This window comes from Physcomitrium patens, chromosome 12 (genome assembly GCF_059467195.1).
Source record: "Physcomitrium patens ecotype Gransden chromosome 12, ASM5946719v1, whole genome shotgun sequence".
In the NCBI taxonomy this organism is placed as follows: domain Eukaryota; kingdom Viridiplantae; phylum Streptophyta; class Bryopsida; order Funariales; family Funariaceae; genus Physcomitrium; species Physcomitrium patens.
Window position 1 is genome coordinate 6,170,038 of NC_143421.1, and position 143,140 is coordinate 6,313,177.

The 143,140-nt window shown below is 33.7% G+C and overlaps 10 protein-coding genes and 3 long non-coding RNA genes across 42 annotated transcripts in view; 7 read left to right on the forward strand and 6 right to left on the reverse strand.

Moving 5' to 3' along the window:
• Nucleotides 1-3,701: 3,701 nt before the first annotated feature.
• LOC112289265 (26S proteasome regulatory subunit S10B homolog B) lies at nt 3,702-7,478 on the forward strand. Its single transcript, XM_024534347.3, has 10 exons — nt 3,702-3,919; nt 4,089-4,208; nt 4,445-4,581; nt 4,860-5,021; nt 5,348-5,434; nt 5,780-5,866; nt 5,998-6,135; nt 6,259-6,450; nt 6,741-6,839; nt 7,237-7,478. Exons 1-10 carry the CDS (start codon nt 3,838-3,840, stop codon nt 7,309-7,311), a joined length of 1,179 nt encoding a protein of 392 aa, XP_024390115.1. The 5' UTR covers nt 3,702-3,837; the 3' UTR covers nt 7,312-7,478.
• A 1,447-nt stretch (nt 7,479-8,925) lies between these two features.
• On the forward strand, nt 8,926-14,750 carry LOC112289263 (oligopeptide transporter 4). Of its 11 annotated transcripts, none has more exons than XM_090254671.1 (9): nt 9,084-9,102; nt 9,365-9,495; nt 9,732-10,375; nt 10,728-11,224; nt 11,502-11,599; nt 11,907-12,476; nt 12,825-13,077; nt 13,384-13,680; nt 13,933-14,750. In XM_090254671.1, exons 3-9 carry the CDS (start codon nt 10,234-10,236, stop codon nt 14,545-14,547), a joined length of 2,472 nt encoding a protein of 823 aa, XP_090110797.1. In that variant the 5' UTR covers nt 9,084-9,102; nt 9,365-9,495; nt 9,732-10,233; the 3' UTR covers nt 14,548-14,750. The 11 variants fall into 11 exon arrangements, with proteins under 11 accessions (XP_090110803.1, XP_090110797.1, XP_090110799.1 ...); XM_090254673.1 differs by lacking the exon at nt 9,084-9,102 and having other exon boundaries at nt 9,142-9,495; nt 9,732-9,788; nt 10,102-10,375; XM_090254674.1 differs by lacking the exons at nt 9,084-9,102; nt 9,365-9,495 and adding an exon at nt 9,161-9,360 and having other exon boundaries at nt 9,732-9,788; nt 10,102-10,375.
• Nucleotides 14,751-15,520: 770 nt separating this feature from the next.
• LOC112289264 (eukaryotic translation initiation factor 3 subunit D) lies at nt 15,521-20,521 on the reverse strand. The gene is made up of 16 exons (XM_024534346.3): nt 20,350-20,521; nt 20,064-20,131; nt 19,815-19,883; nt 19,294-19,464; nt 19,015-19,106; nt 18,861-18,918; nt 18,647-18,720; nt 18,259-18,427; nt 17,964-18,083; nt 17,705-17,806; nt 17,390-17,539; nt 17,135-17,215; nt 16,611-16,748; nt 16,364-16,440; nt 15,998-16,058; nt 15,521-15,850 (listed from the first exon to the last, which is right to left on the reverse strand). The coding sequence occupies exons 1-16, from the start codon at nt 20,519-20,521 to the stop codon at nt 15,773-15,775; spliced, it is 1,680 nt and encodes a 559-aa protein (XP_024390114.1). The 3' UTR covers nt 15,521-15,772.
• A 635-nt stretch (nt 20,522-21,156) lies between these two features.
• On the forward strand, nt 21,157-22,322 carry LOC149988017 (uncharacterized). 3 transcript variants are annotated; one of them, XR_016505740.1, is made up of 2 exons: nt 21,157-21,334; nt 21,459-22,322. It is a non-coding gene; the product is annotated as an uncharacterized LOC149988017 (long non-coding RNA). The 3 variants fall into 3 exon arrangements; XR_016505739.1 differs by having other exon boundaries at nt 21,474-22,322; XR_016505738.1 differs by having other exon boundaries at nt 21,617-22,322.
• A 1,064-nt stretch (nt 22,323-23,386) lies between these two features.
• On the reverse strand, nt 23,387-24,176 carry LOC149988018 (uncharacterized). The gene is made up of 2 exons (XR_016505741.1): nt 24,079-24,176; nt 23,387-23,483 (listed from the first exon to the last, which is right to left on the reverse strand). It is a non-coding gene; the product is annotated as an uncharacterized LOC149988018 (long non-coding RNA).
• Nucleotides 24,177-24,326: 150 nt separating this feature from the next.
• Nucleotides 24,327-27,823, forward strand: LOC112289463 (uncharacterized). 7 transcript variants are annotated; one of them, XM_073537903.2, is made up of 5 exons: nt 24,486-25,460; nt 25,632-25,743; nt 25,848-26,198; nt 26,318-26,487; nt 26,620-27,823. In XM_073537903.2, exons 3-5 carry the CDS (start codon nt 26,054-26,056, stop codon nt 27,409-27,411), a joined length of 1,107 nt encoding a protein of 368 aa, XP_073394004.1. In that variant the 5' UTR covers nt 24,486-25,460; nt 25,632-25,743; nt 25,848-26,053; the 3' UTR covers nt 27,412-27,823. The 7 variants fall into 7 exon arrangements, with proteins under 7 accessions (XP_090110809.1, XP_090110810.1, XP_073394004.1 ...); XM_090254681.1 differs by having other exon boundaries at nt 24,489-25,460; nt 25,632-25,741; nt 26,608-27,823; XM_090254683.1 differs by lacking the exons at nt 24,486-25,460; nt 25,632-25,743 and adding an exon at nt 24,327-24,471 and having other exon boundaries at nt 26,608-27,823.
• Nucleotides 27,824-29,825: 2,002 nt separating this feature from the next.
• On the reverse strand, nt 29,826-33,001 carry LOC112289953 (uncharacterized). Of its 3 annotated transcripts, none has more exons than XM_024535720.3 (9): nt 32,864-33,001; nt 32,439-32,610; nt 32,036-32,208; nt 31,780-31,873; nt 31,359-31,469; nt 30,874-30,963; nt 30,537-30,622; nt 30,282-30,346; nt 29,826-30,085 (listed from the first exon to the last, which is right to left on the reverse strand). In XM_024535720.3, the coding sequence occupies exons 2-9, from the start codon at nt 32,565-32,567 to the stop codon at nt 29,979-29,981; spliced, it is 855 nt and encodes a 284-aa protein (XP_024391488.1). In that variant the 5' UTR covers nt 32,568-32,610; nt 32,864-33,001; the 3' UTR covers nt 29,826-29,978. The 3 variants fall into 3 exon arrangements, with proteins under 3 accessions (XP_024391488.1, XP_024391487.1, XP_024391486.1); XM_024535719.3 differs by having other exon boundaries at nt 32,834-33,001; XM_024535718.3 differs by having other exon boundaries at nt 32,824-33,001.
• A 15,366-nt stretch (nt 33,002-48,367) lies between these two features.
• LOC112289181 (uncharacterized) lies at nt 48,368-51,110 on the reverse strand. The gene is made up of 6 exons (XM_024534179.3): nt 50,862-51,110; nt 50,426-50,710; nt 50,125-50,314; nt 49,760-49,893; nt 49,253-49,498; nt 48,368-49,076 (listed from the first exon to the last, which is right to left on the reverse strand). The coding sequence occupies exons 2-6, from the start codon at nt 50,549-50,551 to the stop codon at nt 48,855-48,857; spliced, it is 918 nt and encodes a 305-aa protein (XP_024389947.1). The 5' UTR covers nt 50,552-50,710; nt 50,862-51,110; the 3' UTR covers nt 48,368-48,854.
• Nucleotides 51,111-51,629: 519 nt separating this feature from the next.
• LOC112289180 (uncharacterized) lies at nt 51,630-56,422 on the reverse strand. 8 transcript variants are annotated; one of them, XM_090254688.1, is made up of 11 exons: nt 56,091-56,422; nt 55,719-55,813; nt 55,477-55,593; nt 55,035-55,146; nt 54,087-54,796; nt 53,728-53,886; nt 53,504-53,578; nt 53,208-53,273; nt 52,812-52,970; nt 52,323-52,439; nt 51,630-52,045 (listed from the first exon to the last, which is right to left on the reverse strand). In XM_090254688.1, the coding sequence occupies exons 3-11, from the start codon at nt 55,498-55,500 to the stop codon at nt 51,815-51,817; spliced, it is 1,653 nt and encodes a 550-aa protein (XP_090110814.1). In that variant the 5' UTR covers nt 55,501-55,593; nt 55,719-55,813; nt 56,091-56,422; the 3' UTR covers nt 51,630-51,814. The 8 variants fall into 8 exon arrangements, with proteins under 8 accessions (XP_090110814.1, XP_090110811.1, XP_090110813.1 ...); XM_090254685.1 differs by having other exon boundaries at nt 55,719-55,802; nt 56,091-56,405; XM_090254687.1 differs by having other exon boundaries at nt 52,812-53,018; nt 56,091-56,353.
• Nucleotides 56,423-78,498: 22,076 nt separating this feature from the next.
• Nucleotides 78,499-82,260, forward strand: LOC112289296 (uncharacterized). 3 transcript variants are annotated; one of them, XM_090254689.1, is made up of 6 exons: nt 78,499-79,552; nt 79,803-80,213; nt 80,379-80,501; nt 80,678-80,839; nt 80,961-81,276; nt 81,395-82,260. In XM_090254689.1, exons 2-6 carry the CDS (start codon nt 80,074-80,076, stop codon nt 81,716-81,718), a joined length of 1,065 nt encoding a protein of 354 aa, XP_090110815.1. In that variant the 5' UTR covers nt 78,499-79,552; nt 79,803-80,073; the 3' UTR covers nt 81,719-82,260. The 3 variants fall into 3 exon arrangements, with proteins under 3 accessions (XP_090110815.1, XP_090110816.1, XP_024390182.1); XM_090254690.1 differs by having other exon boundaries at nt 78,505-79,408; XM_024534414.3 differs by having other exon boundaries at nt 79,497-80,213.
• Nucleotides 82,261-101,525: 19,265 nt separating this feature from the next.
• Nucleotides 101,526-102,793, reverse strand: LOC149988019 (uncharacterized). The gene is made up of 2 exons (XR_016505653.1): nt 102,248-102,793; nt 101,526-101,806 (listed from the first exon to the last, which is right to left on the reverse strand). It is a non-coding gene; the product is annotated as an uncharacterized LOC149988019 (long non-coding RNA).
• Nucleotides 102,794-133,910: 31,117 nt separating this feature from the next.
• On the forward strand, nt 133,911-135,607 carry LOC112289539 (karrikin insensitive 2 receptor CA). Its single transcript, XM_024534800.3, has 3 exons — nt 133,911-134,448; nt 134,586-134,829; nt 134,986-135,607. Exons 1-3 carry the CDS (start codon nt 134,069-134,071, stop codon nt 135,172-135,174), a joined length of 813 nt encoding a protein of 270 aa, XP_024390568.1. The 5' UTR covers nt 133,911-134,068; the 3' UTR covers nt 135,175-135,607.
• Nucleotides 135,608-141,464: 5,857 nt separating this feature from the next.
• LOC112289999 (SNF1-related protein kinase regulatory subunit beta-2) overlaps nt 141,465-143,140 on the forward strand; it is a 2,856-nt gene continuing 1,180 nt past the window's right edge. The window contains exons 1-2 of the mRNA XM_024535831.3: nt 141,465-142,011; nt 142,701-142,897. Of these exons, the coding sequence (XP_024391599.1) occupies nt 141,742-142,011; nt 142,701-142,897 (467 nt within the window). The 5' untranslated portion in view covers nt 141,465-141,741. The remainder of the gene's footprint in view (nt 142,012-142,700; nt 142,898-143,140) is intronic.

The window sequence follows — 143,140 nt, forward strand, 5'->3', positions numbered from 1 at the left end:
CTGCAAATGCCTCCAAAAAGGTTTCAAAGTTATTTAGTATGGATGATCGTTTCTCAAACAAAGGAGCAAACCATGATAGAGCTTGCCTTGTAAGTAAGGTTCTAACAAGTCCAACACGTGACTCCTCCGTTGGATAGCGTTCGGGTTGTAAAATTGTTATCAACCTGATTTGGTTGACGAATCCTTGAAACTTGGAATGCATACCATTGAACTTGTCTAGAAGGCTAACTCGGGGCTCCTTATGGTGTAGAACCAGCGGTGCTTGTTGAACGTGAGGCAAAGTTGCTTCTCCAAGTACAGAAGTTTGAGGCTGGTGCAACCTAGATTGTGCCATCTCAGATGCTCCATCATTATGAAGCCTTGCCACGACTTCTTCAATCTTTGCAGTTCTTTGCGATAACATAGCGAGGGCATTCATGATAGCATCCAACTTGGACTCCAAACTTTCTGTTATACTAATGTCTTGACCTCCGGCCATTCTAAGAGAAGGATAGAAATGACTCTATAAGAAGGCAATATTGGATTAGAGGAGGGTACTCTGCAACCTCTAAAATGCCCTAAGAGATTCAAGAAAAGGGGTAATCCACCCTCTCCAAGAAGAATAAGACTCCAATATTGCAACAAAAGAAGTATCAATTTAGAGGAGGATAATCCGCAACCTCTAAAATGCTAGTACACCTCCAAGCAGAGGGGTAATCCACATTCTAACGAAGAAGAAACTAGCTCTGATATCTGAGGTGAGTGCAGTCTCAACAAACTGTTACGGACACAGAAATACAGGCTCAAGATCTAATAAGAAGTTCAAGAAGAACTGGCAAGAACTAGATTAATCAGATGAATACAAGAACAACACCAGAGAGGTGAGCTACAGCTCTAAGAGATGTGTTGTCGAGACTGAAGAATTCTTCAGCCTCGATTTTAATATATATTCCTTTTTAGGAAGCTTCTCAAGCAACTTCCATCAACTAGGAAGCTTCTAGAAGGTTCCAGAGACTTGCTTCTAGAAGGTTCTAGAAACTTGTCTCTAGAAGGTTCTAAGGACTATGTTCTTGACAAAGTGATTAATTAATGAATAGTCTTGCAATAAGAAGATTTGTCTTTATGAAATTACAAATCCTCCACTACTTACTCAAAATCAAGGCTCTTGGTAATACACCACAAATTCTACAATGATATTTGTAAAACCCTCTTTTATTAAATTATATTTTTGAAACTCTTTATTTTATCTTTATCCTAGTCAATTAAAATTTTCAATTAAATCTTTACATATATATTATTAAAGTTATTCTAAAATTATACTATATATTAAAATTTTATGATTTAAAATAAATTTGAATATAGCTTGTATTTATCTTTTGATTAATAAATAATTAATAAATATTTATTTAATCTAAAAGATTCAAATTTTATAATCAATATAAAAGTTAAAAAGTTAATTTTTAAATAAAAATCAATACATGTACGTATGTATGTATATATATATATATATATATATATAGAAACTATAAAAAAGAATTGATAAAGTACTCACTAATAAATATAACTCTACTACATTATACAAAAACTACTTCAGACATAATTTTATTAATATTGAATAAGTAATGTATTGCATACAAAATGATATAAGAAGTCTGTATATGTATGTATATATAGACTTCTTATATTCTATTAATATTAATTTTAAAATAAATAATATTATGTATATATATAATAATATATATATACATAATATTATTTTATTTTAAAATTAATATTAATAGAATATAAACCTATATTATTAATGATAAAAATATTATTTCTAAATAATATATATGTATGTTTTAAAATTAAAATTATACATCTAAAATTAATATTTTAAAATCCAAAAATATGTAAAATTGGTGTTTGATTGAAAGATAAATATTTATACATTTTAGACCATCCAAATGTCCATTTATGTATGTATACATTCTTCAAAAAAAATAATACTCTTTTATCACATTTTTGATGGATAACTATAACATGTTATACCTTAAATAAAGCAAGAGGTCCAAATGCTAATATATATATATATATATATCCACACACACAACCTATATGTTTTAAATTACAAATGAAGAACATCATACTTCCATTGTTAAAAGTTCAGACTTGGTGAAGTATGATTGAATGTATCACCACGAATGTCATTTACAACAATACATATTGTTACACATGCATTTTCATACGCATTTATGTATCAATGTACATTGCAGATTTTGTAATTTTCTGACATGACATAATTTGATATATTCGTATCATGCAGTTCTATTTGCATGAATTTGACATTGTGTTGATGTTGTTTTGATTATTATGATGTCAATAACTTTCTATTTTTCACAATTACAATAGTATTCTTAATTTAATCCAAAAGGTTCTTTCCAAACAACCACAAATCATAACATGGATGATGACATTTGGATACAAGTCTATCTCAAAGACCATAAATAGTGTGGAATTTGAATGAGAAGACTGACTCAGACATGGCATATTGCCAATGACAAATGCTTCACAGGCCCACTCAAGACTTCTAAAACTTACATTGGCCAAATGATAGCAATGACCACACTGAACCAAATCGAATTTGTGCATAGAAACACATGGTGGTGTGAAGGTGAGGATGAATTTGTACAAGGTTGATGTAATTGAGACACATAAGATTAAGAGAAAGATGTTGCAAGCTGTGGTGGTATTTGACTCCAAATTTGTTTGTGGGTTGTGATGATAATAGTGTTGTTACTATAATATTGTGAAATTGTTCATCTTTGATATATATATATATATATATACACATATATTTTATGGTTGTTGCATATGATGTATACATTTTCCAACTATGAAAGTACACATTTTCTGTCCATTTGTTATACAGCTTTATTCTTTTGTAATTATTTTTGGCAGTAAATGCTTTTCAAAATCCACAATTGTATTTTAGACTATGTGTGTGTATATACATATATATATATATATATATATATAAAGAATTTCATCATGAAAATTTAATTTTTTAAAGAAAAATATATATGCCTTTTTGAATGTTTGTGAAATATGGGGTTTTCTTTTCTTTTACAATGATTTTAATTGAGTATATTTCAATAAATAATTTTTAAATTTTTAAAACAGTTACTAAAGTCACTGACTTTATCTAAGATAAGTCTTTCATAATTTAAAATTGGTGTTTGATAAGTATTTAGTGATCCTATGCTCACTAAATACTTGTATTCAAACAGTTAAATAACTTTTCAATAGATCAATATATGATTTTTCTATTTCAAGATTTTATGTATTAAAAAACACAAGTCAACAAACATCATGAAATATTTATACACACATATATATAATTTTGAATTCAAATTTCCAAATGAACAATAACTGATATGTTGATAAAATGAAACCAAATCAATTACATCATACTAATCACACATGAAAAGACCATCAGTTGATTACTATAATTCAGAAATTCCCTAACTCTCTCAAGCAGAATCATGTAAATGTTGAATGATTTCAATGGAACACTGTCAAACGCAATTCACTCAACATGAAAAAGGACATCCACATAACACAAAAGAAATGCAAAAATGAATAATTGGGATTGGGATGTGTCGTCTCTTCGCTTCTCTCTCTCTCTCACTCTCTCACCATTTGTCTTGCTAACCCTAATCTGGCCCTGCCCATTGCAGCTCCCCTTGGAGCTCCCCCTTCTCCTCCTCCTCTGTCTACTTCGTCTTTGTATTCCCTCGTCGTTGTTTCCTTCACGGCGCAGGTTCTGAGATTGCGCACCGCACCTACGATTGCTGAGTTTGAGGCCGCGTTTGCGCTATGGCGGATCCCGAAGCGGTGCGCGTGGAGTACAGGCGCAAGCTTCTGCAACACAAGGAGCTCGATGCACGGCTAAGGAATTGTTAGTACCTGTGATTGGGGCTTTGTTGTTGTTTTTGTTCGAGATTTTTTTTTAGGTTTTTTGTTATGAGAGTCGGGAGGGTGCGTGGGGTTGAATGTGTGTTTGATGGGTTTTGGGTGATCCGATTGAGGGTCGGGTGTGGATGATGAATTTTTTGGGGGTTTGGCAGTGCGAGAGAACGTGAAGGCTGCGAGGAAGGAGTTTGATAAGACAGAGGACGACCTCAAGGCGTTGCAAAGTGTGGGGCAAATCATCGGAGAAGTCTTGAGACAGCTTGATTCTGAACGCTGTGAGTTTTTTTTATTTTGTTCTTGGGCTCCCTTTCGCGTTGCTGTTTACCTGGACTGGACGCCTTTGGACCACTGGGATCGTAAGGCTGGCAGAGGTTGTTTGATTGTTTCTGTGGAAGTCGATCCTTGTGGGAATTGATGGCTGTGTCGCAAAAGTGGTGTATCAATTAGGCCTGTTCGATTAGGTCAAAGCTTCGATGGTTTCTTATTTCGTCTTTTACTGGGGTACGGGCAGTGATTGTCAAGGCAAGCAGTGGACCGCGATATGTGGTTGGATGCCGCAACAAGGTTGACAAAGAGAAGTTGATGGCTGGTACTCGAGTTGCATTGGATATGACTACTCTCACGATTATGCGAGCACTTCCCAGAGAGGTGGGTTTGTTTGTTTGATTATCCGGAGTGATCCCTACATTCTGAAGTATAGGGTTAATAGCATCGTTAACGGCGATTTGGTTCTGGTATTGAAGTATTGCCTGTCTTGGGATTCTTCGTCGTGCTTTGAGTTACTGTCTTCGTAGTTAGGCTTTCTTGTAGTATTTTGAACTGATACTTGTTCATAGATACCTGGGCTGTCTAAACAGTGTCTGTGCTTACTTTGCCGATTGTATGCCTTTATATAAAAAATGTGCATGTCTGTGCGATTGTGTTAGGTTGATCCCGTTGTGTACAATATGCTGCACGAGGACCCTGGAAATATTAGCTACTCAGCCGTTGGAGGACTCAGTGATCAAATCCGAGAGCTCCGTGAGTCAATTGAGTTGCCGCTTATGAATCCCGAGCTCTTCCTGCGAGTTGGCATTAAGCCTCCAAAGGTGTGTTTTACCATCTGTCACTAATTTAGACTCAGTTTACGTAGTCATCTACTCCTATTGACATGCATTCCTGGCGACTGGTACCTCCACGATATTACATTCTGCCACGGGCTTCATGCGTGTGCGTGTATCGGATGGATTAAGAAGTTCAAGTTTTGTTTGAAATGCATAAGAGTTGATTAGGTCTCCTCTTTGGGCAGGTTAAACTCAGGACAACGTTTTCTTCCTCCAGCTATCCTTATTTTCTTCAAACTCGTGCAGGTTTTGATTACTGAATGTGTTAGAGAGTGTGCATAATGCCGGTAATAACAGGTGTTCTTTTACAGGGTGTATTGTTGTATGGCCCCCCAGGAACCGGCAAAACCCTTCTGGCACGAGCAATTGCCAGCAACATTGATGCTAATTTCTTAAAGGTACGAGGGACCTGAACTCATTGACAGGACTCAATCAAATCTGATTGAAGCAGACTTTTTGCTGAACTTGTTCGACCTTCTAGTAATTGAAGCTGTCACAACATATTTTGTGTAAATGTGGAGTATTCTGCAACTCTAGAAATATTAATGAAGTTGTGGAGGGGCTTTATAAGTTTTTTCGGCATGTCTTTATTCTGTTGATTCTGCCATTATTTTAATTTGTGAACACACATATGTGTGAAATTAAATATCTCTATTTCGATGCTTGCAAAATTCTGATTGGAGTGAACGCCAATTTTTTGTTATATGCTTCCGTATCTGACGTATGGTTGGGTTTCTGTTCAGGTGGTTTCTAGTGCGATTGTGGACAAGTACATAGGAGAAAGTGCAAGACTCATTAGGGAGATGTTTAGTTATGCCCGCGACCATCAAGTAACGTCTCTCCATCTGAATTTAGTTCATTTCTTTTAGACTAGGTAGTTACATGAGTTAAGCTTGATTTCGTGTTTTGAACGTCCTTGTGCATACATCGTTGTAGTCTGCTAATGTGCCAATCTTTACAGCCTTGCATCATTTTTATGGATGAAATTGATGCGATCGGAGGTCGTCGGTTTAGCGAGGGTACAAGCGCTGATCGAGAAATTCAGCGGACGCTAATGGAGTTGTTGAATCAACTCGATGGATTTGATCAGCTTGGAAAGGTGTGTTAAGATTCTGAATCTATCCTAGTAATAATAGCAGACACTATGGTTACTCTGAAATTTTTTGTCACGTGCATGGCAGCCAATATCTTGTCTCATTTTTCACATGTACCGAGGATACAGGTAAAGATGATCATGGCAACCAATCGACCTGATGTTCTTGACCCTGCATTGCTCCGACCCGGCCGTTTAGATCGAAAGATTGAAATTCCACTACCAAATGAACAATCTCGGACAGAGATTCTGAAAATTCATGCATCTGGGATCACTAAACATGGAGAGATTGATTACGAAGCTATTGTCAAACTCGCTGAGGTACAGTCCTTCTGTCTTCATGATCATGGTGTCTTGATTTACTTTCCATATATATATATATATATATATATATATGAATACTAGAATACAGAGAAGTTGGATAATACTATTCGTGCTTTATTCGACATGTGCTGCTGCTGCTCCTCCTCTGCTGTGAGGTTTGAGTTGGATGAACGCTGTATTCCAAGGGTTGTTGCCATTTTTGAGATTGAGAATGTTATTTGTTGGTGCATTTTATGAACTTAATGTGTAGAGGATTTTGTTTGTTGGCTCTCTTTTCTGTACTTCAGGGGTTCAATGGAGCCGATCTTCGTAATGTCTGCACTGAAGCGGGCATGTTCGCTATCCGGGCTGATCGTGACTATGTTGTGCAAGAGGATTTCATGAAGGTACGTTTCTGGGTCGTTTTTAAGGAGAGTGAAGGCTGTTTTGATGGATTAGTTGGGTCCTTTTTAAAATTGTGCTAATTTGAACAAACATAATACCTGAGCATATGGTGAAGGCTTCATCTTTTATATGTACAGGATCAGAGATTCATGCATCGAGACTGAATCTGTTTCTTTAAGATTATGTGAATAGATGCAGTTATTTAAAATCATTCTAAACAATACCTGTTTGTGAAACTTCAATATTTTATGAATGAAAGCAGGATAGAGAAAGCTATGAAAATTGTGTTTATTCCAAACCTTTGCTCTTTATCGCATCTTTTGTACCACTTGTCAGTGTTAATTTTGATTACACTTTCTCGTGTTAGCTTATCACGATCCAACATGTGCCCTTTTTCAGGCTGTTCGGAAGCTTACGGACGCAAAGAAGCTGGAATCAAGTGCACACTACAGCACCGATTTTGGCAAGGAGTAAAATGTTCAGTAATCTTTTGTATGTCTTGATTTTCTTTCTGAGACAACTCTGGACGTTTTTGCAGAGAGCTTGGAATCTCAAGAGAGCTTTCTCAGGCGTAGACAACGATATTTTTTAATGTTAATGTTCAGCTGCTTCAGGGAAATAAATCCTCCTCTTTGTATTAATCAGTTTTAATACCTTTGTACCTTTGAAGTCCCTATGACATATGTGTCAATTATCTAATTGCCTACGTACATTTAAGGTGGGTTTACACGTTCTTCTGTGAGTCATGAGAAAGAACAAAGTTAGCTCAAGACGTGGGCATTCCATAATCGAGCGTCAAGTTGGGTTCCGATTAGGTGTCTAGAAGTATCTACATCTACCTGGAATTCTGTAAGGAGGCAGCTTATCTAGGGTTGGCGGGTATACTGCAATTCCAGATGGGAAGTTGGGCTTATGCTAGCCGATGATGAGCAGCTGGGTTACCTTCTATCACAACATTCAACAATGAGACTGAACATTTTTAAGTGACTGGTTTACCTTATCAATTTTCCATTTGGGAAACTAACCTCTGGTTTAATCTCTCTATCGTCCTTGGTATTGTGTTCGTTCTACTGTAGTTAAGGTGTACAGCTGATTCTAACGTTGTCTCATCGTGTTGAGATCATGCATCCCTCATTCAAAGAACTATGTGCTCTTTCGGGTGTAGTTTTCTCTCGAGTATTAAGTTTCATCATATTTTTATGTTTTTATTTGTTTTTATTATTGGATATATATTTACACCGTAGAATTAATGCAGTATCCTCCCGTGGCAGTAACATCTTCATGATCCCCTAACCTGGTTCTCTCGGTGTTCAGGTCCTATTGCACCAGTTGTCTCTGATAATATGATTTTGTTGTTTAATATTAATTGTCCTCAGGCAATAAGGCTCTTCAAAAGTTACTTCTCTTTCTTCCGAAGGTTGGGCCATAGTACTTTGAGAAGGTCATTTTGTGCGAACTCCAACTTTGCCTTGATGAGTGGTGGTCTAGAAATGCCACTGTTAATCAGAAAATTACTACCAATTAACACTCCTTTTGATTCCTGCAGTTTATCAATAACCTAAACCGATTATCTTTGGAATCCTTTCTCCTTAAGGGATGATTTTTCCTTCTAAGGACATACCTATATGGTACCCAGTCAGATCTGGCAATGTACTTCTTAAAGCTGTGATTGTGAGGATTTTATTTACTTGTACCATAGATTGGTCATACAGGGTAGGTCACATCTGTACTCCACCGTCTCCACATAATTGACGTACACAGGTTGACTCATTTCAAGTTTTGCAATCCCACCGATAGCAGCGAGAATGCTATTACCTGACGGCTACAAAGTGTGACACGTAACGAAGTAAGAAAATATGCTGTTGTAAAGGCATGTCCAGATGAGGAGTATCTTGCGATAGGTAGTTAACTTCCAGTGAATCAGTTTAGTAGGTAAGAACTTGACCTATTGCTTTTCGAAATCAGAAAAACTCAAAACATAGCAGCAGAGAAATGTGTCTACCAAGTTTGAGTACATTAGAGACATGTTGTATTTAACAGTAGTTTTCCACTTCATACCAGTTTTATTCCACATGTACAATCATGCCACGTACAAATCACGGATCGCTTCAATATCGAATATGGAGCTATCTTTATTGTCCTGTCAGGCATCTGTGGACCTTGAAGGCCAGTCGAGGTCATCAGATTCATCGAAGACGGATGAATCCAGCCTCAGAACTCTTCAAGATCCATTCCGGGCGAAAGTAATCGGTGAAGAACTATCTTGTGAGCTCCAACTTCCTCCCGCCAAACTTAATTTGAACACTAATCATCGTCGCATCCCAATCCTACTGTTAGAGTTTCGTTTTGGAGCCCTTGTCACCCTGTTGTCTTCCTTTCCTACAATTCATCTTGTGAAGTCAGTTGTTTTTTTATGTTGGAGCAGCAGCAGAGCTAACTTTTGAGTATTTTGCTGTTATGTTTGGGTTTCTTTTACGGGACCGAGGATATGTATGGGTTCCTAACATTCCACAATTTTACATTGTAGGTGCACGCAACGAATGGGCTACAGCTTTGCATTTCATTTTTCCGTGTGAAAACTCATTACAATTGTTTTTCTTTTTTCTTGTCTGTGACTGTCAGAAATAATTGTACACGACTGTCAGAATTTTTTTACTGGTGGGTGTCTGACTCTGCTAGTGGACCTTCAGTTCTCTGCATGCTTTACGTGCCGCACTGGGTAGGTAGATATCGAAGGCGGTGCATTAGAATGAAAGATTTCAGTTGCGATGGTTCTTTTCTGTTGAGAACTTTATCGAATCGAGGTCCATGTTGATGCTAATGCACTTCGATTCCTTGTTGTATTCCCCGTCAGACTGATTGCGTGTATGTGGTCATGAGTGAGAAATGTGTAGGCTATTCGTTTGTCCTCGAGCAGCAGCTGCCCCACACCTGCTATCAAAACGAAACGGGTGTTTACTTTCATCGCTTCCATGTCCTTTTGAACTTTGACAATCTCTGATTAGACCTTGCCGCACTGTACTCGCTTGACGATCACTGCTCTTTATAAAGAATACTCTGCAGAGTTGCAACGTTACCGTGACGATGGGTGTGGAGACCCTTCTGCAGCTCTAACCCAGGGGTCTAAGCCAAAAATTGCATTTACCGATAATCGACATTTTGAAGATAGAGAATTTCAGCAGTGGAGTGGGAAATGTGTGGCAGAGAAGAGATGTTGCGGTGATCATGAGGAAAACTTACTCCGGCAGTTGCTCTTCTATACAGGGCATGAATTCTAGACTACAGGCAGAGGAAATTATGGAGAGTTGGAGTGGTTGATTGGGGAGCCGACAGTTATTTAGGAAGTTACAGCGACAGGGGCATCAGTTCTTGCTGGCGGCATACGATTATATTGAGATGGCTTCGAAGAGAGATAATGCCTCGCTAGTCCAGGATTCCTCGACGCAAGGCGTCACTACGATCAACCAGCAGGATACCAATCTGGAGCACCATGACAGCGGCATTAACGACAACCATGAGTCTCCGGTGAAACCTACAGGTGCGTTTTTAAGAAACTTCTTACTCAACCTCCCTCTTTGTGTTTCCAAGAAAAACTCCAGTGCCCAACTAAGGAAAACTTCTCACTTTTTCGCCGCAATTTGATGGATTATTTTAACTCTTTAGACATGCAGTAGCTTTATTCTAGTAATAACTTCATTTAAAGTCTTAGGACGTGGGTAGAGGTTTTCGAGAGTCTGGAAAATTGAACCTGTGTCGTAACATTGGCATGAAAACTGCATCCTGTTTATATCTTAACTGTTGAAGACTCTGTTGAATATTAATTTTGGCTCTGTTAGGCTTGTCGAACCTTGGTTTAGATCACTCAAAAAGATGTCTGGCTGATGATGTAGGAAAATCAGAGTGTGTATTTGATGAGAACAATTTCAAGGGCCTTGATGGAGAAGAAGCTGTTCCGGATCAATCTCCTGTTGAGGAGGTGGCCCTCACGGTGTCTACTCTTGATGACCCATCTACCCCAGTGTATACGTTCCGAATGTGGACATTGGGAATTTTATCATGCGCTATCCTTGCGTTTCTCAACCAGTTTTTTGCTTACCGTGCTGAGCCACTTATCATCAGTGCAACTTCTGCTCAAATTGCAGCTCTGCCACTAGGGCGTTTCATGGCGGCAACTTTACCAACAACAAAATTTAAAGTTCCATTCACTAATCTGGAGTGGACCATGAATCCTGGACCTTTTAACGTGAAGGAACATGTGCTCATAACCATATTTGCAAACTCGGGTGCTGGAGGCGCTTATGCTATTTCAATTGTTACCATTGTGAAGGCTTACTACAAGAAAAAAATCACATTCTTTGTAGGATTGCTAATCACCATAACGACTCAGGTATGACCCTTCGTCTTGTTGTGCAGCTTCTTTCTCTGATGCCCATCCTTTTGTGGATCTTGACGATTCATATTTGGATATTTAAATGTGAACTTTGGCTTTATGTCTGTTCAATTCGTAGTTTAACTCCGACTCTGAGATTTCAGCTCTGTGCCACATTGCTCCTAATTATCTGAAGTCACCAGGATGAGCGTGGTAAGTTCAAAAGAACTATTGGATCACTTTCTGAATCGAATTTCCACGTTAGCATTAATATGCTTGACTCCTGGCTTTGCAGATGATTGGATATGGGTGGGCGGGGATATTTCGGGATTATCTGGTGAAACCTGCTCAAATGTGGTGGCCTCAAAATCTTGTACAAGTCTCTCTTTTCAGGTGGGAATTGTGCTCGATCTTGAACAAACTGTTTGTACGAATATTCTAACTGCAGTATAGAATTTGACGGACGTAAGGTTGGTGCTTTGTTCTTTATAGAAGGTGGCTGCTTCGAGACTACCCTTCTGTGTCTTCATCATTGAATCCAAGAACGTAAACTATCCTTTTGTATCCAAGCCAGAAACAAAAAGATCATGCATGTATATTCAGTCGTTGAGCCAAAGTCAGAGTTTGATGTATAACCATACAAGAGTGATTATTTTTGATGAGAGATTTATCATTTTCTCATTATTTTTTTGGTATGCAGAACTTTACACGAAAAGGATCCTCGACCAAAAGGGGGTGTAACCCGCATCCAATTCTTCCTCATAGCGTTGACCTGCAGCTTCGGTTACTATGCCCTTCCCGGCTATATGTTTGCCATGTTGTCATCGTTATCATGGGTCTGCTGGGCATGGCCCCATTCTGTAAGGGCTCACCAAATCGGATCAGGATTGAAAGGGCTAGGCGTTGGTGCAATTGCGTTTGATTGGGCGACCGTTTCATCTTATCTTTTGAGCCCACTTTCTACACCTTTCTTTGCTATAGCAAACGTATTTGCTGGTTTCTTATTCGTTATGTATGTGATTACTCCCATCGCTTACTACAACAATCTTTACAGTGCGAAGAAGTTTCCTATATTCTCAGGCATGTTCTTTAGAAGTGATGGCCAGCGATATGACATCAACAAGGTTATTGATGAAAATTTCGCACTAAATGAGGCTGTCTACGATGAGTATGGGCAACTGCATCTGAGCACATTCTTCGCTTTTACTTATGGAGTTGGATTTGCTGCTCTTACGGCCACTCTGTCGCATGTTATCCTTTTTCATGGCTGGTACTATTTTTCCCAATTCCCTCTCATGTCGGTTTGGTATTATTATTATGGATTGAATAAGAGAATCTACAATACTGTCCTGCTCATATGGATCAACTGGCACCCTCAATGTAAGACTTTGATGTGGCTTCGGATTTAGGATCAGATCCAATCTTTCCTGACGCAGTTTTTTTCGACAGGTCATTTGATTCTGTGGTTTGTCTGTTGGACTCGCGAAGTTTTAGACATTCTCTTGTTTCACTGCTTTTTATTCAGAACAAGTGTTACGCATGAGTGTACGAGGAACGTATGTAATGCAGAATTTCGAAGCGAATTAAATTGATGAGTTTAGTGATGTATGTATGCCAGGGATATATGGCAAAGGAGCAAGTCGAGCTTAAAAGAAAAGCCTGATGTACACACTCGGTTAATGAAAAATTATAAAGAAGTTCCTCAAGCGTGGTTCCTCGGGATTTTGGGTGTGATGATTCTTGTCTCCATTGTAGCATGCGAAGTGTACAATGAGCAGCTACAATTACGATGGTGGGGAGTGCTTCTTGCATGTGGACTGGCGTTTTTCTTCACACTTCCTATTGGGGTGATCACTGCTGTTACTAATCAGGTACGTCGTTATGAATGTGCCTTCTTGCAAACAGTTGTTGACATCTGATTCTGATGGTTTAGGAGTACATGATTGGTACATAAATAGTGAGTGCACCCGATTCTGAAAGGATAGATTGGAGCTTCCATTTCGTCGGTTCGCCTGTGACAGTTTATACATGCCTTGATCGAATGTCTCAAGCCTTTCTTTATGGTTTTATTCTCCCAGTTGCTTACACTAGCACTACTCTATGATTGCATACCGAACATTTAATCTTTTTTCGGAGGACAAACAATTAATGTTTTTAAGCGTGGAATGTGATTACAGACACCTGGGCTTAACATAATTACTGAGTACATGATCGGGTACATATACCCTGGTAGGCCTGTCGCGAATGTGTGCTTCAAGACGTATGGATATATCAGTATGACTCATGCTGTCTCTTTCCTCGCTGATTTTAAGCTGGGCCACTACATGAAAATTCCTCCACGTGCTATGTTTCACGCTCAGGTACTAAGTCTTAATATTCTGCATCTTCCAGGCCCTGTTCTTTTTTATAACTTGTACAAATTGAATTCTTCGCCGGATAGGTCTAAAATCATTGACGTTCGGCATCACTCAAAGGCATGTTCAAAACTGTCATCTTAGTTGAAATTATCCCTCAATTGAATAAGTTTTTCAATTGAAATTGCCTTGATTCCTGGTTAAGGTAATGAGAACAAGTGAAGTATTTCTTATTTCGCCCATCCGAGTATGAAGTTGCAGTATCATTATTCTTTCGTAGGTGTTTGAGTCTTTTGTCATTCCTGTGAAGTGGTGTTGTACGATTTTTGTGTGAGACCGATAGTGAAAATGCTACTTTCGTCATTTATGCAGTTGCTTGGAACAGTGATCGCTGCAGTCTTGAACCTTGGCACTGCATGGTGGTTATTAACATCCGTCCCAGACATATGTCAACAAGATCTTCTTCCTGCCAATAGTCCTTGGACGTGTCCTGGTGACACCATCTTCTATGACGCATCAGTGATATGGGGTCTCATAGGGCCCAAGCGTATGTTCGGTAGTCTTGGACTCTACAATGCTGTAAACTGGTTCTTCTTGTTTGGAGCTCTGGCACCAGTTCCATTCTGGGTATTGCACAAGATCTTTCCAGACAAGAAGTGGATCACTTACATTTACACTCCTGTTCTTATAGGAGCGACTGGGATGATGCCCCCTGCCACAGCAGTGAACTACACATCGTGGTTCTTAATTGGTTATATCTTCAATCATTTAGTGTTTAAATACCGAAAGGGATGGTGGCAGCGCTACAATTATATTCTCTCCGCTGCTCTTGACGCAGGACTAGCATTTATGGGGGTGCTTCTATATTTTGTGCTCCAGCTAGAAGATAAAAATATGTCTTGGTGGGGTGAAAACCTTGATAATTGTCCACTTGCAGCCTGCCCTACCGCTCCCGGAGTGACAAGAAATGGTTGCCCTGTTTTCTAAGATGAGTCGGTGTAATTACTTGCTGGGTTGTATATGCTGGAGTCGGTTCTTACGATGACCCCATCTGTATCCATCGTCTTAAGCGGCTCCATTCAGTTGAGCTTGCTAAGGCAGCCCTTGTACTATTGTATGAAGTGAGCATGAGCCTTACAACTCATCAGCACAAATATTCAAATTTAAACGTATCATTCTTTTTCCAGCCACACTCATACTGTTGTTGTGGAAATAATTCACAATTTCAAATAAAGTAGGTTTTTTTAAAAGTAAGTCTTTCACTATCACGATAGGAATATCACAGTATTGTACAGAATGATGTATATTACTTGTATTTAAAGTTATCCAATAATAGATTTTAATTAATGGCACGTGTTTAATTAGCAATCACTGTCTTATGACTAATTTCAAATAATAATTAAACTCTCTGAAACTAGGCTACACATGTGAATATAAAAACCTGAACGACGAAGAGAAGAGTAACTTTTGGATATGAATAAAGTATTCAGGTCACACCTATGCTGTACCTAGATTACTCCATATGTTTGCAATTTGTCTAGCTCGAAACTACAGTATTTTCAGAGAAGAATATGGTCTCACACGAAGAGGCTTAACTGTAGAAAGTTGAATCTATCCATTCAAAGTTTTAGTATTCTGGTGAACGTGATATCCAGTGAACAGTTGTATTCAACTATAACTGAGGTTTCTTATTAAATGCATAATTACAGCACTACCTCAACTCAGTGTCCTGGCATGCCTTAGGGTACAGCAACGTTTGGTTAAAGCAAAATGAAGATCCTCAAATTATCCAATTTTCTCTTTGTAGATTATTCCGTACAAGGACACTCCAGTCCCAAAGATACACCACTAAAGATAAAGAAAACATTAACCTGTTATACACTTGTTTAATATAAATTTACCGCGCGACGGAAGAAAGATTTTAAAGCGTAGTCGTTAAATGATCATAGTTAAACCGATCTTTTGGTAGCATAAAAAAATATATCGAATTATGGAGATACATGTTGTGAAATGACATATTGTGGAGGTTAGACTCTACTCGCATTACCTACAAAAAATCCTACAACCATTTCATGCAAAATCTTCGCGGCTAAAGCCTCGAAGGTAGCCGTCTCTGCCACATGCACTAAAAAAGTGTATAAGGCGGAATTGCCTACAAAATCAAAATCATGCAGGTGCAATAAAATCTCGATAACTTATGAGGATGATAACTTCAAATCTCATCTGCGTCCTTTTCTTCCGCAAGCTCTGGTTTGTCGTCATTTACAGGAGGCGGGGGTGGTTGTTCATCCTACATTTCACAACGAACACATCATGGGTTTCAACAAGCTGGGGTTATCCCACTGACAATATGAAGCAAAAGATTATATGAAATAGACACTGGATGGAAAAAAAATTGGGATTTTAACAATCATTTAACAGCTGGCTTAGGTCTGACCTCAGGCAAAGGTTCTTCGGCATAGTCATTTTCAAAAGCATCTGCCGGAACAGAGTACAACCTGAAGAAACGGCATGTCAGTCACACAAGCATAGGATGGTAAAGTGATAAAGCAAAAAGCTAATCCATCACTACAATACATATCTACCAATATTTACAGTATCCTGCACTAGCTGGTGGGCACTTGATCGCCACATAATAATATTTACTAAAACGACAGTTCGACAAATTCCCATCCTCATTTTAGGATTCTCATTTTCACCATACAAAGTTTCTCAGATAGTTTAGCAAGATATTTTGAGAAACATGTTTTGCCGAGCTTAAGCTCCAGCAATAAGATGAAGAAAGAGTTTCTAGGAGATTTACCTGACGATAGGTTTGTTGGGGTCTTTCACCAACAAATACTTTCCCTCGTCCAATTTCATACACATATCCACAACAGTCTGCACAGAATTTCATGTCCCAAAGAAGAAGCTTGAATATCTAAGTCCTCGATACATTTAAGTAAAGTACCATGTATAACTTCATAAGAATGCTTTATGGCCCTAAGATATCCACCAAAACATCCAACTGCGACAGGCCAGAATAAAGAGCATAAGTAACAGAAACGAACCTTCAAAATGCCCCACATATTGTTAACATTAAGATTGATTTGGCCAGAAAACTCTTTGGGCTTGTAACCTTGCATAGTGAGCACCGCATGGTTGTAGTTGTCTTTAGGATGCACCCTTGAAACATACCCTAGCTTCATCTGTGTTAGAAATCATAATGTGTTATTTCACAAACCAGCAAGCAAATATTAAGTTGCTAAAAACAGGGACATATATATATAATGGGAATACAAACTATATCGTGTCTAGCACACACATACAGGAAAATCCACAATGGAAAAGTCAATAAATCCCTGTGTACTACATCAATAAAAGCACACAAGGTTCAGTTTTCACTCGGGGTTATGCTGCTGCTTCTAGCTACCTTTCTCAGACTTTCACAAAACACCTCCAGAATCATTTTGGGTTTTCCATCATAGGCCTCCCGATGATAAGCAACGATTTAATCAATTTGATCCCGGTTAAGCCAGTCAAATCTGAGGTCAATAGTTCAATGTAGGTCTTTAATTGAGATGCAAAGACACACCTGGTCAGCTCCTGACAAGAGAGCTTGAGCTGTCCACTTGGCCAGCTTGTTAGCATTGTTCTTAAGCTCAGTTGCGAGTACCTGCGTACATATGCCAGCTACTCATCAAACACTACGAGAATCGTAGCTGAATTAATACAGTCAACCTAAAAACCAAAATGTACCATACCAGTAGGCACATGAAATTATCCATCTTGGTCAGCAATTATAATTTGAAACCGATTTAGATGGAGAAGACAGAACGAAATCACTCACTGCTCCACGCTGATTTTCAATCTTTTGACGCCAATCAACACCCGTGATCCTGGAGTCGAACTCGTTCAATGCATTAATTGTCAACAGGATCTCTGAACCTTTCACGTCTGCCACACCGTGAAGCTCACACCTGGCCACCAAGGTCGTTTCCTACACACCCATAATCATCACCAAAGTTTCAATTCACATGACAAATAATTGCCTTGGAAAAGTTTCAGAGACAACTAATCAGGTATATTTATAATATTGGTCATAATTTCTAGATCAAAGTAAACATGAACATCAACTGCATGTCAGTGAACATCTGTGGTTTACCTCATCCAATTTCCACTTCCGATATCTGTACGCAACAGCTGCCACTTCTTCATTCTCCGAAGCAAAGGGGTTTGGCTCCTTGAATTCGAACTTCTTTCCTTCCTGTTTTGAAAAAAATAAAACAATAAACGCAGCCACATAAACAAGAGAACCATACTCATCAACAAGTAGAACTTTCAAATGTATTGGATTCAATGCAATTTTCACATGAAAATCTGGAGCATCAGAAATAATACTTGAAAATGAAGACAACTCTCACCTTTTGCAAAACTTGCTGAGAGAAGTTCTGATTAACAAATGTGGCCTCCTGGCTCAACGAGTGGACCGAATTTATACTATCTTTCTCTTCAGGAATAGGCTCCTGTGCAGTCTCGTAAACCTGTAAGAACATACACCATTCAATTGTCAGGTCGGGATTTTATAAATATCTTACACGATTCTCGACAATAAAATGCAGGCACAATAATCACATCTTTCAAATGTACATCCCATGGAACTAAATCAAAAACGTTCTCCAGCCCTAATTCGACAATCGTGTTGATGGTGCGACTTACAGTGAGGAGATCGAAGGAAGCATCACGCTTGTCAAGAAAGAGTTTATTGCCCACTTTCTGGATAACGATATCCCATGAGTACATTGAGCGAGGTGAGCACATAAGTGTGGCCAGAATAGTATCGGTAGCAAATACAGTACCCACATTCTCGTCCTCCAAGAGCAACCGCCTGAAGTGATCCACAGATTTAAACCATTTAACAATAACAACGAAGTAATAGGAGTAGGAACGACATTTTAAAAGTAAGTTTCGAGAGTAACAGGAATATGCCGGGAATGCGATGGGCGCGTTGTCAACGCAACAAGGAACTGAATCAAGAAAAATGGAAGAGAATTCCTTCCATGTATTCTCTGCGAAGGCATGATGCTAAAATGAAAGATGAACACACCTGATGACAGGATCATCAGTAGTTGTAACCTTGTAAAACGTGCGGTTTTCGAACCTCTCCAATGCTTTCTCCGTCTGTGCGGTCCAAACAACAGTTTCAGCCATAACCAATACTACTTGGTACTACTTAAATATTAAAAATCTCACGTAGCGGGAGGCAGATTACGAAGTCTTGGTTTCTTCATCATAAACCAAGAAAATAAGTGGGTACAGACCTTTGGTGTTACACGGTCAAATGTTTTGTCATAATATTCCAAGGATCCGCATGTTGTACTGCAGAAACATCCAAATCAAAATCTCAACAACTTCGGAAGCGCAAGACACACATCAATACACAGGTGGTGTAAAATGGAATGATGTAGAATTTACATGTCCTCCGGCTCTCCCACTTCGTAGCTCAACTTGGAAAGAGCTGTAAGAGGAATCTGTTCCAGAACTGCCCACTCTGGTCGAATATCCACCTGAACCAAAAAGTAGATTCCATATTAGTAAGAAAGTCAAGGTAGAAAAACCAAATTGATACACGTAGAGCTGCAAAAAAGGAATAAATGTGAAGCATCTGGATAATTGAGAATGCAAATACCCGTGACCTTCTATCGGAGCATTTGAATAAATGTAAAAGGTCGATAAATTAAGATGGGCAATTACCGAGCTATTGTAAACAATACGAGGGGCATTTTTGTCCTGCCAGTAAGCATTCCACTGTCCTCTCTTTTGCTGCTGCAATCTTTCTCTGCGTTGTCTTTCCCTGTCAGCACCAGCACCACTATCGCGACCACCATCACGCCTGCCTTCATCCCGATCTCTCCTCTGGAATCGCTGCAATCCCGCACATAACACGCATTGCAAGAATCAGAACCCAGTGAATTTCATAACGCGGATACATGCGAAATTTAACTCAGGACTAGTGTCCTATTGTCTGCAGATTCGTCTTAGAGACAGTGAGTCCAACTAAGTTAAATACATTTCAAATTTTAAAACGACAGAGATCAACTCGAAGCCACACGCACAGGATACTTTGAATGCATAAAGATCCTTGCGAGGAAATGAAAATGCTAATTAAAATACTCACAATGCTGGGTGTTGGTGCTTGTATTTTCACAAAAATTGCATCACTTTTGGACTACTATCTTGTCTGATGCATTTGAGTGCATTGAAATTGGGAATACCTGCTGAAATCTGCGTCCACCGTACTTGGGTCGAGGAGGGGGTCGTGTGTCAACCAAATGAAAAGAATCCTAGAGATGAAAACCAATCACCACTAATGAGAAGTGAGTTTCAAGAAGAGGAATCATAAAATTGAAGCGGATAGGATAGCACAGACCAACATAGACAACATCGCCGATCACATCAAAAGTACGAATCACAGTCACAACCTAAATAATTTAGGTCACAGATTTGAAAAATGTTAGTCATACCTCGTCCTCATTGTGAAAGAAGTTGAAAACGGAGGCTCCGCCGGTATTATTGCGATCATTGAACCGACCTGACCAGATGCATCACAAAACGTCAATGATCTTTGTCCTCATCAAGACATTGTGCCAGTTCAATCCAACACTACAAACTTCCAAACTTGCCCCTCCAACCTCGCCCCTGACAAGAGTACACCGCAGAATAGAGCTGTATAATCGCCCTCGAGGACCTTACGTTACTCAACGCAGGAGCAGAAGACCATTCTGAGAATCCACAGCCGACAGCACCTACCATTGTTATACTTGAAAGTTTGCCCCGTCCAATCCGACGCTCGACCTACGCGGTCACCCTTACTGAAAGGCGCATACGGCACATGCTCCAGCTGCAATGGCACGCAGCCCGCATCAGGTCCCCATCCTTCAAGGTTCTCGGTGACCTGTGGCACTGCAAATGCCACCGCCATAGCTGTGAAAACTACGAGCTCCCTCTGCTTCCCTCAGCAGCTGCGCTGACGGTTGCCACCACCCACAGATGAGATGAAATGAAATGAGGAGGTAAGGAATCAGGATTTAGGGTTATGCATCAATTCGGACCTCATGGCTAGGGCTACAGATGACGAGTCGTGGACATGTCAGCGGTAACTGCCACGGGCTTGGGTGTGTTTCAGACACCGACTAGGTCACGGTGCCGGATCGTAGTCTTTCGTCTATTTTGCGAATTCCTTTGTTTTCTCTACGTCTCTGTTGCAGGTCCATCGAATCCAAGTGCAAACATTCGCTCTCCAATTTGGTTAAAATCTCAGCATGCAACTGATTTTCGACGGAGTTGAGTCAATACATTTATTGAGACATTCTGATCTTTATGAGAACTGGAAGAAGACGTTCGGAAGCAGTAGGCAGGACGCTGTGAGTGAATGAAGATGCGGTTCTCGCTCTGATCATTGGTAGGTGCTTGTAGAAACACAAGTTTCCTTGGGTCTGAATGCTGCATGAGATTCTCAGAAAGGGTGACTGTTCTGATCTCGCGAAGTGAGGCTGCAGTGGGAGGAGGAATGAGGTGCCCAAGTGGGTCACTGTCATTGATTCGAGACTGCTGTTCCGTTACTTTACTCGAACAGCAGCTGCAAAAGTCGGCGACCGCCGCCGTTGTTCTGCGATCTTCACTCTCGTTGTATTCGTGGTGTCTACAACATGGGTCTATTTGCCTGAGCCCTGACTTCACACCGTGGATCTAACCTAGCTTCAAGATCCGCAGTCTTTCTCTCGACAAGAAAAAGGTAGGCTCATTCATGTCCCACGTTCAGAAGTGCTTTTAAAACAGCGATGCCAGAGTTCTCCGTGTATTTGATAGCAACATCCAAGCCAGACTGTAAAAATTGTTAGGTTGACGCATTAGGGCAGCACTTTTCGCATCAGGGGGGCTCATGGAGCTTGATCTCAGAAGCGAGGTGCACGGCTTCCTATGTTTATGTGAGAGTCCTTAAGAAGACCATGAAGCTTCAGCAGCAAGCCCATCCTCATTTGTAGTCTCTACAGCCGAGTTCGTGTAATCCCTGCAGGAAATGTTCAGCTCTGCTGCAGTGCCACCACCAACTGCAAATTCTGACAAACACGAGACAAAAGAGTTGCAAATGAACGAGTGTGTTCCTTGAAAAATGTTGGATCGAAGAAGATTGTACACGGTATCAAGCAATCCAGGTTGGAAGAAAACCCACGCGTCATGTCGCATTTTTTTGTTTTGTTTTGTTTTATTTAATTGTTCGTTTGTTTGTTTAATTAGATTGGAGACCATGCTCTGATCTTCTTTGTTGACTGTATAGCAGTGTTGAAACTAGCAAGCACGATCCAAGGAAATGCTGCCCATAAAGCAATTGTTTCCTCATTAATTTTAGGATTGAAATGTCTGTGTTGTTATCAAGAAGTTCCACGGCCTGAGAAACCTGTTCTTATTACTCTCCACACTTGTCCAAAGGATCAGAGACAGCAGTAATGTGTGTATTTATATATATATATATATATATATATATAGATAGATAGATAGATAGTAGTGAGAGATTATGTTGATGAGCCTAGAGACAATCTTAATCAAATTCAATTTATTGGAATTTGTTATTGAAAGACAAACAAAAGAGAAAAAGAATTACAAAACAATTGTTATGGTTTTGTTAATATAATGAAATGTGAAGGACATTTCCTGATTCAATACATGTTGCAAATTTCTTGCAATTTATGTGTGGAATAACATTGATTGGAATAAAAAATATCTATGCTGGGGGATGTTGATTAGGTTTTTCAAGGAATGCAAGAGATTTTCTTTTTTTAATAAAAAATATAAATACATTGAGTGAAGCTAGTGCACAATTGGTTTTAAATGAAAATAAATTATTTTAAACTATTTGAATTGAGTGGTTTATAGATAATTATTTAATCTCTAGAACTACAATTATTTATATGTAAAATAAATTAAAAAATGATGAAAATTTTGATAATTTGCAAAGCCAAGAAGAAACTTAAGACCATAGTTGAACAAACTATGTATGTATTGCAATGAGCCAAAAAATGTTGTATAATATTTTTTAAATATAAAACAATCAAGTTTTTGAGGAACAATATTAATTGGTGATAGTATCTTATAAAACAAAACAATGTTGTCTAGTATTAATAGGAATCATGTGGCTCTCACTTTCCTATTCAAATTTCTAAACCAATTCAATATAATCTACTCTTTTAATTGTATGTTTTAAATTTTTAGAGTTTGGGCTTACAAGAATTATTAGTGGTTAGGATTTTGATATTACTCTTATTACTTATTATAACTCTCTTTAACCTAATGTTTTTTTCGTAATTTTGTTATTTTTCAATCTAAAAGCTAATTCTCAAATAAACTAGCAACTAGTAAATTAGATTATAAGCTAAAGCAAAAACAAAAATAAGGAGAAAATAAATTTATACCACAATAACATCAATATTATCCCATACTTGAATAAGTTACAAATACACATGAATGTTTAGATTTTATTAGTAGATATTAAAACAATGCCAATCATAATTAATAAAAACAACTATTTATTTTTCTTAGAAAGTTGCCACAACAATATATAATTACTAAATCAAAATTTGATAATATCATATCATATTCTAATTGTTATTAGATCAAAATTAGTAAGCATATAAATTATTTTAGATACTCATTGTTTATATTATTTATTATTACACATTAAGCTTCTCCAAAGAAATAACATTATTCCTCAAACACATTGTTTATTGCAAAATTATATATATTTCATAGTTGATTTCTATAACAATGAATTTTTAAGAGAGATATGCAATAAGGGGCAAGTTGTTATTTTTATTATGATGTAAAAAGTTCTAAGCCAAATACAAAATTAATATGTGTCTTCTCTTTTTACTTTTTCTTTTACCTTCCTGTGTTGATTTTTTAAATTGAGTTAGAACTCAACATTTGAAAAGTTGAGATAAAAAAAATTGGAGTATTAAAAAAAAAAAAAAAAAAAAAAATCATTTCAAGTAATTATAAATGATCTAATACAAACTATTGGGTAATTGACAAATGAACTAATAAATATCAAATATGAAAAAAATCCACAAGAATTACAAAATAGTTGACACACACAGACAAAACAAATAATACATTGACCCAATTGAAAATGGAACCATCAGCCTCTCACACTATGGCAACAAAAGGGCATCACATTTTAGATAAACATATTAAATACCCTTCCTATTCAAAGCGATTTGTTTCTAAAACAATTAAACATAATATACCAAGCAAATGCGACTATTCATCAAAGCATTCAACCCCTGACACATGTGAATACGTTTTAGAGGAATATCTCTGTATCAAGAATGAGACAAACTTGCCAACCGAACAGATGTATACAAACTGTGATCCAATGTGACACCAGCTAATCGTAATTCAGAGCGAACTGGACAGAGATTAAACATGCAAAACAACAACAACCCATCACGTACAAGTGTACTGAAGCCCAGAAACAAATACCTTCAGTGTCACGATATGGCTGCACTTTTCAGGCTTGTATAAAATTTACACCTGTGAAGACCATTCCTTAATACATGCTTGATTGGTTTATGAAGCGGTGAATGCTTCATCCAGTGCATACCTTCCTGTTCTCAAGTCTGTTCGGCCATAACTTGTGTTTGGAACTTGCAAAGAGGTTTTCGAGAATCATGGTAATCAACACACATCAATCCAGGGGATAGACTGTGACTTAGAATATGATTCAATTAACGCACGAAATGACAATCTCACAGGGCAAATCGAAGAGGCTTATCGAGTTTGGTGATTTTGTAGCCTCGTCACACCCAAGAGACGCGGTTAGCCCTAACCCAGGATCTCAACGGGCGAGAAGGTTGTAAATTCTCCATTTCTTAGGTAAAATCTTGCCATAGGTAAGGTCATCCTTATGCATGCCGTATGATTGTAAGGATCTTACGAGGTTGAAATCATTCTGGTGCACGAAGGATTTACTTTCACTGAAGGATTTGCTTTTTATCAAAGTCTTGCCTTCCGAAATCGAACCTTACACTAGGATTGGCTTCGTAGGCTAATGCGCCATAGCTGCTCTGTTATGTTTGATTTGTGCAATCAAAGTTGCAGGTGGAATTCAAAAAGGACGAACGCCAATCCGTGCGTGGGAATTCGAAAATTCGCGGGGCCGACAAACTTTGACTGGCTAGCAGTTACTTCGAAAGATCCTCGGATAATTTTCAGTTGCCAATTTTTAGGACCACGGATTGGAATTCCGAAATCGAAATACTCACCGGGTTTAGTTTCATTGAAATCATCGAAACTCTGGCTCAAGGATCGTACGCCTGTATTGTCGAGTCTGAGGGTCAATGTTGTTGTGTTGTGTGGTGTTGACGATGTCCAAATCCTTCTCCTTCCTCTTCCCATGTACGAATTGTGGTAGTACTTTCTCCAACCGCAATTCCTTCTACGGCACATGCATTTCGTCATGAGGGAATCGTTGACAGCCTTAAACCTTTCACAAGCTATTCGCAAGACGCCACCCGTGCATCAAATGTCTTTGAACGAGGAGACACTTCGGAAGAATGCGAGAACACAACTCCTTCAATATTGAGATCTCTACCCTTATCTCGCTTTCTATCTTGCAAATTTGATTCCAAGATCACATCCTCACATTTTCGGTTGATAACTGTGCAATCAAATCCCAATTGCTTGTTCCGTAGATTTCCTGATTCCCCTGCATGACGGAAAGAGGAAGCTGTCGTAAGCTGGCGTATTTATATGGGAGGTTCGAGTACTGTGGTGCTGAAGATAAACACGCCTTGAGACAGATTTTCGTTATGCGGCTCAGCATTGCTATTTGAATTGTTTCACCGAATACACAGTTCGGCAAGGTAAACCTGTTAAATTCTGGTTATTACGAACTCATGAACTGCCGTGTGAAGCCGACTATGCGGAGCTCAGCGACGCGCCACCGGGTGCAGCATATATTGCGAATTAATATGACGCTGTCGATCCTTTGAATGCTTCGGTAGAGCATACTATAACCTGTGCATTGTGTTCAGGATGGTTGGTTCTCGCTTGCGAACATGCTCAGTACGAAGCAAACAACTGCGGTGTACCCGAAATTGAGGGCCGCGACGAAACTGGAACTGTTGATTAAATCCGCATCGATGTGTAAAAACTTCACAGTTTGTGTATATATCTGATATGTACATATTGCAATATGTGTACGTGTGTGCGCATATTTAGTTCCTCTTTGACACAAACCTCTTTCGCAGAAGCGGGGGATGAGTAAGCTCAGTGAAGCATCTGGAATAGGAGATCCGAACCTGGGTAGCACAGAGTCATCAGAAGTCGCACCAGTTGTCGAAATTAATACTCCACGCTGGTTTTTTCAGCGACAAGTCCTTCGCATGGACACATACAACTCCTTGTTTCGTCTCTTTCAGACAACCTAAGCTCCTGTAGCGATTATCGATTCCAGATGCTTCCATTTGACATTACAAGGCGATCACAACGTCGTCACCCAGTGAGCAGGCCCAGAGCCATGGCGATTTTCTCCGATGTGATGGATATTATTTGGTGTTCCAGAACGACCCCGCAGGACTCCAATGGCCGTCACATTCTCGGTTGTCTCCCGATCCCTAAACACCTGTAAAGCTCCGTTCTGCAATATTTTTGGCCCCCACCTTCTGTATTCAATTCTTCATTTAGAACCATCCCCTAAACTGTTCTTTTGAATTAGCAGGTTTGGATCCAGAAATGAGGACGTTTACGATAACCATGCCATCTGTAGGTGTCTTTGTCTTCGGCGTTGCAATATGCTGTTTTTGCTGCTTCAAGTATGGCCTGCAACGATGGTATGACCGAATCACAATGAAAACACGAACGAAATCCAAACAGGGTATCACGTACTCGGTGAGTAATAATTGGGTCAGATGCACCATACTCAAAATACCGTCATCAATCCTTAGAATTCCACGACGGCAACGGGATTGACAAGAAATCTATGTGAATCTTAACTTGCAATTGATCCAGGCATCACTTCAGCGAAAAAAACAGCAGATAGAGAAAGCTTTGAACAAGGTAACGAAGCTGCGACAAGTTGAGCCAAGTCGTAGAGACCTTAAATACGAAGCTGTAGCATTGAAAGAAGCCATTAAGATGATCAATGAACACCTACGAAACAGCGATCGTTATTCGGATTTCTGTGAGAGAATGAAGCGACCCGGCATCGATTCCGCCACGAACAGGAGGGTCTCTTTCGACACACGTGAGAGCACATTCGTGAACCCAATCTTCAACGCCCAGCAGGCGATCGATAGTGGTTACATGATCGACCTTATGAAACAGGAGGAGAACGATGGCAAAGGCTTGAGAAGCCCAGGCATTTCTGACGAAGAATGTCGTAACCCTAAGCATAAGGAGTTGGAGCTTTACTTGCTGACAACTGGAGGGTCAATACGTCCATCCATGTTGTGGTATCCAGGGTCAGTAGCTGCAAGCCCCACCGCATATTTTCCTCCCTCTTCAACCCTGTCATCACCAGGATCACAGGTTTCTCCGCTTGGAAGCACAGAAAGTGATCACGAAGTCGGATCGGCCAATCTTTCTACCCTTCATCAAGATGCAGCAGGGGAGAGCACCACATTGACCCAGAACGTGCAAATGCAAAACGTTGCACGGCCTGTTATGCCGCAAACTTGGCAATTACCAGCTCCCTACGTCGTTCAAAACTTTGACCCCTCATCGAGCATTGGTCCGAAATTCGATCCTGGTCCTGCTCAAGGATCAACTATCGGTGATATATTTCCAGGATCACAGCCTAGAGCAAGTCCTTAGCAGGAGGAAGACCCTTGTTCCTCCTAGCCTTGTTAGGAACAAAGTTGAGTCTAAGAGTTGATTTGTCGAGATTATCTCTGCGACCATGACCACGAAGACACTGTATCCTCGGCAGGTGAGTGATGAAACTATCTCAGAAGTGAAAAAAGTATCACACCAGAGCATACTTGAGTATCAGAAACTGTGGCCACGTCGATGACAAAAATACGAGGACTCATCTTCACAAGACATTCCCAATTTGAAAGGTTTTAACACTGCAAAAGCTGTGTTACCCTTCATTAGACCTCAGATTATTAAATAATTCAACACTAGAAAATGATCCACCAACACTAACATGAACCACGCTCGGTGTTAACTACAAATGTAACTTGGGCAGGGCTCTCCCATTTCTATGTTGTGGTACATCAAGACTCACCAGTCTAGCACTCTGAAAAGTAAAAAAATCAGGATGGGAATCATCGCACGGTTGCCTTAAGTTTCCTGTTCGAGGAATACTTTTCAAGGAAAAAACATTATTCTTCGTTCAAGAACTCTTCCTCTACTTTAAAAGCTTTTTCCGTCATCTCCTCTTATGTACAGTGGGGTACAGAAATAATTCGAATTTTTTTCTAGAGCACCACTTTTGCTGAAAAAATCTTGTTGTTCAATTGAATGCTATGATCATGTTGGAAGGAATCTTTCCCCGATACTTAGCCATCTATTTTTGGAGTGCAAGAGGTGTCTAATTACATGTAATTAGCCATGTGTCTTCAAAATCAGATTGCAAATGTGATGATTAATGTGGAAGTGGTTAGGTGAGCTAAAAAATCGCAGTTACAATTAGGCATGCATGCAGCCAGCAAAATGGAGTGATAGCATAGAATGCTTGGATGGGGTGACTTATATAATCCATCTGAAGATGTGAAGCACATTGCACTGCCACAGATTGAGATTGTGAAGCACATACAAATTTTAGAAGTGTTCTTTTTTGGTTTTGGACATCGTTAGCTTCAATGACTCCTCTCTGTTAAACTAGAAGTTGGTTTGTGTTGTTTGAAGGCTTATAGCAAGCACCATGAAGTACAGAACATTGTCCCCTATGCAGAAGAATCAGATTGTGGGGATGAGGAAGGCTGGGATGAAGTGTAAGGACATTGCAGAAGTCTTCAGTGCTCCCTATTCCACCATTTCAACTATCTTGAGTCATTGGAAGGTCCATGGAAGTGTGGAGTCGTTGAAATCACAATGTGGCAGACCCAGGAAGTTGTCTGAGCGGGATTTTCGAGTGTTATGTCATGCTGTCAGTTCAAATAGAAGGCATACTCTGGTAGAACTTGCAAACTTGGTGAGTGTTTCCCGAACTACTGTTCGACTCTACCTCCGTGAGCTTGGTTTTAGAAATTGTATAGCACCTAAAAAGCCCTATTTGAATGTCAAACATAAAGCAGATAAGCTTGCATTTGCACGTGCTTATGAGAGTTGGACGTTTGAAGATTGGTGTAATATTATTTGGACGGATGAGTCGTCATTCAAAACTGGCAAAAATCCACGGCAAATTAGAGTGTGGCGGAAGGCGTACGAAAAATATAATTGGGATTGTATAGCACCAAGTTTTAAGTCTGGGCGTAGTTCAGTGATGGTTTGGGTGCCTTTACTGGCTTTGATAAGTCTCCATTGGTCACCATTCCTTCAAATAAGAGATCATCAAGTGATTTTGTCACTATTGTTTATGAAGGAGTATTAATTGGCTTTTATTTCTTACATGATGACCCTGAGCAATTGATATTGATGGAGGATGGTGCTCCAGTCCACCGTAACTCATTGCCAGTGCAATGGAGACGTGCTCATGGTATAGAAAAGTTGTTTTGGCCTGCCAATTCACCGGACTTGAATCCAATAGAGAACGTTTGGATGGTTGTAAAAGATTTGCTCAAACATCATAGTAGACCTAATAGTAAGCTAGAAATGATAGAAAAAATTCAATCCATATGGGATACCATATCTATAGAGTGGCTTCATACATTGATTTCCACTATGCCTTATAGGATGCAAGCTGTGATTGCAGCTGGAGGTGGTAGTACGAGATGGTAGATAGTATGTAACAAAAAGCTCTCTTGATGTATATTTTCACAATTTTATAATGAAAAATTGTTACACCATGAAACTAGATTCTACTATCTTCGCAATGCACTTTACGGCTCAAAAATGCGTTCATTTTTGAAACTGCTGGAGCTTTTTGAAGTTCAGTGATTTCTAACACTGATTCACTTTGGAAAAAAATTCGAATTATTTCTGTACCCCACTGTACATCATAATATCCATATCCATGACTGGATGAAAGCGCAGAGTTATGATACTTGACAGATTAACACTGAATAACTGCTCGTTTACCACAAACTGGACATGGCATGGTTAAAACATTCACCCATGACACATGAAATAAGATAAATCAATTCACTGTCTAAGATGCTACAAAAATTCTCCAAGTGATGAGGTTAACGAAGTCACCATGCGGAAATAGGGCAGAAAATTGTCTTAAAATGTCTACAGAATGAAAGTCGACGACAATGAGATAACAGACCGCATCCTCACAAGGTGCTAACGTAATCCTTGAAGCTATTGTACTTTGGTTGCCACCCAAGTCTTTCCCTAGTTTGACTGTTATTCATCTTTTTCCCGAGAGGACCATCACTTTCTGTACAAGGTCGCACAAACCAGGACAAGTTTAGAGTCGCTTCTCACATCTTAGCACATCGCATAGTACTTGACACAAACATTCCACAAAGTTAATGGTTTTCTGAGGTTCCTAAAACAGACAACCCTTAACACGTTGAGTTTATCTTCAGATCCATTCTTGTAAATAAAATAAACAAAGGAGCAGTGCTACTTACTAGTGAATCCATGGAAATTTCCTGCAAATTTACCACTGTGCATCATGATGTCCATAATGTCCTGCCTGCAATTCACAAACAGTAAGGTATTACTATGCATTGTGAAAGTTTTCAATCTATTACTCCAGGCAACGACTTTCACGTAATGAGAGTTACGAGGGCCTACAAAATTGTCGCAACAACTCATCAATACCGACCAGATTATCATCGTAACATGAGTAGAAAGAAAGGATTTGGCATACTTTCTTCACTAACCTAGAAACAGGTGTGTTATCACAACCCATGAAGATTTGACCACGTAGATTTTTCCGCAAAATTTCGATGCACAAATCAGCCGAGTCCTGCTAGACACATGAAAAAGTCAGAACCATGATACGTGCGATCAAAAAAGTTTACTTTGATCACCAAAACTTGTTGCCTGAAATACATGTCAGTCCAAGGCTCCAGCTATTCACGAGCAATTACTGAAGTTTTCAAAAGATAGAAACCTTTAGCTTGAAATGCACGTGCAGAGCATGTCACAAACGCTATGACATTAAGATACTGCTCACAGAAAACCAAAGATGATGCAAATAGTTTTCAAAAGGTTCACCTCATAATGAATAAGATTCAAAAAATGGTCGGGCCTGGCATCTACTGTTCCTTTTTGAAGCCAGTACATGTGCGCTCCACGATCCCGAGCGTGCACATTGAATCAAGAATAATACACTAGTATATTTGAATATTAACGGATCGAAACAACGCCAAGGTCTCAGCATTGATGATAACATTGCGAGAATTTCCGCAGCAATAAAAACAGATGGAGCACAGGAGAAAACTGTTCATTATTCCAACTACAACTAAACTGAGTGATAATCTGTGCAATGACTACTTTTCCCACCTAAAGAGTGACGTGCACATGGAAGGTAGAAATACTAAAGCAAATCCTACACACTCTTTAGGCATTCAAAAGGTCAAAAGATAAAGTATACCAGTTGCAGGCAAATTTCACTTCGAATACATGAACAATAACTTACTGTACCAACTGAAATGGTTTAGCATCCCCACAGAATATAAAATTTTATGCGTGGAGGATATATATAGGCCTGCCAATCGTACAACGTTTCCATCGACCTTCAAAACCTCCTCCTCCGCATTCAGCAATCTATCCCCACGAGGGCTCGTTCCTTTCTCAGTTATGGGCGCACTCTATTTTAACAAATCATTTTCGCACCACAAAATAACTGTTAAACTTCCCATCTATTTGCAAATGCAAAAACATTTGCGTTCTACATGTAGAGACTTAAAACGTCCAGATCTACTTTAAGACGTCGTCCATATAAAAACATATAAAATGATCTTAGGTTTCCGAAGTCTAGGTGATAAATGAATAAATGTCTCCATCTGAGCAGAAGATGACTTAAACATTAACTGCACAGGTGTAGGCTGTGACCAATCAACAAAGAAGCAAGCACATGAGTGAGAGACACACGGCCATGAAGGTATAGACGAGGCCTACCTCATCACAATGGCCATTGTCATGAACGTCATAAACAAAACTGCTAGATGTGAATAACAATGACCCCTCCCCATTCCACCTCTGAGCTGCTGCCCTGCACAATCGATATACCGACAGTGCGGAGCTGGTAAGTTGATTTGTCGCAATTTTTTTCTTATACCACAAATTAAACTTAAGTGCATTAAATAAATTCGCATGCCACAATTATTCTGGTTAAAATGATTCAATCCATTTGTAGAGCAGAAAATCTTACAACCTGACTTCTGCTGCGTAATTCTCACTACCAGACGGTGGAGCGCAGAATATCACATAAGGAAATTTGTCTCCAGAATGAGAATCCTTTGTGACTGGAAAAATGCCGAGCGACAGCAATTCTTCATGTCGGTTGGTGGTATTCGTCTGTCCCACAACTCTACACCCTTCATGCAGCTGAACACCACACCATACCACACCAATGTCAACTTCTTTGGAGACACGCACCAGATTTACATCGTCTTTCTTAAACTACCTAGAGTTCACCAACAGTTTAATGTGTCATAGAGCTACACGCTCATATCACACTCCAACTAAGTGAACCAAGCTACATCGCTTTGAAATCGATACGCATCACAATAAAAGGGCTTAATGATGAAGCGTGATTCCAAACGCAGGTCTCCTACCTCTAACCAACGTCGGCCTACAAGACTACCAAGCACTCCAGGTCCAACAACCAGCAAATCAGCATGGGAGTTGGTCGTAATTTGACTCCTTTCTTCGTTACACTCTAACTCCGTTTCCTTCCCCGACATTTTCGCTCCGCACCTGACGCGTCTGAACGCAACCTAGCAAACGCTGCCAATTCTACGAGCATTAATAACATTGAATCACTTAGCCACACCAGCAAACCTTAGAGCAGCGAATTCCAAGAGTATTAGAAACAACGTCCTTGTGAAACAAATAGCATCATCGGGCTTTTCTGTTCCAAGAGGTCAAATCCACAACTCAAACTTCATAATGCAGAACAATCAAATTCTCCCTAATCAAGCAGATACAAAAGGCGCTCACAAAAATTCACCGAAAGCACAGCACATGCAGCAGAAATCACATAATCTCGGCAACGAAATCACGATCGATTGAACGAGCTGCGACGCCGCTGCAAATAGTGAGAGATCGTGGTAAGAAACTCCAAAATGGCCGACGACGCTACGCCAAGCTCTAGCTTCCTTCCTTAAGAGAGCGAGAGAGAGCTCGGTTGGTTTGATATCTGGCTCCGGGCATTACCACAAAATACCCCAAAGCTCGAGAATCAAGTTCATCCCGAATCTCCCGACACACGGTCCCACCACCCCCATGGACCGCGACTGTGAGCCTCCCACCCCTCTCCTCGCACGCCTTTCTTTTAAATTTTTATTTTTCGACACAACAGTAATTTACCAGGTACACTAATTAGTGTATACATGTAATACAATGAGTAATTAATATAATTAAATTAATTGCAAGGTATTAACACCTTGCTGTTTGGATGGACTTCCAAGTCTATGATAGTTAGTTTGTCACTATCAGTTAATGAATTGTCAATTCATTGATTGATGTATTTTGTGATTTTAGACTATTATTTTGTCTAGTTTAATTCCAATATCTTGTACGTCATTTTGGATTTATATAAACTATATAGATTTTTATTTTTTTTATTTGGAAGAATAGAATTCTAAGTTATTTTTTAATTGTAGTTAGAATTCCATCCTTCAAGGAGCAAAGTCCTGCTACAATTTAATATAATAATAGAAGTAGAATGTTCTAATTTATATTTCTCAAATTTAAATACAGATGAAAAGAATCTGTATTTTAAAACTTTTCATAAAAATTGGTATTCTCTAAGTATTTCTCCTGTTGAGTCAAGTATATAACAAAACCAATGGAAGGTATTTTCACTTATACAAATCATGCAAAAATAATATAATTTAATAAAAATCTGATTTAAGTGCATACCATAGAAACATTGACCTTTGTAATCTTGGATTTAAAGATATGATTCATTCTTTGCTAATTATTTTTATATGTTGTAGAAAAGAAGTATTAATCATCAAAGATTATAAATTATCAAAAAAACAAACAAATTTAGATACAAATTTAGAAGCTTATAGTTGGAGTTGATAAATTATTGAAGATTGTTATTTGTTAGATGATTAATTATTGGAAGAGGAGAGACAAATGTAGTTGGTGATATAAGTAGTTCTTGATATAAACAAAGAACACCAATGTTTTTTTTGTATCTATCTTCAAAAATAAAATAATATTTTGTTTTTGTATGTCCAATACTATTAGAAGCATACATTCCTCTTTTAAATCCATTTTCTTTTGCAAATAATTCATTTTATTGTTGTTTTTCTCACAACCTCATCACATTGTATTTTTTTTATTTTTTGGTTTTAAGAATTACATCTTGTGGTACTAATAATATACATATATATATATATATATATATATATATTATTCATCAATTACTGAGATGAAAGATATCATATTAGCAAGAAAAAATATATGAAATTATATTATGGTTTAAAATGTTGTGTGGTATTATCACAATTTTGAATTCTTTCAATGATTCAAGATAATGTTTAAATTACAAGATGTCATCAACTGAATGTATTAAATTGAAATTTAAAAAAATGTAAGATCAATATAAATCAACAAGTTATGAGATATAATGGCAATTGTGTAACATTGCACAATATTTGTGAAATCACATCATATTTATAATATTTAAAAGATTATCAAATTACAATAGGATCCACTTATTTGTTTTTAAAACAACAAGATAGTATAATTTATTTTTTAAAGAATGTATATATATATATATATATTAAAATAAACTTATACAATAATTAAAACAAAGATTCATAACAATTTATATATTCCACTTACCACAAAAATCATGATTTTGTATCATAATACATATATAATAATAATAATAATAATTATATATATATATATATATATATATATATATATATATATATATATATATATATATATATATATATAGATAAACTTTCATATTATCTTATAGCATATCTTTTATATTATGTTGTGTCAAGGACATAAATCTTGAAGAAAGAAAATCCTCAATACACACTTGTGTCACTGAAGAGAACTAAAAAGTCACTCAAAGATGATATAATATTAAACTAGAATGGCTATTGCCAAAAATAAAAAGACTAAAAAGTTTTAAAATAAGACTAAACTCTAGAACGGCATTAACAAGAGTAAAGAAGGCTTCACTCTTGCCTCCATATATATTCTTAACTAAGAGCTATGTGGCAATGTTCTATAGGACCTCCAAAATGTGTTGACTTTGCAAGACACATATCTTAACTTGCAAAGCAAATTTTCTATATGTGCGCCACATAGTTAGCTTGTTCCATAAGTTATCAACATGTAGTTAACTTGTTGACTAAGTTTCTAACCTACTAATCAATTACAAACATATGTAAAGTCAAAGCAGCATCTATAAAGCTTTTAAGAAGCTTCTCTAGAAGGTCTTATGAAATTCATTTACGTTTATTTTACTTCTACCTACTGTTACTTAATCATATAGATATTTATTAGAGTACCTATGTATGTCTGTAAGATTAGCCCTCCTTTCTAGAGATGAGTTCCATAAGGAGTAATCTTCTTATGTTGAAGAAATCTAAGATACAACAAATTGTATTTGCCACATACTTTGAACTTTGTTCTCTTTGAAGATGGTTGATAGGTCCTCTTAGCCATCGATAGTTTTTTAGATTAGAACAAGAAGATTACCATGTTATTTGATTATTGTTAAGGCCTTTGTAAGATTTTTTTTTTTTAATTCCTATGTGCATTCACTAATATCATATCTATGCTAATAAACAAGATATTATAATTGGCAAAAAAAAGTGTTTGTTAAGTAGAAGAATATATCAAATTATTGTATAGAAATTCTCACAATGGCAAAAGAGTTGTCCAATCATCTCAATGATAACTGATAGTACACCTCAAATACTGCTCTAGAACTTGATTCACTCATTTTGTTTGTCCATCAGTTTGAGGATGAAAAGAAAAAAAAAGCTTTATATCCACATTTAGAATCTTGAATAAGGTTCTCTAAAATCTTGATACAAATTGAGTCTTCCTATTTGATATAATATCCTTTGAAAATCTATAATAGCAATGGATATTATCAATGAAAAGCTTAGCTATTTCTTCACCTGAAATAGATTTTATACATGGTACAAAATAAGCCATTTTGGTGAAGAAATTTATGATTATGAATATATAGTCATATGAACTTGAATCTGAAAGATGTATAATAAAATCCATAGAAATAAAAGACCATCATTGTTCAAGTATAGACAAGACTTAGAGAAGTCCACAAGATTGATGACAAGGAGTTTTTAATCTTGAAAAAATGTCACATGACTGGACAGAGTCTTTTACCACCTTCTACATTTGTAGCCACCAAAAATCTCTACATATAAGCTCTAAAGTCTTGTTGTATTCAAAATGTCCCACTATTAAAAAGTCATGACATACTCAAAGAACATGTAAACGTGTTTCTTCTATTGAAACATATAAGAATTCTTCAAAATAAAGAAGGTTGTTCTTGAATTCAAACTTTGAAACATATAAGAGTTCTTCAAAATAAAGAAGATTGTTCTTGAACTCAAACTTTGAAACATGATGAGACTTAGAAGAAAGATTCTTGATATTATGAATAAGACGATTAGAGGACATACTGTCATGGACATACATTGGAAGATTCTTCGAATATTCTTCTAAAATATTCTCTAAAGATTCTCTAAAGATTCCTTTAGAAGGTTCTAAAAGATTCTTAGAATATTCCCTAAAGATTCTCTTAGAAGGTTCTAGAATATTCTTAGAAGGTTCTAGAATATTCTGATAGATTCTAGGAAGTTGCTCGAGAAGTTTCCTAATTAGTAGAAGTTGTTGGAGAAGCGTCCTAGTTAGCGGAAGTAGCTCGAGAAGCTTCCTATTCAGTAGTATATATAGGAGTCGAGGCTGAAGGGTTCTTCAGTCTCGACAACACATCTCTTGGAGTTCTAGCTCACCTTTCTGGTGTTGTTCTTGTACTCATCTGTTTAATCTAGTTCTGCCACTTCTTCTTGAACTTCTTGTTAGATTTCAAGTCTGTATTTTGTGTCCGTGACAGTTTGTCGAGACTGCATTTTCACTAGTATCAGAGCTAGTTCCTTCTTGTTAGAGAGTGGATTACCCCTCTTCTTGAAGGTGTGCTAGTGTTTTAGAGGTTGCGGATTACCCTCCTCTAAACTGATATGTCTTCTTTCTCAATATTGGAGCCTTATTCTTCTTGGAGAGAGTGGATTACCCCTCATCTTGGAGTCTTAAGGCGTTTTAGAGGTTGCGGAGTACTCTCCTCTGAACCAATATTGTCCTCTTGTCAAAACTCTTTTTTCTTCTTTCTGAAGGTTAGCCGAAGGTTAAGACATTAAAATGGCTGAAAGTTTGGAATCCAAACTAGACGCCATCATAAATGTTCTTGCCTCGTTGTCACATAGGACAACAGAGATCGAAGGAGTCATGGTAGGACTCCATAACAATGGAGCATTTGGGATAGCGCCATCTAAAGCATATCAGCTTCAAACTTCTGCGCCAAAAGAAGCAGTTCTACCTCCATTTCAACAAGATCGAGTAGTCCTACAACGAAAGGAGCCTCGAGTTAGTCTTCCGGATAAGTTTGATGGAACTCGTTCCAAGTTTCGAGGTTTTGTCAACCAAATCAGGTTGATAACAATTTTACAGCCCGAACGTTATCCGACGGTGGAAGTGTGTGTTGGGCTTGTTGGAACCTTGCTTACAGCACAAGCTCTGTCTTGGTTTACTCCCTTGTTCGAGAAGCGATCGCCAATCCTGAGCAACTTTGAAACGTTCTTGGAGGCGTTTGCAGAAGCATTTGGCGAGCATGATAAAGTTCGATGGGCTACAACAAAGATCCGATCGCTACGACAAGGAACACGCTCTGCATCAGTCTATGCCTCGGATTTTAGACAATTGGCAAGTGACATTAATTGGGGTGAAGAGGCGTTGGTGAGTCAGTTTTATTGGGGCTTGAAGGATGATGTGAACGACTTGCTGTTATCTCTTCCTGATCCTCAAACGCTCAACGAAGCTATTAGCCAAGCTGTAAAGTGTGACAACCGCCTATTCCAGCGTCGCCAAGACCAACGTCCAAGACACCAAATGACTCGTTACGACGTGACTATGTCTGCAAATAGCTTAAACTCACATTCGGAGGCAACAGACATGCAAATCGACACGGCGCGTGTCCGATCTCTTACTCCAACAGAGAAGAAACGGCATATGGAGGAAGGGTTATGTTTGTACTGTGGAGAAGAAGGTCACAAGGTTGGAAATTGCCCCAAGAAGCAAAATTGGCACCTTGTCAAGACTAGAAGTGCAATGATTCCGGAAAACGACGACGCCCAGCCACAATAGGAACCGTGCGGCTGGACAATCTAATATCACGACAATAATCAGGTTCCTCCTTCTCTGTCCAACCTGCCCGTTGTTTTACAATTCCTTTGTTTTTAGGCCCTCAAAAACAAAAAACTTTAGCTTTATTGGATTCGGGGGCATCTACTTGTTTTTTAGATGAAGAGTTTGCTAAACGCAACAAGATCCATTTAATACAGAAGTCCAAACCTGTTCACGTAGAGGTGATAGATGGACGACCCTTATTGTCAGGCAACGTTACCCACGAATCAGAACCTATAGAAGTGGTGTTTAAGGACCATAGTAGTCACGTTATTTTTAATATTATTAGAATCCCATCAAGCCCTGTTATCCTTGGTCTTTCTTGGTTAGAAGATCATAATCCGTCCATTGATTGGAGGCTACGAAGGATAACATTTCCTGAAAAAAATAATAATAAACCTGTTGGTAGAACCTACATGAAGAAATCCATGTTTATTGGAGCGAGAGCGTTCCTAAGATCGTCCAAGGAAGGCGCACCCTTTGTCATTTATGCAGCTCCAACTAGCGGCGAGAATATCTCAACATCGAATATACCAGAGCAATATAGGGATTTTGAAGACGTGTTTCAGAAGAAGAACGCCGATATACTGCCGGAACATCGACCATATGATTGCGCCATAGACTTAGAGGAAGGAGCGCAACCACCTTTTGGTCCAATATATAACCTATCGTAGACGGAGTTGGCAGAATTGCGGAAGTACATCGATGAGAATCTAGCCAAGAATTTTATTCGACATTCAAAGACGCCAGTTGGAGCACCAATCCTATTCGTGAAGAAAAAGGATGGTTCACTGCGGATGTGCGTGGACTACCGAGGACTCAACAAGGTGACCAAGAAAAATCGCTATCCCTTACCTTTGATCTCCGGCCTCTTAGATCAACTTGGACGTGCAAGGATTTTTACAAAGATTGATTTAAGAGGAGCCTACAACCTTGTGCGAATCAAAGAAGGAGATGAATGGAAGACAGCCTTTCGTACAAGGTATGGCCATTTTGAGTACAATGTCATGCCTTTTGGTCTTACCAATGCTCCAGCGATCTTTCAACATATGATGAACAACATCTTTCGGGAGTACCTCGATGACTTTGTTGTCATCTATCTGGATGATATTTTGATATTTTCCAAGAATGAAGAAGAACATGAGAAGCACGTTTGTTTGGTTCTTGAAAAACTACGCGAACGAGGACTCTACGCCAAGTTGGAGAAGTGTCAATTTCACCAGAATGAGATGGAATTTTTGGGCTTCATTGCGACTACATAGGGCTTGAAGATGGATCCAAAAAAGGTAGAAGCAATTATATCTTGGAAAGTTCCGAAGACGGTTAGAGATGTTCAGTGTTTTCTTGGATTTGCTAACTTCTATCGGATCTTCATCAAGAATTATTCTCAAGTTGCTGCACCACTCACGCGTCTAACAAGCAAAGACAAGCTCGAATGGGGATCACAAGCAGCAAAAGCATTTCAAGATCTCAAGACGGCATTCACTACGGCTCCAATCTTGGTACACCCTGACTTTGCAAAGGCTTTCTATTTAGAGACCGATGCTTCAGATTTTGCTTTGGGAGCTGTGCTTTCACAGATGGGCATAGACAAGAAGCTTCACCCAGTTGCGTTCTATTCACGAAAGTTCTGTGCTGCTGAGATCAACTACGAGATCCACGACAAAGAGCTGCTTGCTATAGTGGATGCCTTCTAAGAGTGGCGTCACTTCCTCGAAGGAGCTGCACATCCAGTGACTGTTTATACGGACCACAAGAATTTGGAGTACTTCATGACAGCTCGAATTTTGAATCGTCGTCAAGCTCGATGGAATATGTCTCTATCACGATTTGACTTTATTATCACCTACCGCCCTGGAAAACAGCAAGGATTATCTGACGCATTATTGAGGAGATCGTATCTTGTGCCAAAGGCTGGAGAAGCAGCGTTTGATCAACAATGTACAACATTGTTGAAACCAGAAAAATTCAGGATTTTTGCTACTGTTGCAACTATCGATGACAGCTTCCTCAGCGAGGTACGTACTGCGACCATTGAGGATTCTATAGCTCTTGACATCAAACAACGTGTCGATAATGACAAGTTTAAGGTGGAGGGAGATCTTCTGTATTTTGAGGAGCGGTTGTATATCCCGAAAGGACCAACTCGACTCCGAGTACTTCAATCTCGCCACGACTTTCCAGCTGCGGGACATTTTGGATTCAACAAGACTTTGGAGCTCATTTCACGAGATTTTTGGTGGCCTCAAATGTGGAAGGATGTGAAGGAATTTGTCCTTTCTTGTGATGTTTGTTCAAGATCTAAGATCCCTCGACATCGTCCGTATGGACTTCTCCAGCCATTGCCTATTCCGCACCGACCATGGTCTTCAGTTTCTATGGACTTCATTACGGACCTACCGCCATCGAATTCATTTGACAGCATCTTTGTTGTGGTGGATCGATTTACAAAGATGGCGCATTTCGTGCCTTGCAAGAAAACATCGTCAAGTGAAGACACCACAAGACTCTTTCTTGATAACATATATCGTTATCATGGTCTACCAGATGATATCGTGTCGGATCGAGGTACTCAGTTTGTATCCAAGTTTTGGAGGTCCCTCTTTGAGATATTGAAGGTGGATATTAAGCTCTCTTCGGCTTTTCATCCTCAAACTGACGATCAAACGGAGCGGGTGAATCAAGTTTTGGAGCAATATTTACGATGCAGCATCAACTATCAACAAGATGATTGGACTGCATATCTACCGCTTGCTGAGTTCGCATACAACAACACTCTTCATGCGTCAACTCAACAAACACCATTCTTCTCCAACTACGGATACCACCCCAAGCTCGATTTATTGAGTTCTTCAGCAAATAACAACCCAGCAGCTGAAGGATTTGTGAAGCAACTATCGGAGCTTCAAGCGACGTTGAAGCTTCAATTGCAATCTGCCCAAGAGAGTTACAAGGCATCTGCAGATAAATATCGAAATGAGGCGCCTACTTTTAAAGTTGGAAGTAAAGTATGGCTTCTTCGACGGAATATCAAGACCAAGCGGCCATGTGACAAATTGGACTATCGGAAATTAGGGCCATTTGTTATCGGGAAGCAGATCAATCCGATGGCATATCGTCTGGAGTTACCAGCTACTATGAAGGTACATCCAGTCTTTCACGTGTCTTTGTTGGAACCTTATCGAGAGTCAGCTTTTCCCCAAAGAGTACAAAGTCCGCCACCAAGTATCGAAATTGAAAACCATGAGGAATACGAGGTGGAAAAGGTACTAGATTCACAGCGTAATAGGAGAAAATTGGAGTATTTAGTGCATTGGAGTGGATACGACATCAATGAACGAACGTGGGAGCGTGCCGAAAATCTTGCCAATGCACCAAAAAAGGTACAAGAATTTCATCAACGATATCCTCATAAACCTAAGCCGATTCAATGATAGCTTCTTGCTGAAGCTTGCCCATCAAGTAGCATAAAAAGGGGGGAGGGCACCTCCAAAACCCATAGTTCGATAGTGTAGAACTTTATTAGCAACTATAATTTGCTCTCATCATTTTAGCCTTTGGACATGGATAGTCAAGATACTACACTTGTTATGTCATCTCAAGCGACTAGCTCACAAAGACGACCGCGAGATGAAGAACCGCCTGCACCACGACGACGTCGGAGGATACCGAGCAACAGATTGCTAGTAATTGTATTTGAGGTCGAGCCTGCCTACGACGGTCAGCCAGAAGGTGTGTTTGGAGGACAGTTTCACAATGAAGACACAGAAGTCCACGCTTGGTCAGAGGTTGAAGGTGTTGGTCACTATCGTTGGCTCCAAGGGCCGATGAATCATTTGCCTCGCGAACAACAATTGGAATTCATAGCGGATGTGATGCGACAGATTTTCATTTTCTTGCGTTGGTATTGACTGATAACAACATTGCTTCTCGGAGACCTCGAAGTTAGAAGAGGAGGTGATGTCATGGACATACATTAGAAGATTCTTCGAATATTCTTCTAGAATATTCTCTAAAGATTCTCTAAAGATTCCTTTAGAAGGTTCTAAAAGATTCTTAGAATATTCCCTAAAGATTCTCTTAGAAGGTTCTAGAATATTCTTAGAAGGTTCTAGAATATTCTGATAGATTCTAGGAAGTTGCTCGAGAAGTTTCCTGATTAGTAGAAGTTGTTGGAGAAGCGTCCTAGTTAGCGGAAGTAGCTCGAGAAGCTTCCTATTCAGTAGTATATATAGGAGTCGAGACTGAAGGGTTCTTCAGTCTCGACAACACATCTCTTGGAGTTCTAGCTCACCTTTCTGGTGTTGTTCTTGTACTCATCTGTTTAATCTAGTTCTGCCACTTCTTCTTGAACTTCTTGTTAGATTTCAAGTCTGTATTTTGTGTCCGTGATACATACTTATTTGAATTTGTTTGACAAAGGTCAAATTAATAATTAATATTGATTTCATTGCTTAAAGATAAAAATATTGTAGCTTTAAGAGGATTATTTTTTGTTAATAAAAATATACATCTCCTTCTTTTGGTACAAGATAAGAGCATCTAGAAAGAACATTTAATAAAATTTGTTATTTTTGAAATTAATATGTCATCTTGAAATCAAATCTTAATAAAGACATGCTCCAACAAGATTGATAACGATTTAAAATACATATCGACATAAAATACCTAAAGTTCTTGTGATTTGTATATACTATGACTAGACTTAAAGTACTTTCTAGATAATTATGCCATTCTTGAAATGAATCCATAATTGCAAGAAGTTTTTTTTATTATAGATCTCATAATTAATCTCAATTGTTGAAATTTTTTTGGAATACAAAGCTACTAGATAGAGTTTGTCATCTATTCCTATTTGTGACAGTATTGCACCAAAGGCAAAGTTTGATGTATTTATTTCCATAAAAGAAATCTTAAAAAAATTGACACAATATAAAGTTGGTATAGAAGTAAATTCCTTCTTCAAAGCAACAAATGATGCTTTGACTTCTTTATTCTACTGAAGTTTGTCTTTACAAGTCAAACGTGAAAGTGGAGCTACAATTTGAGAATTTTTTTTCATGCAGATTCAATAGTAATTGGCAAAGCTCAAAAAACATTATTCGTCCCTTATTATTTTTGAAATCTTTCAGAGCATGATAGTTTGAACCTTCTTTAGATCCATTTTTAGTCCTTCATTTGAAATGATGTATCCTAAAAAATCAACTTGAGTAATGTGGAATATAAACTTTTTAAACTTTGCATATAATTTTACATCTCTAAATTTTTATAACACATGACAAACATGGACTTTATGCTCTTATGAGTTCTTAAAATAGATTAAAATATCATCCAAATAACAAACAAAAAAATCACTAAGAAACTCACAAAAGATATTATTTATTAGTTGTTGAAAAGCAATTGGTGCATTTGTGAGTCCAAAAGGCATGACATTATATTCAAAATGCCCATATGTGATTTGAAACGTAATTTTCCATTAATCTTTTTTTTTTTTTTTTTTTTTTTTAATGTGTACTAAGTTATATGCTCCTCGTAGATCTATTTTTGTATAGATCTTTGCTTGTTTCAATTTATCAAAAAGTTTTAAAATCAAAAGTAGAGGATATCTATTTTTTATGGTGATCTTATTGAATCCTTCATAGTCCACTTACATTTATAAAGATTTGTCTTTTTTCTTCTCAAAGAAGATAGGAGCTGCAGTTGGAGATTTAGAATGACATATAAAATTCTCAGTTAGGTTTTCATCAATGTACTCTTTGAGTGCAATGAACTCGTTTTGTAATAGACTATAGATTGGTCCAAATAGTGGTTGAGCTCTTTTATGAAGATCAATAGAACAATCATAAGGATGATGCTCTAGAAGAATATCTATGCTTTTCTTTTCAAAAACATCCTAAAAATCTTAATATTGGCTAGGAATACTAGTTGATGTCTTCTCACCCTTAAAAATGGGCGTGGCATATAAAGTAAAAGATAATCCTTCTTTTACAACATGCATAAAAGCTTTTGCACCTATCAATAAGAATTTGGATGTACTAGACTTATATATTTTTACTTGACTAATGGGATTTTGGATTAAACTATCATAAAAAATTAAGGTAACAAGAAATCCAATCTATTTGAGAATTATTATTATTTTTTAATTAAGATAATCTTAAAATAACCAAATTAAACAAAGATCTTATTACATTAAATATTATAATGCTTTTATAATCTTTAATTACTACATCTTAAAAAACAATCTCATGCATAATATCTCCAAAAGATAGCCAACGACCATCTATGATTTCTACATGTATAGGTTTAGTTTTTTTGACTAATGATATCTCTTGTTTTTTAACAAAATCTTCGTCTATAAAAGAGACTCAAGCTTCTGAATTTATTAAAGGAAAGACTTTGTGTTTTATTTTGTTTTGTTTTGTTTTATTTTGTTTTATTTTTTTTTCATAAATAAACTTCTATTGTAAAACAAGGTGAGGGATTTGTGAAGAAAATAGGACCTTTACTAGGAATTATGTAAGATTCTAGCCACATGGTGTTGTATTGTGGTTTGGCTTCCACGTAAAAATAATATGTTTATATATTTAATATACAATATAATAGACAATATAGTGATAGCCATGTTAATGGATTTTTGTTGGTTATAGAATGTAGATAGATTACTACTCCAAAAAGAGGTTGTTTAGAAGGACTTCTATAAGAATTTATATAACTTTATTTTCTTTTGATAGTCACTTTTGAAATTGGTTTTATTGGGAGTAACTTTTATATGTTTAGAGTCACCTTTGTTAGACATTGGTGATCCTTGAAGTCTTATTTTGTTTCTTTTAATTGATGTTTAAAGCATATATTATGTAAAACTTGTAAAAATAAGGATTGGAGAAGGATTTTGGTAGCAAAAAGAGAAGTTAGACCCTCCATATGGATGAATGGAGATGGACGAAGAAAATTTCCATTTCTATTGGCTAAAAAACATACACAATGGGCTACAAGGACGTTGTCTGAGGCCTTATTAGGCATTAGGATTATTCTTTCGAGGTCATTCGAGCTTTGAAGACTAGAATCAATAATTTTAGGTTTTTGGCTACGGTTTTGGTGAAAATTTTGTGTGATTTGGAGTTAATATGAAAGAGATATGGACGCTCAAAGTTAAGGTGTTGATTTTTTTATCTACTATCACTCTTTTGCTTATAATGCATGCGTACATAAAGCAATAAAGGATCGACGACCAACGTTGGAAATAACACATTTTTGGCTATATTTTTGGCATAATTTTTGATGGATTTCAAGTTGGAATAAAGAAGATATTAGAAGTTGAAGTCAGTGCTTCAAATCTAAGGGTAGTAAGTGACCTGATTTACTAGTGGTTGTGTTTTGAGCTATATCTTGAGAAATTTGATAAGTTTTTAGGTCAAAATTTTCTAAATTGTGTATAATTATATTAATAAACTATATGCATAAATTTTGTGGCATTTAGATTTTGGATTTTTGAGATATGAAGAAAATAGTTTTTAGGTGTTTGTAGATTAGAGTTTAGAGCACTTTCTAGAATTTCTAAGATGCCAAAAGATCAGCACTAGCTTTATGGTTTATTTTTTTGTGGTAAAGCTTAAGAATAGAATTTATGTTATATAGAAATTTGAAAAAAATTAAATGGTTGAATTAAGAGATATGAATTTTCAAAGTTCAAGGTAAAAATATCTTTTGAAGGGTTTTGTTATAATTTGAGCTTTTGTGCAAAATATAGGGATTTTTGGGAACTAAGACATCATATATATGCCAAAGCTAAATTCTCAATAGCTAAATATCCAATGTATTTCTAGATTGCAAATTATGCCATACAACAATTGTTCCTATTGTAGTTGGAAAATCTTGTTTTTTGATACCTCCTCTTCTTTTGCGACCATGCTTTTCATTTAGTAATTGCATGGTTTCTTTGGACAATCTTGAGCAGTATATTTAGCTTCTCTATAATATAAGCATAAGCTCTTTTGATGTCGTCAATTCTTTTCCTATTCTATAAAGGATTCCAGAATGCATCATATCAATTTGCATTGGTTCAAGCCTTAATAAATAAGCTTCTAAAAACTTAGGAGCTATTATCATTATTTGATTTGTTTTTCTCCAATCAAATCTTTGTTCTTGACATCTTCCAAATAATTGATTGTCACATGTAATGGCTTGACCAATAAATTATTTCAAAGATTTTAAAAATCCTCAAAATTCTTTCCAATATTGGTTGTGAAGTTGAACTACTTGCTTCTTTCAACTACACAATTTCTTGCTGCAAACTTTGAACTTCTTCTATTGGCATAGGCATAGTACTTCTATGATTTATGTTAGAAATACATGAGATTTATACTCTTAGAATATTGATAAGTTCATAAAAATCTGCAATAGTTACAAATATATTCTCACTTCTGTAGAGAGTATCCTGCATAATCTTTTCTTTTATAGATAACTCAAACAAATTCAAAAAGTTAAATTAGAGGAGGGTAATCCGCAACTTGTAATAAAAATTTTTACAAAAAAGGAAATCTACTCTCTTTAAAAAAAAGATCAGTGTTAGAAAATAAGATTTTTTATTCAAAGGTGGATAGTCCGCAATCTTCAAAATACAACAATAGAAGTAAGATAATTCACTCACTTCTAAAACAAGATATAAATAGTAGATTAGCACTTTTGTCAAATTGTCAAGGATATGAATCTCAAAGAAAGAAAATCCTCATTACACTCTTGTGTCACTAAAGAGAACTAGAAAGTCACTTAAAGATGATACAATATTAAATTAGAATGGTTTTTACCAAAAATGAGAAGACTAGAAAGTCTTGAATAAAACTAAGGACTAGAAAGTGGTTGACAAAAGTGAAGAAGGCTTTACTCTTACCTCTATATATACTCTTAACTAGGAGCTATGTGGCAATGTCCTATAGGACCTTTAAATTGTATTGATTTTGCAAGATACATATCTTAACTTGCAAGGCAAGTTTTCTATATATGCGCCACATAATTAGCTTATTCCACAAGCTATAAACATGTGATTAACTTTCTAACCTACCAATCAACTACAAACATATGTAAAGTCATACCAACATCTATGAAGCTTCTAGGAAGCTCTTCTAGAAGGACTTATGAAATTAACTTACTTTTATCTACTTTTATCTATTCCTACCTAATTATGTAGATATTTATTAAAATACTTATGTATGTTTGTGATATGTTGTATATATATATATATATATATATATATATATATATATAATTTTGTGATTTTTTATATATTTTTTTCAAATCAATAGAAGCATCAAAAGTACATGATATCATTAAGAAATTTAACTAACCGAATTAAAATTTTATGTAGATTGTAAAGTAGTAAAAATATCCTTCATTTAAGATATTTATATTTATGATGCAAATTTAAAAGCTTAATAATATTTTTTTAGAAGATGACATAAAATATTAAAAATTAAAGAAATTGGTGTGATATACTACTAGATATCTTTGGCTATATTTGACGTTACAACATTATTACTAATAAAAAAAGTTCTACTCCTTTGGTTACTTAAATCTCTATTAAACATATATAGAATGAATTGGCAAGTGCATATACAAGAAAAAAAATTACATGACATATAATATCTTACAAAATATTATGCTACAAAATAACCAATCTTCTTCCTTCATTTTGAATAATTTTGGAAATAATTTTTTATTACAAAAAAAATGAATTCAAATCCTAATTTAGGGATTGATAAAAGAAATTTAGTATACATGATTAATAAATTATTTAGCTTCACATCCTACACAAAAATACATCTTAACTAAATTAATAGATAAATAAGTTGAAATAGATGTAAAAAAGCCATAGAAAAGCAAACATGGTTCATACATACATACATCCACATACTTTCAAATGGAATTAAAAACTTATAATATTTTTTCTAAAAAAAAGAGAACTTAGATTTACTTTGTTGTGATTTAATTCAATTAAAAGAAATAAAAGAATCCCGAATGCAATGCATATAGGCATCACAAACTGATTTAACCTTTTATGAATATTTGTCCTCATAACTATTTAAAGCAACATTTACATAAGCTTCATTGTAAGTACAGTTTTGAAACACATTTAACACATGATAAGAATGTAGCTTCTAACACATTGCTATGTGCAATCTAAAAACCTGCTGATTAAAAAAGGCGATTAGAAAAAAAATGTGATTTGGAAACTCAATTCACTCGCATTCTGACCCAGATTGATGTTTCCATATACTGCAGACTAGAAATCTGTGGCTAGAGCAAAGTAAGTTAGAACCATGAAAATTGTGGTTGAAGACACATATGATGCTCACCCTGATGAGAATGATGTCGGGTGACCCTCAGCAGAAGCTCTAAGCTGACTAGCTCTATTGTAGTGTTCTGTGTTTGTATACACATCAGAGTAAAAAAAAATCCAATGAAATACTTCACTCAGATCAGTAGTTGCCAGACGCTTTGTTGTTAGAAACTGATAGTATGTGAAGCGGCTCTACTCATTATGAGTGATGAGAAGTATCAGAACATCACTCATAATGGACGAGCCACTTCATGAGCTGGTCATACGTTGTGAACATGATCATGGCCGACGGTGCAACCCACAGCATGCGCGTTGTCATGCCTCGAGTGAGCCCGGCCAATCCTTCCTGCTTGTAAATGGTTTTGGCAGCATCCCAGCCTCCAGAATACTCAGTACTGCAATGTACGTTGCTCTTTCCCTGTACTTGCAATCTTGTCTTTATCACATCCTGCAGAAATGTTCAGCAATAGTGTTCATACCCAACTTCACATGAGCATGTACGTAAGTGTTTTAGCAGATCTTGGAACTGCATTCATGGTCTTGAGCTTGTGAATAAATGGTCGTATGTGTTGATCAGTGAGATCACAGTGTAAATAGAGAATGAGGTGGGGGGGATGAACTCACCATGGGATTTGTCAGAGCAGCAGCAAAAGCAGAGCAAAAGAACGCACTGCCAAGTTCATATTGAACGTCGAGCTTCTCTACAGCATCGACTCCTGAGAGCCGTGAGCACATGCGCTTGCTGGTTTCCCAAAGTGGCAAGTAAACGGCGTTGAACGGAACCCAAACCATCTGATTCAAGAGAAAACCTCTGTAGAATGCACTAATTCCTTCATGCTGAAATATGGTTTTGGCTGTGTGGAGCGAACCCTGAAACATAACATTGAGTCTGCTTAACCACTATTTAAAGATATCATTCATAAATCAAGTTAATCCCACTTGAAGTTCTGCGATTCGATCCTCCACCTAAGCAGAGTGCAATATCATTTCTATCCACCACTCTGGTTGATGAAATTAAGAATTTACTAAAGTGAAAAATGATAGATTGCTTTCCTAAACTTCACTCCAAAGTCTCCAAAATCTACTCACGATATGTGTGAGGAATTACGGGCTTGGGGCCGAAAACTCTACCTTGTAGGACCCTGCACCAACGGTTTGAACCATCTGTCTTTGTCGGATGACCTCCACGGGTACCGTCACTGTTGACTGTAACAAAGAGGCCAGAATTCCGCCTCCTAACTGGATCAGTGGGTCGTCATGTCCTCCTGTATAAGTCAAGGAGCCTCAAGTTTAGCTCCTGCTACCGTTAAAGATTCGTACAATAATCACCCAGTTTTAAAATTTAAACACACTTGAATTAAATTTCTAACAGGCACATTAACAGTACCCAGTCATCAAACAGAGCTGATTGTAGACCTGGGTTCGAGAAAAAATCCATGAATGTCGACATTGAAACTTCACATACAGAGATAGAACATTTCAAGATACATACATACCCGGAAGATACCTTTTGATTGCCTGGTAAGTCGCCATATACAAGGCCTGTGCAGGGGCTACTTGCGCAACTGTGCCATAGCCCTTGTAAAAGGTTCTCCATCCTTCCTTGGCGACGATAGACTGGATTGCTTGTACAGGTCCTCTGTACATGTACAATTCCGCCGTTGCGCCCCTGCTTCCTCCTTGCACCTAAAACCCATTGCCAAATTATGACTGTCGTCGACCACGAGTATCCACTCTGAAATCCTACAGGCTAGGTGTATGAAAAAACACAGAAATCAGGATGGCGATGGCTTGTACCTGGAGTCGGGATTTTACAGTCATCATGGGATACATCATGCCATCGGCAAGCCCACCAGCTATGGCGCCAGCAAGCAATTGCTTACTCACAAGATTCTCATGGATGGAGTCTCCGATTCCACTCATCTCTCGAGAAAATTTCAGATACTCCAACTCCGCTTAAGTACCTCTAGATCGGAGGTTGAAGAAATGGCAAGGTCAGTGGATGGGTCGTTTCTCGCTAGCAAGTGAACATCGTCCTCACGTAGGAATTCCGTCAAAACGCAACCGTACCTCAGAATGTTTCTGCAACAATTCGTAATTTTTAAGAATGGGAAAATGGAGATTGGCCCTTACCGCTACTATCCTTCAAGACGTTAATCTCATTCTGTACATAACCTAAAGTAAAATCAGAAACAACAATGAAGTGACAGATGACCATCAAAGCTTCACTTACATAACACTCTCAAGTCGCCGAGGTATTCTCGCACCCACCCCCGAATTACAAAATAGAGAACTCGACCTAGGATCCAGGTAAACACCTGTGTTACAACAATGAACGACAACTGCCATTGACATGGAACACATCTGCATGGCTAGGTTACAAACGACCAATCCACAGAACCAGACACGGCTGCCACCGAAATTTTCTTACACGCTCTAGAATGTTCTTTGATGGAAAAATGATACTTCACAGTTCATTACAATTGCTGCGTTCCGCATTTAGGACGAAACCTCCCACTAATGTCCCCTGCCGACTACGTGCGCTAATAAAAAATATGGCAGCTTGTTAAAATAAGAGTGCCAGCGACGAATGACACGCTTACTATATTGAGTCTGCCATGAATTTGTGCATGGTGTTATCGATAATGCATTTTGATAACAAATATCCTAGGTTTGGAAACGATAAAAACATCATTTCATTCATCGAAACACATCCATGCCGATATTTATCACATTTTTTGCTTGTGGGCTTGGAAACCAACGTCGGGGTAATTGCAGCATGGGCGGTCCCCAGCATCGTCACCAGTTCCTTAAGTGTCCGGTTACCACTAAGCGTGTCTTCCATTCACGGTCTGCTTCAACTTCGCAGCAGTTCATATTGAGGTGTTCAAGCTTTCATCTACGAGTGACTACAAAACATGCAATAGTTTTACCAGGCATTTAACTGCCACTCACAAGATTAGAAGTAGCATGAGCTGTATGTCACAATTTGAGTCGTACCTCTTGAAAGGGATTTTCAGATTCAGATGGTTGCAAAAGAACAAGCGAGTACTAAAGCCAACAGATGAGGTGCGCTGTCATCTTCATGAATGTGAAACGCAGAGCGTTACTAGAGTGAATTTCACAGCATGTCATTGAGTCACTGACATTACTGTTCTAAGGTACCAAGGTTCTAATTTGCGTGTGTCACCTTGGTAACCTGGAACCACTCTTGGCTGCAGTACTGGGTCTCTGTGGTGTTAGATTCGGATTTGTCATGCCGGCCGCAAGCAGGAGACTCTTGGTTCTATCGTCACGGTCACCTTTACGCAAGAGGACTTGGGCATCAGGTTCGCTGATCAAACTCTTCCTGGCGTTCAAGGAATGCATCTTTTGGTTGGGCTCAGTCCCATTAGGCAGGAGAACCGGAGGTCTCTTCTGCAATTAGTGTGCCAGCTGATATCAGTAACTAAATGGTGTAAGGACAGGTCGTACTCAGGAAATAACTGGGAAGTGAACATAGGACAGAAACATGAAAAGAATGAGGTAGGCTTTAGATCAATTCAAACAAGAACACTGATGCTTATGCCGAGTCCGGCAGCTGTGAGCTCCAGATTGTAAAAACATAACACGGAAATCTGAGGCAAGGATGCGAGTCGGGACATATGCATGGATAAGTATGATCAAAACGCCAGATGTGAGTAGTTGGACGTACCAGTCTCGCGCTGGTTCTTTTCTCAGATTGAGCAACGTCGTCGTTAGAACCATCGTGGTCCTCCTCCAACAAATTGGGGACACGTTTGTTGGTAGTAGACAAAACAGAGTCAGAGTCCTGTGTATTTCACCAAAGAATAGGGTTGAGTGAAATCATAAGGGATTTGGAATAATGAATACGTTGGCAGGCACAAAGGGTAACTTCTGGTGAGAAGAGAGAACATCACGAAAAATAACGCCTAATCTGAATTCTACATCGCTGCTTTTGTCCTTATGTCCGAGAAAAAAATTAACATATCGAGCTGGACAACACATCCCTTCTTCGTACTCGACACTAAATTCTTGGCCACAACGCTTGGGAACATGATGAAACTCATAGCAACATCAAAAAGTTCATGCATTATCTACGGCACATACAGTAAACTAAGATCATCAGTAACGAGTCTCTCTCAAATTTGAAAGGTGACGTTAAATGGACTGCAACGCTCACCATAGATTGTTGCGAGTCGAGTCGACGACTCAATCTAGAGCTCCCTTTCTTAGGCAGCTTCGAGTGTTGCGATACTCGATCAGGCTCATGAATTGGCATCTCCTCTTGAGCTTCGATAGCTGGCTTCTCTTTCCCATTACTGGTTGAATCTTGCTGAGGCTGTGCAGCATAATGTTGAGTCAGGTATCCAAGCCATGGGAAGGTTGTCTGAAAAGGTAATAGCCCAAGGCTTAAATGTAAAACATGACTGTTAACATCTCGTGGAGAGCACCAGAAATATGAGCTGTCACAAAACTGTGCAGCTACAGAGTTGCAACGAGAGACAGCAGCTTTCTAAAGGATGATCTATTTCTAATCTCTGCATTTATTAAGATTAGCTGCTTTGATGATGGATACCTCGTGTCTGAATTCTTCAATAGACGGCATGTTCGATTTGACTGCAGTTTTGATTGCCGCTGATCCCTGCATCAGTACAATTCCCAAGTCATTCGAATGCACTAACCGGAGGAGGGGGGGGGGGGGGGGGGGGGGAGGGAATCTTAACTTGTTTGGAGTGGAGGGGATTGATGCCATGTCTACAGCTCATATTGAATTGCAATTTGTTAGGAATAGATCATTCCAAGGTACTAATTACATGCAATGAATACATTAACAGATGTCCTTTAAGGACGAAGAACACCGTCCCTACGCACCTGCTTACTGGAATTATTCAAATTGTTGCTGAGCTGATTCGGACTCTGATGGTGAACTCCTAGCAGCGAAGCCACCTGACACAGGGTAGAATATGTGGAAGGTTGGAGACACAAAGTTAAGTGCGTATCACAACGAATACTGCACGTGCCAGGCTAATTTCCTTTCAACGGATCTCCGACGTTTCTCGTCTCTCAGCCAAGGAAAGAGAAGTGTTATCGCTCACCTCTGCCTCTTTGCATTGTTGTTCCATATCTAGCTGAGTACGTAGCATGCCATTTTTCTCCCGCAGCACCTCAAGTTGTTTTATGTAATACTCGATCTCCTCCTCCTTGTCTTCCACGAGTTTGAGGGCCTTCGCACATTCTCGTCTGGCCTCCACTGCCTGCAAATTCACAAACTGTGAGATAGAATGGTGCGTCAAATACAAAAGTTCAGCAGGAGCAACCTTGGGACACTCGGCTGATTGAGGCACGAGAAGCACATCATAATCTAAACAACTTCAAGCCTGCGGAAGCCATAAATCCAGTTTCGTAAGCTCCATGCAGAGAGTAATGCAAAAACACTTGAAGGAAGTGTGATGACCTTGCTAGCTTCATTTTGTGAGTTCTTAGATATTTCGTTTTGCCTTCCCAGCTCTCCCCTTAACAGGTCAAGCTGTTGTACCAACGTGATTTTCTCCGCATTCAGCTGGTCCATCATTTGAGCAAGTTGAACATGCTCTGCTTCACACCCTTCATTGCCTAGCACCCTCTTCTGGGAAGTTTGCATCTCTTTGGTGGCTACTTCGAATCGTAATAAAAGCTCATCCCTCTCATCCGTTATTTTCTGTAGCTGTAGCTTGGTCGTAGACAAGTCCGCTTCAAGCCTATCCATGTCTATCAACCTCCGTTTTAAGTCTTGCAACTGACCTGTTGCGAGGTGAAGAGCGTTCTCCAGAGCCCATCTCTCTAGAACTGTCTGATCCGTTACCAACCCTTCGCCAGTTGACATGTTCTTCTCTATCTTTCGTAACTGCTTCGTTTGCATCTCGTGTTGGGCGATAATTGGTGCTGCTTCTTTAGTCAATCTTTCCACATCACTTATACCCTCAATGAAGTTGCTGCTGATGCTCTTCTTAGATGCTTCGAGGGCCCTACGGAGCATGGCGTTATCAGCAGTTTGTTGGTCCAGATCAGATCTCAGGGTAGATAGTTCTGCATTCAATTTCCTGTTCTCGTTGTCAGAGTGCCTGAGCTGGCTACTTAGTCTATCCACCTTCATTTGAAGTTTACCCACAACGACCATGGCATCCTCTGCATAACAAATAATAATAGTTAAAATTAGATGAAATTCAGGGAAATCAAGAGAAGTAAAGTGACCATGCCCATCAACGAGGATACATCACGCGGAGACAAATTCCATTACATCAACAGGCAACCCGATCCTTGTACTACAGCGACATTTCAATGACCCAATCACATCAAATACGCAGTAGTGCAAGTACTCCATGATGTCTACAATTGAGAGACTTAACTAAGATCTCATCCTCACCCAATTTTTCTTTCGCGAGCGATTCCTGTCGTTTCACTAAGCCGAAAGACACATGCAGCTTCGACACCTCATAGGCACTTTCGACGAGGCTCCTTTTGTGAGCTCTTGCACACTGCAAGAAGACAAGAACTCATGACACAGGCAGTTTAGAGCAGTGAATAGTCTTTGATTAAGAGTACACCATCACAGCGATGCGTGCGAAACTCTTTGGTAGCTCAAGAAATATCTGCTTCTGGGTCGCAAGGATTCGAACAAAGTTTCCCCTCTTGGTTTATTTGTTTCTCTCGTTGGGCAAGGGCACTGAAACCTTGTCAATCTCACTTGTAGAATAAGGGCCAGGAAATGGAAAATATGACCCATTCCACGTTCTACTCGTCGCCTTAGAATTCAACCACCAAAACAGTATGCCATCAAGGAAGCTTAAACAAAGGAATAGACTCACATCGTATAGTTCTTTTTCAAGCATCTCTCTCTGACTATGCCAGGTAATCTGCTTCTCCGAATGTGATAGACCTTCGCCCCCGACTGATGCGTCTAAGGAACATCTCGAAATGCTTCTCTGTGTGACAAAATATGCATGCGTGATTCAAATGGCGCATGCCAAGTACGACTTCACCCAGCCTGCAAATGAAGACACGCTACAAAGAATCCTATCATATGTGAAGGATTGGACATGGAAAGTACCTGCGCAATGGATGGCAGGCATGACTCCAATGGTAGCGATTTCCATGTATGATCATCATTCTTGGTATAATTGTGGGTACTTTTCTGTCAATAAGCTTTTGCGACAGCAGGGAAAATTGGTAAAGCAGCGCTAGAAATTCACTCCAAATCATCACACAGTTTGCAAAAATCACTATACGATGAACTTGGTTTACAACTTTGCCCTCATTTTCAAAACCTGAAAGACGTAATCCCAAGAAGAATGAAAAGTAAAAAAATAAAAAAACCGTGAACCGAAAACAAAGTACCAGCACCTCGCGATGCTGCTACGCCAAATTGGGGATGTGTTACTGCAAACTCCTCACACAAGGCTGCGAGACGAACTGAAGATACCTGAGAATAGCACGGAGCGCTCAGCTCTGTCGTGGGTTCCTGTAGCACAGATTCACAATCACCGTTTCTCGTCGCCATTGAAGCCAAGTCGTGTGAAATTATCACCAGAGCTTCAGAGAGGAACCCAATTTCCGCCACAGAACAACTAACTACTGCAAACAACTTCACAGGGACAAATCCATTTCTAAAAACGCCAAAGCTCAAGGTGCGAAAGACAGCAAGGGCCACCCATAAATCTCTAGGAGCATTTTTCTAGGTGGTACCCAAGTCCCTAAAAACTACCTGACAAATGACAGTTGGTCGCATCAATACTGAAACACCAAATCAATGGACGACAAACAAGGTTTTGCAAATTTGTGAATCGCGGAGGCCACGGAAACGAAGAGGGAAAGCACTACAGAGCCGTTGTTGTCCTAACGACTACTTCATCCATCCATTGGGATGATATTTATCTCAAACAACAGCCCTATGCCGGTCGCCCGACGAGCTGCAAAGCGAATCTCCAGCGCGAAACGGCACTGCGCCGCTATATGAGCTGTCTGACCTCCCCGAAGTCCCCAGATTACGTCGTCGTCTTCGTCTTCAGCTTTTGTATTGGAACAAGTGCCTAGGACCGTGTTGCTGGGTCTCTGTGTTTTCTCATTTTAACACATTTGTTCTTCTCTCGTATCCGTTTGTGATTTTTTTAGATAATTACCTAGGTAATATTCTCTCTATTCTAATAATTATCCAGATAATATTTTCTTGAATATATTTTTTTATTTTTTTCATCTTTCTTTGAAAAATGTCTCTCTTGTTTATTTACATTCATCAAGTTCTTGCTCTTCACAAATTGACGAAAATCCACTTACAATATCAAAGTTTTGTTTTTTCTTCATTAAGAAAGGATTATCCTTTTGTCTTAATAAGACATAAACATATTAGAAATTATAGATTATCCACTTCTAAACTGATATTATTTTTAACATTTTTTTCTCCCTCTAGTCCTCTCTTCTACTTGTTTAGATTAATATTAGACATCTTCTTTTCTATTGTATTATCATAGTAGAGCTTGTTAAAATGAGGAGTCTAATAGCACAAATGAAAGAACAAATAAAGGAGGTAATGCTTGAAATGTATCAACTCAATTCATTACCATAAGGAGCAACAAGATTGCTAAGAAATTAAGATATAGAGATTATTAGAGTTGCTTTAACATATATTTATAGAAAATTATTTAATATCTATACTAAATCATATTATTTCTCCTATGATCATATATTGTTCAAGTATTAGAGAACCAAGAGTTTTCTTGCCTAAGAAGATTGATGGCACAAGATCAAAGTTTTAAAGATTCATTAATCAAATATAACTTGTAATTGGACTTCAATCTTAAAGCTATCAAATTTTAAAATCATAAGTCATGTTAATTAAAATACTACTTTCAAATTTTGGATTATTATGATTTTTATATTTTTTGAATAACATGATCCAATTTTGGATAATTTTGAGGCTTTTTTGATAGAGTTTCAATTTACATATAGAAAATATGATGCAATTTTTGTTGCAACCAATAAGATTTGTATTTTATAACAAGGCAATTGATTAGTCACATTGTATGCTTCATTATTTTGATAACTTGCAATTGATATCAAGTCAAATAATATTATATTTATTAGTCATTTTTTTTGTAGATTGCAATATGAAATAAACAAATTGATGTTCAATTTATCTGATCTTCAAACATTGAGTCATGCAATTGATTTTGTTGTAAAGTGTAATAATTGACTTTTTGAATTTTAATTTGAAAGTTGCATAAGAAAGCTTCAATATTTTTATAATTAAATGGCAACACCAATGTCTTTTCAAAACATACATTTGAAAGAAAAAGATATGTAAATTGACATAATATGTTTTAAACTTCTTATTAAATGAAAAACGAATTGTTCACATTAGGAGAGATAATACTGATATTATAGAGAATCTAAGTATATTGCTCAATATTGTCCAAAAAAGCAACACAAGCATAAAATGAAGAGTGGTTGTAAAAGATTACAATATGTTGAAAAATAAGTTTGTCTACCTACAATAGAGTATGTATAGTTGGAATCTTATACAATATCTAATAAAGGTCCTATTCTCTCCTCAAAATCCTTTCTTTGTTTTATAATAGATGTTAGTCTAGGACTTAAATATTACAAAGTCTTTACCTTGTTAGATTTAGGCACCTCAAATTATTTTTTACATAAAGAGTTTATTAAAAGATATAATATATTCTTAGTCAGGAAAACTTAATCAATACATATGGAAGTTATACATAGTTATTTTTTTATCTTTTGGAGATATTATTCACAGACTATTTTTTATAAAAATAATAGCTAATGATCATTATAGCTTTATAATATTTAATATTATTATATCTACATATAATTTAATTATCTTAGATTTATTATAGTTAAAAAATTATAATCTTTAAATAGATTAAATTTCTTATAGTCTAAATTTTTTTAAGAATATAATTAAAAAATTATTAATAAAATATAAACTCATAAATTTAATACAATCAAATTCTTATTAATAGGTATATGTCATAGATATACATATTAAATTCAATAATTACTTATATGATTAAGTAGAAGTAGAAAAAAATAGATTAATTTCATAATATCTTCTAGATAAGCTTCTTAGAAGCTTCATAGATACAATTTTGACTCAACACATGTTTACAGTTGATTGATAGGTTAGAAACTTGATCAATAAATTAAATACATATCACACATGTTGGTAGCTTGTGGCACAAGCTAACTATGTGGCATACATATAGAAAACTTTCTTTGTAAGTTAAGATATGTCTTGCAAAGTCAACATGTTATTGTACTTTAATTGTTTATAATATGTAAAAATTAATTAAAATATATAATTATTTTATAAGATTTGATGTGTATTAAAATATTTAGTAGATTAATTTAAAGAGAATTGATGTAAAAAAATTTATTTTAAGGTTTATCTATTTTTATTATAGTATTTAAATTATATAAGATTTTGATATTTAATATAAAATTTTAAAAGAAGATTGGAGCTCAAAGATGAAGATTCAAACTACTAAAAAGTTTATTTGGAAGAATGAAAGTAAATTATGAATGGATGAAGAAAAAGAATGAAGGTCTTTATTCCTATTGCTCAAAGATTTTGACCAATAGGCTTTTAGCAAGTTGACTATAACTATAATAAGGAATTTAGTAACTTCAAAAAGAGCATTCGAGAATCAAAAATAAAAGTTATAAAATTTAGAATTTGAATTATAATTTGTGCACAAAATTTAGAAGGTTTGGAATTAGTGTGAAGAAATTATAGCCATTTGGAGTTAAAGGATCTTTTAAAACATACTATTATTCTTTTGAGGACATGAAGAGTTGTACAATAGCTTTTAGAAATCAAAAGATGTGATTGTAAAGATGATTTTAAGACCTAAATTTTTTATGAAAGAATTGTTATATTAAAAGTTTGTATAAAGAAGCTATAAGAAGTTGAAGACATCACATGTAATTCAAAGGCAAAAAGTGAACCATTTTATTGATTCTAATAATTAGAGCCATATTTTGAGTTTTTGGATGAAATTTTAGCTCAAAATTTCTAAAAATGTGAGTTATTAGGTTAAAAGTTACATTATAATTTTTATAGTATTTAAATAATTAATTTATAAGATATAAAGAAAATTAAATGTATATACAAATAAATAAGGATTTAAAGCTATTATTAGAATTTTAGTAATATTTTAAGATTTATAATAAATTTTTAATTAAATTTTTTTTTGATAGTTGTTTAAAATACATTAATACTTTATGTAAATTTTGAGTCTATTTGAAGTGTTTGATTGTGAGATATGAGCTGTTGAAGTTTGGAAAAACAATTCTTTAAGAATATGTAAGGTTTTAGAATATTTTTATGACATTTTGAAGTTCTTTGGTACTTATGACTTATATATTGATTTAATTTTCTCTATAAGAAGAATTTTATATATAAAATTGGTGCTTTTTTATCTTCAAACTTAATTGAACAATTAATGACAACCAAAAGCATAACGCTTTCTTGAGGCAAATTCTCTCAATGACATATTAAAGGTCCTATAAAACATTGTTACATAGCTCTTAGTTAGATAGTTAATATGGAGGCAAGAGTAAAGCTTTCTTCATTCTTCCTAATGCCTTTTTAGTTCTTATTCTTATTTCAAGATATTATAATCTTTTTTTACTTTGATAATAGCCATTCTAATTCAATATATTACTAACTTTGAATGATTTTTTAGTCTTTTTGAGTGATATAAGAATGTATTGAGATTCTATTTTTTTGAAATTCATGTCTTTAATACATTTGAAAAAAGTGCTAACTTATTATTCATATATTATTTTAAAAGTGAGTAGGTTATTTACTTTTATTATTGTATTTTGAAGGTTTTAGATTATTTACTTTAAACAAAGAATTTATTTTTTTAGTATTTTTTTTCTTAAAAAAAATTAATTATCTTTTTTTATAAATTTTTTTATTTGATATTAGTAGTTATGGATTACTCTCATCTAATTTAATTTTTTGAATTTGTTTGAATTGTTTGTGAAAGGAAAAATTTTAGATGCCACTTTTAGCAAAAGTAAGAATAGATTTGTAATTATTGTAGATATTCATGAGCTTATTATCACTCTTAGGATAAAAATTCCATATATTTCTATTGTGAATTATAGAAGCACTATTCCTATACATATAGAAGAAATCAATAATGAAGTTTAAAGTCTATCCCAAGAAATTATACAATCAAGAGAAATAATTAGATCAAGTTCACAACTAAATCCAAAAATTCTTAGGACTACAATTATAAAGGAATTAAGGATAAATATGCCGAAGAAGTTTAATAGAATAAGATCAAAATTTTGAGGATTTTTACAAAAAATAAAGTTCTATGTATGGTTTCATCTTTCTCAATACCATGATGGATTTATTCAAGTTGGATTCATAGGAGCACTTCTCTCTAGGAGTGCTCTTTCTTAATTTGTATCTTTAATAGAAAAAGATTCACAACTATTGTATGATTTGAATTCATTTTGAAAGTGTTTATAATTATATTTAAAAAAAGTGATAAAAAAAGTAATGTGAGTCATCAAATCGACTCCTTAGTTGTTTTAGGATAAAAAATACATTTAGAATGCTTAAAACCATAATACATGATGAATAGTATAGAAATATTTAAAAAAATAAAAAATTAGAGAGTTAGTTGTAGAATTGGAATCTTAATAAGTCTTGGAAGTAATTATCTTAATTGGTTTAATATTTATTCATTTATTATTGAATATTAAAGGATATTTACTAAGGTCAATATTTATATTGGCCTTCTATCTATACATATTATTTATAAGAAAAACTATAAATGTTAGTTAGTAGTTAGAAGAAGCATGAGAAAGAACCTCATGTCTTTTCAGTTAGTTATATAGAAAGTAGGATTTATAATAGATTTAAATTGATTTTATTATTATAAAAATTTTAAAAATAGGAAATTATAGCCTTAAACTGATATTATTATTATAAAACCATTATAAGAATTTAAAATTTATTTAGAATTTTTTAAAAATTTATAGAGTAATTTCCAAGACTTTGATAAAAATGAGTTTTATCACTTTGAAAGCCATTATAAAAAAAGGGAAGAAGATTTGAAGACCCAAGTAGATTACTAGGCTAATTGGATATTTTTAAACACCATGGTGAAGTCAAAAGATATAAAATTATGGATTTTACTAATAGAAAATAGGAAGACCAGAAGCTAGTGTAGTCCTTGTACGAAGAGAGATTCACAAGTCTCATATGGGTTGTAGTATCTTGAAGGTAGTTAGAAAGATATGTCTTAGGCCTCATAGCCTCTATAAAGAACTAATATATACTACTTGTGAGCCTTAGTGAGGTTCGAACTCCTGATCTCTTAAGCAAGTTATCCTTGAGGTAAAAATTATTTACTTAACTTTTCATTTATTTACTTGTTATTTTTCAAACCTTCATAACTTACTCATAGTAACTCGGATTTATATGTTTCTTATACCATTGAAAAGATAAAAAAAATTAAATTTCTATAAATATATTTTTTTACTTTTAATTTTTTACTTTTTATTAGGTAAAAACTTAATGAACAGACTGTGACTAGTTTTGTAGTGAACAATTGCTTGATTGCACTTGTTCTACTTATTTTGTATTTTGCTTCTTTTGTTCTTGTTCTTGCTACTTTCACTTCACACCATCCATTACAAGTAACTTTTAATTGATACCATCTTGTAATTGGATTAAGAAGTGAATTTTACATTCACAAGTAACAAAGACTAAGTTTATATCTCTATGATAAGAATCACGTTCAACTACCACATATGCTGTTAAATTTTAAAATCTTACTTATAATGTAGATTAGAATGACAAAATCCTTATCAATTAATTTTAACATGGGTGTCACCGACACAGAAATACAAACTTGAGATCTAACAAGAAGTTCAAGAAGAACTGGCAAGAACTAGATTAATCAGATGAATACAAGAACAACACCAGAGAGGTGAACTAGAGCTCCAAGAGATGTATTGTTGAGACTGAAGAACTCTTCAGCCTCGATTCCAATATATACTATTTAGGAAGCTTCTTAAACATCTTCTACCAATTAAGAAGCTTCTAGAAGGTTCCAAAGACTTGCTTCTAGAAGGTTCTAGAAGCTTGTCTCTAGAAGGTTCTAGAAACTTGTCTCTAGAAGATTCTAAGGACTATGTCCCTAACATCACCCCCTCTTTTAGCTTCGAGGTCTCTGAGAAGCAATGTTGTTGTCAATCAGTACCAATGCAAGAAAATGAAGATCTGTCGCATAACGTCTGCTATGAATTCCAACTGTTGTTCACGAGGTAAGTGGTTCATCGGCCCTTGAAGCCAATGGTAGTGGCCCATTCCTTCAACTTCTGACCAAGCATGAACTTCCGTGTCTTCATTGTGAAATTGTCCTACAAATATGCCTTCTGGTTGACCATCGTAAGCAGGTTCGGACTGAAATACAATCACTAGTGATCGGTTACTTGGTATCCTCCGTTGTCGTCGTGGTGCAGGTGGTTCTTCATCTCGAGGTCGCCTTCGTGAGCTAGTTGGTAGAGATAATCTGACTGGCATAGTATCTATCTCTTGGCTATCCATATCAGAAGACCAAACTATGGCTACTGAAAAAATTCTATTTTATCTTGGAGAAAATAACTACATCAACTACGAATTTTGATGGTGCTCTCCCCCTTTCTTATATTCTTGGGTGAGCAAGCTTCAGAAAGAAGCTATCGTCGAACTGGCTTAGGTTTATGAGGATGTTGTTGATGAAACTTCTGTACCTTTTGCTGCGCATTGGCGAGATTTTCAGCTAGCTCCCACGTTCGCTCATTAATGTCGTAGTCGCACCAATGAACAAGATACTCCAACTTGCCCCACCTTCGCCGTGAATCCAGTATTTTTTCAAACTCGTATTCCTCGTGGTTCTCGATCTCAATACTAGGTGGCGGACATTGCACTCTTCCAAGAAAAGATGACTCTCGATAAGGCTGCAACAGAGAAACATGAAAGACTGGATGTACCTTCATAGAAGCCGATAATTCCAAACGGTACGCCACTGGATTGATTTGCTTTTAGATGATAAATGGTCCCAATCTTCGATAGTCCAACTTATCACATGGTCGCTTAGTCTTGATATTCCGTCGAAGAAGCCATGCTTTATCTCCAATTTTGAAAGTAGGTGCTTGATTCCGAAATCTATCTGCAGACGCCTTGTAGGATTCTTGAGCGGATTGTAATTGAAGCTTCAACATAGTTTGAAGCTCTGATAGTTGCTTCGCAAATCCTTCAGCTGCTGGATTGTTATTTGTTGATGGACTCAATAAATCAAGCTTCGGATGATACCCATAGTTGGAAAAGAATGGTGTGTATTGAGTCGACGTATGGAGGATGTTGTTATATGCAAACTCGGCTAGTGGCAGATATGTGATCCAATCGTCTTGCTGATAGTTGATGCTGCATTGTAAGTATTGTTCCAAGACTTGGTTCACCCATTTCGTTTGGCTGTCAGTTTGAGGATGAAAAGCCGAAGAAAGCTTGATATCCACCTTCAGTATCTCAAAGAAAGATCTCCAAAACTTTGATATGCACTGGGTTCCTCGATCTGATATGATATCATCTGATAGTCCATGATATCGATACACATTATCGAGAAAGAGCCTTGCTGTGACTTCACTGGACGATGTCTTCTTGCAAGGGACAAAGTGTGCCATTTTTGTAAGCCGATCTACCACGACAAAGATGTTGTCAAATGAGTTCGATGATGGCAGGTCCTTGATGAAGTCCATGGAAATTGAAGACCATGGTCGACGTGGAATCGGCAATGGCTATAAGAGTCCATAAAGGCGATGCCGAGGATTCTTGAATCTTGAACAGATGTCGCGGGAGAGGACAAAATCTTTCACATCCTTCCACATTTGGGACCACCAAAAATCTCGAGAAATAAGGTCCAAGGTCTTGTTGAATCCAAAATGTCCCGCAGTTGGAAAATCGTGGCGAGATTGAAGAACTCGGAGTCATGCTTGTCCTTTTGAGATATATAACTGCTCCTCAAAGTATAAAAGATCTCCTTCCACCTTGAACTTGTCGTCATTGGCACGCCGCTTAATATCAATGGCTACTGAATCTTCAATGGTCACGGCACGTACCTAATTCAGGAAGTGAGCATGAATTGGTAAAATAGTAGCGCAAAGCTGAAATTACTCTGGCTTCAACAATGTCGTGCATTGTTGATCAAACGCTACTTCTCCAGCCTTTGGTACAAGATACAATCTCCTCGATAAGGCATTAGATAGGCCTTGCTCCTTTCTAGGTCGATAAGTGATAACAAAATCGAACCTAGATAGCAACATACTCTACCGAGCTTGACGTCGATTTAGAACTCGAGCCGATATGAAATACTCCAAATTCTTGTGATCTGTGTATACGGTCACTGGGTGTGCAGCTCCTTCAAGAAAGTGACGCCATTCTTGGAAAGAATCCACTATAGCAAGAAGTTCCTTATCGTGGATCTTATAATTGATTTCAGCAGCAGAGAACTTTCGAGAATAGAATGCAACCAGATGGAGCTTCTTGTCTTCTCCCATTTGTGAAAGTACAGCTCCTAAAGCAAAATCCGAAGCATCAGTTTCTAAATAAAAGGCCTTTGTAAAGTTTGGATGTACCAAGATTGGAGCCGTAATAAATGCGCTCTTCAGGTCTTGAAATGCCTTCTCTGCTAGAGGTCTCCATTCCAGCTTATCCTTGCATGTCAACCGAGTGAGGGGAGCAGCAACTTGAGAGTAATTTTTGATAAAGATCCGATAGAAGTTAGCAAAATCAAGAAAGTATTGTACGTCTCTAATCGTCTTTGGAACCTCCCAGGATACGATTGCTTCCACTTTCTTGAGGTCCATCTTCAAGCCTTCTGTAGTCGCAACAAACCCCAAAAACTCCATCTCTATTTGGTGAAATAAACACTTCTCCAACTTGGCATATAGTCCTCACTCGCGTAGTTCCTCCAAGACTAAACGAACGTGTTTTTCATGCTCTTCCTCATTTTTGGAGAATATCAAAATATCATCCAAATAGATGACAATAAAATCATCAAGGTGCTCTCAAAAAATATCATTCATCATATGTTGAAAGACCGTTGGAGCATTGGTAAGACCAAAGGGCATGACATTATATTCAAAATGGCCATACCTTGTACGAAACATTGTCTTCCACTCATCTCCTTCCTTGATTCGTACGAGGTTGTAAGCTCCCCTTAGATCAATTTTTGTAAAGATCCTTGCACGTCTAAGTTGTTCTAAGAGACCAGAAATCAAGGGTAACGGGTAACGATTCTTCTTTGTTACCTAGTTGAGGCCTCGATAATCCACGCACATCCGCAATGAGCCATCTTTCTTCTTCACAAATAAGATAGGTGCTCCAGCTGACGATTTTGAATGATGGATGAAGTTCTTGGCTAGATTCTCATCGATGTACTTCCAGAACTCCGCCAACTCCATCTGCGATAGATTGTAGATTGGACCAAAAGGCGATTGTGCTCCTTCCTGCAAGTCTATGGCGCAATCATACGGTCGGTGTTCTGGTAGCATGTTGGCATTCTTCTTTTGAAACACGTCTTTAAAATCCTTATATTGCTCATGTATACTTATTGTTGAGATCTTCTCCCCGGTAGTTGAAGTCACATAAATGACAAATGGTGTGACTTCCTTGGACGGTCTTATAAACGCTCTTGCTCCAATGAATAAGGATTTCTCTTTTCGGGGTTTTCTACTAGGCTTGCTCTTGGGTAGTTTTGTGGAAAAGGTTATCTTCTGCAACTTCCAATCTATAGATGGGTTATGCTTTTTCAACCAGGAAAGACCAAGAATAACAAGATTTGATGGGATTCTAATAATATTGAAAATAATATGACTACTATGGCCCTTAAACGTCACTTCTATAGGTTCTGATTCATGGGTGACACTACCACACAATAAAGGTCGCCCATCTATGACCTCAACGTGAATAGGTTTGGATTTTTGTACTAAAGGGATCTTATGACGCTTCACAACTTCTTCGTCTAAGAAACAAACAGATGCTCTTGAATCTAATAATGCTAAGATTCTCAGTTTTTGAGGGCTAATAAGCAAAGGGATTGTAAAACAAAGGGCAGGTTGAGCGGAAAGAAAGGAACCTGGTTGTTGTTGCGATATTTCACTGTCCAGCCGCATGGTTCTTATTGTGGCTAGGCATCCTCGTTTTCCTGAATAAACGTGCCCCTAGTCTTGATAATACATCGATTTTACTTCTTGGGGCAGTTTCCAACTTTGTGGCCTTCTTCACTGCAATACAAGCATAGACCTTCTTCTATACGTCACTTTTTTTCTTCTAGAGTAAGAGATTTGACACGTACCGCATCAATTTACATGTCTTCTACCTTTGAATGTGAATTTACGCTGCTTGCCGACATAGTTGGGGTGTGGCGAACCGTATGTTGTCTCGAACGTTGGTCTTGGCGATGTTGGAATAGGCGGTTATTGCACTTCACAGCTTGGCTAATAGCCTCGTTGAACGTTTGCAGATCAGAAAGAGTTAACAGCAAATCCTTCACATCGTCCCTTAAACCCCAATAGAATTGACTCATCAATGCTTCTTCGTCCCAATTGATGTCGCATGCTAATTGCCTGAAGTCCAATGCATAGATTGATGTAGAACGCATCCCTTGTCGTAGTGATCGGATCTTTGTTGTAGCCCATCAAACCTTGTCGTGTTCACCAAATGCTTTCGCAAACGCCTCCAAAAAGGTTTCAAAGTTGTTTAGTATGGACAATCGTTTCTCAAACAAAGGAGCAAACCATGATAGAGCTTGTCCTGTAAGTAAGGTTCCAACAAGCCCAACACGTGACTCCTCCGTTGAATAGCGTTCGGGCTATAAAACTGTTATCAACCTGATTTGGTTGACAATCCTCGAAACTTGGAACGCGTACCATCGAACTTGTCCGGAAGGCTAATTCGGGGCTCCTTATGTTGTAGAACCAGTGGTGCTTGTGGAACGTGAGGCAAAGTTGCTTCTCCAAGTACAGAAGTTTGAGGCTGGTACAACCTAGATTGTGCCATCCCAGATGCTCCATCATTATGAAGCCTTGCCACGACTCCTTCAATCTCTGCAGTTCTTTGCGATAACGTAGCAAGGGCATTCATGATAGCATCTAACTTGGACTCTGAACTTTCCGTCATACTAATGTCTTGGCCCCCGGCCATTCTAAGAGAAGGACAAAAATGTCTCTACAAGAAGATAATATTGGTTTAGAAGAGGGTACTCTGCAACCTCTAAAATGCCTTAATAGCTTCAAAAAAAGGGGTAATCCACTCTCTCAAAGAAGAATAAGACTCCAATATTGTAACCAAAGAAGTATCAGTTTAGAAGAGGGTAATCCGCAACCTCTAAAATGCTAGTACACTTCCAAGCAGAAGGGTAATCCACACTCTAACAAAGAAGAAACTAGATTTGATATCTGAGGTGAGTGAAGTCTCGACAAACTGTCACGGACACAGAAATATAGACTTGAGATCTAACAAGAAGTTCTAGAAGAACTGGCAAGAACTAGATTAATCAGATGAATATAAGAACAATACCAGAGAGGTGAGCTAGAGCTCCAAGAGATGTGTTGTCGAGACTGAAGAACTCTTCAACCTCGATTCTAATATATACTCATATTTAGGAAGCTTCTCAAGCAACTTCTACCAACTAGGAAGCTTCTAGAAGGTTCCAGAGACTTGCTTCTAGAAGGTTCTAGAAACTTATCTCTAGAAGGTTCTAAGGACTATGTCCCTAACATCTTCTACCAACTAAGAAGCTTCTAGAAGGTTCTAGAGACTTGCTTCTAGAAGGTTTTAGAAGCTTGTCTCTAAAAGGTTCTAGAAACTTGTCTCTAGAAGGTTCTAAGGACTATGTTCCTAACAATGGGTTGAAAAATGATATCAAAGATTTATTATGAACAATGATAAGAGCAGATTCATTGAAGCAATTTATTACTGTAGCTATTACATGTAAAAATCAACTTTTTGAAAGATGCCAAGAACAAATATTTAGTTGAAAAGATATAAGTCAAGCTAGAAATATCTTCTAAATTTTTAGAAGCTTATTTGTTTAGGCCAAAGTCTATGTAAATTGATACAATAAGTTTTAAATCTCTTATTGAATAAAAAACGATTTGTTGTTATCAAAAAGGTTTATATCTATATTATAGAGAATCCAAGTACATTGCTTAATATTATCCATAAAAAAAAGTAATCACAAAATAAGGAGCATGGTTGCCAAAAAAAGACGATGTATTGAAAAATAAGTTTTTCTAGTTACAATAAAAAACTGTGTGGCTAGAATCTTATATAATATCTACTAAAGGTTATATTCCCTCTTCAAATTCTTAACCTTGTTTCATAATGGAAATTATTTTAGGACTAAAAAATTACAAAATATTAGCCTTATTAGATTCAAGAGCCTTAGTTTTTTTTTATAAATAAAGATTTTATGAAAAAAAAAATATATCTTTAATTAAAAAAACCAAACTTGTACATGTAAAAATAATAGATAGTTATTTGTTGTCTTTTGGAGATATTATATATGAGCCTATTCTTTTAAATGTAACAAGTAGTAGTAATAATAATTTAGTGATATTTAATATGATTAGATCTCATTCTACTCTAATTATTTTAGAATTATTATGATTAAAAAGTATAAAATTCAAGTAGATTATATTTTTCATAATTTTTTAAAAAAATTTAGAGATCTTATTTATAAATCTTTTTTTATAATTTTTTCAAAGATTTTGCTAAGCAATTAAAAATCCATAAGACCAATACATCCAAACTATTATTAATAGGTGCAAGAGCCGTCATACATGCTCCAAAAAAATGTTCAACTTTTATTATATATGCCACATCTATTGTTAATAGAAAAAAGAATTTCAAGTGGCATTCCAAGTCAATATCAAGATTATCAATACATTTTTGAAAAAAATAATGTAGATATTTTTTCAAAACATCTTTCTTATAATTATTCTATTAATCTTTAAGAAAGAATTCAACCACCATTTGGATCAACCAATAGCCTATTATATAATAAATTGGTTTTATTTAAGGAATATATTGATAAAAATTTGGTTAAGAATTTTATATGCCATTCTAAATTTCTAGCTGAGTCTCATATTCTATTTGTGAAAAAAATAGATGAATCTTTATAGATGTGTATAGACTATCAAAGACTCAATAAGATCACCATAAAAAATATGTATCCTCTACTTTTGATTTTAGGACTTCTTGATTAATTGAATCAAATAAATGTTTTTATAAAAATAGATTTATAAAGAACATACAACTTGGTATGCATTAATAAAAAATTATATTTTAAATTAGGTATGGATATTTTAAATATAATGTCATGCCTCTTAAACTCACAAATGTACCAACTAATTTTTAATATCTAATGAATGATGTCTTTTCTGAGTTTCTTAGTATTTTTTTTATTTGTTATATAGACAACATCTTAATCTACTATGAAAACACAATAGAGCATGAAATTCATATTTGTGGTGTATTACAAAAATTAAAAGGTGCAAGATTATAAACCAATTTATATATATATATATATATATATATATATATATATATATTATACTACTTAAGTTGACTTTTTATAATATATCATTGCAAAAAATAGTCTTATAATAAATCCTAAGAAGGTCTAAACTATCATGAATTAGAAGATCTCAAAAACAATCAAAGATGTGTAATGATTTTTAAGATTTGTCAATTACTACTAAATCTTCATCAAAATTTTTTCTCAAGTTGAGGCTCTTTTTATATGCCAAACATATAAAAACAAACTTGAATGGATTAAAGAAGATAAATCATCTTTTAAAGTCTATAAAGATCTATCTTATATTTCATGTATTTCTTTTTGAGCCATATAAGACAATGAATATCTTGAAAAGAAGACAAATGCCACCTCCTCTTATAGAAGTAGATAATAATTAATAATTTGAAGTAGAAGAAATCTTATATTTGAGGTAAGACTAAAATATGTTGAAATATCTTGTTTATAGGCATGGATATGATATTAATAAATGTACATGGGAATTAAAAAAGAATCTTATAAATGCAACAAAGAATATTGATGTTTTTTATCAACAACATCCATCAAAATCAAGTTGAAGAATAGCAAGATCTATGAAAGTTGATGACTATTTTTGTGGAACTCATCTCTAAAAAGAAAGATGATATCATATATATATATATATATATATATATATATTCATTTCAATAATTACCTATATAATTAAATAGAAATAAATAAAAATAAATTAATTTCATAATATCTTTTAGAAAAGCTTTTAAAAAGCTTCATAGATATATATTTAACTTTACACATGTTATAGTTAATTGATAAGTTAGAAACTTGTTTAATAAGTTAATTATATGTCACATAATATCTTGTGGAACAAGCTAATTATGTGGTATACATATAGAAAACTTATCTCATAGGTTAAGATATATCTTACAAAGTTAATACATGTTGGACGTCCTATAAATCATTGCCATTAGCGCTTAGTTAGATAGTATATATGGAGCCAAGAGTAAAACCTTCTTCACTTTCATCAGTGCTTTTGTAGTCCTCAGTCTTGTTTCAAGACTTTCTAGTCTTCTTGTCTTTAGCAATAATCATTCAAGTTCAATATATTACTATCTTTGAGTGATTTTCTAATCTTTTTGAATGACATAAGAGTGTATTGAGATTCTCTTTTTTGAGATTTATATCCTTGATAATACAAGAGCTTTCTTTTATATTACATAAGAAGAATCATTTTTTGTTATTTATATCATAATTATTACTAAAAACAAAGACTTCAAATGATATATCTAGCTAATATCAAGATTATTAAGATATTTTTGAAATAATAAATATTTATAATATTTTAAAATATTATCCTTATTATTACATAAGTGACCTTCAAGAATGATTTCAAATATAAGTTGGACCAATCTATAGCTTATTACAAAACAAGTTGGTTGCACTCAAAGAATATATAAATAAGAACTTAGTGAAAAATTTCATATACCATTGAAAATTTTGAATATAACCTCCTATATTATTTGTGAAGAAAAAAAATGGATTATTATGGATGTATAGATTATGAAGGACTTAATAAGTTTGCCATTAAAAATAGGTATCTTCTACCTTTGATATTCAGACTTTTTGATCAACTAAATCAAACAAGATCTATAGAAAAATAAATTTATAAGAAGCATTTAATTTGATATGCATAAAAAAAAATGAATAGAAGACTACATATTGAACCAAGTATAGACATTTCAAATATAATATCATATATTTTGAACTCATAAATATCTCAACTTTTTTTCAACATCTAATACATGATGTTTTAGAATAATTTTTAAATGATTTTATTGTTCATTGTCTAAATAATATTTTAATCTATTCTAAGAATATATAAAAATATAAATTTCTTATCTGTTTTATATTACAAAAATTTATAAATATAGGACTTTATGCCAAAGTAGAAAAATATACATTTCATATTATTTAAATTGACTTTTTATAATTTTTTTATTACTTTAAGCTTCTCAAGACTTTCCAAGTATAAGATATTTTATATATAATAAGATCTTGGAATTAATCTCAAAATATTTTTAGTAGCTTCAAATATGGAAGACAATCAAAGCCTTTGTACAATCATGTGATATTTTTTTAAGATAAAAAATTCTTTTTTATCAACCTTACAAAATTTTACAACTATTACTATCAAAAAAACCTTAGTCTTTTGTTTCTATGGATTTTATCATTGATCGTTCAACCTCAAGTTCATATAATTCTATATTTGTGATAGTAGATTATCTCACTAAGATGGTATATTTTGTACTAAATATAAAATCTATTATAATTGAAGAAATATATATATATATATATATATATATATATATATATATATATATATATTATATAATATCTATTACTATCATGAATTATTAAAGAATATTATAACAAATATAAGAACATAGTTTGTTTTAAGGTTTTAAAGAATTATTTTCAAGATATTGAAGGTGGATAAAAAATTATCTTTGATTTTTTATCTTCAAATAAATGGATGAAAAAAAAAGTTAATTAAGTTATAGAATATTATTTATAATGTACGATATAAGTTTATTAAATATGTACCATATAATTAACTTATATCATAAGCTATCAATATATGCAAGATGTGGCTAATTTTGATGGCCAAGTTTGTAACCTATCAATCAAATATATATATATATATATATATATATATATATATATATATATATATATATATATATGTGTGTGTATAAAGTCAAAGCCACATTTATGAAACTTTTAAAAAGATTTTCTATAAAATATTATCAAATTTATTTATTTTTATATACTTCTATATATTCATATTATTAAGATAATTATTAGAATTAATATTTATATTCATGATATTATCTTCTTTTTTGGAGACAAGTTCTATAAAAAATAGCAATCACATATTGATGAAGTGCAAGATGCCACAAATTATCTTTATTACATATTTTTATCTTTATTTTTTTCAAAGATAGTTGATAGGTTCTCTCAACTATTAATAATGTTCTATTCTAAGACAAGAAGATCACCCTAATATTTGATTGTTGTTGAGGCCTTCTTAATTTTTTTTAATAAAATATTTATAATACTATCAAGAATTATTTCCACTTCCAATAAAATTTCCAAATATTGGAAGTCTCTTCCAAGGTCATCATCTCAAATGCGTTGTATTGTGCCATCTATAAGAAGAAAAATATGTCATTTTTGAGGATCAACATCTCTATTATGTTGTCTTGAAAGTTGTAAAAATTACAATATTTTATTTAATAAATCAACAAATAATAGTTCTTAAGTTGAATCTATGATTGTTGGTTTTCCATCTCTTTATTACTACAAATATACAAAAAAAACTACAAATAAAGATAGAAAGTAGAATGCAATCTTTTTTGGACCTTGTGTCTTTTATAGCAAAGATTTATTTTCTTTTATCTTGATTTTGATGGTTATTATCAATAAAAAAAACATCAACCTTCTTTGTTGTAGTTGCAAGTTTCTTTAAAAGCTTCCATGTGTATTTATTAATATCATATTTATGCCAATGAACAAGATATTTCAACCTATTTTGGTGTTGCTATCAATTGGACGTATTTGTCCTCATATTATTCATTATTATTTACTTCTATAGAAGGTGGTGGAAATTATATTCTTTCTAATATATCTATTATCTTGTATGGCCTAAGAAAAAACATAAAAAAATATAGGATGGATCTTCATAGTCTTTCAAAGTTGTAATCATTAAGCAACTAGATTGATTTTTTTATATATAAAAAATATTCCAAGTCTATAATAATTCAATTATCAAAAGAACAAATAGTCTTAATATTATAATAAAATAAACATACCCTATTACCAGAATGGAATTGAGGTTGTTCCTTGGGATAGGCATCTATATTGTTTAATTTTTGTTCTTGAGTCTCTTTTAGTTATACGTTCATTATTACACGTAGTTCTAATGAACAATTTTTCAAATCTTTTGGTACAAGATTATCAATTTTTGAAAAGTCAAAAGTATCAAATTATAGATGATAATCATAATTAATTAAAAAATATATTTGTTGAATAGTCAAATATATTATATCATTAGAAGCAAACTTTGCCAATAGTAAAAATGTTGTTTAATCATCTTGTTAGTTGTTGATGATAAACCTCAAATATTATTCCAAAATTTGATTTATTCACTTAATTTGACTATCAATTTAAGAATAAAAAACCTACATTATATTTATGTTTACTTTTAGAACCTTAAGAAAATTAAAAATATTAATACAAATTAAGTCTTCTTATCCAATATAATATTCTTTGATAATTTATAAAAGTAGTAAATAATGTCAAGAAAAAACTTAATTGTTTCTTCACCTGCAATAGATTTTGTACAAGATACAAAATATGTTATCTTAGTGAAATAATATACTATCACAAATATAGAATCATAAGATCTTGAAGCTAGAAGATTTGTGATAAAATCTATAGAAACAAAAGACTATGATTATTTTAGAATAAGTAATGGCTGAAGAAGTATATAGAATGGATGATAAAAAATTTGGTCTTGAAAAAATGTCACAAAAATAAAAAAATTCTTTGATTTCTTTTTATATTAAAGACCACCAAAAATCTTTAAAAATTAATTCTAAAGTCTTATTATATCCAAAATGTCTTATTGCTAGAAAGTTGTGATAAGCATAAAAAATAAATAATTATACTATACCTTCTAAAATATATTAATAACTCTTAAAATAGAATAAATTATTTTTAAATTTTAATTTAGTAGTATCATGAGATTTATAAGAATTATTCTTAATATCATAAATAAAAGAATCAAAAGACATATTTGATTAAAATTTCTTTAAAAAGATTAAATCAACAAATAATGTTGATTTCATTGCTAAAAGATGAAATTATTTTAACTTCAAGTAGATTATTTTTTATTAATTAATAGTTATTTTATTACTTTTTGTATAAGATAAGAATATCTAAAAAAGAAATTTGATAAATCTTATTATTTTTCCAATTGATAAGTGATATTGAAATCAAATCTTAATAATAATATTTTCTAATAATTTTGGTGATGATTCAAAATATGTATTGATATGAGATATTTGAAATTCTTATAGTTTGTATATATGATAGCTAGATTAGAAGCACTTTCTAAATAATAATGCCATTTTTAAAATAAATCTATAACTATAAGAAGCTCTTTGTTGTGGATCTCATACTTAATCTTAATTGCTAATTTTTTTCCTTGAATGGAAAGCTTCTAGGTAGAATTTGTTATCTGTTCTCATTTGTGCCAATAAACACATTCAAAGCAAAGTTCAAAACATAAGTTTCTATAAAAAATCTTTTAGAAAAGTCAACACAATAAAAAATTGATGCAAGATTAAATGTTATCTTTAAAGCTTCAAAAGATGCTTCAGCTTCATTATTCCAATTAATTTTGTCTTTATAAGTCAAATATTCAACTAAAAATATTCTTGATAAAGATTTGATAATAATTGATAAATTGCTAAAAAAATATTACACATTTTAAACTATTTTTGAGATCTTCCAATCCATAATAGGCTTGACCTTCTTGAGATCCATCATAAGGCCACCATTTCAAATTATGTATCTTAAGAAGTCAAATTGAGTAGTATGATATATATATATATTTTATAACAATATAATATAAAAATAGATATCTAATGTCACTTAAGATAAATTAAATAGAAGACTTAAGAAAAAAAAATTAATTTAAAAGTGAATAATCTAGAACTTCTAATTTAAAAGATATATTTTTGATATTATAAGTATATTCTTGTCAATTTGTTAAGAACAAATATTTGAAGAATGTAATTAAATAGATGAGAAAAGCCTTAAAGAAAATTGATATAAAAAGAATAAAAAAAAAATGTATTTTTGAAGAAACTAAAATGATTAATGGCAAAGATAAGAAAACTATAAACTCTTGAAATTAGATTAGAATCAATAAAAGATTAGGCGAGAGTGATGAAGGCCCTCATTCTTGCTTCTAGATATACTATTTAATTAAAGAATTATGTAGCAATATTCTATTGATTATTTCTAATATGTCTTACTTAATAGATACAAGTTTAACTTGCAAGACAAATTACCAACATGTGTATTATATAGCCAACTTGTACAATAAGTGGCTACATATTTGCCAAATTTTTAATCAACCAATAACCTACAAACACTTAGAAAATCAAATCCATATCTATGAAGTTTCTAAAAAGCTTCTCTTTAAGATATTATTAAATTTACATACTTTTATCTAATTCTTTTTATCTAAATAAATACTAGAATTAATATATATGTTTGTGATATATTAAAATTTTTGGCATATTCTAAACTTTTACCAAGTTTAAAAATTTATTAAAAAAAAATTAGTTTTATATTCTAATTAGTGCTTGTAAGATTTATATTTTCTTATATTTTTTTATATAACTTTATAATAGTTCAAGAAGATATATTTGGTAATCTGCACCTTATATAAAGTATTGAAAATTATTTAATTTTTTTTGGAAATATAATAAATAATAGTTTTTTATTTAATTAGTTAATTTTTATTAACTATTTGATTATTTTTGAGTTTATTATTCATATTAAATATCTATAATAAAATAATAATTATTGGTTTAGATAAATAACTATCCAAACTATTAATTTTTACTTTTTACTACTATAAAATACTATGATTTTAATCATTTAAAAAATCATCTTGTAATTATTGATTATAAATATCGATTATTGACTAAAAATAATAATAAGAAATTTAATTCTAAAAAGTACACATGTCATTTAATAAGTTGGTTTAAGGCTTATTTTAAATTTAAATTTAGTTGCAATTGATTCTTAAATTATTATTATAAATTAGTTTGAAACATTTTTTTAAAAATTTTTATTTAGTATCATGTTAAAATGCTACTTTAAAAAAATTATATATATATATATTTATCAATATACATAAATTAATATCCTTTATTTGATAAATTTTCAAAAACATACATTTTTATCTTTTTGGTGTATCAAAACATTTAAGAATCACTATTTTTGATACTTCTCTAATTTTTTGAGGATGTTTGGCATACATTAAAAAATTATATAAAAAAACTAAATCAAAAAAAATTAAATTAAATTTGATTAGTTATTTTCTAGCAAATATATATATTTTTATTTGTATTAGATACAGTAATTATCCACAAGTTTCTACCTAATTACAACTTGAATAAACTTGTAGTGGATTTAAGTTGTTTTATTTTTATCTTTTTCTTTTTCTTTTTTCATTTTGAGGCTCTGAATATGGTAATTTCACATTCGAAACATATGTACATCTTGCAAATATTTTGAAAATGATATTTTTATTTTATTTTTTTAATAAATTGCTGTAACTGAATATGAAAATAGTAAATTGAGAAGTCCCATCTTTGCCAAATCAGAGTTCAGCATTCTTTATACGGGAAAAGGTATAAATCAATGTATTTAATGTTCAACTCTTCATCAATATTCAAGCACTTAAAACCTTTGTACCTTACCATTTTATAACATTACAAAGCCGTCTTCACACATGAAGTGTAAAATCAACAAATAAAGGATTTCGATCAACACCCATTGCAACATAATTCCAAACAAACATGGTGGGTGCCACCAAATGAAATATCAGAGACAATACCACAATCAACAAGCTCAACTTGCACTGAACAAACACACTTTGAGCCATAGAACACTCCTTTTGTTTAAAGAAAACAAACAGTTAGTAAGCAACATTGGTAACACTAATTAACACTATTCTTATAAACAATAACCTGTTAGTATAAGCAATGATTTAAAATTGAGCACAGTACTTTGAATGCAACATCTTTACTCATATCCAGCAATCAGTTCCAGGTCCACTAAATTCATCAAGAACCGAGCAACAGAACTTAATACGAATGGTTCGTTTAATTGTGTTAAGTTGTGTGTGTGTGTGTGTATTTTTTTTTTTTTTTTTTTTTTTTTTTCTACATCTTGCATCAAAGTGGGTCACAACCGATGTACCCACTTTGCAAAAGTTTTCTGGGTTTTTCAGCTAAACGAGCTTTACTTTACTTCAGATTCGCATTTAATCTCAGGGCCACATGATTGCTGCAATGTTGCATGATTGTCAGGCTCAATGTATTTGCAGGCTCATCACCGTCTATCTCTCTTATTGCACGGAATGGGCTCCCCCTTGAATTCATGACATCGCTAGTGAGGTCGAATGTGCCAAAGGATTGTGACGAAGGCATTGTTCCGGAGCTGCCTCTAAGGTCGCTTCAGTTTCTGAGGTCTAGATGCTAGTGTTCTGCAACTTGGAGTGCTCACTCTGCGCATGGGTGTGATTTCGTGATTAGGTAACTAGAGAGTGGATCTCGAGTTAGGACGTCAGTGATTCCATGCGGGAGTGAAACTGCCGAGCCTCGACAAATGCAGTGAGCTCGGTGAGCAATTGGTCTTTTGTGACGAGGGTTTGAGTCGCCAATCTGATGAACTAGAGCTTACAGAGAAAGGTGGACGATTTGTGCTGACAGCAGAGGATTGGGACCCAACAAAGTCAGAGCGATGCAGACGCTAGTGAGAACTCGTGACTAAGTTCTCGGTTCTTTCCTCGGCAACGTGGGATTAGAGAGCATGGGGTAGTGAGGAACTGCTCCAAATTGCTAAACAAAGTTGCTACATGGCCATTAGATCTGGATGTGCCCTAACTTAGAATAGCCCTAGTTTGGATTTTGTTCTGCACATTCAATCCAGATCACAATCCCAGGAATAAGCCAGCTGGAAGCGCCTACAGATTCTGACATATTCCCACCACATGCTAATTACTCCCCTTCGTTAGGGTCTCCTGGCATCAAGCAGCACGTTCCTCCGACGACGGTGGTCACGGTTCTGAGGCTTCACGGATGAAGCTGCAGGCCGATGTCTGAGGATAATTTTGAATGCAAACCTTCATAGTACACAATCTGGTATTTACCTGCTTTTGTTGGCTCAATTCAAAATTCTGTCGACAGCAACAACAGTGAATTGCAAAGTGCGCCACAATTTATAGTTCATTGGCACAGCCAATCGAGTGACACCAACAGCTGTCAAATGTGTGAGTTACACGCATCACATGTTCTAAAATAGAAAGCTGGGTGGTATGTTTGAATGTTCTGTCCGGCGGCTCTCTGGTATGAACAGATAACGTCCTGACTCTCTGAAGGGCTTCATGCAGCGTTCGTCCCAGAGTTTGCCATAGGTGAGAGGAAAAAGGACGTTAGACTCTCAACTTCTGTGAAACTTGGATGCTGTGGCATTGGGTTTTTGGGCGTCCAGTGCCTGGATGAGATCAGTGTTTGTGGACGTGGCTCCCGAGTGTCTCATGAGTGATGCTCATTGCAATATTTGAGCGCTTTGGGGTGCATGCATTTGTTCGAGCTCAGGTTACAGATCCTGTGCAGTTCGTTGTACCGAAATCCTTAATGATATGGACTGCTTGATATGTGTAGATTGCGGTGTGATTCAGGGCTGTTGTGACTGGATTCCCTGAGCTCCTCCACGACTTTGTGGCAATCAGTCCAAGTTGCACAGAATAGCTTATCCAGCTGTGAAAGAATTCGAGCATGATGAGTTTGTAAGTCTGTAGAATCTGGTAGTTTACAGGATGAGTCGGGTCATGTTATCATCAACCCTGGAAAGCATGTTTCCATTCGGGTAATTTCATTGAGTACAAGGTGAGTCTATTCTACGTTCAGTGGAGGTGTACGAGTCGAAGGAAATATGGACTTAGAGAAGATGGCGGAGAAAAGCGGACACGGAGCAGGGCCTCTGGCGAAGCTCGGAAAGCTTTCCTCATTTCTTTTTAGGGGTGGCCTCAGGATTGCACGCCTTGCCTTGGTGGATGTCAGTGCTTCGGAATTGTACGCCTCATTTTAACCCAATCGATGAGAAAGCAGATTTCCTGCCACAAAATTGCTTGATTCATGTCTTGCGTCATGCTTAAATCTGATAGTACAATTTGCGATCTGTAGAAACGCGCATGTTGTGATTTTAGGGTTAGTCTAAGTGAATGTATTGGTGCGCAGAATGATAGAGGATGCAATTAGTGCCGAAGACTGCGGGCCAACATCAAAGACGATGGCAGATATTTCAGATGCATCTAAGAACTACGATGACTACATGCGCATCTTGCATGTTCTCCGCGGAAGGTAAACTTCCCTATCATTCCCTTCTCCTGAAGCGAAAAGGATTAGTAAATCAATTCCCTAGATTTTGAATTTTCTGTACGAAAAAATTAAAATATGGTTATATACTTGAAACGTGTGTAGAGTATATTGCAATCTGTCTATTAAGTATATTCAATCTGTGTATGTTATGAGTACAGTTTGGCCTTATCTGCGACGAAAAAATGGAGGGAAGTATTGAAAACATTGACTATCATGGAGTATCTCCTAATTCATGGTTCAGAGTCGTTCCTCGTGGAGTTCAGGGATCTCAAGAATCGCATTGGAGACCTGACACACTTCGTGTTTGTGGACGAAAATCTGTAAGCTTCAGACCCTAACGTGGATTTCTAGTTTATGGAATGTCACATATTGTATCCGGAAATCAGTTTAAAATCCTCCTGTCCATCCCACAAAGACTTATGTCACAAAAATCGGTTGCAGGGTTGACAGGGGGTCAGCTATTCAGAGTAAGGCCAAGCAAGTCAATCGACTTCTAATGGACGAAAATTATTTCAGGGAGGAGCGTAGACGATCCCAGACTGTGAAGAAAAGCATTCATGGATTTGGCAGCCAATCCTTCAAATCTTACAGCAGCAGCGATCTATGTCAGCGGCCAGCTTTTGAAAAGTGCAGCTCTTATCCCCATACCCCGAAGGTAGAAAAAACAGATCAAGCCGACATCGATCGAAAGGATGAGGCATCTGGCAACAACCCATCCTCTCCATCTCCTCACAGAAGTGCAAGTTGGAGCACCTCCGTACGTGCCATAACACAGATTCCCATCTTTTACACCGTATCGCCCACATCTTTTCCCATCTTGTGGACCAGCGCGCTCGGGCTTCACCATGGCTAACCCGCCGCCGTTGTTTGTGCAGACGTCTCCAGCGAACAGCAGCTCGCAGATGAGCAACGCCAGCACCGACTGGGACTCTTTCGACGAGTCCCCAACGTGGTCGGAATGTTTCAAGTCATCGGGCTCCCCCATCGAAGGCGGATGGGCGCCACCGATACGAGACACATCCTTCACTCGCAAAATCTCGGTAGATTTGGAGCTGAGTAGCACGGCTTCCAGCAGGCGCGAGGTTGTGTCCAAGCTGCCACCGCCTCCACCAGGGGGCTCCAAAGTGGGTGCTAGCGCACAACGAAACAGCTCCATTCACCGACCCACCAAGTCTGTCCCCGACTTAATTCTCATGTGAAATTCCATTATTCTGCCTCGATTGTAAGCTGGGAAAAAACCACTCTCCCCAGATGCGGAATCCAAGCATGCGCTGTCGCTCATCTCTTAGATTCCGTTTCGTTCCGACCTGATCCAATCCAACCCATCCATCTAGTGCGACCAAGTTAATGTGCTTGTTGACTTGGGGTCTAGCATGTGTCTCCGCTTGCTCCTCATCGTCGGCTCCCCTCCGATAGCTGCTCCCGAGGCTTCCATCGCCGACACAAGATGCGGTGACGTGGTCCTTCGATGAGCACGAGGCGACACTAAAACACTACATTTCACTACAATGTTTATGGAAAAGTAAACGTTGTAATTGTTGCACTTGTTACTATTGTCATTGTTGCTGTTGCTATGGAGCTTCTTGTTCCCGTCTGGAAAAAATAGCTGTTGCACACAATCTCGATTGTGACACATCATCTTGGTCTGATTTATCTCTTGTGGGTTAGACTCCTGTCATTTGAAGAACATTTTAAAAATAAAAAATGAATTAAATACCAAGGAGTTTTTAAAACAGAACAAATGACGTAGTGTATGTAACATGTGAACTTTTGTGTGTTGACTTGTGTCTAATTTTGGGTTGTTAGTATTTCTAGAATGTGATTGACTGCATGCACGTAAGTATGATGCTAACCAGACATTTGAATTTAAATTGATAAAAGAAATTGTTGATTTTGATGGTAACTGAACAGCACACTTGATGGATACATGTGGTGGACATCCTAGAAGTAGGTGGAGTGAATCAACTCTAAAAAGGCACGTGAGTAGTGCATCAACATTATATTAATAGAAATCAAGTTGGACAAAAATATATCTTTAACATTATTTTAGATGTTTATGATACAATCTTGTCAAAATGTGAATTAGAACAACATGCGCCTAATCTAAGTGTTGAATGTGCAGGGTGTGAATGTGAACACATGATCTACATTTTAAAAAATGGAGAGGAATTAGAATGTAAAGTTCTTACATATGGTGTAGAATTAGAGCTCTTGTCATCGGTGAATATATATATATATATATATATATCTATAATAACTGTAAGAGTACTTTAAGTGATTTTAATTGTTAGTTTTATCAATTTTACTTGTCTTCTAAAGATATTATTGTTGCACTCAAGAATCTTATATTAATTCTAAGATACTCATTTTTATAATATTATATATATATATATATATATATATAATTATTTAATCTAACAATGTAATTTCAATGATTTGCATGGTAACATTTCAAACTAATCCATGGATAGAGCCTTTTATTTAATATATAATAATTTCTCTTTAATATAGATAATATATTGGAAAGGCTATAAGTGGTAAGTACATGCCTTCTTATACTACTAGGTCAAAATTTTAAAACAATATAATAATAGCCATGATGCAAAAATATAGACGTATTTAATTTATTTATTTTCTTATAGTTTTAACGTAAATCTTTTACATCCTTAAATCCTTAGTTTGTACTTAATACAAAATCTTCTTACTATTGGCTATTTAGACAACACTCATAATTACTAAATTTAAGATAATAGATTGATTTTAAATTTTAAATTCTATCTAAAGTTTAACAATTAAATGACCATTAATTTCCAAAAATAATCTATTCAATCAAATGTTGCATTTGGATTCTTGCTACTTAATTTTACAAAAAAAGTATCTAATTTGACCTCTAATCTTTTTATACCATCTATTCATTATCCATATGTACACAAATATAGCTATTAGATAGCTGCCTCAAATTTTTTATATATATATTTTATTAATTTTTAACAAATTATTAAAAATTCCTAAATTATAGATATATAATTGGAGTTTTAAAAAAAAACTCAAAATCCTTTAAGAATAGATCAATACCAACTTTGCAAAGAAGAAAGATAGTGAAACTTGAGATACCATTGAATTAGAGTAAGCTTGTCTATTGTATGACAATTTACTGAGACCTTTGCTTTGTCTAATGACCAAAGAGCAACAAGCTCTTCAAAGCCTTCCTTCCAAGCTTCATATCTTTATTCAACTTGATCGCTCCTTCTAACTACTTCCATTACTTGTATTACTCATCATAGCTCCAACTATTGTCTTTCATATTTTACTTCCATGTTGTAGTAAATCTTATACTTGTCTGGACCAAGTCAAGTTATTGTCATAAGTAGAGGTAAAGGAAATTTTCATTGAAGATTGTCTTCAACATATTATTTTTCATTGCTATATATACAAAATTGACACTACATTGTATGTAATAATTTCTAATTTTTTTATGAATTAAATTCATTATTTTAACTTCTTTACATACTAATATTGCAATCTCTCTTTTTTTTTTTAATTTTAAATCTATGTTATATCTTATAGCAGACTTGACTAAACTAAGGTTGCTTCTTTATATTATGTAGCACTTTCCTTCAACTCTAATTTTATTAGTCTTCATTCAATTATGGCATTTATTTCTTCATGTATTATTTCCATTGAAACTATGGTTCAATTTTAATTGTTCGTAAGCTTCTTGTCTTCTTGTTGTTTGTTTTTTTTCTCTTTATATAAATTTTGAATGTTTAACTTGTTTTACAAATACAACTCTGTTATCTGATGGCTTAGATGATTCTTACATTTGTGTCAAAATTCTTCCACTTCACGGTTGATTTTTTGCATCAGATTTTGTTATTTACATTTAGTAGGCGTCAATGTACTATAATTTGTAAATCTCCTTGTAGAATTTCAAAATCAAGAAAGTTTTATGCTATTAAAAATGATCAACGTCATAATATCAAGCTAAGATAATTTTTTTTCTCAAGCTGAGTTCAAAAGCTTTAGAACTTTAATTGCAGCTCACAAGCATTTGGACTTTATTTGAAGAACTCTTGATATAAAAGAAAGAATTAATTAATTTTTTTTGTAATAACATGAGTTGCATACAGCTCGCAAACAAATTTGTATTGCACTTAAGAATGAAACATGTAGAATAATAAGACCATTATATAAGAGAAATGATACTTGATCAAAATATTATAGTAGAGTTTATTTCAAGTAAAGATTAACAAGCTTATATTTTAACAAAATTCTTTAATAAATTACATCATAAATAAAATAGAAAAATGGAAGGGTTACTTCAAATTTCTTACAAAACTAAAATTAAAAATGAAGTCTCTTTATTTTCATATATTTTTTTGTTTTAGATACAATAATATAAATTATAATCTTTATTGATTTTATTAAGATTTTGATCTTTCAAATAATTGTTTATATTAGAATACTAAGCTCTTGGAGCTTATTAAAGTCCATATAAAGCTTTCTTCATTTTACATACCCTATTTTTGTGCTTTCATTTCTCCAACCATCAAGTACCTTCACAAATATTTCTTCTTCAAAAATGTGATTTTGAAATGTAATTTTTACATCTAAATGTCTGATTTTCCATTTCTTCAAGTAATAAGTGCTATTACTTATCTCATAGATGCCCATTTCACTGTAAGAGAAAATGTCTCAAAATAATAAATTCCAATTTTTTGAAAATCTCTTCTTGCTACAAATCTTCCTTTTTATTTTTTAATATTTCTAATATTTTCTATTTTTGCTTTGAATACCTACTTAGAATCAAGTGGTTTATTTCAATTTGGTTGATCTATTAAGTTCCATGTATTATTTCTATCAATGGCATTTATCTCTTGCTTAATTGTTTCATTCCATTCTTTTGATTTTATTGCTTCATAGAAATTCTCTCGTTTCCACAGTTCTTATTTTTCCACTTTCCAAATATAATTTCATAGTCTTGTGTTTGGTTTCTTCATTCTCTTTGATCTCCTTGTTTTAATAATATTACATTTTGATCTCTAATTTTTCTAAATAATATTTTTAGAAGAAGTACCTTCTACAGCTGAGGATAAATTCTCCTCATCTTCCTTATTAATCACATTTTCTTGCATAAATCCTAGTTATTTTGGTTATTTTATATGTATGATATTTTTTTCTTTTTCTTATGAATAAATTTTTTCCTAGTTGGTGAGTTGTTTTTCTTGTAAATAAAACTCTCTTTGTTTTTTGACTCAATCAATATTATGTTCACACTCTCCCAACTTGATTATTTGATCAATTGTATGACTATTTACTTATACTAGATTCTTATGAAAAAATTCTTCATTTTGATCATTCTTTGATGTTACAAACCGATTTTTATCTTTGTTGAATATATTTTTTATTTTCATAAATTTGAATCTAATTTTTAATTCATCAAATAATACATCTTTGCTAAAAAAATATCTTTTTTTAGAAAATAATTTAATCTATATATTCTTTTTTATTATCATATTCTACCATAATACATTTCAAAGTTTTTGATTAAAATTTTGATCTTTCTTCTTTTAATACATGTACATATGCCAAACTTCCTATAATTCTCAAATAATGGATGGCTGGTTTTTTCTTTGTTTATCATCTAGTATTTGTCCTTTGTTAGCTATTGTAGATCCTTTATTTATAAAGATAATTTCCTAAATTTACTATTTAAAGCCAAAGAGATATATATAGATATATATAGATATAACAAACTTTTATGACTTCTATCATCAATAAAAAGAACAATAAATCTTAGCCCGTTTAGTGATGCTATTTTCATAGGTTCCATCAAATCAGCATAAATAAGTTGGTTTGCCTTTGTTGCTCTATTAAAAGATGCTTTTGGAATTTTTTTTCTATGCTATTGTCTTACTTAATAAGCAAATTTATTTTACATTTTGGGTTGTTAGTAGTTCTTTTACTTGATTTACTTTTCAAGATGGTATAATCCAACATAGTTCAAATATCCATAGCAACAATGTCATTTTTTTTTTTTTTTAATATCAATTGAAATCAGATTTATTTTAATTTTACTAAAGATTGTAGTGCCAAATTTATAAAGCTTGTTTTTCAAATCTCTCTATTATATAGCAATTTTTTTATATTTTTAATGCTATCCTATATATATATATATATATATATATATATATATATATTATGAATAAAATTTCTCTTTCATTATTTACTAGACAACCTACTGATAGTAGATTTTTGATTATAGATGGAGAATATAAAACATTTTAAAGTATTTTTCACCATCATTGGTTTGTAATTTTACATCATCTTTTCTTTCAATTCCATAAAATTCACTATCTACAATTGTTAGACCTTTGATATCCATCTCTCTCATATTTGTAATCAATTCTTTTTCTCCTATCATGTATACACTACATCCACTTTTCATATACCACTATTTAGATTTTTAAAATTTAGATCATTCAAGTTTTTAATTTCTAATTTGACAACTGCATTTTTTTTTTTTTTTTTTTTTTTTTTTTTTTTTTAGATATTAGTCTTTTGCAACAATAGCATTTTTGCACAATATATCTAGGCTTTCTACATATAAAATAGTAAAATATTTCTTTATTTGTGTTTGATCATTTACTCCTTCTTTTACCATTGCATCCATGTTGTTTTTATTTTCCTCAACTTCTTCTACAATCACATTTTGGCTATGTAATATAGTTTATTTTTTTGATTTTATCAACATGTTGTCCTTTAATATTGAATCTTTTTTATTTTTTTAGTACTTTGATAATATATTTGTCAAAACTAGACAATTGATAGACTGAATCATCATATTATATGAAATAAGACTAGACTATCTCTAAGATCTAAGATCCTTCTAATCCATAGTAACATAAAACTTGTCACAATATAAGATACCGTAGATTAAAAAAAAATTAAACAAAACTAAATAAAATAAAATATGAAAAGAAAAACATAGCTAAACGAATAAAAAAGAAATGAACAAAAAAGTACAAAACCAAACTTTACTAAGAAAAAAACACCAAAGCCATACCTAAGCACATATCTAAATGGCCTTTAGCCAATTATATTTATACTTTATTCAACCATCTTAGAATTTTCTAGAATATTTTTAATGATAGGCTATACCTAAATAACCACCTTAAGTCTTTTTTAGAATGTTCTATGGTACATCCCACATAATCCACCAACCTAGGGTCAATTTTAAAAACTTCTAAAAACTTTTAGAATCTTCCCAAACATAGCTCCAAATACCTATCTTTGTGCATCAATAATATGAATATCTTATCCGTACTCCATTATAGTTAATTTCCTTCTACTAATATGAAATGTCCTTGTTTTGTTTTTGATGGTATCTCTAATTTGTTTCTTGACAGTGGGTGAGGTTTTGTAGAGGTTTTTATATTGCATTGTGGATAGAATAATCTTTTTAAAGGACTTTATATAGAAGTTGTGGACTTCCATTGCTATGGCGAAGGTAATAATATTCCAAAATGTTGTCTATTTCTTACTCTTGTTGATCATCAATCACAACTTATTGTGGTAGTAGAAGTTGGTATTGATTTGAAGAGCGGCTTGACTCAGTATAAAATTCCTTGAATCGCAAAACATGGAAGATTGGATAGATCCAAATATGTGGCAAAAGTTCTAGGCAATATACAACATCTATAATTACTATAGAAATGTGGAAAGCTCTAAGCTACCAAAATACTAACTTATAGATTTTGATTGATGTAGCAAGTAGAAAGTTGACATTGAAGAGTTATACCTAGTCACCTTCTCAAAAGGACTTTTGTTGCTAGTGGTTATTTCCATACTGCTTTTAACAATTATGTACAATAAGAAGGCAGTGTTGTGTCTCCTATAAGGACATTGTAAGCCATTGTATAAATTCCTCTATTATCACGTTAGTGGTATTAATGACATAATAGAAAGTTACTTGGATAATTAGATGTTGATTGGTGTTAAAAAAATTTTGAATGATCGATACTTGCTTGAATACTATCATTGTAAGCAAATTCAAAGGGCATCAAATATTCATCTCAATCATTATGATAGACCGCTACAAATGCTTGTAGCATATCTATTGAGGTCCAATTTTTACACTTTAATTGTCCATCTGTTTGAAGATAGAAGATCATGGACATCACAAGTCATGTGCCTAATAGCTTTAATAAAGTCTACCAGAAACTACTTATGAAGCATGGATTTTAATCTAAAATGATGATATGAGATAATCCATAGTGACAAAAGAAAGTATTAAAAAAGATCCAAGCAAGTGTTAAGGCATCAATATTAGAGCGCACCACAGCCTAGCAAAGTTGCTTCAAGAATTGGTCTATAAAGATAACAATCCTTGTCATGTTGTGAGACGTTTATATAATAAAAATATGACTAAAAATAAAATTTTAATTAATAATCTATTATACTAATTCAAAAAGAATTAAAAATATTTTAACAAGGCTTTTATGAAAGCCTATTAGCCTATTTTCTTATCTTAATAGAAAGTAGATAAAAGTTAGTTAGTATTTTTACCTTCTACAATATAGAAACTTTTTTACTGCCTTAGAAGGCCATAAATTATTTAAATCAAGATAGAAGAGATAAATGGTTAATATAGTAGATACTAGGGTCAAATTAAAGGTAGGATTGGACTAAAAAATCCTTAGGATAGATTAGATTGATACCCGGGGGTCGACTGTTTGTGAGACAGGGTCGAAATCAGACCTTTGGTGACTAAAACAATTGCCTAGGACAAATTAGGGATTCATTTGAAGATCGAAGATTAGATTTTGAGACCTAGCTTCAAGTTCTTTCCAAAAGCATAAAAGAGGTTTTTGTAGGATTTTTGAAGACGAGGCAATTGTTATTCAAAATCAGGGTTTGTATTGGTGATTTGGAATTTATATAATATAATTAGGGCTAATAATTTTACCTAATTTGTATAATTTTTGTAAAATCTACGATTTAAAATTTGATACTATTTGGATTATTGGATTTTTTAGGCATATACAAAATTTTGTAATAATCTAATGGTGTGGTTTATAGATATCTGATTTTTAGCACAAGAAGATTTTGGAAGTTGGCAGTTTGGGATTGGATAGGGTTTCTATGATATCTGGAGATCTACTAGTTGGATCAAGGTGAAATTCAACATGGTCTTGAAGGACGTGAAGATCAAGTTGAACACTAATTTTGAGTCAAATTTAAGAATTGGAGAAGGAAAAATCACACATAGGATTTTTGCTTCTCTTTTCATGTTGGTGGCCGAGTGATATAAGTGCAATTTTTGGAGGTTTTTTTACAATCTATAAGTTGGATTGGGCTGAAAATTCTTGATCATATAGGAGACTTATATTGACAATTGTATGAAAAATTTCACATCAAGTGGATGGTCAGATTAGAAATTACAGCTTGTTAAAGGTCACTAATTAGGATTGGGACTTATAAGAAAAATCTAAATTTCTTAAATATAAAAGTAACAAGATAATTGAGGCCACTAAGAAGAGTTTTTTTTAGGACTTTTTAATTGATAAATGGATTATATTCTTTTCATATGGATGAAACTTATTAGGATTTCTTGGATACTTGTAAAACACAACCTTACCTTCCACAGCTAGGTGCCTGGTGCATTCTTAAATAAGACAACACATCATACAACACCATGATGTAATTGTGGGGCATTTGCAGCAAATACGTAATAAGGTCTATAATCACCTACTTTCAATGTATTGTAGGTAGTGGAATTGGCTATAATAATCTATGAAATGCTATATTACCTACTTTGTTATATTGACATAACTTGCAAAAGCACACAAAAGTTTAAACATCATAATCCAAACTTGCCCAAAATCATGTCTTTGAAATCCATTCTAGAATCTTGTTGTACCTCAAATGTCTTGATATTGAAATATCATGTCTCTCTTAAAGTATGTACATCTAAAATATAATATTATCAAATACATAAATTTACTTCTTGAAATAGAGCAAGCCATTATTAAAATAATAATCTTGATATTATACATCACTTATCTTTAGTCCATTGATAGTCATCTTGAAATAAACATCATAATAAGTAGCTTCATTCTATTTCAATTTTTTAGTTGGAATTGAAATGATACTTCTAATGGTAGCAACTTTTGTCTTATCGTCCGATTTGTGCTTCAAGTTTGGTTTGCATAATAAGGTGTTCACCACAATGTGTTGTTGTCTTTGTTTATATTGAAGTTGAATGTCAAAAAGTTCCAATTTTTCTTTCCAATAATAATGTTGTGATTTTATATTTTTTAAATGAATTATATAATAAAGACTAATGATGAGTCCAAACAGTCACTAAATTTTTTAACATATAGTGTGGCTATATCTTTGTGACATGTATAATTGCTAATGGCTCTCAATTACATGCAAAGTAATTGTGCTTTGTCCTTTTGAGCTTGCATGATTTATACGCTTTAGGTTGAAGACCCCTATCAAGGTCTTCTTAAAGAACCACTCTAATAGCAAAGTTGAAAGCATCAATATTAAGTGTATATGGAAGATTGAAATTATATAATTGTAATATTAGAAGAATAATGAGTGCTTCCTTCAACTTATTAAAGGCTCTTTTTTATTCCAATTTTCATTCAAATGGAGCATTCTTCTCCAATAGGCTTATTAGTGAGGCAATAATATGTACAAATTTTTGAACAAAATGGCAATAATATCTAGTAAGACCTAAGAATGAAGAAACTTCTTAAGTATCCTTGGAAATTTGCCATTTTTCCATTACTTCCATCTTATCATATTCCATGCACATACCTTGGGAAGACATAATATGCTCCAAAAAGTTGACTTCTCACTTCTAAATTTCATACTTTGATTGCTTGCAATAGAAGCAACTATCTTATAGCGACTACAATCCTTGCTATAAAAGCTGCTCATGCTTCTCAAAGATTTTACTATAGAATAAGATATTATCAATGAAGATAATTACACACTTGTTGAAAAAGTCTCAAAACAATCTGTTCATGTAACATATGAAGCATATTCGAGCATTGGTAAGGCCAAAAGATAAAACAAGCCAATCAAAATATCCATAACATGTATAAAAGGCCATCTTTTTAATATCTACTTTTATAATAGATATTTGGTAATAGCTACTCTAAAGGTCCAATTTGCTAAAGATGGTTATACCTCAAAGTTGGTCAAAAAGATCATCCACATATAGTAGTGGATATGCATTCTTAATAGTCTACTTTTTCAAGCCTTGATAGTTGATACAAAGCCAAAGTCTACTATCTTTTTTAGATATAAAGACTATAAGTTCTTTCTTTAGTGACGTGCTTTTTTAAATAAGGGCTTTTTTTAAGAGTTCATATAATGACTTTTGTAACTTTTCAAGTTCATTTGGTACTAGGCAATAAATTAGCTGACTTATTAGTTTGGCCCAAAGCAATAGTTCTATTTGAAAGGAGAGACGTCAATCAAGTAGCACGCCACTAAATAATTCAATTAGAAAGACATCTCAATATTCGTATATGAATTGCTCTACTCATTTTACTCCATTGGCTATCTTTCCTACTATTAACGTAATATTTAGAACTACCATATATACTTATTACTTATGATGTATTTGCTTTTTTATAACAGTCATCTCTACAAATAAGCATTTAATTACAGATCATTTTTCTACCTCATTCAATGCAGAGGTACAAAGAATTACCTTATGTCTACCATCTTTGAAAGAGATTGTCCTTACTAACCAATCAACTTGCTTCTTTCCCACTGTTAGCCATGGCATATCAAGGATAATATCATATTTGAGCTTTGTTATCATAAACTTCTCCCTTAAGGTATAGATATCACTCAACTTTAATTTTTTTTTTTCACATATCTTATTCAATATATTATTTTGGTGGTATACTAGATATATACTTCCTCTTTTGATCACTTTGATTTTAATTCCAAGTCGGTTGTCAAATCTAATTAAGATGTAATTTTTTGTAGAGTCACAATCCATAAGTACTTGATATAACTATCCTCTTAGTCGACCCATTAGGTATACTAGCTGACCCTTTTGATAATTATCTAAGGCCATGTTATTTATCTTTGAGATATAGTAGCTATTTCTAATATTAACCATTAATATCTTTATTGAAGAGCTTTATTTCTTTTTTGACTATAAAAACATTGTCAATTTGGAAACATAAGAACTTGAATTGGGAGACATAATCTTGCATTGACCTAGATTGTGTAAGATTAATCAACTAATCATGTGCTATCTTCTTTGCATTGATGGACCAAAATTGACTCCTAAACTCATTCTCAAATTTCTTCTAGTCACAAAGTCCATCTTGAGCTTTATAGCTTTGAATTTGATGTCACCATTAAGTGATAGCTATACTTCTCAAATAGTTGGCTACATATATAATTTCTTCAATGGTGTTTGTTCCAAATAGTTCAAAGTATTATCATATGCTGAAGAACCATTGGCATACATCTTCTTGCCTTGAAGTCGTAGAGTATGTACCAGACTTACTGAATTTCAATCTAGCAGATATCGACTTTTTTATCCTAAAAGCTTCCATTTGTTCTTGTAGAGTAGCTATTTTGTCTAGAAGGTGATATATTTGAGTTTCCATCTGGGATTGCTTTATCATATCTTCCGTGTTGCAATTTCTTTATTAAAATCTGTTAATGTATTGCCTTCTCCTCTTCTAGTTGACTTCTTAAAAATAACTCATGGTAACTCCAAAATAGTATTTGATGTCACCATAACAATTGACCTCCAACTAGATTCTCCCACAAAAGAATGCCTTAGTGACTCAATTTCACTCATTTTTAAAGTCTTTTCTTAAAAGACCTTTCTCTATCTCATTGATTGTACTCCTTCTACAGACTCTCCTGTGTTTCTCAAAAATACGTCACCATTAGTGATTGACGACCTTTCTTCTATCCACTCTGACATTATAAAGGAAATTTACATTGAAGATTGTCTCCCATACATCATTTCTAATTTCTATATATACAAAATTGACTTTTCACTGCATGCAGTAATTTCTAATTTTGTTATTAACTAAACTCACCGTTTTAACTTCTTTACATACCGTCCATTATCGCAATCTTCTTTTTCTATTTTAAGTCTACGTTGTATCTTACAATCCTCTTGACTAAAATATGGTTGCTTCTTTATATTATCCAACAGGGTGTTCACTTGTGTGCTTCATCATTTCTTATTGCTTGATCTTGTAGAATCGGTAATAGATATGAAAGTGTTGGACTTATGTTTGGTTTACACAACTGGTAGTGTCGGTACGTGGATAATCCGTTTTCTAGGAGAACTGTAGCTGAGAATGAAATCTTGTCACACCTGAATCGGTTAGACTTTCTGGGACCTTTGTGTTGTTGGAACTGAGGAACTCTTTGCATCTTGTGAAATGAAGCGTCTGCGCCTGATACCTTCTGCTATTTTCAGCGGAAGACAACTTCTGCAGCGAAGATGTGAACATTGCGCAGTTAGGTTCTGCCGTTCTTAGTTAGTTCATGATCACGTCTGAGATGAGAAGAGCCGAGAAATTCTCGTGCTTTCATTCTTATGGACTAACTCCAGCACTTGCCGACCGATACTCAACCTAGTCTGCTTACAAAAACTTGTAATTTTTTGCGATTATACGTCGTCGACAGAACGTTTTAGAATGTCGTGAGATCATACTTGTAACCTGGTATTTGAGTTGCCTCAACAGAGTCAGGAAGATGGCGTCCACAATGCTGACGTTCACAGTGACCATTGTGAACGTCAATGCAGCCGTATTGAGTATGGCTGTGTTGGCGAATGCGGAGGCGCCCAAGTCTGCTCCAGCACCAGTCCAAAGTGCTGGAGTCCACACTGTTCAAGTGCTATCAATTCATGAGCTCAGAGACATGTTGGAGTTGTTAGTGATTATAATGTTTTCATTGAAATTTGATTTATAACATTTCACAAAGAACATGTTTCCTATATTAAAATAATTTTTTAATATTAGCTTATATTTAATACAAATAAAATAAAATTTAAATTTAAAAAATTAATATATATATATATATATATATATAAAAGTTTAAATATGTATATATATTTATATATTTTTTTTATTTTTTAAAATATATTTAAGAAAAAAATTAAAATTTATAAAATCAAAATTCCATTGATTTTTTTAATTCGTATTTTATGTATTTTTAGAATTTAAATATAAATATATATTTATATTATTTATATATTATAAATAATGATATTTTAAAATAAATTTATACCAAAGAAAGAATTATAAAACTATCTATAGTTATTACATGATAATATTTGTTGCATATTTAATATGTATATACATATATTATTAATTATTTTTATGAAAAATTATTTTTAAAAAAAATTATTTGACTTCTTAATGTTACATATAAAAAAAAATAGGATACACAAAAAATATAAACAAAGATATAAATAGAATGTAATCTTCATTGGACTTGCTTTGTTTTATAACAAAAAAAATTTTGATTTATTATTTTAGTTTTGATGGATGTTGATGAAAAGTATTAATCTTTTTTGTTGCATTTGCAAGATTTATAGATGGCTTTCATGTGCATTTAGTGATATCATATTCATATAAAAAGGTAGTGATAGGAAGTATTTGGTGTAAAACCAATACAATGTGATAAAGAAAAAGAAGAATGAGATGAAATTATTTCATAAATGTTACAATTATATAGCCCTATATGGATTAAGAGGTTCAATTATCTAGTTTTGTAGATGAATGAAGATACTTGTTATTCTCAATCCTACAATATCTTTTATTTAAGGTCATTTGTAATCTTCCAACTTCTAACATCTTCAACCAATAGTGCTTATCATGTTTTGACTTATGTTGTCTATGGCCAAAGTGTCTTGTCTTCCAATACTTCTTTTTATACTCATTCTTCTATACTTGTATTTTTACTACCCATTTCATTATTAACTTGTAATACGGCTAGACTATCAAAGAGGAGAATCTAAAAGAAGATACATAAAAAAATGAGATAAGTATAAAAAAGATGTGACAAAATGATAGTACTATATATATATATATATATATATATATATATATTCAAGAAAAAATAAGAATGGCTATTACCAAAGACTAAACATTTAGAGACTTTTAAAACAAGACTAGAAGCAATAAAGGAGTTGTTAAGATTGAAGAAGGTTTCACTCTTGCTTCTATATATATTATCTAAGAGCTATGTGGCAATATTCTATAGGACCTCTAATAATTGTCTAATTTGCAAGACATAGGCCTTAACTTGCAAGGTAAGTTTCATATATGTATCTCACATTATTAGCTTATACTACAAATTATTAATATGTGTAATATGTGACTAGCTTATTGGCTAAGTTTGTAACCTATCATCATCTATAGACATGTATAAAGGTGAAACCATGTCTATAAAGCTTCTATGAAGCTTTTTTATAAGATATTATGAAACTGATCTACTTTTATTTACTTCTATTTATTTATATTATCTAAATAGCTATTAAAATAAATATGTGTGTGACATAGATTCTTGATTTTTTGTATCTACTTACAAGATTTTTTTAAATTTTTGATTTCATGACTTATTGTCTCAATATCTCTCAAAGAAATGTTTCATCTTTGTTTTCTACAAGCTTAAGTTCTTATTTTGTCACATAGCTTTATTTATTCTTCTATTAGTATTCTTTGTAGTGATGGTGTTGTTGATACAGATGAAGTAGTATCAAAGACAAAAGTGACTTCTATTACAACTTTGATAGTTAAACATAATTTTTTAAGTATTCAAAAATATTCATCCTAAAAACTCTACATTATTTTATAAGATTATAATCCTAAAATCTACACTACTTAAGAAAATTATAGAAAATAGATTGAAGAATACAACAAAGCAAAATACAAGAGTTTTTAAACTCTTTAGGAGGAAAATAATAGTTGTAAGCTAGATAAAGTATAGTTAATTTCTTCAAGTGTTTTGAAACTAAACTTTGATTTGAAATTTTTGAATTTAATCTTGCTCAAGGTTTTATTAAGATATGTACTAATTGATTTGTAATTTTAATAAAATTTAGTCTTATTATATTTTCTTTAATTTTTTGTGGTATAAAATGCTAATCTATTTTACAATATTTTATCTTATCAAAAAGAACTATGTTCTTTTTTATTTTTAAATTACTTTAATTATTACACCAAATTTTCATTAGCTTCTTTTTTCTTAGTTTTAGCTTGTTTGCTAGTCGTATTAGATAAATTGCTTCACATGTGCACTTCGTTAGAGCTCAATACTTGAATTTATATGAAGATTTTAATGTTCATTTTTTTTTTTAAACACTAAGTTATAAGTATGGAGCAATTTGTGCTATTTGAAATTTAGTCATTTAAATCTTCTTTGTAGTTTGCATTCAAAAATTCTTAAAGTTGGTCATCCTGTGATTGCAAGAACCAAAGACCAAAAGATGGATTTTTACTGAGATACTTAATAATTTATTGTATAGCATCTAAGTGAGGTTGTTGTGAATTATGCATATATTGGTAAATAAGAGAGATCAAAAAATTGATATTTGGTCTTATTTTCATAAAATAAAGAAGCTAGCCAACAAGAACTTGATATTTTGAGGTATTCATTGGAGGAATTTCAATTTGTTTGTGAAGTTTAAGGTGAAGTGAATATAGAACAAGTTTGTGAATAGAATAGTTATATTTTTGAAGGATAGAGTGAGCATTATTAGTTTGGTATAAGAATATATTGCAAAATGGTTGGAGTATTTGGACACTAAGAAAATTATACATTAAATAAAAATATTTTAGTTCAAATTCTTTGTATAGATTTATTTTGAAAGAAGTAGCATAGGCAATTTTGAATTTGATAAGAAGTCAAAATATAAGACAAGGATAGTAATAAAAATTTTGTTGCAAATAAAATAAATGTTGGAGTTGGCATAAGTCTTAATTATAATGTGGCAATAGAGATATGCCTCAATGTAGGCATACCATGCTTAGGAGCTTTGGCAAAGACCATTAAAAGATTGTAATAGGTGGCATATTAAGTATTCTTTGCCAAAGACAACACAACTTAATTGTTGTAGCATATATATGGTATCATTAAGATCCTTGGTTAAAAAATAGGTAATAACACTTAGGTGATAAATAGATCAACTTTGATAAGCTGCAATTGTTGTGATGAATTAAATTAACTTCCAGCAAAGAATGAAAGCAAATTTTTTCTGATAGTTGATAGCATAGATTTGTTCATTATCTTTGGTTACAATTCTTATTTTGAATATTGATTTTATTACTGGATAATTATTTGAACTAAGTTTATGTTTAAAAATCTAATAAGTAATGATGGATCATACATCTAATGGTAGAAGTATTAATGTCAATTTTTTTCTTTTTCTTTAGATGAATCAAAGTTCAAAGACTTTAGCTTTGATCTAATATTTATTAAAACATACTTTCTAAAAAGCATGTTTTAATAAAGGGCATAGTTTCTAAAAAAAAAAATGCTTTTAGAAGGCCAATAAAAAATTTATAAAAATTAAGGGATATATAGCGTTGAAGAAGATTATATGGCTGTATGGAGTATTGAAGTAGAGGCGGAGGTGGCATTATTATATTCCGTGAAGTTTGCTTGAAAATACATTGGACACCTAGCTGTAGAAGGTAAAATTGAAATAACAAAAATAAGATCCTAAAAACTCTAAAAGAATCCTAAATAAACTCTAATTAAATCTTAAATTTTTTAATTAAATTTTTAAAAAATCCAAAAAAGTCTTCAAGAAATTACATAAAAAGCATAAAAAATCATTAATTAATCTTAAAATTATATATATATTCTTAAAGAAATAATTAAAAAAATAAATAAACAATAAAATAAAAACCTTTTAAAATAATAAAAATATTTTTTTAAAAAAAATTTTAATCAAATCTCAATCAAATTTTAGTAAAATTCTAAATAAATACTAAATAAATTTTAAATTCTAATCAAGTCTTAAATCCTAAATCAAATTTTAATAAAATTCTAAATTATAAAATAAATCCTATTCAAATATTAATCCAAATCCTAATCAAATTCTAAATTCTAAACGAAATCTTAACGAAATCCTAATTAAACCTTAAATATTAAATAAACTCTTAATCAATTCTATAGAAAATTGAAATCTAAATAATTAATAATATAATTATTGATTTTGACTCAAAATTTGTAAAATTTTTAATTATTAAGTTAAAAATAAGTATAAAAAATTTGAAAATGATTGAACTAATCAAATAAAAGATAAATCCTAAAATCTGCTTAAGTGATGCATGGCCTTCTTCTCCATCTTTGATGCCAATCTTTTAGTACCAATATCTTTTAATTGCACTATTTAATGGCTTTTAAATTTTGTGTAATTATTTAAAATCAAGTTTGATATTATTTTACAAAATTTTAATTCAATACAATTAAAAAGTTGCTATGATTCACAAAAACCTTTACTTGTCCTTTAAATTCCAATTCTCAAGATCCCACTATATTTGAATTCCAATAACTTTAAAAAAAATACATTAAGATAAAAATTATAATTTAAATTTAATCCAACATTATTTAAGGTATCAAAAAAATTATTTTTAGGTCATTAAAAAATCTCATATAATTTTGCAAAGTATAACCATTTTATATTTCTTAAAATCTAAAGCAATTCCAAAATAATATTAATTTTGGAAAGCCTTTATAAGATCAATAAAAATTCAAATCATTCAAGATTAATGCCCAAAAAACCTTTTAATAAGTTTTTTTTTAAATCTTACTCTTCGATTAATCAAAGAACCTCAAAAATTGCCATAGATATATAATTTTAAGCCTTGGAATCTAATTTTAATCATGATTCATATCTAATCCTCTCCAAGTATCTATTCTTAGTATCTTAAGGTGATTTTTGCTAAAAACTACTTTAAGCTCTTCTTTTAAGATTTCTTTATTAATTATTTTTCTTATCCACTTTGATTTGCTTTATTTATGGCTCTATAAAATAAGTAAAAGTTATTTTTATTTAAATAAAACATTAATACTTATTAATTTTTATTACCTCCTTATTTATTATCTATATTTCTAAGATATTTTATAATAATATTTTTATTTGAGTTCTTTTATAATATATATATATATATATATATATATATTTTCATCTTATGGTTGTGTTACAATACAATAGCATTGTTGAAAATAAACAATATTATTATTGGTTATCAAATTCATTGGAGGTTTGTTAATGGTGGATGATAGTAATTGTTGGTTAAAACTTGATGACAACCATAAAGTTGATTTTTTTATGGATTTAGGTTTACTTTTGTTAAACATAAATATATCTAATCTTGATATTTTGGTGAATTTATTAATTATTTATTCTAATATTTTTAGCAAATTTTTTTTTGAAAAATATATGTCTTTGGAAAAAAATTCTCGCTTTTGAATTGAATCATGACATCTATATCTTTTGACATGGTTGTCAAAGCTTAAGTGAATATACAATAAGTTTTTGAGTATTAATTTGTTCTTTTATAATATTGCTTAATAGACATATATTATTTTACCAAAAGTATAAAGCTTGAATATGTTAATCTTTTATTTTAAAAACAGTTCATTAGAGTCTTATTAAGAGATAAATTTGAAATATATAGATTGGCAATATTGAACACAACATAAATTGATTCAAGTCAAAGATTATTGAGAAGATTATTTTTAGTAAGAAAATATTGAATAATATCTAATAAATTGGTTTGAAAAATACAACTTAAAAGTATAATTTATATTATTGGCAATTTTTAAGATATGTATCTTCTTACTTGTAAACTTTTCTACTTCTTTATAAAAATTTTAAAAATTATAAAAGACTTGGTTTTTTGCTAAAAAGAATTCAATCTATATATATATATTTTAAAATTATCAATAAATATAAGAAAATAATATGCTCCTTTTAAAGATCTTAGTCAAAACTATCTTATTTTATTGAAATAAATTAGTTGGACAATATTAGTTATTTTGGAGATTCTTACCTTTCATATTTTTAGTTGACTTTGTTTTTTTGAAAGATATGTTGAGTAGTTGAGGTCTCCTACCAAAATATTAGACAATCTTTTTATAGCTCTAGAGCTTATTATTTGATGCAATCCTTAAGAATAGAAGTGCCTAAGACATTGATACTAATGAGTAGCACTGAAATACTTCTTTAAGTTGCAAATTACTATGTAGATTGTTAGATTATACTTGACCTCCAAATAGTATTTCAATATATTTCCTTCCAATATATAAAGCCAATTAAAGCTATCTCGTTGTGTAGTAGTTAATATTTTTTCTACTTTGTCTTTAATTAAGTATTTTTTTTTTATCTAAGTTTAGTGTAATTCCTTTGTTTGCTAAAAAATCTATTGAAGTGAAAGCCATTGAGAAGAGTAAGGAAGACATTATTCTTGTCTCCATATATATTATGTAATTAAAGAGCTATGCAATAATATTTTATAGATTATACAACATGTATCCAATTTTTGTGACATGTGTTTAACTTACAATTCAAATTTTCCAAGTGTATGTAACATGACCAACTTGTAAAACAAATAGTCAATATGTACAACACATGGTCAATTTGTTGGCTAAATTTTTAACCTAAAAATCACCTACAAATATTTGTAAAGTCAAATCTACATCTATAAAACTTCTCTATAAGATATTATTAAATTTATTTACTTTTATTTTTATCTAATTATTCTTATCTTTTTAATTACTAATGCCAATGTTGATGTTTGTGACATATATTTATTAATAATATTAAATAAATATGAATATTTACCATGATATATCTTATTTTTGCATTGGACATATATATATATATATATATAAATTTAACATTTTATTTTATAAGTATATATATAGATATACAATTTTATTTTACTTCACAAAAAAATTCTTTATAAATTGGCAATAATAGTATAATTGCTAATATATTTACTAAAGCTTTACTTAAACACGAGCATTGTAATTGTATGGAATATTTTGGTGTATAATTCAAGAATAATACTACTTCTAAAACATTTCTTTGTTTACATTTTAATAGCTCTTAACAAACACATACATTTTTCAAGCTCCATCTTTATTTACAACTTCTAATTTAGATCTTTAGTAAGATATTAATTTTTTTTCTTACACATTTTCTTCATTTTCTTTAACACCTATAACATGCTCCAATCTATAACATGCTCCAACGCCTAGTTCATTACAATGTAGAGATGAACTCTAGAGAGGGAGAAAACAATAATTTCACCATACAACTATAGCGTTACAAAAATCAATCCACGGTTGAATTAAGCACAAACATCAGCTTGAAAAAAACCCTAGTGCAAAGATACATGTATTCTACAAACCACTCCAAGCAAAAAATTAGAAAAATTAGAAAAACGAAAAAATTCTAACAAGCAATAATAATGATAACAAACCCCCCATGAAAAAGCAACACGTACAGGACAAAAACATGGATGATTGCACCATCAATTTAAAGCATTCAAATGCAAAGAACTATGCCTTACACAAATCATCCCACCGGAAGTTAAGGAAAATTTTTAAAATAAAAAATAAAACCCTTAAAAGCAATTGAAAAATCCCCAAAAAATGAGATGCTCACTGTGGAAAGCGTGGATAATTGCACCTACCAAGTACTGAGCAGGTTGAGCAGAATGTCAGAATTGGCTTGTCTTGTTCGGAGACATTCGACGAATGCGTTGCACCGCCCAGTAGACAGGACAAAACGCACTTTCCCCTTGGCCTTTCACAAGCCTGGTCCCGAAGTTGACCCATCTGTGAAAGGCTGTTCATGAAAGCGGCCACGACCTAAAGTTTCCGTCGCAATTGTGCTCTTGACAACGAGCGGAAAACGGAGCAGCACAGCAAAAAGCACGGCACCCCTCGCCACCCATCCCCTGCAATCTGGGTTTCACTCCCTCCCCCCATAGCTCTCTGCCACTGTTTGGGTAAGCTCGACGTCGACGGACAGAGTAGCCACTGGACCCATCCGTCCGTCGCTTTCAATCACGGGTCCGTCTGAGTGGACGAAGAAAGTTGCTCTCCGACGTCACGTCGTCCGCCCTTTAAGGGGTTTCTGTCCACTTTCTACCAACCCTCGCTACTCTGTTGGTCATTCGTTCGTCGCTGTGGATGTCCCCTCTCGCTGTTGTGGCAGGGATATGATGTTCCCTCAATACACACAGCATTGCGAGCTTGGGGAACGCGCTCGGGAGCGTGAGTCATGTCCTGTTCCGAGCGTGAGTCATGTCCAGAGACCATGGTTCTAGATCCCCGGATGAGCTACTCCATTGTCGTGTCTTTGGTGGATATCCCGAGTGCTAAAGTCTGCACTCTTTTATTATTTGAACTTTAAATCCTAGTTTAGTTTAGAGTGGTTTTGAATTACCAAATAATGGTTAGTTAATAGGTTGGTGGTTCTATTTATAAATTTAAAAATTATTTCTAACCTTATCAAATGTTTGTTGATATAGAGATTGTTACCCACTTAAGGTGATTGCATCCACCTATAGATGTATTACCCACTCGAGAATTTTATACTTGCATGCAGATGATACTCACTAAAGTAACCCAATGGCATGACATTAGCAAAACAATAAGAAAGAATTATCAAGTTATGACAGTATCGCTGTCGTGTTGTAACACGAGTATACCATGAAAATATAAAAAAAGGGGACTTTTATTAAAGTTCAATCACCCCGTTATAGTCAGCCGAGGCATACTGAAATGCTCCGTTTGATTCCAATAACGGGAATCAGCAAAAAGGAAAAGGATCAATTCAACGACGGGTGAGCTTGGTTCGAAGGGCCAATTGGATCCAATTTCAAGACATCCAATCCAGGTCCTATTACAGGCCTCTTACCCAATATGAGACCTAACTTGGTCGAGCAACTGTCACGGACACAAAATACAGACTTGAAATCTAACAAGCAGTTCAAGAAGAAGTGGCAGAACTAGATTAAACAGATGAGTACAAGAACAACACCAGAAAGGTGAGCTAGAACTCCAAGAGATGTGTTGTCGAGACTGAAGAACCCTTCAGCCTCGACTCCTATATATACTACTGAATAGGAAGCTTCTCGAGCTACTTCCACTAACTAGGACGCTTCTCCAACAACTTCTACTAATTAGGAAACTTCTCGAGCAACTTCCTAGAATCTATCAGAATATTCTAGAACCTTCTAAGAATATTCTAGAACCTTCTAAGAGAATCTTTAGGGAATATTCTAAGAATCTTCTAGAACCTTCTAAAGGAATCTTTAGAGAATCTTTAGAGAATATTCTAGAAGAATATTCGAAGAATCTTCTAATGTATGTCCATGACATCACCTCTTCTTCTAACTTCGAGGTCTCCGAGAAGCAATGTTGTTATCAGTCAATACCAACGCAAGAAAATGAAAATCTGTCGCATCACATCCGCTATGAATTCCAATTGTTGTTCGCGAGGCAAATGATTCATCGGCCCTTGGAGCCAACGGTAGTGACCAACACCTTCAACCTCTGACCAAGCGTGGACTTCTGTGTCTTCATTGTGAAACTGTCCTCCAAACATACCTTCTGGCTGACCGTCGTAGGCAGGCTCGACCTCAAATATAATTACTAGCGATCTGTTGCTCGGTATCCTCCGACGTCGTCGTGGTGCAGGCGGTTCTTCATGTCGCGGTCGTCTTTGTGAGCTAGTCGCTTGAGATGACATAACAAGTGTAGTATCTTGACTATCCATGTCCAAAGGCTAAAATGATGAGAGCAAACTATAGTTGCTAATAAAGTTCTACACTATCGAACTATGGGTTTTGGAGGTGCCCTCCCCCCTTTTTATGCTACTTGATGGGCAAGCTTCAGCAAGAAGCTATCATTGAATCGGCTTAGGTTTATGAGGATATCGTTGATGAAATTCTTGTACCTTTTTTGGTGCATTGGCAAGATTTTCGGCACGCTCCCACGTTCGTTCATTGATGTCGTATCCACTCCAATGCACTAAATACTCCAATTTTCTCCTATTACGCCGTGAATCTAGTACCTTTTCCACCTCGTATTCCTCATGGTTTTCAATTTCGATACTTGGTGGCGGACTTTGTACTCTTTGGGGAAAAGCTGACTCTCGATAAGGTTCCAACAAAGACACGTGAAAGACTGGATGTACCTTCATAGTAGCTGGTAACTCCAGACGATATGCCATCGGATTGATCTGCTTCCCGATAACAAATGGCCCTAATTTCCGATAGTCCAATTTGTCACATGGCCGCTTGGTCTTGATATTCCGTCGAAGAAGCCATACTTTACTTCCAACTTTAAAAGTAGGCGCCTCATTTTGATATTTATCTGCAGATGTCTTGTAACTCTCTTGGGCAGATTGCAATTGAAGCTTCAACGTCGCTTGAAGCTCCGATAGTTGCTTCACAAATCCTTCAGCTGCTGGGTTGTTATTTGCTGAAGAACTCAATAAATCGAGCTTGGGGTGGTATCCGTAGTTGGAGAAGAATGGTGTTTGTTGAGTTGACGCATGAAGAGTGTTGTTGTATGCGAACTCAGCAAGCGGTAGATATGCAGTCCAATCATCTTGTTGATAGTTGATGCTGCATCGTAAATATTGCTCCAAAACTTGATTCACCCGCTCCGTTTGACCGTCAGTTTGAGGATGAAAAGCCGAAGAGAGCTTAATATCCACCTTCAATATCTCAAAGAGGGACCTCCAAAACTTGGATACAAACTGAGTACCTCGATCCGACACGATATCATCTGGTAGGCCATGATAACGATATATGTTATCAAGAAAGAGTCTTGTGGTGTCTTCACTTAACGATGTTTTCTTGCAAGGCACGAAATGCGCCATCTTTGTAAATCGATCCACCACAACAAAGATGCTGTCAAATGAATTCGATGGCGGTAGGTCCGTAATGAAGTCCATAGAAACTGAAGACCATGGTCGGTGCGGAATAGGCAATGGCTGGAGAAGTCCATACGGACGATGTCGAGGGATCTTGGATCTTGAACAAACATCACAAGAAAGGACAAATTCCTTCACATCCTTCCACATTTGAGGCCACCAAAAATCTCGTGAAATGAGCTCCAAAGTCTTGTTGAATCCAAAATGTCCCGCAGCTGGAAAGTCGTGGCGAGATTGAAGTACTCGGAGTCGAGTTGATCCTTTCGGGATATACAACCGCTCCTCAAAATACAGAAGATCTCCCTCCACCTTAAACTTGTCATTATCGACACGTTGTTTGATGTCAAGAGCTATAGAATCCTCAATGGTCGCAGTACGTACCTCGCTAAGGAAGCCGTCATCGATAGTTGCAACAGTAGCAAAAATCCTGAATTTTTCTGGTTTCAACAATGTTGTACATTGTTGATCAAACGCTGCTTCTCCAGCCTTTGGCGCAAGATACGATCTCCTCGATAATGCGTCAGATAATCCTTGCTGTTTTCCAGGGCGGTAGGTGATAATAAAGTCAAATCGTGATAGAGACATATTCCATCGAGCTTGACGACGATTCAAAATTCGAGCTGTCATGAAGTACTCCAAATTCTTGTGGTCCGTATAAACAGTCAATGGATGTGCAGCTCCTTCGAGGAAGTGACGCCACTCTTGGAAGGCATCCACTATAGCAAGCAGCTCTTTGTCGTGGATCTCGTAGTTGATCTCAGCAGTACAGAACTTTCGTGAATAGAACGCAACTGGGTGAAGCTTCTTGTCTATGCCCATCTGTGAAAGCACAGCTCCCAAAGCAAAATCTGAAGCATCGGTCTCTAAATAAAAAGCCTTTGCAAAGTCAGGGTGTACCAAGATTGGAGCCGTAGTGAATGCCGTCTTGAGATCTTGAAATGCTTTTGCTGCTTGTGATCCCCATTCGAGCTTGTCTTTGCTTGTTAGACGCGTGAGTGGTGCAGCAACTTGAGAATAATTCTTGATGAAGATCCGATAGAAGTTACCAAATCCAAGAAAACACTGAACATCTCTAACCGTCTTCGGAACTTTCCAAGATATAATTGCTTCTACCTTTTTTGGATCCATCTTCAAGCCCTCTGTAGTCGCAATGAAGCCCAAAAATTCCATCTCATTCTGGTGAAATTGACATTTCTCCAACTTGGCTTAGAGTCCTCGTTCGCGTAGTTTTTCAAGAACCAAACAAACGTGCTTCTCATGTTCTTCTTCATTCTTGGAAAATATCAAAATATCATCCAGATAGATGACAACAAAGTCATCGAGGTACTCCCGAAAGATGTCGTTCATCATATGCTGAAAGACCGCTGGAGCATTGGTAAGACCAAAAGGCATGACATTGTACTCAAAATGGCCATACCTTGTACGAAAGGCTGTCTTCCATTCATCTCCTTCTTTGATTCGCACAAGGTTGTAGGCTCCTCTTAAATCAATCTTTGTAAAAATCCTTGCACGTCCAAGTTGATCTAAGAGGCCGGAGATCAAAGGTAAGGGATAGCGATTTTTCTTGGTCACCTTGTTGAGTCCTCGGTAGTCCACGCACATCTGCAGTGAGGCATCCTTTTTCTTCACGAATAGGATTGGTGCTCCAGCTGGCGACTTTGAATGTCGAATAAAATTCTTGGCTAGATTCTCATCGATGTACTTCCGCAATTCTGCCAACTCCGTCTACGATAGGTTGTATATTGGACCAAAAGGTGGTTGCGCTCCTTCCTCTAAGTCTATGGCGCAATCATATGGTCGATGTTCTGGCAGTATATCGGCGTTCTTCTTCTGAAACACGTCTTCAAAATCCCTATATTGCTCTGGTATATTCGATGTTGAGATATTCTCGCCGCTAGTTGGAGCTGCATAAATGACAAAGGGTGCGCCTTCCTTGGACGATCTTAGGAACGCTCTCGCTCCAATAAACATGGATTTCTTCATGTAGGTTCTACCAACAGGTTTATTATTATTTTTTTCAGGAAATGTTATCCTTCGTAGCCTCCAATCAATGGACGGATTATGATCTTCTAACCAAGAAAGACCAAGGATAACAGGGCTTGATGGGGTTCTAATAATATTAAAAATAACGTGACTACTATGGTCCTTAAACACCACTTCTATAGGTTCTGATTCGTGGGTAACGTTGCCTGACAATAAGGGTCGTCCATCTATTACCTCTACGTGAACAGGTTTGGACTTCTGTACTAAACGGATCTTGTGGCGTTTAGCAAACTCTTCATCTAAAAAATAAGTAGATGCCCCCGAATCCAATAAAGCTAAAGTTTTTTTGTTTTTGAGGGCCTAAAAACAAAGGAATTATAAAACAACGGGCAGGTTGGACAGAGAAGGAGGAACCTGATTGTTGTCGTGATATTAGATTGTCCAGCCGCACGGTTCCTACTGTGGCTGGGCGTCGTCGTTTTTCGGAATCATCGCACTTCTAGTCTTGACAGGGTGCCAATTTTGCTTCTTTGGGCAATTTCCAACCTTGTGACCTTCTTCTCCACAGTACAAACATAATCCTTCCTCCATACGCCGTTTCTTCTCTGTTGGAGTAAGAGATCGGACACGCGCCGTGTCGATTTGCATGTCTGTTGCCTCCGAATGTGAGTTTAAGCTATTTGCAGACATAGTCACGTCGTAACGAGTCATTTGGTATCTTGGACGTTGGTCTTGGCGAAGCTGGAATAGGCGGTTGTCACACTTTACAGCTTGGCTAATAGCTTCGTTGAGCGTTTGAGGATCAGGAAGAGATAACAGCAAGTCCTTCACATCATCCTTCAAGCCCCAATAAAACTGACTCACCAACGCCTCTTCACCCCAATTAATGTCACTTGCCAATTGTCTAAAATCCGAGGCATAGACTGATGCAGAGCGTGTTCCTTGTCGTAGCGATCGGATCTTTGTTGTAGCCCATCGAACTTTATCATGCTCGCCAAATGCTTCTGCAAACGCCTCCAAGAACGTTTCAAAGTTGCTCAGGATTGGCGATCGCTTCTCGAACAAGGGAGTAAACCAAGACAGAGCTTGTGCTGTAAGCAAGGTTCCAACAAGCCCAACATGCGCTTCCTCCGTCGGATAACGTTCGGGCTGTAAAATTGTTATCAACTTGATTTGGTTGACAAAACCTCGAAACTTGGAACGAGTTCCATCAAACTTATCCGGAAGACTAACTCGAGGCTCCTTTCGTTGTAGGACTACTCGATCTTGTTGAAATGGAGGTAGAACTGCTTCTTTTGGCGCAGAAGTTTGAAGCTGATATGCTTTAGATGGCGCTATCCCAGATGCTCCATTGTTATGGAGTCCTACCATGACTCCTTCGATCTCTGTTGTCCTATGTGACAACGAGGCAAGAGCATTTATGATGGCGTCTAGTTTGGATTCCAAACTTTCAGCCATTTTAACGTCTTAACCTTCGGCTAACCTTCAGAAAGAAGAAAAAAGAGTTTTGACAAGAGGACAATATTGGTTCAGAGGAGAGTACTCCGCAACCTCTAAAATGCCTTAAGACTCCAAGATGAGGGGTAATCCACTCTCTCCAAGAAGAATAAGGCTCCAATATTGAGAAAGAAGACATATCAGTTTAGAGGAGGGTAATCCGCAACCTCTAAAACACTAGCACACCTTCAAGAAGAGGGGTAATCCACTCTCTAACAAGAAGGAACTAGCTCTGATACTAGTGAAAATGCAGTCTCGACAAACTGTCACGGACACAAAATACAGACTTGAAATCTAACAAGAAGTTCAAGAAGAAGTGGCAGAACTAGATTAAACAGATGAGTACAAGAACAACACCAGAAGGGTGAGCTAGAATTCCAAGAGATGTGTTGTCGAGACTGAAGAACCCTTCAGCCTCGACTCCTATATATACTACTGAATAGGAAGCTTCTCGAGCTACTTCCGCTAACTAGGACGCTTCTCCAACAACTTCTACTAATTAGGAAACTTCTCGAGCAACTTCCTAGAATCTATCAGAATATTCTAGAACCTTCTAAGAGAATCTTTAGGGAATATTCTAAGAATCTTCTAGAACCTTCTAAAGGAATCTTTAGAGAATCTTTAGAGAATATTCTAGAAGAATATTCGAAGAATCTTCCAATGTATGTCTATGACAGCAACCCAATGTGGTCCAATTACGGGAACATCCAGGTCTTACTACGGGCCTCTTAGCCAATATGAGACCTGAATTGGTCGGGCGACTCAATGTGGTCCTGATTACGGGGCTCCAATTCCGTTTCAGGTTGTTCCGTCCTTTGTGGCGTTCCGAGAACGTCCTTTCGGTAAAAAGATCTCTTAAAGGTAAAAACAGAGGAGAAAGCTCTGACGACGGAGCCAATTTCGGATCCAAGACGAAAGATTGAAGAAATTCAGAGGCTAGGGTTTGAAAGAGGGGAGAATTAGGGTTAAAGGGGAGGATAGGTTAAGAAATGAAAGAGAGAGAATAAGGGGGTTTGAAGGGTCGGAGAGCTAGCTTCATGCTTCGGGGGCGGGAAAAAAAGACAGAGAATTGGGATTTTTTTTCATAGGGTTTTGGAAAGACTGAGGCAATCATTGCTGAAGTCAGTGCTGTATTGGTGAATCAGGGTTTTAATGAAGTGGGTGTGATTACTCTTGATTGTTTTGTGAAATCGAAGTTACGTCTGTGATTGAAGAATTAAAAGGGTGTCTATAGGATTGAGTATGCGGAGTGAATGAAAATTTTTGGGTTAATCTAATAAGACAGTCAATGGATACAAGGTCGTGAGTATAAAGCGGTATCGGAGATTAGCAGATTGGGTTGTTCGAGGTTCTCTATAACGTCTAAAGACCTACCGGCTGGGGCAAAAAGGATTTTGGCGAGCAGTCGAAGGACATCTGTATAGATTTACGATATATTCTTGTAGTCGTTTATATTCCAATAGTCAAAAACTGATAGACTGCTTGAATATTAGCGAATCTCCATACTACCTTCTACAGCCAGACACCCAGCGCGTTCTCGAGCAAAAAAGCACGTAATATGACACCGCTAGAATTAATAAGAGCATAGCAAGGTAGAAGAATATTTAAGGATTAAGAAAAATACAATAAGGTAGTGGTAGTGTCATGGACATATATATTTATTCTAATATTTACTTATATAATTAAGTAGAAGTATATAAAAGTAAAATTATTTCATAATATCTTTTAGAAAAGTTTTTTAAAAGCTTCATAGATGCTACTTTGATTTTACACATGTTTGTAGTTGATTGATAGGTTAGAAACTTGATTAAAAAATTAACTGCATTCCACACATCTTAATTTCTTATAGAATAAGCTAACTGTATCACACATATATAAAAAACTTATCTTGCAAGTTAAGATATGTGTCTTGCAAAGTTAATATGTTTTGGAGGTCCTATAGAATATCACTATATAGCTCTTAATTAGATAGTATATATGGAGGCAAGAGTAAAGCCTTCTTCATTCTTGTCAATGCCTTTCTAATCTTTAATCTTATTTTAAGACCTTATAGTGTTCTTGACTTTGATAATAGCTATTCTAATTCAATATATTACCATTTTTGAGTAATTTTTTAATCTCTTTCAATGACATAAGAGTATATTGAGGATTTCTTTCTTTAAGATTAATGTCCTTAATAGTTTGAAAAGAATGCTAACTTATTATTTTTATCTTATTTTAGAAGTGATTAGATTATTTTACTTTTATTATTGTATTTTGAAGGTTGAAGATTACCCACCTTTAAATAAATAGTTTAATTTTATAATATTTTTTTTTCTTAAAAAAAGTGGATTATCTCTCTTTGTAGAAATTTTTATTTGATATTAGAGGTTGTGAATTATCTTTCTTTAATTTAATTTTTTGAATTTTTTTGAATTATCTTTGGAAAGAAAAAATTATGGATGTTATTCTCAATAAAAGTGAAAATAGATTTGCAACTATTACAAATCTTCATTAACTTGTGAACATTATAAGAGTAAAAATCTCACATATTTTCAACAAGAATTATAGAAGTACTATTCTTATACATTTGGCAAGGATTAGTATGTCCAAAAAGTTTGATAGAACAAGCTCAAAATTTTAAGGATTTCTACAAGAAGTTAAGCTCTATTTAAAGTTACATCCTTTTAATATCTTAATGGATTTATTCAAGTTGCATTCATAAATGCTTCTCATCAAGAAGTGCTCTCTCTTGATTTGCACCTTTGATAGAAGAAGATTCACAACTATTCTATAATTTGAATTCATTCTTGTAAGTATTTATGGCTACATTTGAAAAAAATGATTGCAAAAAGATAACAAAGACCAAGCTAGTATCACTACAATAAGGATCACATTCAACCACCACATATGTTGCTAAATTCCAAACTCTTGCTTATAACTTAGATTGAAATGATAAAGCTCTTATGAATTAGTTTCGATATAAATTAAAAGATAATGTCAAAGATTTATTGTTAACAATGTTGAGAGTAGATTCATTAGAGTAATTTATTACTCAAGCCATTGCATGTGACAATTGATTCTTTAAAAGATGCCAAAAACAAAGATTTTATTGAAAAAATACAAGTCAAGCCATAGCAATACCTTTTAAGTTTTTGAAAGCTTACTTGATCAGATCAAAGTTTATGGAAATTAACATGATATATTTTAAACCTCTTATTGTACAACAAAAGACTTCTTGAAGTTAAAAAGATTTATGCCTATAGTATGGAGAATCCAAGTACATTGCTCAATATTATTCAAATAAACAATGCAATGACAAAATAAAGAGCATGGTTGCCAAAAAAGACAATGTGTTGAAAAACAAGTTTTTTTAGCTACAATAAGAACTATGCAGCTAAAATCTTGCATTACTCTTAATAAAGGTCATATTTTTTCTTTAGATCCCTTACTTTGTTTTAAAATAGAAGTTTATTTATGACCAAAAAATCACAAAGTCTTAGCCTTATTAGATTGAAAAGCTTTAGCTTATTTTATAGACAAAGATTTTGTCAAAAAATAAGAAATATTATTAAACAATAAAACTAAATCTATACATGTAGAATTCATAATTGGTCATTTGCTATCTTATGGAGATATTATCCATAAGATTGTTCTTTTAGATGTAGCAATTAAGATCATAATATCATAATAATATTTAATATAATAAGCTAGTATTAAGATTTCTAGGATATTTTTGAAACAAAAATATAGATATTCTTCCAAAGCATTGACTCTATGATTATTCAATTGATTTGTAAGAAAGAGATCAAGTACCATTCAGACCAATCTATAGCTTATTACAAAATCAGTTGGCTATATTAAACAAGTATATTGACAAGAATTTGGCAAAAAACTTCATATGTCATTTAATATGTCCAAGGTTTAGAGTTAACTTATTTGTATAAAAAAAAGATAGATCTCTATAGATGTGCATAGACTATTGAGGTATTAAAAAGATCACCATGAAGAATATGTATCTTCTACTTCTAATTTCACAACTTTTTAATCAATTCAATTAAATAAAGATCTATATAAAAATAGATCTATGAAGAGCATATAACTTGGTCTACATAAAAAAATAAAAAAAAATAAAAAAAAGATGAATAAAAGACTACTTTTTGAACTAGGTATGGACATTTTAAATATAATCACATGTCTTTTGGATTCACAAATGTACTAGCTACTTTTCAACATTTCATGAATGACATTTTTTATGAGTTTCATGATAATTTTATTGTTTGTTATTTACACAATATTCTAATCTATTCTAAGAATATAAAAGAATATTAACTTTATATTTGTCATTGTTATATTACATGTATTCTTACTTAAAAATTCACCAAGCACTACTTGAGAGAAATGCAAGATTATCTAATTGGATGTTGAGTGGCATCGTACTCTAACTTAAATGCTAAACTTCCAAAGCCAATATCTATTTCTTGAATCATTGAATTGCTCTCAAATTTTACTTAAATATTGAAAATCAAGTCTAATATCCATATAAAAGTAATTCAATTCAATCCAATTAAAAAATTGATAAAAATCTAAGAAACACTCACTAATCTTCAAACTCCCATTTTTAAGACCTCAACCTATAAAAACCTTCATGTACTTCAATCTAATTGTTTGATTGACCTCAAAATTTTCATACATATTTATTACTAGCACATCAACACATTATCCAAATTACATCTTTATATATACCACAAAACGTAAAAAACTCTCAAATTTCTAAACATATTTTTATTTTTTAAATCCTAATCTCACAAAGAACATCACTAACTTTGAAAATCTCTCAAAATCTCAATATTGATCTAAACGACATGAAACCAATGCTTAAAATTTCTTCTTCAAGTCTACTATCAAATTCCACTCTTTGATCTACCAAAAAACTATGGGATCATCATAGATGCAGAATTTTGTGCCTTGAGATCTGATTTTGACTTTGCTTGACTTTCGGTCTTTTCCAGATATTCCTAGCTTCTTGAAATAAATTTTGCTAAAATCTATCCTTAATTAATTTTTATACATGCCTTTATTATTTAATTTCTCAATCTACTTTATTTTTCCTTGTTTATGGCTCTACAAAGTAAGGAGAAGCCTATTTTACAAAAAGACAATATTAACATTTTTTAGTTTTACTATCTTTTTTATTCTTATTTATATTTTTAAAATAATTTGTTATAATATTTTAAAATAAGACCTTCTTTGATATAATATTTTCTTCTCTCTTTCATTCATTAGCCATGTTAGATCATAATATCCACCTCCTCTAAACCTAAGCATCTTCTAGCATAGGCTAAGTTTTCTTTATTACATTAATATAGAATATTCTTCATCTTGGTCAAATTCTTGATCTTCAATATGCTCCTCAACTCCCATCTCAATGTCTTGTAATGGATTTTATTCTTCATTAAAACAAATTTCTTCACCTATTTGTTTAAATAACTTGATTTATTTGCATGTTATAGGTATCTATAATTCTTTACCATCAAGTTCTCATGATAAGTATGTTCCATTGTTATATATTTATTTGATAATATAAGGCCTAAACCATCTCTTTGCAAATTTTTTTATTGTGTTATCTTAAATATCTAAGCTAGTATTATAAACTAACATGCAATTGCTATCTTCAATTGCTTTAGATTGTAGTCAATGTTTTTTTTATCAAATCTTTTTTTTATTTTTTTTCCTTGCTTATTTCAATATCTTCATTACTACTTTTATATTAGTAGGTCTTCTTTCTAATTTTTGAATTTATAATGCTAAAAATACTTCTCTATTGAGATTATCTTTCTAAAATAACATATTCTATGTAAGCACTACCTCTTCTATTGGCATTATTGATTTTTATCCATACATTAATTCAAAAAGCATATAACATGTTATTGAACTATGAGTTTCTTAATGAGTGCATAGTAAAAATGGTAGTAGTTTAGGCCATTCATTTGCTTTGCTATTATATGCCTTAATTAATGCCTTAACAGTATGTGAATGTCCATGCTCATTTTTACCATTATTTTTTAGATTATATTTTGTTGTTAAAGAAAGTTTAATTTCTATTCTATTAAAATATTCTTATGCTTCTCTTGCCTCTAATTCATCTCTATCAATTGTAATTTTTCCAATACAACTATAACAACAAATAACATCTTTCAATAAAAATCAACATATACTTTCAATATCTTTTGTTTTTAATGCTTATCCTTCAATTATTTTTGATGAATCTTCTTGTACAAGTACCAAATACTTCATTTGTCCAAGTTCCATTAACATAGCTACTAAATCAACTACTGATTAATAATGTAAAGCTAAAGGATATGTTGGATGTAATCCATCTCAATGCCAAATGTTTGAATATACTAGGCAAATTTTACAAGATCCTACAAAATTTTCTATGTCTTTGTGCATACTATTTCACTAATATTTTTCTTTCAACTTAATAAATGTTGTCCAAATATCCTAATGCCTTATCTATAAATTTTCATGAAATTCTTTAATAATCTTTTGTTGAGCTTCTAAACCACATATAACTCATTGTGGTACTTTTTTTCTTTTTTTTGGATGCTTCCATAAATATCTATTATGTAAAAAATATCTTTAGGCTTTCTTATGGATTTTCTTAAATTCTTACTTTATCTAATCCTCTTCTTACTTTGATGTGCTTAAATACTTTCCAACAACTTTTCATTTTCTTTCATATAAATCTCTTGAAAATATTTTCAATAGTGTATTCAAATATAAACCTTCTTCCTTTAATAATGTATTAGTATAAAAAATTGTACCAATATCATCTTTCAAATCAATCATCTCTTCTTCATTGTAATATCTTGTTCTTGATAACATATCTATAATTGTATTTTCTATTCTTGTAATATGTTTAAATTTTGAATTCATAAATTTGACATATATATATTATCTACCTTAACATAGTAATATCAAGAATTAAACAAATTGTAATCATATCCAATAAAGATAGATAATCTATTTTTATAACTATCAATGTACTAATTAGATTTTTTTTATTTTTCATAGCTATCACTATATTCTATAATTCTCTTTTAATTTGTGCATACGCTCTTTGTCTAACATTCAATTTTTTTTTTTCAAATCTTACTACATATTTATTCCCTTTTTCATAATCTTATCCAACTCTTAATCTATTCTAATTGGACTTATATCAGTTCTTAATATCATTAGCCTTCTATATTAATAATTTATTTTTTTCAAAGTTGGAGGTAAAAAAAGAAGTTTTTAAAATTTTTTTTGTAACTTTTCTTAGTTCTTCTTTCATTAAATCTTTTGATTCTTTCTTAACAATTCATATAATAGATATGCCACATATGAAAAATGAAGTATCCATATATGATAGAAAATACATGCTCCTAAAAATCTTTTGACTTCTATCATGTTTGCACATTCTTTTATATTTTTAAAAAATATCAACCTTTTTCATACTTGGCATATATCCATATGATCCACACATGTGCCCTACTACCAAAAATTCTTTTATTCCAAACATTGATTTTGCTCCTAATAAGGTTAAATGAACTTCTTTTAACCTTGTCAAAACCTTCTTACAATCATCAATATGATTGACTACAAACTTTTTACATCCTTTTGAATCCAATGTTTCATCTTTTCTTTCTTCTTCATATCCCTTAATTTGCACATCATCTATAAAAAGTATTGTTATTCTTGGAAAAAAAATTCCTTAATACCTTTTATATTCTATTCATCACATGTACTACAAAATTTGTACCTCTTTGTGGTAATGTACACATTCTAATTAATCATAATGATGTCTTCATAATTTTTAAATCTCTACTTTGTATTGCCAATTAAAATTGATCATATCTCAAATAAAGATTTTTTACAGAATAAATTTCTTTTTTTAGAAATACCTCTACAAACTCATCCACAATTGGTCTTGAATCCATATTTCTAATAGTTATCTTATTTACTTGTTGCATATCTTGAATAAAGCTCAATATCTTATTTTTTTTTAGGTATTGTGAACCGTTGATTGGAATATGGTGCAATAAATGGTTTTAAAATTTCCATCATAACCTTTCATTAAATAATTTGATTAGCTTTGGAGAATGGGCCTTTGGAACTAGAGTTGGCCTCAAATTCCATGATTCATGTGGTATTATAAAAATAACCATAGGTGCTATAATACTTAGATCAACACACCTTATTTCATATGATTCAAATGCAAATTTTTTGCCATGTCATGAAAATATTTCTTTAAAATATTTCTCTTTATTCTTTATTAAAAATTCCTCACATCCAACTTTCAAACCATCTAATGTTAATTCATCCTTAAATTCATGACCTAATTTTTTCGGATTTCTTAAATTAGATTTCATAAAATTCTTTTCAACTCTTTTCTTAAAATCCAATGATAGTAGCAATGCCACTGATTTAACCTTTTTTGTAAGAGTCTTATAATTAATATTCACCTTAACTTCATATTTATTTATATATTATCTTAGTACATCATAAATTTGCTTAAAATGCATCTTTATTACTTTATCACCACCTTCAAAATTTAAATCCAATAACATTTGTAAATTATCTATAGTATCATCAAAGCAAGATTCTTCAAATATCTTTAATATGTATTCATCTTTATCAAATATTCTATATTTCTTTAATTCATGTTCTATATTTTTGACATTTTTTCTTTCTATTCTTTCTAAATTATTTATATTTTTTAATAAAAATATCCATTCTATAATAATCCTATAATAATTTCATTTTTTTATTAGGCGAGAAGCTATTATTTCTTCTACTATTACAACCCCACTTTACAATGGCCTCTAGTAAAAATCCCTTGAGTTATCTAGATCTTAAAAAAATTTCTATTTCTTCGGTAAAGATTACTCTCTTAAATTAAGTCAATTTCTTTCATGATTTGTATAAATTGGAAAAAATTGCACCGCCTTCTTTCTATCTTAACTTCTTATCTTTGTATAGCCAAATCATCATCAATTATTTTTTTTTCAATTTGTGTAGCAATAATATACAATTGTCTTAATATAATAGGTTATGTAGACATGTCTTGCTCAAAGAAATTTTGTTCATGAATAACATCTCCTATTATCACCTTGATATTTGAACAAGTTCCATACAAATCTTCCTTTGAATTATTTGTTACTCTTATCATCTATCCATGTTCAATATTAATATACCACTTTTCTCTTTAATATAATTTTTTTGATATCAAATTGATTTTAGAATCATGATCAATTAATATTACAATTGGTTCTTCTAAATCTTTCAATTTTATCAAAATTTCTATAATAATTCTTATCTAATAACTTCAATAATAATGACTAGAAGCTTGAATTACATCTTTTTGTTCTATAAATCTTACTCACAAGTCATCTCCAAAAAAATTCATTTCATCTTTTTCATCTCGATTGCTATTCATTACTCTTGTTTTTTGTACATTTGATGTCATAATATCTCCTAAAAATTATTTTTTTTTCTTTATTGTGTCAATAATAATTTCATAAAATTCACACTTCGTAATTCTTAAGATTTTATCAATTGTAAATTCAACCTTTTCACTTAAAATCTGCTCTTTCAATATCTTCTTTAAATTTGTAGTAGCTTCAATATCTGATTGTAATTTATAAGCAACAGCCTTTTCTTTTTCTTTCATAATTTCTATTTTCTTTATAGAAATATATTTTTTGTCTCTTCATACATAGGGTTCTTTTGTTGTCATGTTTTTTTTCTTCTAGTTCTTTTTTATGGTCTTTCATTATTTTCATCTCTTCTTTATTTTTCTTTGATTGATGCTTTATGTTGATTCTTTGTAATATGAACATGCACTAATAATCTATTTACTAGATCATCCTACCAAGTAATTTTTCAAATATTATTGCTAATATGTTTTAAATCATTTTTAGTAAATTTTTTCTTTTCAACATAACTCATTGTATTTGACTACAAAAAATTAGATTTTCTTAGAAATTTTATATTTATGCTTAAATATTTGCCCAAATTTTCTTCTATCTAATATATTGATGCTTCATTTCTTGAGATTTTAAATGCTTCCTTTGTAAACTCTTTTATCTCTTTTTTACCAAAGTTTGTTTTTAATTTTTTTCCACTCTCTTTTAAATGTATCATACCATCTTTAAAAAAAATAATTCTTTGGCACAATGCCTTTGTAAAATCTTCACATTTCCTACTTGAATGATCCATGCTATCACACCACATGTACCTATGTAGTACATCTTTCATTGATATTGATTTTTGTCTTATTGATATTTTTGATAATTGACTCTTTTCCTCAATTTTTTTATATTTTATTTATAAATTTTTCATTCTTTATATGATTTCATCAATTTCCATTTCTTCTTTCTTTTTTGTAACCATTGAAGGTTGAATTATAGATATAGAATGGATAGTAGGTATTTTTATTTTAGATACTTATAATGGACTTTGAATATCCATTCTATTTTTTTTTTTTTTTTTTTTTTTTTTTTTTGTAAGCAATCCTACTACCTCTTCTATTTCTTTCCAATTTTTTGTCAATTCTTCATTGTATTTTTTTATCTTCAAGCAAGATTTTCAACTTTTCTTGTAATTTTTTATTAGCCACTTGAAAAAAAAGCTCCACTTTACTTAGATCTAATAATTATCTTTTTTTCTTTGATAAATAAGAATATTTTTTTAAACTCCCTTAATAATTTTGTTGCTAAAAGATCCTTCTTAGGCCTTTCAATCCATTCAAAAAATGACTTCTTTGTAATCCAATCACTATCTTTCAAGAAAAACTCATCCTTCAATGCTTGTAAAAATTCTCCCATGAACCTCAAAAATGTCTTATAATAGACTTCACTTGATTTTTTTTTTTTTATCCTTGGTGCATTAGCCAATTCAAATAATTGAATCATCACTTTTTTTGAAACATGCTTCAGCTCCAACTTCTTTACATAACATCTTAAATATTTTTTAATATCCTTTCTTTGGAATTGATGAATGTTATCCACAATTGCTTATATTGCTTTGTTAGCCATACCCTCTTTGCAATCTTTAATTTGTTGCTATTGCATGAATAAGGAAAAAGCTTCAAACATGCTTGCAAAATTAGGATCAAAATAAATACCTTCTTCTCTACTTATAGCTCCACTTTCAACTCTATTTGAAGCATCATCAAAAACCTTTCCTTCTATTCTCTTGCCTTTCTTCTATATAATTCAAATAAACCACAAACAATTCTAAAGACCTTCTACCTCAAGCTTTTTATATTGAATTCACCAAATATGTCATATTACATGTATTTTTGTTTAAAAATGCATTGGCACCAATTGAGAGAAATATAAGATAATCTAACTGGGTATTGAGCGGCCTCCTATTTCAAATTAAATGTTAAATTTCTAGTGCTAATATCTTTTTTTTGAATTTTTGAATTGCTTTTAAATTTCACTTAAACATTGGAAATTAAGTCAAGTTTCCATACAAAAAAAAAGTCACTTCAATCCAATTCTCAAATTATTAAAGATCTTAAAAATACTCATTGACTCTCAAACTCCAATTTTTGAGACCTCAGTCCACAAAAACCTTTGCATATTTCAATCTAATTGTTTAAATGACCTCAAAATTTTCATACACATTTACAACTAGTATACCAAGACATTGTGCAAATTTGACTTATATACACACCAAAAGATCTAAAAACTCTCAAATTTGTAAACATATTTTTATTTTTCAAATCATAATCTCACAAAGAATATCACTAATTTTGAAAATCTTTCAAAATCTCAATATTGATTTAAACAACATGAAACTAATGCCTAAAAATCCTCCTTTAAGTTTTCTCACAAATTCCACTTTTTGATCTACCAAAAAAATCTTAGAGTCATCGTAGATATATGGTTTTGTGCCTTATTATTTGCTTTTGATTCAAGTTGATAACTAGTATTGTATTACTTGAAGTCTTACTTGAGAATGCACCACGTACTTGGCTGTGGAAAGTAAAAAAAAATTGCATCAACAAGATTCTAACAACTCCAAAAAAATCCTAAGTAAATTCTAATTAAACCTTAATAACATTAATTAAGCTTTAATCAAATCCAAAAGAAATCTTAAAGATTTTTTAAAAAAAAACATGAAAAAAATTTAAAAACTTCTAAAGAAATTGTAAAAAAATCATAAAGAAATAATAAGTAGATCTTAAAGAAACCTTAAAGAAATCCAAAAGAAATCCATAAAAAATCTTTAAAAATATTAGAAGAACCTTTAATAAATCTTAAATAAATCCTAATCAAATTTTATTTAAAATCCTAATGAAAATTCTAATAGACCTTAATTAAATCGTAAGTCAAATCCTAAATAAATCTTAAATTCTAAATCAAATCTCTTTAATAAATCCTAAGCCTTTAAATAAATCTTAAATCCTAAATTTAATCCTTAAAAAATCTTAAAACTAAAATAAATCCTAAATCTTAAATCAAATCCTAAACCAAACCCTAATCAAAACCTAACCAATTCAAACTAGTCCTAAAGTAGATTGGAATCCCAATATCTATTAGTTAAATTATTGATCTTGCTTAAAAATTTATACACCTCTCAATCTCTTAGTTAAAAATAAATATAATAAATTTGAAGATAATTACACTTATCAAATGAAAGAAAAATCCTAAAATCCGTTTGGTTATTGATCGACTTTCTACACCAACCTAAATGTTGAACTTCAAGTGCCAATATCTCTTTTTTTAATTATTAAATTTCTTCTAAAATTTACTTAAATTTTTGGAACTCAAGTCTAATTTCTATATAAAAAAAAATCACTTCAATCCAATTGACAAATTGATAAAGATCTTAAAAATACTCATTGATCTTTAAACTCCAATTTTTGAAACCTCAATCCACAAAAACTTTTACATACTTCGATCTAATTATTTAACTAATCTAAAAATTTACAAACATATTTACAACTAATACACCAACATTCTATCTAAAATTTACTTGTATACATACCACAAATTTTAAGAAACCCTCAAATTTATAAACATAGTTTTATTTCTTAAAATTTTGATCAATCAAGAACATCATTAATTTTAAAAATTCTCCCAAAATTGAATATTAATTCTATTGATATAAAAAAGAATGTCCAAAAATCTCTTTCCAAGTTTGTTCTCAAATTCCATTCTTCTATCTATCAAAGAGTCTAAGAGTTGCCATTGGTTCCTAGTTTTGTACTTGTGGATTTGATTTTGATCTAGATTGATAGTTGGTCCTCTCTGAGTATCAATTCTTATCTTCTTGAGGTAAATTTTGCTAAAATCTATTCTTGAATTTTTCCTACATATGCCTATATTATTTAATTTTCCAATCTATTTTATTTGGATTATTTATAGTCCTACAAAATAAGTAGAAGCCTATTTTATAAAAAGAGAGCAATAGCATTTTTTTATTTATTATATTTTTGAATAATATCTATATTACTAAGATAATTTTCTATAATATTTTAAAATAAGATCTTCTATAATATAATATTTTTTCTCTCTTTCATTCATTAGCCATATTATATCATAACACTGGTCCTCTCTAAGTAACAATTCTTGGCCTCTTGAAGTAAATTTGCTAAAATCTACTCTAACTCTCCTTTATACATGCTTATATTATTTAATTTTCTAATCTACTTTATTTTGTCTTATTTATGGTCCTACAAAGTTAATAGAAGCTTATTTAATAAAAAGGCAATATTATCACTTTTTAATTTTATTATTTTTAATTCTTATTTATATTTTTAAGATAATTTGTTATAATATTTTAAAATATAATATGATATTTTTTTCTCTCTTTCATTCATTAGCCATATTACATCACAATATTATGTATTATAAAAACTTAGAGATGTAAGATTATATCGTAAGATGAAAAAGTATATATTTTATACTATGTAAGTTGATTTCTTAGGATACATCATTTCCAATAAAGAGCTAATGATAGATCTAAAGAAGGTCTAGACTTTCATGGATTGGAATATTTAAAAAATAATCAAAGATATATAATATTTTTTGAGATTTGTCAATTATTATTAGATCTTCATCAAAAAAAAATTCAAGTTACAACTCTTCTTATGCATCTGGCATATAAAAACAAACTTCAATAGAGTAAAGAAGCTGAAGCATCTTTTGAAGCTTTGAAGATAACATTTATTTTTGCTTCCATCTTATATTACGTTAATTTTTTCAAGATATTCTTCATGAAAATAGATACATCAAACTTTGCTAAAGGTGTTGTTTTGTCATAAATAAGATCAAATGACAAGCTCTATCTTATCATTTTTCATTTCAAGAAATTTTCACTAATAAAATTAACTATAAGATCTATGACAAAGAGCTTCTTACAATTGTGGATTCATTTCAAAAATGGCATCTTTATTTAGAAGGTGCTTGTAATCCAATCACTATGTATATGAATCATAAGAATCTCAAGTAATTCATATCAAAACATGTTTTGATTTGTTGCCAAGCCAATTGGAGCATGTCTTTATGAAGATTTGATTTTAAGGTCACTTATCAATACAAAAAATAACAAGGTTTGTTAAATGTCCTTTCTAGATATTCTTATCTTACATCAAAAGAAAGAGATGTAATTTTAAAAATAATTTATTCTATTTTAAGAAACAATTATATATTTAAGAAGACAAAGCTTAATTATGTGTTCTTCAAGCTCGTCATGATTTTCTTACAATTGGATATTTTGAATACAATAAGATTTTAGAGCTAATATTAAGAAGTTTTTAGTGGCTTCAAATGTAAAAGGTAATTAAAGACTTTGTACAATCAAGTAATATTTTTTTAAGATAAAAAATTCTTTATTATTGACTTTATGGATTTCTTCAGCCATTATCTATTTCAAAATTGTTAAAGTAAATAAGTATTATGATAAGTATGATAAATTAAATAAGTATTACCTTAGCTAAGTTGCTAATGATTAAAGGGTAGTAAAAGGATAAAAGAAAGTAACTAAGGTGGCGGCTAGGATTTAGGTGGCGGTTAGGTTAAGAAAGAATTTAGGATTTAGTTGGATGAAGTAAAAATAGATATAATATCAAAAGGATAGAAGTTGCCTCATTGGTTAGTAACCAACATCTATACGTAAAGAATGTTGGAAGTGGGAGGTATCTCATTCCACACTTCTCTTATATGCAACTTTGCTGATTTCTACTTACTTGTGTCTTACTTGTTGTATTTCTTCAATGGATTATGGACCCACTCACACTTTTTTGTGCCATTCAAGTAAGTGTCATTCTCTTGTGGTTATATTTATGTGGAATATATCTTATGGTGTTTACTGATGTTAGGATTTCTAAGATTGAAACTTATGTTTTAGGCATGAACAGGTGCTGATTTTGATCTTATAGATTTCTAATATTGCTTTGTGTTATCAAGCCTTTAGAAGAGAGAGATATTATCATGACATTGCTGATGAGTCATCATAAGTCCTACAACTACCTCATTGTGGCATTGGATTCCATTAAGTTGAAGGAACTTATAATGGACTATATAACAGCAAGACTTATCCATGAAGTGACCAAGAAGAAAGAAAAAGAGCCTCAAAGTGAAGATTCAGCACTCTATTCATATCAAAGCAAAGGCAACCTTTTGTATCAACAAGATAATATCAAAACTTGCTTCATTTATAGAAAAATAGGTTATTTTACATGAAATTGCTACAATGCTAAAAAGAGAGATAGAGAAAGTACCAACAATATATATGAGCAATTTGGAGGAGTTTATTTTGTATTCATGGCAAGTGAAGGCATCTCTATGGCTACCATATCTAAGTGGATTGTTGACTCAGGTACAACTAAGCACATGACACCATACAAGTATTTATTTGATATTTATGAAGAAATTTCAGCAACAAATGTCTTTATGGGAGACAATGGTATGGTACAAGCTATTGGAATAGGCTCCATTGCAGTGGAGATTGTTGTGAAAGGACAAATAAAGAGGATAAAATTGAAGGATGTCTTGCATCTATCGAAGATCAAGAAAAACCTCTTTTCAATGAGTAAATTAGTTTCACATGGTTGTAAGCTCTTATTTCATAAGAATAGGTGCTTTATAAAGACATTCGGTGGAGATGATGTTGCCAACGGCTTTAGAAATGGCAACCTTTACTTCATCAAGTGCAAGATGGTGAATAGAGTTGAAGTAGTTGCATTTGTTGAGTTTCCACTTGATTAAGATAAGTTTGGCATTTGGCATGAACGCCTTGGTCATTTGAATATCAAGAGCATGAAGGAACTCCAATCTATAATAAGTGGCATGGATCTTGATCAATTTAGCTACAATACAAATACATTTGCTTTTGAAGGTTATATTCAAGGCAAACAACAAAGATCCTTATTTTTAAATAGAGTAGTAACACATACCAGCAAGTTGTTGGCAATTGTACATTTGAATGTTTGTGGACCTATGAAGATACCATCAATAGAAAGAGTACAGTATTTTGTCACATTAATCAATGATTTTTTAAGGAAGATGTGGATTTACATCATCAAATGTAAGAGTGAGTATTTTTCTAGATTCAAGGAATTTAAGGCAATTGTAAAAAAAACAATGTGATTACAAGATGAAGGTGTTGTGCATAGACAATGGAAGTGAGTACATATCAAAGCATTTTGATGAGTTTTTGAAGATTCAAGGCATTGTAAGAGAAACCTCTATTCCATACATTCCATAACAAAATAGAGTTGCTGAAAGAGTAAATTGCACCATTATAGAGATGGTAAGGAGTATGCTATATGCACAAAATCTTGGATTTGAATATTGGACAAAAGCCATGGTAACAACAATATATACAAGGAATATGTGCCCTACAAGTGCTTTTACATCAAAAACTCTCAAAGAATCTTGGAGTATGAGAAAACCTTGTATTTTACATATGAGGACTTTTTAATGCATTGCCTATGCAAAAGTACCAAATTATATGAGGTCCAAATTTGATGCATAAGGTATAAATTATAGGTTTTTTGGATATTGTGAAGGTATCAAGACATATAGGCTAATGGTTTTGAATACTAAGAAGATCAAGAAAAATCATAATGTAGAATTTTTGGAACATAAGAATGCTTGTAAGCACTTCGAGATGTGTCAAAGTGGGAGTAATAGTATGTTTATAGACACATCTTCAATTTTAGCAAAAAAAGAAGAAGATGATGATAAAAATGAAGATGGTGTGAATGAAAATAAAGAGATGAAGAAAGAAGCCTATATTATTCCTAGGACCAGCAATGAAGATAATGAAGATGTTGAAGATGATAATGATGATGAGGAGTATCATCCTTTGAGTGAAAAAAGACAAGGTTTAAGAAAGAAGAAGCTTGGAAGCAAGCATGGAATGCAACAAGATGAATCTTCTTCAAATAAAAGGAGATATCCTTTGACAGATAGAAAACAACTTGGTGAATAGTGGAAGGACTACATCTTTCATCAAATAAGTAAAGAACATGCCAATGTTATACTTCGTGCTGATCCATTGAATTTGTGTGATGCAATGAAGTATGAGAAGGCCATAGAAGATGAATACAAATCACTCATGGATAATAAAATATAGGAATTGACTCAACTTCCTTCAAATCAATCTTTGATTGGTTGTAAATGGGTGTTTAGAATCAAAAGAGATATAGTCAATAATGTTATGAGATACAAGATAAGATTAATTTCCAAAGGCTACTCACAAGTTGTTCATATTGATTTTAATGAGACATTTGCTCCAATGGCCAAATTCACCACCATTAGAATCATTGTGGTAATTGAGGCAATAATGGACTTGAAAATGTATCAAATGGATGTGAAGACGGCTTTCTTAAATAAAAAATTAGAAGAAGACATCTACATGGATCAACTTTAAAGATTTCTTGAAGATAGCAAATAACACCTTATTTGTAAGTTGAAGAAATCCTTATATAGATTAAAACAATTACCAAGGACATGATACCAACGTATTGATACATTTTTTCTAAAGGAGGGATTTGTAAGAAGTGAAACTGATGATTTTTTGTATGTCATGCAATCAAATGAATTCATATTAATTGTCATCATTTATATTGATGATTTGATCATATTAAGTAATACCATGAAGAAGATGGATTGGTTGAAGGTAAAGTTAGAAGAAGAGTATGAAATGAGTGACTTGGAAGAACTCCACTATTATTTAGGAGTGGAATTTGTAAGAGATCGTAGTAACAAGACCATTGCAATGAGTCAAAGCAAGTACATTGAAGAAGTATTGAAAAGATTCAACATAGAGGATTGCAAGCCCATTGGAACACCTTTGGATGCCAATTTGAAGTTGAAGAAGCTCACAAATGAGGAATTTGTTGAGGTTGAAGATGAAATAAAAAGTGTTCTATACAAGGTAGCAGTAGACTCACTCATGTATATAATAATTGGTGTAAGAATAAACCTTACATATGCGATGAGTGTTGTGAGTCAATACATTTCAAAGACTAGACTAATCCATTCGGCAACCATCAAATAGATCATGATGTACTTTAAAGGCACTTTAAACTTCAAATTATATTTTGGAGGAATTAATGTTGCATTATATGATTATTGTAATGTGAATTGGACTAAAGATACAAATGATAGAAGATCAACAACGAGATATTTGTTCTTTATTGGAGTGGAAGCAATCTCATGGAATTGCAAGAGACAACTAACAATTACAAGGTCCATAATAGAGGTAGAATTCATGGTAGCAAGTCATGGTGCAATGGAGGCAATTTGGTTAAGACAACTTTTAGAAGACATTGAACTTGTATAAATGGAAGTAACTCCAATGAAGTATGATAACTAAAGCATTACTTAAGAATCAAGTACATTGACATTCAACATCACTTCATAAGAGAGAAGATTGAAATAGGATTGATTGACATAAAGTATTATATAATAGAAGACATACTTGTTGATTTGCTCATAAAAGCACTTATGATGGATAAGCATCAAAAGTTAATAAAGGCACTAGAATTAATAATCTTTGACCAATAGCAAAATAGAAGTGTTAAAGTAAATAAATATTACCATAGATATAGTAAAATAAGTAATTATTACCTTACATAAGTTGTTAGTAGTCAAAGGAAAAAAAAATGGTGAAGGGAAGTAACTAAGGTAGTGGCTAGGATTTAGGTAGTGGTGTCACGATGTAACATGACTAATATGTGAAAGAGTGTCGAAATCATTATAATGTAGGAGATTTTAGTTCAAAATATTAGAGCAAATTATCTTAGAAATATAATTAATAATCAAAAGGGTAGTAAAACTAAAAGATACCAATACTGCCTTTTCAGAAAGGTGACTTCTACTTACTTTGTAGGACCATAAATAAAGTAAAATAAAATAGATTAGAAAAATAAAAGATATCAACATCTTAAGAAGGAAGTTAAGAGTAAATTATAACAAAAATTACCTAGAAAAACTAGATATTGATACCCAAGGAGGATTGATTATCAACTTGGGTCGAAATCAGATCCTTAGGCACTAAACCGAGCACCTACCGCAATTCAGGGGTTCTTTTGTAGATTGGAGAGTAGAATTTGATAGTAAATTAGATAGAATTTTTATAAACAATGGTTTTTGGTGATTTTGATTTGTTATGACTTTGTAAGAGCTTTACAAAGTTAAGTTTATTTTTGGATGACTTGGGTTTTGTGAAATAAAATAGGATTGATATTTCCAGTGATTTCAAGAGTTTTGTAATAGATCTATAAGTGAAATTTTGTGGATTATTGGTTATAGTTGTGTTTAATATGTGTTGTGAATCTTAGCTCGATTTAATATTTTAATTGAGGATTATTGAGGTTTAAGTGGATCAAGGTCTCAAAATTAGAATTTTAGGTTCAGTGAGGGTTTTTAAGATTTCTTATAATCTACTAGTTGGATTAGAGTGAAATTTGTGAGTGAGGATATTAGACTTATTTTTCTATGTATATGAGAATTTTGAAATCAATCAAATAGTGAAAAGGAGAAATATTGGCTCTGGGAGATTGGCATCAAGATCAAAGAAGGAGGCCGGTCAATATCCAAGCACATTTTTGACGCTATTGTCTATTTGGTAATTTCAATCCTTTTCAAATTTTTTATGCTTCTTGTCAACTTAATTGTTAAAAAGCATGAAAAAAATTAGTTAAGGTCAACGGTTCATTTATTAGTAATTGAGGTTTAAATCTATTATAGAAATTACTAGGATTTGATTTAGGGTTTGGTTAGGATTTGGTTTAGGGTTTAGGATTTGATTAGGGTTTGATTTAGGTTTGGATTTGGTTAAGATTTGATTTAGGGTTTAAGATTTGATTTAGGATTGATTAGGGTTTGATTTAGGATTTAAGGTTTGGTTTAGGATTTAAGATTTAGGGTATAAGATTTGGTTAGGATTTGGTCAGGATTTGATTTGATTTAGGATTTTATTTGAGTTTGTTTAGGATTTAAGATTTAGTTAGTTTTTGGCCTAAAGTTTGAATGAAGTCCAATAGGATTTCAATTAAGATTAAATTAAGATTGAATTGACATGTATTTGAGATATGTTTGTAATCATTCTAATATTTCTTTAAATTTTCTTATTTTTTCTTTGTAATTCCTTTGAAATTTCTCTGAATTTGATTAAAGCTTGTTTAGCATTGTTAGTGTTCTATTAGAATTAGGATTTTGTTGTTGCAATTTCCATTCTACCTTCCATAGCCAGGTGCCCGGAGCATTCTCAAACAAGACTTCTCATATTACAACAGCGGTTAGGTTAAGAAAGAACCTAGGGTTTAGTTGGATGAAGTAAAAATGGATATAATAACAAAAAGATGGAAGTTGTTTTGTTGGTTAGCAACCACCACCTATAAGTAAAGGGTGTTGGAAGTGGGAGGTATCTCATTCCACACTTCTCTTGTGTACAATCTTATTGATTTCTAATTATTTGTGTCTTGCTAGTTGTATTTCTTCAATAAAAATAACTATGGTCTTTTATTTCTATGGATTTTATTACGGATTTTCTAGTCTTAGATTTGTATGATTTTATATTCATGAAAGTAGATCATTTTATCAAGATGGCATATTTTATATCATGGATAAAATCTATCACATGTATTGGTAGCTTGTGGAATAAGCTAATTATGTGGTGCACATATAGAAAACTTGCCTTGCAAATTAAAATATGTACCTTGTAAAGTCAACATGTTTTGGAGGTCCTTTAAAACATTGCCATATAGCTCTTAATTAGATAGTATATATGGATGCAAGAGTGAAGACTTCTTCACTCTTATTAATGCCTTTCTAATCTTTAGTCTTCTTTTAAGACTTTCCAATCTTCTTGTCTTTGGCAATAGCCATTCCAGTTCAATATATTACTATTTTTCAGTGATTTCTTAGTCTTTTTGAATGATATAAGAGTATATTGATGATTTCTTTCTTTAAGATATATGTCCTTGATAGGTAGTTAAGAATTAGCACAATACTTAGTTAATCTTGGACAATAGCATCATGAGATAGAATAGTATTGAGTTGGAGATTGTATGTTTTTAGTTGAGTTAATAAATAAAAATTTATGTTTTCAATCATTGTATAGAGTGTATTTGATTTTATAAGGTATTGTCTTGTGTTTGCTCATAATCCCAAAAGCCTAAGTAATAGAAATAATAATTTTTTGAGGTTTAAAAATAAATAAATAAAAAATCTAAATTTTATTAAATGATTTATGTATGAAAAACATTTAGATCTAACACAATACAAAAATTTTAAAGAAAGATTTTATGGAATAATTTATTTAAAAAAAAACATGATTTCAACAAGTTTGATAGAATATAATAAAATATCTAAGAAAATAACAATATATAGAATGAAATAACAACCAAATCTTAATATTAATTTTCTTTGTAATTAGAACAAGATTTGAATGACAAGAAAAATAATGGGATTTTATTTATAAAAATAGCATATTCAAATGAAATAATAGAATTATATTTAATAGTATCATAATCTATGATAATATAGAATAGATACTCAACTTACACTTTGGCTTTTTTATTTCATCTATGTGTTAGTGGAGATAGATACCAATTAGTTATTTTAGATTCTGATGACAATTCAATAACATGCAACTAAATATTGTGTTGCCCAAAAAAAATTGGCAGCATGGGTTTAAGATTTAGAGTTTTAAAAAGAACACAAAATCATTTTTAAACAATCAGACAAAGTTAAAGGTTTAAAATTCACTAAAATGTTTAGGGACATGAAACTATTTAAATTTTCTATTCGTCTAGTACTAACTGGATACTAATTCCTTTACAACCTCATAGTCCATGCTCTTTCAAATCTAAGATCTTAGAACATCTACACATTAAAATTGCACCTTTATCTACTTATTCTTCATGACGGTAAACATTGACAATCTGTATTTCGTATACTTATAAATCTAATAGAAAATGTATTTAGATTTGTTTGTTTACATCAAAAAATTAATATAAAAATATAAAATATAAAAACCAAAACCAAATTGGCTTCATTATGTCTCGAGACCATGAACAAAGTTTGGAATGCTTAGGAGACGACGCGAAGTAGAGCTTCCGTGTGTTATCGCAACCAGTGGAACTCAGCGATGCTGCAACCCACCTCGGAAATCGAATCCTAACCCTAATTATCAACGAAATCCCTCCTCGAAGCTGTGGAATCATTCATCGCAACCATTCACACCTCCACCTCGCCGAAATGATCCTCTACGCTTCTACAATGCCGATGGCGAATGAACCCACATGCACCGAAACATCAAGGGGCTGCTTTCCCTTTTTTTCCCTCATTAAGAAAGAAGAGTGTCAGAGGGGTCGTGTCCTGTCGGCCAGATCAGTGGGGGGGAGTTGCGCTCACGAGAGCGAATGATTTGGCCTGAGTTGAATGCGACGAGCACCACCATTGACACCGTTTGAATCGTGATGCACGCAGGATAGAATTGAATGCGTTGCTTTACGGGCTTTGTGTAGGGATAATTGCGCAATGATGGTGGGGGGGGGGGGGTGTTAGTGAAATGGTCTGGTGATGAGATATGGCCGTGAATAACGGTATTTCCATGGTCAATTGTGGGGGAAAAGAGAACAGCGCTTGCTATCAATATGTGGGGTAGACATGTGCCGTGCGCTGGATGGATGCGATGGGCGGATTTTGACAGTCTGCCGAGGTGTGATGGACGGGAAAGTGGCTTTTGCGTTTATTGTGCGGAGGCGACACTTTTGGCTTTGGGCATGGTCGTCACTGGTGTCATCGATCGGTGTACAGGAGCTGCCAGTGGACTGGGTGCATGAAATCCAACGGTGTGAACACGGAGACCATCGGTGCTTGTTTTTGGTTCCGCTCTACTTCCGCTCTCGTGTCTTTCGATCTTAATCTGGTCTCTCAGCTCAAAGAATTTTGTTACGTGACGTGCAGAGAAGTGGGTTACGCTGCTGACGGCGTATGCCGTAGGTCTACTTGCGATTCTAGTCGTCTATTAGAATTTTTTTTTCTTCCCCCTTCAAGCAGACGTTCTCTCGATGACCAGTACTGTGAATCGGATCAAGTTGAAGGAGACTTCGTATGATATCCAAAACTCCACTCAAAAGTTTAAACTAGACTAGCAGATCATGACCATGTCGAGGGAAGAAAAAGTGAACGTCGGAGGGGTACATTCCTGACGACAAGCCACAGTTGATTTGAGAATATGTGGGTTCTGGAAACTCAGATTGAAGAGTGGGGATCAGAATACACAGTTTGTGGCAGGCTTAACTACAGGCATGGAGCCTGAAGATGCTGAATAAGAACTGTTCATAGACCGTAGTAAAGGAACTACCCATGGAAATGATTTCCGCTTGACTTATTAGACGTCTTGTTCTGCAGTTTTTTCTTCTTAGGGTTACCTTTCTGACGCCTATATCATGAGCAAGTAGATCTCTAACAATTTATCCAGCGCTTGACACAACTTTCAATTCTCAGGTCATCAGCTCGTTCCACTCTCTAGAGAGTTCTGCCGTCACAGAGGTGTAAAGCATGTTACATTTCTTGCACTTCAGGGTGTCTAAATGGCTACTGAAGAAGTAGTTGGTATCCTTCTATGTTGTCACCCACGAAGGGAAGTTTGATGATTTCTAACTGTAGGTGCACTGATGCCGAGCATTTGAATTGCGATGTGGTCGATTCCTTGTTCTAGATTCTCTGCGTGCCTTGAATGTACTTGGGAAAGCCCAGAACAACTTGATTCTTCTGCTTGGTTCTATAGATTCTCAAAGAAATCCATTAGCCTCGTGATCTGTGGGTAACGTCGGTTGGTTTTCGTGTTGGTTGCGTGGTATGTATCTGGTTTTCAGAAGGTATAGTGCTTCAATTTATGCTGTTCATGACCGACAAATCATAGTTGGAACGTTCATTGAGATTGCAAAACCTTTCCGAAGCTACCATAACAGAGTTTCGAATCTTTCTCGTATCTTTCAGTACCTGATTCACAAATAGATGTAACAACTTGGTTATCCCTGATGGTCATTTGGTTTCAAAGAATCCACTTGTTCTGCCCGCCATTTCAGAAATGTTCCTGGAAAGATTGGAGGTTTTGTTCTTCTTCTCTTGACATGGAACTTTTACTACATCAACAATGGCATTAACTGAAGTCAGAGAATGTGATCCAGGTCATTAATTTACAATCAACACCGAAGGTGCCTCCAGGGACACCGAAAAAGCACAGTTAGCGCACAGTTGGAAGTACTATGAATCACCCTCTGTTTTTTTTGTTGATTTTATCATATTCATAATCCCAGCGCCTGGAGAGAAAATTGAGATTGCTCCAAATAATGATTGTGTGGCTATTCATGACACAGATTCTCAAATATCAATCGGCTCCAGACGCGACATGCAGACCAACCCCCCCCCCCCCTCCCCTCATCATCTCAACCACTGTTTTGAGCATCTTAATCTGGTTAGTGGAGGGTCAAACTGTAAGATCGAATCATCAAATCAAAGAGGAGTGATAATTTGAGCCCGAGTTTTTTCTCAACCTTCAATCTCTACTTTTTCCACAAATGGTGATTTCCAAGGCGTTTCTGTCTTCTCACAATGTGAGAGACTTGGGCAACGGTGACCAAGTGGTGGTACTAGGCCATGGGTTTGGATCAGACCAATCCATGTGGAGGTATATTGTGCCGTCCCTGCTGAGCAATAACCTCAAAATTGTCCTGTTCGATATAATGGGAGCCGGCACTACGGACCCTGAGCACTTTAGCTCTAAGAGTTACTCTTCCCTTCAGGCACACGCCGATGATCTGCTTGCGGTTCTGAGGGAGCTAGATATTGTGAGCTGTGTGTATGTGGGGCACTCCATGTCAGGGATGATAGGTTGTCTCGCTTCCATCCAGCGACCCGAAATCTTTCGAAAGCTCATCCTACTTGCGACGTCACCAAGGTAGTGTATCAATCAACGTAGTGGCCCCTTCATCTGTTTGTAATTAAAAAACCACCCATTGAACTGTCTCATACCCTTGTGCTTGAGCAGTGCTTCGTGGATTACAAGACCGTAACAGTTCGATCTTTCTATTTTAGGTACTTAAATGATAGGAACTATTATGGAGGCTTTGAGCAGCACGACCTTGATCAGCTGTTTGCCAACATAAAGTTCGACTTCAAATCATGGGTGTCCGTGTTTGCACCAGGGGCTGTTGGGGGCGACATTGACGACAAAGCAGTGCAAGAATTCTTTCGGACGTTATTGTCTATGAGGCCGGACATTGTCCTCAGCACCTCTAAAACCATATTCCAAAGCGATCTTCGAAGCATCCTACCGGAGGCAAGAAAACTTCAAAGTTGCAAATCAGTCTACATAGTTTTCTACTTCTGCTTCTTCCATGCACGTGCAGCAATATTCCAATCACATTTCATTACACTTTTACGATGGACGTGAGGATTGAAGTTTGCAGTTCTGCTTTGGCTGAAGCGTGTGCAGGTTACAGTGCCTTGCCATATAATTCAAAGTCGTAAAGACCTGGCCGTTCCAGTTGAAGTGGCAGAGTACTTGAGCCGCAACTTGGGAGGGTGGACATCCATGGAGATTCTACAAACTGAAGGCCACATACCTCAATTGAGCTCTCCAGAGTTGGTCATCCCGGTGCTTTTGCGCTGCATCGATGCTTGAGGATCAAACTAAGTCGTGACCTTACAGCACATTGTGAGGGGTTGTTAATATTTCCTGTAAAATATCGACCTCAGAAGAAAACTTGGATTTGCTCTCAATAAGATTGAATTACTTTAGAAGAGTTTGAACACGTCAATACTAGTTAGTGGGACCTCATACCATACCAATTTACATCTGCCAGCTATTATGATTGTTGTATTACACGGTGGTGTTTGTTCTAAGTTTGTTGACTGGTGGTATATTTGTACCTTATTTCAATCGTAGCATATGTGGAAACTTATTTATTGGTTACTAATGTAGAATTATAACCTCTTGAAGTATGCTATTTCATTAGTCTAAGGTGCGGTTTCACAGAGCATTAAAATCTGAAATGCATTGTAACACTTGGTGAAAGTTCAGGTTTCTAAAGCAATTGGTTGATGTATTCTGAGGATCCTCTAGTTCTGTGTGGAGTGTCTCCCATTTTCGTTCAAGTAAGAAATACAAATTGATGAAATTGCGTAACTTTGTAGCAGTCGATCTTTTGAAAGAAATGTGGATCATTGTAATGTATGTGTTTGCGGATTCGATTTGAGACAGAGACATTGGCTTTGACTTGAAGAGATAAGTCTGTCGGTTATGAGATTGTAGGTAGCGAAACAAATGCGACATGAGATGATAGAGTTTCAAATCCAATTGATAAATCAAAGAAAAACCAGTTTCTAGCATATTACTCGTAGAGTAGGAATATACACCATCAAGATTGTTTCTCTCAAGTGAACTGTTTTAGATACTAGGAATTACACATACACTAAATTGTTCCACCAAAAACACCCAAATTTGGTATTATAAAAAAGATTGAAATAGTTGACAGTGCCATGTTTCCTCATCTGAATGTCAAAGTACAGGGAACACACAGTTGAAAAATCAAGCTAGCCTTATTTGCAGCGCCTTGCACTATGAGGTTATAGAAACAAGACAATGTGCTGCTGAAATTTTACATTGCTTCTGCAAACTTAGAAATTGGACCTAAGATGCTGTGTTATGTTGAATCATGTGTGATTCTTGAAATCTAATTTATTCCATATTTTATATTTTTTATCTGGATTGGAGATGGAAAATAGTCGTAAACTGCATTCACAAGGGGTGTTATGAAAGGAGTGAGATTATCATAATCCATATATGCCTTACAATATGATCCAACAACAACATATCAAGTACACCACTATTTTTTTATAATTCAAATTATTGATGTATAGTTTGTTTCAACAATCTAAATGTATTAAGATATATATAAGTGTGTGTATATATATATATATATATATATATATATGGGAATGATAAAGCGACCCAAATTTTTACTAAATCAACCCACATGTTTAAATCATTATTGTACTATTTCAACTCCATTACCATTTTGAGTTGTTTTGCTATTCCCAATTGTTGTTCCATTCCCAATCCTCCACCTCCATCCTTAGCAATGGTTGAGAACAAGAAACAATTGGAAATACAAATAAGGGCTGCAAGGGTTCAATGATGGTTAAATAGAGTAGGTCACTTTAGTAAATATTTTGGTAACTTTATCATTCTTATATATATATATATATATATATTTACAGAGAATAATATAGATAGATAGAAAGAGAGAGAGAGAGAGAGAGAGAGAGAGTTTTTAAAGTTATACCTCCTTTGTCACTTCATGATCCATTTTATATCCGTTTCATGTCTCCAATCCTATTTTCAACTCCTATCTTATATTTCCAATTCCTGTCTCTCATTTCCAATCATCATTTTATATTTCTAATCTAATCTCTTCTCTTCCTTCTACCTAGTTTCTACTCTATGTTGACCTCACCTTGTTCCAATCTCCCAATTCTGTCTTAAATTTTGAGTTTCAAAGTTTTCTACTAATAATCTTATTAAATTTTTAAATTTGAGGTATTTACTTACTAAATTTTTATTTTAGAAACTTGTGTAATATCTAGGAAAAATAATAGTTTTTTTTAGAATCTTCACCTTATTTTACATTAGATGTTTGTTTAGAACCTAAAAATCACAAAGCTTTTATATTATTAGATTTAAAAGCCTCAACTTATTTATTAAATAAAGAATTTATTATAAGATATATATATATATATATATACTTCATAAAGAAAATAAAGTACATACATATAGAAATCATAGATGCGTATCTTTTGTCTTTAGGAGATGTTATTTATAAAACTATCCTTATAGGAGTGGCAAAAAATGGTTGTAATAGTTTAATGTATTTAACATTATTAAATTTCTTTCTAATCTAATAATTTTTAGGCCTATTGTTGCTAAAATAATATAAATTTTGGATAGATTAAATTTCTTATAATTTTATTTTTTTGATATTATAATCAAAAAAATTACTAACTAAGTAGAAAGTCAAAACACAAGTATGAACAAATTCTTATTTGTAGATATAAGATCTTTCATGCATACTATAAAAGACAGATTATCTTTTATTATTTATATCACATCTATTTATAATTTCAAAAAAATATACCATTCAAAGTTTCTAGTATGAACTCTTATCTTATTTATAAAGAAAAAAGATGGACCACTGCATATGTGTATAGCTTATTAAGAACTCAACAAAATTACCATAAAAAATAGATAATTTATTCTTTTGACATCAAGATTTTTTGATTAATTAAATCAAGTAAAAATCTATATAAATATAAATCTACAATAAGCATATGATGTGGTACACTTAAAAGAAAGAGAAAAAAATAGAAGACTACATATTGAATCATGTATGGACATTTTAAATATAATTTCATACCTTTTGGACTCAAAAAATGCACCAATTGCTTTTTAACATCTAATAAATGATGTTTTTTGAAAAAAATTAGATGGTTTTATTATTTTATTTTATCTAAAAATTATTTTAATCTACTCTAAGAATATAAAATAGTATGTATTTTATATTTGTTGTGTATTACAAAAACTTAAAGATACAAAACTATACATCAAAATAAAAAAGTGTATATTTTACAAAACTCAAGTTGATTTTTTAAAATATATCATTTTGAATAATGGCCTTATTATAGATCTATATATATATATATATATATATATATATATATATAGCATGGATTAGAGGGTTTTTAAAAGAATAAAGGATATCTAATACTTTTTAAAATTTGTCAATTACTATATTATCTTTATCAAGAATTTTTTTCAAATTAAAATCCTAATTACACATTTCACTTGTAAAGATAAACTTGGATGTAACTTTTTTAAGGCATTTTTGTTTTAGATATAGATACATTGTATTTTGTCTTGGATACAATGTTTTTATAAATGGAAGAAAATAACAAACTTCATCCTATAGCTTTTTATTTAAGAATTGTTTTAGCAACTAAGATGAATTACAAGATCTATAACAAAGAACTTCTTGCAATTGAGGATTTATTTAAAGAATTGCACTTGTATCTAGTATGTACTTTTAATCCATTCATTGGTTATTCACATCACATGAATCTCAAGTATTTTATATTAGCACACATATTGAATTATTGTCAAGTTTATTGTAGCATGTCTTTGTCAAGATTCCTTTTTCATATCACCTATTGATAAAAAAAATAACAAGATTTGTCAAATTGTCTTTTTAGAAATTCTTACCTTATATCAAAAAAATGAAATGCAAATTTTAATCAATAATAAATAATTTTTTAAAGCCAAAGTAATTTCATCTATCAATAACAAAATCAACTTTGACTACTCATTTAATCTTTTTTTATCAAGTTTAATCAAATATATCTTAAAATCTTCTTGAACATCATATTAAAATAATTTTTAAAAATTTCATGATATTTTAAAGTTTTAATTCAAAAAAAATTATTTTAAGAAATATTTATATATTTTAGAAGTCAAAGCATATTTATGTGATCTATAAGCTTGTCAAACTTTTTTAGATATAAAACATTTTAGATACAATAAGACATTAGAGTTAATTTCAAGAGATTTTTGGTGGCTTCAAATATAGAAGGCAGCTAAAGACTTTGTATAAACATGTGATATTTGTTTAAGAATAAAAATTCCTTGTCATTGGTTTTATAGACTTCTCCAACCACTACTTATAATAGAAACACCATAGTCATCTATCTCTATAGATTTTATCAAGGAATATTTAAATTTAAGCTCGTCAAATTTTATATTTGTGATAGAAGATTATTTCACTAAAAAGGTACATTTTGTGTTATATATAAAAATTCTAATATGTGTAGAAATAATTAGAATTTATTTTTAAAATATTTATCACTATCATGACCACCAAGAGATATTATTTTGAATAGTACAACTCAATTTGTATTTGAGTTTTAAAGATGGATGTAAAATTGTTTTTGGCCTTCTATCTTCAAATTGATGAATAATCAAAATGAGTTAATCAAATATTAAATCATTATTTCAAATATACCATCAACTACCATTTAAAATATTAAAAAATTCTTTTTCTATTGGCAAAGTTTACTTATAATAATACAATATAATCTTCTACTTAATAATCACTTTTATATGCTAATTATATTTTTCATCAATAACTTGATACTTTTGACTTTTCAAAAGTATTAATAAATAATTTATTAAAATTTCCACCATTGAATTAATAAAGATTTATTATATATTTTATGTATCTTTTTGAGCTGTAGAAGATAGTGGAAATATCATGAAAAAGAAAAATGATATTTTTTATTATAAAAGTAGATAATAAACAAGAACTTGATGTAAAAGAAGTCTTTGAACTAATATGATAGAACATCTTATACATTGAACTAAATAGGATATTAGTGAAAGTTTAGGTGAGCTATTCAAGAATCTTACAAATACAACAAAAAATATTTTTACATTTCATCAACAATATCTTTCATATGCTAAAGAAAAAAGATTTTTTATAAAGAATGAAACTAAAGAAACAAGATTTTTTTTGCTATAAAGTAAAAAAAATTTAATAAAGATTGCATTCTATCTTCTATCATTTTTTTGGCTTTTGTGTATTTGTGGAATCAAAGAAATAAAGAAACAACAATTAGTAAATTCAATTTTAAAATATTATTTTTTAGTTACTAAAAAATATATTAAAATTTACAAAGCCTTCAAATCAACATAATAGAAATAAAGACCTTTAAAAACAACATGTCCTTTCTTAAATAAATGAAAAGATATAATATATTTCATATCATAATTATAGAAGAGGCTCTCAATATTTGGTGATATTATTAGAAGTAAGAAGTATTCTTAATGATATTTTAAATATTTTATTTGAAAGAAGCTATAAAAACCTCAACAATGATCAAATAACAAAGTGGTCTTTTTGCCTTGATATAGCATACATTGGATGGTTGAGAGAACCTATCAAATACCTTTAAAAAAAAAACAAAGATTATATTATATATCTAATATAATTTGTCATATTTTACACTTTTTTAACATGTGATTACCATCCCTTGTAAAACTAGTCCATAGAAGGAAGATAATGTCATAAACATCAAAATTGGTATTAATAATTAGGAAAACAAGAAGAATTACATAAAAATAAAATAAATAAATTTAATAATATCTTGTAGAAAAAATTACTTTAATTTAGTTTTTATTTATTTATTATTATTTTATTATCTGTTATTTTTTTTCTGGGCAACAACTTTGATTAAATGTTTTTATCAGTGATAACAATTTTCTTGGTAATTTAAAAACCACAAATCATCTAATTTAAAAAAAAACAAAAAACAAACTGACAAAACAGATTGAAACAAGACTAAAAACAATCAGGTTCTTGCACCAGCAGAAAGTACACAGACCCTTTATATACCAACATATTTCATTCCAACCCCCACCAGCTAAATATATTGAATAGAAACACAAAGGTAAAAATAAACATAACATGTCAGTATCGAAGTTTAAACCAATATGGTGTGATTAGTCACATTACAAGAAATTCACATGCTTTTTATTGTTATTTCTATTTTTATTTTATTTTAATTTAATTTATTTTTTTATTTCTGAAATGCAAGACATAATAACATGAGACAAACTGTGGCCTGAAAAGAACCCAGCCACATAGGCGAGGGTTGCCCAGCTGGCAAAGCAACGGCACATGTCATCCATCCGACAGAGCCGATGCAGAGGCAACGAAAGGAGGAATCTTCATCCATCACACGAGGGGATAAAGATGGAGCTAGTGAGCCACGGAAAGACATGGAAGTGGAAAAGAAATCCAAGCAGCGAAGGGGTTGCTGGAAAGAAAGTGCCTTCCTGGAAAGAGAAGGGCAGAGAGTGTGTGTTTGTTGGACTCAGGGTGGCGAGGCTGCGAGTTGGCCAGGTCTGTGAGAGGCGGAGGGCGCCAGGCGCATGGCGGAGGGGTGGTGTTTTCTGCGATTGGAGGCTTCGTTAGATCGATTGCTCGAGAGATGATCGAAGTGGCGGGATTGAGAGCGATCTTGAAGAGGTTTGGGTTGTGGGTTTTGCGAAACGGGGATGCGAATGAGGAATTGGTTAGTTGGTGAGCGGGGGTGGTGATCCAAGGGGAGGTGGTTGTGGTGAGGATAGTGGTGTGAGGGAATGGGGAACACGAATGGGCGAGAAGTAGGTGCTGGAGGAGGAGGGCAGCACTCGCAATCGGCCGTAGGCGGCCATGGCGCAGTGGGTGGGCAGCGAGTAGGGCACCCTGGATATGGGGTTCCACCGCCCGGGAGCCATGGACACCCTCAAGCTCAGCAGATGCGTGATCAGGGGCGGCTTGGTCATGCTCCGTCTACGGAGAGTATGAGCCAAAGCCCTTCTGAAAGCCCCGGCAGCGCCGCGCGATCGCCTCTCATGTTCACTCCTCAGGTCGGGATCCTCCCCTGTGTGGATGGTCTTTTGAAGTTTGGATTAGTAGGTTGCCTTGAGATTGGGTTGATCTTATATATATTTTTAAAGCTATTTTTTTTGTTACTTTCATTTTAAAAAATAAAAATTTTAAGTGATGGCATTTGCGACATCAGAATCTGCGAGAAAATTGAGCGTAGTTGAGTGGGTAGCGTATTTTGGCCGTGGCGCATTACGGGGATGAGATTGGTTGCGGGAGAAGAATGTGGGTTGCTACTTGCTTTTGTGACTGAAGACGGAGCATTTTGGTTCAGTTTATTGCTCGAGGCGCTTTATTGTGGTCTGTTGTATTTTCGAAGCAGTGGAAACATACCTAGAAGAAGTTCTCGAAAGAGTCATGTCATGTTTTCTAGGGCTTGTACGGAGCGATTGTGTCTATGTCATTGGTTGAATGATCACGGTGCCGAAGTTTGAGAGATGGGTTTGGGATGCAGGTATCCTATGGGTCTCTGTTCCCGGCAGCGCATTGGCTTGAATTGATGTCTATCCGAACGATTGCAGTAGTTTAAAGTCATTCAACTGGTCGAGTTACTCTTTAAAGTTAGGTCAACGATGGTACTTAACTTATAACGTTATCGGAGGTGGTAAATCGTTTGATCTCATTTTCCTGCTTCTCATCTGAATAGAGAGATGTGGTTTGTATGTTGCAGGTGCCTATGGTGCCAATCTCTAAACCAAATGAGTTGAGTTTGGGAGGATATGCACAGACGCAGCGTGCTTCCCAACAAGCTTATTATGAGACGAGTTTGTATGGAGAGCCTGACAAGGGGGTGGCTACTATGATTGTGTGGAGTCATGGTGGCGGCAATGTTGGTGTCATAGGCTCATGGGATAACTGGCAAACAAGGTGCGGATCTTTCGTTCCTTACGTTTATCAGCAACAGTTGGCTAGTAATCATAGGGAGCATTTGGCTCAAAGTTTGTCATACCAGTTGACGTATTTCATTTGACGAGGGCAAGAATCTGGCAATCTCCTCTGCTACCTACTCTGTTGTCTACATGTAACCATTTGTTGTTGTAGAGTTTGTATGGATGATATTTTCTGATGTCCATGTAATGACAAAAGGCCAACAAGTTGAATTGTTCTGTG

What these genes read in the sequence shown, in the direction of transcription:
- LOC112289265 (XM_024534347.3), top strand. Translation starts at nt 3,838, where the DNA reads ATGGCGGATCCCGAAGCGGTGCGCGTGGAGTACAGGCGCAAGCTTCTG. An exon ending in TGCGAGCACTTCCCAGAGAG is followed by an intron (nt 4,582 to 4,859) that starts GTGGGTTTGTTT and finishes CGATTGTGTTAG; the next exon opens with GTTGATCCCGTTGTGTACAA. An exon ending in CTATTGTCAAACTCGCTGAG is followed by an intron (nt 6,451 to 6,740) that starts GTACAGTCCTTC and finishes TCTGTACTTCAG; the next exon opens with GGGTTCAATGGAGCCGATCT.
- LOC112289263 (XM_090254677.1), top strand. Translation starts at nt 10,234, where the DNA reads ATGGCTTCGAAGAGAGATAATGCCTCGCTAGTCCAGGATTCCTCGACG. An exon ending in GTCTCCGGTGAAACCTACAG is followed by an intron (nt 10,376 to 10,727) that starts GTGCGTTTTTAA and finishes CTGATGATGTAG; the next exon opens with GAAAATCAGAGTGTGTATTT. An exon ending in TCACTGCTGTTACTAATCAG is followed by an intron (nt 13,078 to 13,383) that starts GTACGTCGTTAT and finishes ATGTGATTACAG; the next exon opens with ACACCTGGGCTTAACATAAT.
- LOC112289264 (XM_024534346.3), bottom strand. Translation starts at nt 20,521, where the DNA reads ATGGCGGTGGCATTTGCAGTGCCACAGGTCACCGAGAACCTTGAAGGA. An exon ending in GTGGGAGAGCCGGAGGACAT is followed by an intron (nt 18,919 to 19,014) that starts GTAAATTCTACA and finishes ATGTTTCTGCAG; the next exon opens with TACAACATGCGGATCCTTGG. An exon ending in TCTTGTCAGGAGCTGACCAG is followed by an intron (nt 16,749 to 17,134) that starts GTGTGTCTTTGC and finishes TTTCTAACACAG; the next exon opens with ATGAAGCTAGGGTATGTTTC.
- LOC112289463 (XM_090254683.1), top strand. Translation starts at nt 26,054, where the DNA reads ATGCTTCCATTTGACATTACAAGGCGATCACAACGTCGTCACCCAGTG. An exon ending in CAATGGCCGTCACATTCTCG is followed by an intron (nt 26,199 to 26,317) that starts GTTGTCTCCCGA and finishes TTGAATTAGCAG; the next exon opens with GTTTGGATCCAGAAATGAGG. An exon ending in AACAGGGTATCACGTACTCG is followed by an intron (nt 26,488 to 26,607) that starts GTGAGTAATAAT and finishes CAATTGATCCAG; the next exon opens with GCATCACTTCAGCGAAAAAA.
- LOC112289953 (XM_024535720.3), bottom strand. Translation starts at nt 32,567, where the DNA reads ATGTCGGGGAAGGAAACGGAGTTAGAGTGTAACGAAGAAAGGAGTCAA. An exon ending in ACAATGGCCATTGTGATGAG is followed by an intron (nt 31,470 to 31,779) that starts GTAGGCCTCGTC and finishes TTGTTAAAATAG; the next exon opens with AGTGCGCCCATAACTGAGAA. An exon ending in GATAACACACCTGTTTCTAG is followed by an intron (nt 30,347 to 30,536) that starts GTTAGTGAAGAA and finishes TGTGAATTGCAG; the next exon opens with GCAGGACATTATGGACATCA.
- LOC112289181 (XM_024534179.3), bottom strand. Translation starts at nt 50,551, where the DNA reads ATGAGTGGAATCGGAGACTCCATCCATGAGAATCTTGTGAGTAAGCAA. An exon ending in CTGTAAAATCCCGACTCCAG is followed by an intron (nt 50,315 to 50,425) that starts GTACAAGCCATC and finishes AATGGGTTTTAG; the next exon opens with GTGCAAGGAGGAAGCAGGGG. An exon ending in CTGCTCTGACAAATCCCATG is followed by an intron (nt 49,077 to 49,252) that starts GTGAGTTCATCC and finishes ACATTTCTGCAG; the next exon opens with GATGTGATAAAGACAAGATT.
- LOC112289180 (XM_024534174.3), bottom strand. Translation starts at nt 56,168, where the DNA reads ATGGCGACGAGAAACGGTGATTGTGAATCTGTGCTACAGGAACCCACG. An exon ending in TGAATAATTCCAGTAAGCAG is followed by an intron (nt 53,274 to 53,503) that starts GTGCGTAGGGAC and finishes GTACTGATGCAG; the next exon opens with GGATCAGCGGCAATCAAAAC. An exon ending in AAAGAACCAGCGCGAGACTG is followed by an intron (nt 52,046 to 52,322) that starts GTACGTCCAACT and finishes CACTAATTGCAG; the next exon opens with AAGAGACCTCCGGTTCTCCT.
- LOC112289296 (XM_090254689.1), top strand. Translation starts at nt 80,074, where the DNA reads ATGGACTTAGAGAAGATGGCGGAGAAAAGCGGACACGGAGCAGGGCCT. An exon ending in TTGCATGTTCTCCGCGGAAG is followed by an intron (nt 80,502 to 80,677) that starts GTAAACTTCCCT and finishes TTATGAGTACAG; the next exon opens with TTTGGCCTTATCTGCGACGA. An exon ending in GTGTTTGTGGACGAAAATCT is followed by an intron (nt 80,840 to 80,960) that starts GTAAGCTTCAGA and finishes AATCGGTTGCAG; the next exon opens with GGTTGACAGGGGGTCAGCTA.
- LOC112289539 (XM_024534800.3), top strand. Translation starts at nt 134,069, where the DNA reads ATGGTGATTTCCAAGGCGTTTCTGTCTTCTCACAATGTGAGAGACTTG. An exon ending in CTACTTGCGACGTCACCAAG is followed by an intron (nt 134,449 to 134,585) that starts GTAGTGTATCAA and finishes TTTCTATTTTAG; the next exon opens with GTACTTAAATGATAGGAACT. An exon ending in TTCGAAGCATCCTACCGGAG is followed by an intron (nt 134,830 to 134,985) that starts GCAAGAAAACTT and finishes AAGCGTGTGCAG; the next exon opens with GTTACAGTGCCTTGCCATAT.